Source organism: Equus caballus, chromosome 6 (genome assembly GCF_041296265.1).
Source record: "Equus caballus isolate H_3958 breed thoroughbred chromosome 6, TB-T2T, whole genome shotgun sequence".
NCBI lineage: Eukaryota > Metazoa > Chordata > Mammalia > Perissodactyla > Equidae > Equus > Equus caballus.
In genome coordinates this window covers 34827220-34964191 of record NC_091689.1, presented here as the reverse complement: position 1 = coordinate 34964191, position 136972 = coordinate 34827220, and positions in this window count along the sequence as shown.

Below are 136972 nucleotides of genomic sequence, written 5' to 3'. Positions count from 1 at the left end.
TTTGGAAGAGATGTTCCCGGTAGGCTGTAAGAGCACTGTGCAGAGCGAGTTGTTTCTTAGCTTCCCAAAGAGCTGGAAGCAAGATGCTGTGGGGCCCAACTCGCCCTTTGGAAAGAAGCCTGCACGTTGTGCCTTTCAGCTCTAGGGCAATGGAGCACACCCAGAGCAGAAGTCCTCCTTCAGCCAAATAAGGCCTGCAAAGAAACTGCGTTTCACAGGCCTTTGGAAGAGATGTTCCCGGTAGGCTGTAAGAGCACTGTGCAGAGCGAGTTGTTTCTTACCTTCCCAAAGAGCTGGAAGCAAGATGCTGTGGGGCCCAACTCGCCCTTTGGAAAGAAGCCTGCACGTTGTGCCTTTCAGCTCTACGGCAATGGAGCACACCCAGAGCAGAAGTCCTCCTTCAGCCAGATCAGGCCTGCAAAGAAACTGCGTTTCACAGGCCTTTGGAAGAGATGCTCCCAGTAGGCTGTAAGAGCTCTGAGCAGAGCGAGTTGTTTCTTAGCTTCCCAAAGAGCTGGAAGCAAGATGCTGTGGGGCCCAACTCGCCCTTTGGAAAGAAGCCTGCACGTTGTGCCTTTCAGCTCTAGGGCAATGGAGCACACCCAGAGCAGAAGTCCTACTTCAGCCAGATCAGGCCTGCAAAGAAACTGCGTTTCACAGGCCTTTGGAAGAGATGTTCCCGGTAGGCTGTAAGAGCACTGAGCAGAGCGAGTTGTTTCTTAGCTTCCAAAAAGCTGGAAGCAAGATGCTGTGGGGCCCAAATCGCCCTTGGCAAAGAAGCCTGCACGTTATGCCTTTCAGCTCTAGGGCAATGGAGCACACCCAGAGCAGAAGTCCTACTTCAGCCAGATCAGGCCTGCAAAGAAACTGCGTTTCACAGGCCTTTGGAAGAGATGCTCCCGGTAGGCTGTAAGAGCACTGTGCAGAGCGAGTTGTTTCTTACCTTCCCAAAGAACTGGAAGCAAGATACTGTGGGGCCCAACTCGCCTTTGGAAAGAAGCCTGCACGTTGTGCCTTTCAGCTCTAGGGCAATGGAGCACACCCAGAGCAGAAGTCCTACTTCAGCCAGATCAGGCCTGCAAAGAAACTGCGTTTCACAGGCCTTTGGAAGAGATGCTCCCGGTAGGCTGTAAGAGCACTGAGCAGAGCGAGTTGTTTCTTAGCTTCCCAAAGAGCTGGAAGCAAGATGCTGTGGGGCCCAACTCGCCCTTTGGAAAGAAGCCTGTACGTTGTGCCTTTCAGCTCTAGGGCAATGGAGCACACCCAGAGCAGAAGTCCTACTTCAGCCAGATCAGGCCTGCAAAGAAACTGCGTTTCACAGGCCTTTGGAGGAGATGTTCCCGGTAGGCTGTAAGAGCACTGTGCAGAGCGAGTTGTTTCTTAGCTTCCCAAAGAGCTGGAAGCAAGATGCTGTGGGGCCCAACTAGCCCTTTGGAAAGAAGCCTGCACGTTGTGCCTTTCAGCTCTAGGGCAATGGAGCACACCCAGAGCAGAAGTCCTCCTTCAGCCAGATCAGGCCTGCAAAGAAACTGCGTTTCACAGGCCTTTGGAAGAGATGCTCCCGGTAGGCTGTAAGAGCACTGTGCAGAGCGAGTTGTTTCTTAGCTTCCCAAAGAACTGGAAGCAAGATGCTGTGGGGCCCAACTCGCCTTTGGAAAGAAGTCTGCACGTTGTGCCTTTCAGCTCTAGGGCAATGGAGCACACCCAGAGCAGAAGTCCTACTTCAGCCAGATCAGGCCTGCAAAGAAACTGCGTTTCACAGGCCTTTGGAAGAGATGCTCCCGGTAGGTTGTAAGAGCACTGAGCAGAGCGAGTTGTTTCTTAGCTTCCCAAAGAGCTGGAAGCAAGATGCTGTGGGGCCCAACTCGCCCTTTGGAAAGAAGCCTGCACGTTGTGCCTTTCAGCTCTAGGGCAATGGAGCACACCCAGAGCAGAAGTCCTACTTCAGCCAGATCAGGCCTGCAAAGAAACTGTGTTTCACAGGCCTTTGGAAGAGATGCTCCCGGTAGGCTGTAGGAGCACTGTGCAGAGCGAGTTGTTTCTTACCTTCCCAAAGAGCTGGAAGCAAGATGCTGTGGGGCCCAACTCGCCCTTTGGTAAGAAGCATGCACGTTGTGCCTTTCAGCTCTAGGGCAATGGAGCACACCCAGAGCAGAAGTCCTACTTCAGCCAGATCAGGCCTGCAAAGAAAGTGCGTTTCACAGGCCTTTGGAAGAGATGTGCCCGGTAGGCTGTAAGAGCACTGTGCAGAGCGAGTTGTTTCTTACCTTCCCAAAGAGCTGGAAGCAAGATGCTGTGGGGCCCAACTCGCCCTTTGGAAAGAAGACTGCACGTTGTGCCTTTCAGCTCTAGGGCAATGGAGCACACCCAGAGCAGAAGTCCTACTTCACCCAGATCAGGCGTGCAAAGAAACTGCGTTTCAGAGGCCTTTGGAAGAGATGTTCCCGGTAGGCTGTAAGAGCACTGTGCAGAGCGAGTTGTTTCTTAGCTTCCCAAAGAGCTGGAAGCAAGATGCTGATGGGCCCAACTCGCCCTTTGGAAAGAAGCCTGCACGTTGTGCCTTTCAGCTCTAGGGCAATGGACCACACCCAGAGCAGAAGTCCTACTTCAGCCAGAACAGGCCTGCAAAGAAACTGCGTTTCACAGGCCTTTGGAGGAGATGTTCCCGGTAGAGTGTAAGAGCACTGTGCAGAGCGAGTTGTTTCTTAGCTTGCCAAAGAGCTGGAAGCAAGATGCTGTGGGGCCCAACTCGCCCTTTGGAAAGAAGCCTGCACGTTGTGCCTTTCAGCTCTAGGGCAATGGAGCACACCCAGAGCAGAAGTCGTACTTCAGCCAGATCAGACCTGCAAAGAAACTGCGTCTCACAGGCCTTTGGAAGAGATGTTCCCGGTAGTCTGTAAGAGCACTGTGCAGAGCGAGTTGTTTCTTAGCTTCCCAAAGAGCTGGAAGCAAGGTTCTGTGGGGCCCAACTTGCCCTTTGGAAAGAAGCCTGCACGTTGTGCCTTTCAGCTCTAGGGCAATGGAGCACACCCAGAGCAGAAGTCCTACTTCAGCCAGATCAGGCCTGCAAAGAAACTGCGTTTCACAGGCTTTTGGAGGAGATGTTCCCGGTAGAGTGTAAGAGCACTGTGCAGAGCGAGTTGTTTCTTAGCTTCCCAAAGAGCTGGAAGCAAGATGCTGTGGGGCCCAAGTCGCACTTTGGAAAGAAGCCTGCACGTTGTGCCTTTCAGCTCTAGGGCAATGGAGCACACCCAGAGCAGAAGTCCTACTTCAGCCAGATCAGGCCTGCAAAGAAACTGCGTTTCACAGGCCTTTGGAAGAGATGTTCCCGGTAGGCTGTAAGAGCACTGTGCAGAGCGAGTTGTTTCTTAGCTTCCCAAAGAGCTGGAAGCAAGATGCTGTGGGGCCCAACTCGCCCTTTGGAAAGAAGCCTGCACGTTGTGACTTTCAGCTCTAGGGCAATGGAGCACACCCAGAGCAGAAGTCCTACTTCAGCCAGATCAGGCCTGCAAAGAAACTGCGTTTCACAGGCCTTTGGAAGAGATGTTCCCGGTAGGCTGTAAGAGCACTGTGCACAGCGAGTTGTTTCTTAGCTTCCCAAAGAGCTGTAAGCAAGATGCTGTGGGGCCCAACTCGCCCTTTGGAAAGAAGCCTGCACGTTGTGCCTTTCAGCTCTAGGGCAATGGAGCACACCCAGAGCAGAAGTCCTACTTCAGCCAGATCAGGCCTGCAAAGAAACTGCGTTTCACAGGCCTTTGGAAGAGATGTTCCCGGTAGGCTGTAAGAGCACTGTGCAGAGCGAGTTGTTTCTTAGCTTCCCAAAGAGCTGGAAGCAAGATGCTGTGGGGCCCAACTCGCCCTTTGGAAAGGAGCCTTCACGTTGTGCCTTTCAGCTCTAGAGCAATTGAGCACACCCAGAGCAGAAGTCCTACTTCAGCCAGATCAGGCCTGCAAAGAAACTGCGTTTCACAGGCCTTTGGAAGAGATGTTCCCGGTTGGCTGTAAGAGCACTGTGCAGAGCGAGTTGTTTCTTAGCTTCCCAAAGAGCTGGAAGCAAGATGCTGTGGGGCCCAACTCGCCATTTGGAAAGAAAGCTGCACGTTGTGCCTTTCAGCTCTAGGGCAATGGAGGACACCCAGAGCAGAAGTCCTACTTCAGCCAGATCAGGCCTGCAAAGAAACTGCGTTTCACAGGCCTTTGGAAGAGATGTTTCCGGTAGGCTGTAAGAGCACTGTGCAGAGCGAGTTGTTTCTTACCTTCCCAAAGAGCTGGAAGCAAGATTCTGTGGGGCCCAACTCGCCCTTTGGAAAGAAGCCTGCACGTTGTGCCTTTCAGCTCTAGGGCAATGGAGCACACCCAGAGCAGAAGTCCTACTTCAGCCAGATCAGGCCTGCAAAGAAACTGCGTTTCACAGGCCTTTGGAAGAGATGTTCCCGGTAGGCTGTAAGAGCACTGTGCAGAGCGAGTTGTTTCTTACCTTCCCAAAGAGCTGGAACCAAGATGCTGTGGGGCCCAACTCGCCCTTTGGAAAGAAGCCTGCACGTTGTGCCTTTCAGCTCTAGGGCAATGGAGCACACCCAGAGCAGAAGTCCTACTTCAGCCAGATCAGGCCTGCAAAGAAACTGCGTTTCACAGGCCTTTGGAAGAGATGTTCCCGGTAGGCTGTAAGAGCACTGTGCAGAGCGAGTTGTATCTTAGCTTCCCAAAGAACTGGAAGCAAGATGCTGTGGGGCCCAACTCGCCCTTTGGAAAGAAGCCTGAACGTTGTGCCTTTCAGCTCTAGGGCAATGGAGCACACCCAGAGCAGAAGTACTCCTTCAGCCAGATCAGGCCTGCAAAGACTCTGCGTTTCACAGGCCTTTGGAAGAGATGTTCCCGGTAGGCTGTAAGAGCACTGTGCAGAGCGAGTTGTTTCTTAGCTTCCCAAAGAGCTGGAAGCAAGATGCTGTGGGGCGCAACTCGCCCTTTGGAAAGAAGCCTGCACGTTGTGCCTTTCAGCTCTAGGGCAATGGAGCACAGCCAGAGCAGAAGTCCTACTTCAGCCAGATCAGGCCTGCAAAGAATCGGCGTTTCTCAGGCCTTTGGAAGAGATGTTCCCGGTAGGCTGTAAGAGCACTGTGCAGAGCGAGTTGTTTCTTAGCTTCCCAAAGAGCTGGAAGCAAGATGCTGTGGGACCCAACCTGCCCATTGGAAAGAAGCCTGCACGTTGTGCCTTTCAGCTCTAGGGCAATGTAGCACACCCAGAGCAGAAGTCCCCCTTCAGCCAGATCAGGCCTGCAAAGAGATTGCGTTTCACAGGCCGTTGGAAGTGATGTTCCCGGTAGGCTGTAAGAGCACTGTGCAGAGCGAGTTTTTTCTTAGCTTCCCAAAGAGCTGGAAGCAAGATGCTGTGGGGCCCAACTCACATTTTGAAAGAAGCCTGCACGTTGTGCCTTTCAGCTCTAGGGCAATGTAGCACACCCAGAGCAGAAGTCCTACTTCAGCCAGATCAGGAATGCAAAGAAACTGCGTTTCACAGGCCTTTGGAAGAGATGTTCCCGGTAGGCTGTAAGAGCACTGAGCAGAGCGAGTTGTTTCTTAGCTTCCCAAAGAGCTGGAAGCAAGATGCTGTGGGGCCCAACTCGCCCTTTGGAAAGAAGCTTGTACGTTGTGCCTTTCAGCTCTAGGGCAATGGAGCACACCCAGAGCAGAATTCTTACTTCAGACAGATCAGGCCTGCAAAGAAACTGCGTTTCACAGGCCTTTGGAAAAGTTGTTCCCGGTAGGCTGTAAGAGCACTGTGCAGAGCGAGTTGTTTCTTAGCTTCCCAAAGAGCTGGAAGGAAGATGCTGTGGGGCCCAACTCGCCCTTTGGAAATAAGCCTGCACGTTGTGCCTTTCAGCTCTAGGGCAATGGAGCACACCCAGAGCAGAAGTCCTCCTTCAGCCAGATCAGGCCTGCAAAGAAACTGCGTTTCACAGGCCTTTGGAAGAGATGTTCCCGGTAGGCTGTAAGAGCACTGTGCAGAGCGAGTTGTTTCTTAGCTTCCCAAAGAGCTGGAAGCAAGATGCTGTGGGGCCCAACTCGCCCTTTGGAAAGAAGCCTGCACGTTGTGCCTTTCAGCTCTAGGGCAATGTAGCACACCCAGAGGAGAAGTCCTACTTCAGCCAGATCAGGCCTGCAAAGAAACTGCGTTTGACAGGCCTTTGGAAGAGATGTTCCCAGTAGGCTGTAAGAGCACTGTGCAGAGCGAGTTGTTTCCTAGCTTCCCAAAGAGCTGGAAGCAAGATGCTGTGGGGCCCAACTCGCCCTTTGGAAAGAAGCCTGCTCTTTGTGCCTTTCAGCTCTAGGGCAATGGAGCACACCCAGAGCAGAAGTCCTACTTCAGCCAGATCAGGCCTGCAAAGACTCTGCGTTTCTCAGGCCTTTGGAAGAGATTTTCCCGGTAGGATGTAAGAGCACTGTGCAGAGCGAGTTGTTTCTTACCTTCCCAAAGAGCTGGAAGCAAGATTCTGTGGGGCCCAACTCGCCCTTTGGAAAGAAGCCTGCACGTTGTGCCTTTCAGCTCTAGGGCAATGGAGCACACCCAGAGCAGAAGTCCTACTTCAGCCAGATCAGGCCTGCAAAGAAACTGCGTTTCACAGGCCTTTGGAAGAGATGTTCCCGGTAGGCTGTAAGAGCACTGTGCAGAGCGAGTTGTTTCTTACCTTCCCAAAGAGCTGGAACCAAGATGCTGTGGGGCCCAACTCGCCCTTTGGAAAGAAGCCTGCACGTTGTGCCTTTCAGCTCTAGGGCAATGGAGCACACCCAGAGCAGAAGTCCTACTTCAGCCAGATCAGGCCTGCAAAGAAACTGCGTTTCACAGGCCTTTGGAAGAGATGTTCCCGGTAGGCTGTAAGAGCACTGTGCAGAGCGAGTTGTATCTTAGCTTCCCAAAGAACTGGAAGCAAGATGCTGTGGGGCCCAACTCGCCCTTTGGAAAGAAGCCTGAACGTTGTGCCTTTCAGCTCTAGGGCAATGGAGCACACCCAGAGCAGAAGAACTCCTTCAGCCAGATCAGGCCTGCAAAGACTCTGCGTTTCACAGGCCTTTGGAAGAGATGTTCCCGGTAGGCTGTAAGAGCACTGTGCAGAGCGAGTTGTTTCTTAGCTTCCCAAAGAGCTGGAAGCAAGATGCTGTGGGGCGCAACTCGCCCTTTGGAAAGAAGCCTGCACGTTGTGCCTTTCAGCTCTAGGGCAATGGAGCACAGCCAGAGCAGAAGTCCTACTTCAGCCAGATCAGGCCTGCAAAGAATCGGCGTTTCTCAGGCCTTTGGAAGAGATGTTCCCGGTAGGCTGTAAGAGCACTGTGCAGAGCGAGTTGTTTCTTAGCTTCCCAAAGAGCTGGAAGCAAGATGCTGTGGGACCCAACCTGCCCATTGGAAAGAAGCCTGCACGTTGTGCCTTTCAGCTCTAGGGCAATGTAGCACACCCAGAGCAGAAGTCCCCCTTCAGCCAGATCAGGCCTGCAAAGAGATTGCGTTTCACAGGCCGTTGGAAGTGATGTTCCCGGTAGGCTGTAAGAGCACTGTGCAGAGCGAGTTTTTTCTTAGCTTCCCAAAGAGCTGGAAGCAAGATGCTGTGGGGCCCAACTCACATTTTGAAAGAAGCCTGCACGTTGTGCCTTTCAGCTCTAGGGCAATGTAGCACACCCAGAGCAGAAGTCCTACTTCAGCCAGATCAGGAATGCAAAGAAACTGCGTTTCACAGGCCTTTGGAAGAGATGTTCCCGGTAGGCTGTAAGAGCACTGAGCAGAGCGAGTTGTTTCTTAGCTTCCCAAAGAGCTGGAAGCAAGATGCTGTGGGGCCCAACTCGCCCTTTGGAAAGAAGCTTGTACGTTGTGCCTTTCAGCTCTAGGGCAATGGAGCACACCCAGAGCAGAATTCTTACTTCAGACAGATCAGGCCTGCAAAGAAACTGCGTTTCACAGGCCTTTGGAAGAGTTGTTCCCGGTAGGCTGTAAGAGCACTGTGCAGAGCGAGTTGTTTCTTAGCTTCCCAAAGAGCTGGAAGGAAGATGCTGTGGGGCCCAACTCGCCCTTTGGAAATAAGCCTGCACGTTGTGCCTTTCAGCTCTAGGGCAATGGAGCACACCCAGAGCAGAAGTCCTCCTTCAGCCAGATCAGGCCTGCAAAGAAACTGCGTTTCACAGGCCTTTGGAAGAGATGTTCCCGGTAGGCTGTAAGAGCACTGTGCAGAGCGAGTTGTTTCTTAGCTTCCCAAAGAGCTGGAAGCAAGATGCTGTGGGGCCCAACTCGCCCTTTGGAAAGAAGCCTGCACGTTGTGCCTTTCAGCTCTAGGGCAATGTAGCACACCCAGAGCAGAAGTCCTACTTCAGCCAGATCAGGCCTGCAAAGAAACTGCGTTTGACAGGCCTTTGGAAGAGATGTTCCCAGTAGGCTGTAAGAGCACTGTGCAGAGCGAGTTGTTTCCTAGCTTCCCAAAGAGCTGGAAGCAAGATGCTGTGGGGCCCAACTCGCCCTTTGGAAAGAAGCCTGCTCGTTGTGCCTTTCAGCTCTAGGGCAATGGAGCACACCCAGAGCAGAAGTCCTACTTCAGCCAGATCAGGCCTGCAAAGACTCTGCGTTTCTCAGGCCTTTGGAAGAGATTTTCCCGGTAGGATGTAAGAGCACTGTGCAGAGCGAGTTGTTTCTTAGCTTCTAATAGAGCTGTAAGCAAGATGCTGTGGGACCCAACCTGCCCTTTGGAAAGAAGCCTGCACGTTGTGCCTTTCAGCTCTAGGGCAATGGAGCACACCCAGAGCAGAAGTCCTACTTCAGCCAGATCAGGCCTGCAAAGAAACTGCGTTTCACAGGCCTTTGGAAGAGATGTTCCCGGTAGGCTGTAAGAGCACTGAGCAGCGCGAGTTGTTTCTTACCTTCCCAAAGAGCTGGAAGCAAGATGCTGTGGGGCCCAAATCGCCCTTTGGAAAGAAGCCTGCACGTTGTGCCTTTCAGCTCTAGGGCAATGGAGCACATCCAGAGCAGAAGTTCTACTTCAGCCAGATCAGGCCTGCAAAGAAACTGCATTTCACAGGCCTTTGGAAGAGATGTTCTCGGTAGGTTGTAAGAGCACTGTGCAGAGCGAGTTGTTTCTTAACTTCCCAAAGAGCTGGAAGCAAGGTGCCGTGGGGCCCAACTCGCAATTTGGAAAGAAGCCTGCACGTTGTGCCTTTCAGCTCTAGGGCAATGGAGCACACCCAGAGCAGAAGACCTACTTCGGCCAGATCAGGCCTGCAAAGAAACTGCGTTTCACAGGCCTATGGAGGAGATGTTAGCGGTAGATTGTAAGAGCACTGTGCAGAGCGAGTTGTTTCTTAGCTTCCCAAAGAGCTGGAAGCAAGATGCTGTGGGGCCCAACTCGCCCTTTGGAAAGAAGCCTGCACGTTGTGCCTTTCAGCTCTAGGGCAATGGAGCACAGCCAGAGCAGAAGTCCTACTTCAGCCAGATCAGGCCTGCAAAGAATCTGCGTTTCTCAGGCCTTTGGAAGAGATGTTCCCCGTAGGCTGTAAGAGCACTGTGCAGAGCGAGTTGTTTCTTAGCTTCCCAAAGAGCTGGAAGCAAGATGCTGTGGGACCCAACCTGCCCTTTGGAAAGAAGCCTGCACGTTGTGCCTTTCAGCTCTAGGGCAATGGAGCACAGCCAGAGCAGAAGTCCTACTTCAGCCAGATCAGGCCTGCAAAGAATCTGCGTTTCTGAGGCCTTTGGAAGAGATGTTCCCGGTAGTCTGTAAGAGCACTGTGCAGAGCGAGTTGTTTTTTAGCTTCCCAAAGAGCTGGAAGCAAGATGCTGTGGGACCCAACCTGCCCTTTGGAAAGAAGCCTGCACGTTGTGCCTTTCAGCTCTAGGGCAATGTAGCACACCCAGAGCAGAAGTGCTACTTCAGCCAGATCAGGCCTGCAAAGAAACTGCGTTTCACAGGCCGTTGGAAGAGATGTTCCCGGTAGGCTGTAAGAGCACTGAGCAGAGCGAGTTTTTTCTTAGCTTCCCAAAGAGCTGGAAGCAAGATGCTGTGGGGCCCAACTCACCCTTTTGAAAGAAGCCTGCACGTTGTGCCTTTCAGCTCTAGGGCAATGGAGCACACCCAGAGCAGAAGTCTTACTTCAGCCAGATAAGGCCTGCAAAGAAACTGCGTTTCACAGGCCTTTGGAAGAGATGTTCCCGGTAGAGTGTAAGAGCACTGTGCAGAGCGAGTTGTTTCTTAGCTTCCCAAAGAGCTGGAAGCAAGATGCTGTGGGGCCCAACTCGCCCTTTGGAAAGAAGCCTGCACGTTGTGCCTTTCAGCTCTAGGGCAATGGAGCACACCCAGAGCAGAAGTCCTACTTCAGCCAGATCAGGCCTGCAAAGAAACTGCGTTTGACAGGCCTTTGGAAGAGATGTTCCCGGTAGGCTGTAAGAGCACTGTGCAGAGCGAGTTGTTTCTTAGCTTCCCAAAGAGCTGGAAGCAAGATGCTGTGGGGCCCAACTCGCCCTTGGGAAAGAAGCCTGCACGTTGTGCCTTTCAGCTCTAGGGCAATGGAGCACACCCAGAGCAGAAGTCCTACTTCAGCCAGATCAGGCCTGCAAAGAAACTGCGTTTCAGAGGCCTTTGGAAGAGATGCTCCCGGTAGGCTGTAAGAGCACTGTGCAGAGCGAGTTGTTTCTTAGCTTCCCAAAGAGCTGGAAGCAAGATGCTGTGGGGCACAAATCGCCCTTTGGAAAGAAGCCTGCACGTTGTGCCTTTCAGCTCTAGGGCTATGGAGCACACCCAGAGCAGAAGTCCTACTTCAGCCAGATCAGGCCTGCAAAGAAACTGCGTTTCACAGGCCTTTGGAAGAGATGTTCCCGGTAGGCTGTAAGAGCACTGTGCAGAGCGAGTTGTTTCTTAGCTTCCCAAAGAGCTGGAAGCAAGATGCTGTGGGGCCCATTCGCCCTCTGGAAAGAAGCCTGCACGTTGTGCCTTTCAGCTCTAGGACAATGGAGCACACCCAGAGCAGAAGTCCTACTTCAGCCAGATCAGGCCTGCAAAGACTCTGCGTTTCTCAGGCCTTTGGAAGAGATTTTCCCGGTAGGATGTAAGAGCACTGTGCAGAGCGAGTTGTTTCTTAGCTTCTAATAGAGCTGTAAGCAAGATGCTGTGGGACCCAACCTGCCCTTTGGAAAGAAGCCTGCACGTTGTGCCTTTCAGCTCTAGGGCAATGGAGCACACCCAGAGCAGAAGTCCTACTTCAGCCAGATCAGGCCTGCAAAGAAACTGCATTTCACAGGCCTTTGGAAGAGATGTTCTCGGTAGGTTGTAAGAGCACTGTGCAGAGCGAGTTGTTTCTTAGCTTCCCAAAGAGCTGGAAGCAAGGTGCTGTGGGGCCCAACTCGCACTTTGGAAAGAAGCCTGCACGTTGTGCCTTTCAGCTCTAGGGCAATGGAGCACACCCAGAGCAGAAGTCCTACTTCAGCCAGATCAGGCCTGCAAAGAATCTGCGTTTCTCAGGCCTTTGGAAGAGATGTTTCCGGTAGGCTGTAAGAGCACTGTGCAGAGCGAGTTTTTTCTTAGCTTCCCTAAGAGCTGGAAGCAAGATGCTGTGGGGCCCAACTCACCCTTTTGAAAGAAGCCTGCACGTTGTGCCTTTCAGCTCTAGGGCAATGGAGCACACCCAGAGCAGAAGTCCTACTTCAGCCAGATAAGGCCTGCAAAGCAACTGCGTTTCACAGGCCTTTGGAAGAGATGTTCCCGGTAGAGTGTAAGAGCACTGTGCAGAGCGAGTTGTTTCTTAGCTTCCCAAAGAGCTGGAAGCAAGATGCTGTGGGGCCCAACTCGCCCTTTGGAAAGAAGCCTGCACGTTGTGCCTTTCAGCTCTAGGGCAATGTAGCACACCCAGAGCAGAAGTCCTACTTCAGCCAGATCAGGCCTGCAAAGAAACTGCGTTTGACAGGCCTTTGGAAGAGATGTTCCCAGTAGGCTGTAAGAGCACTGTGCAGAGCGAGTTGTTTCTTAGCTTCCCAAAGAGCTGGAAGCAAGATGCTGTGGGGCCCAACTCGCCCTTTGGAAAGAAGCCTGCTCGTTGTGCCTTTCAGCTCTAGGGCAATGGAGCACACCCAGAGCAGAAGTCCTACTTCAGCCAGATCAGGCCTGCAAAGAAACTGCGTTTCACAGGCCTTTGGAAGAGATGTTCCCGGTAGGCTGTAAGAGCACTGAGCAGCGCGAGTTGTTTCTTACCTTCCCAAAGAGCTGGAAGCAAGATGCTGTGGGGCCCAAATCGCCCTTTGGAAAGAAGCCTGCACGTTGTGCCTTTCAGCTCTAGGGCAATGGGGCACACCCAGAGCAGAAGTTCTACTTCAGCCAGATCAGGCCGGCAAAGAAACTGCATTTCACAGGCCTTTGGAAGAGATGTTCTCGGTAGGTTGTAAGAGCACTGTGCAGAGCGAGTTGTTTCTTAACTTCCCAAAGAGCTGGAAGCAAGGTGCTGTGGGGCCCAACTCGCACTTTGGAAAGAAGCCTGCACGTTGTGCCTTTCAGCTCTAGGGCAATGGAGCACACCCAGAGCAGAAGTCCTACTTCGGCCAGATCAGGCCTGCAAAGAAACTGCGTTTCACAGGCCTATGGAGGAGATGTTAGCGGTAGAGTGTAAGAGCACTGTGCAGAGCGAGTTGTTTCTTAGCTTCCCAAAGAGCTGGAAGCAAGATGCTGTGGGGCCCAACTCGCCCTTTGGAAAGAAGCCTGCACGTTGTGCCTTTCAGCTCTAGGGCAATGGAGCACAGCCAGAGCAGAAGTCCTACTTCAGCCAGATCAGGCCTGCAACGAATCTGCGTTTCTCAGGCCTTTGGAAGAGATGTTCCCGGTAGGCTGTAAGAGCACTGTGCAGAGCGAGTTGTTTCTTAGCTTCCCAAAGAGCTGGAAGCAAGATGCTGTGGGACCCAACCTGCCCTTTGGAAAGAAGCCTGCACGTTGTGCCTTTCAGCTCTAGGGCAATGGAGCACAGCCAGAGCAGAAGTCCTACTTCAGCCAGATCAGGCCTGCAAAGAATCTGCGTTTCTGAGGCCTTTGGAAGAGATGTTCCCGGTAGGCTGTAAGAGCACTGTGCAGAGCGAGTTGTTTTTTAGCTTCCCAAAGAGCTGGAAGCAAGATGCTGTGGGGCCCACTCGCCCTTTGGAAAGAAGCCTGCACGTTGTGCCTTTCAGCTCTAGGGCAATGTAGCACACCCAGAGCAGAAGTGCTACTTCAGCCAGATCAGGCCTGCAAAGAAACTGCGTTTCACAGGCCGTTGGAAGAGATGTTCCCGGTAGGCTGTAAGAGCACTGAGCAGAGCGAGTTTTTTCTTAGCTTCCCAAAGAGCTGGAAGCAAGATGCTGTGGGGCCCAACTCACCCTTTTGAAAGAAGCCTGCACGTTGTGCCTTTCAGCTCTAGGGCAATGGAGCACACCCAGAGCAGAAGTCCTACTTCAGCCAGATAAGGCCTGCAAAGAAACTGCGTTTCACAGGCCTTTGGAAGAGATGTTCCCGGTAGAGTGTAAGAGCACTGTGCAGAGCGAGTTGTTTCTTAGCTTCCCAAAGAGCTGGAAGCAAGATGCTGTAGGGCCCAACTCGCCCTTTGGAAAGAAGCATGCACGTTGTGCCTTTCAGCTCTAGGGCAATGGAGCACACCCAGAGCAGAAGTCCTACTTCAGCCAGATCAGGCCTGCAAAGAAACTGCGTTTGACAGGCCTTTGGAAGAGATGTTCCCGGTAGGCTGTAAGAGCACTGTGCAGAGCGAGTTGTTTCTTAGCTTCCCAAAGAGCTGGAAGCAAGATGCTGTGGGGCCCAACTCGCCCTTGGGAAAGAAGCCTGCACGTTGTGCCTTTCAGCTCTACGGCAATGGAGCACACCCAGAGCAGAAGTCCTACTTCAGCCAGATCAGGCCTGCAAAGAAACTGCGTTTCAGAGGCCTTTGGAAGAGATGCTCCCGGTAGGCTGTAAGAGCACTGTGCAGAGCGAGTTGTTTCTTAGCTTCCCAAAGAGCTGGAAGCAAGATGCTGTGGGGCCCATTCGCCCTCTGGAAAGAAGCCTGCACGTTGTGCCTTTCAGCTCTAGGACAATGGAGCACACCCAGAGGAGAAGTCCTACTTCAGCCAGATCAGGCCTGCAAAGACTCTGCGTTTCTCAGGCCTTTGGAAGAGATTTTCCCGGAAGGATGTAAGAGCACTGTGCAGAGCGAGTTGTTTCTTAGCTTCTGATAGAGCTGTAAGCAAGATGCTGTGAGACCCAACCTGCCCTTTGGAAAGAAGCCTGCACGTTGTGCCTTTCAGCTCTAGGGCAATGGAGCACACCCAGAGCAGAAGTCCTACTTCAGCCAGATCAGGCCTGCAAAGAAACTGCGTTTCACAGGCCTTTGGAAGAGATGTTCCCGGTAGGCTGTAAGAGCACTGATCAGCGCGAGTTGTTTCTTAGCTTCCCAAAGAGCTGGAAGCAAGATGCTGTGGGGCCCAAATCGCCATTTGGAAAGAAGCCTGCACGTTGTGCCTTTCAGCTCTAGGGCAATGGAGCACACGAAGAGCAGAAGTTCTACTTCAGCCAGATCAGGCCTGCAAAGAAACTGCGTTTCACAGGCCTTTGGAAGAGATGTTCCCGGTAGGCTGTAAGAGCACTGTGCAGAGCGAGTTGTTTCTTAGCTTCCCAAAGAGCTGGAAGGAAGGTGCTGTGGGGCCCAACTAGCCCTTTGGAAAGAAGCCTGCACGTTGTGCCTTTCAGCTCTAGGGCAATGGAGCACACCCAGAGCAGAAGTCCTACTTCAGCCAGATCAGGCCTGCAAAGAAACTGCGTTTCACAGGCCTGTGGAAGAGATGTTCCCGGTAGGTTGTAAGACCACTGTGCAGAGCGAGTTGTTTCTTAGCTTCCCAAAGAGCTGGAAGCAAGGTGCTGTGGGGCCCAACTCGCACTTTGGAAAGAAGCCTGCACGTTGTGCCTTTCAGCTCTAGGGCAATGGAGCACAGCCAGAGCAGAAGTCCTACTTCAGCCAGATCAGGCCTGCAAAGAAACTGCGTTTCTCAGGCCTATGGAGGAGATGTTCCCGGTAGAGTGTAAGAGCACTGAGCAGAGCGAGATGTTTCTTAGCTTCCCAACGAGCTGGAAGCAAGATGCTGTGGGGCCCAACTCGCCCTTTGGAAAGAAGCCTGCACGATGTGCCTTTCAGCTCTAGGGCAATGGAGCACACCCAGAGCAGAAGTCCTACTTCAGCCAGATCAGGCCTGCAAAGAAACTGCGTTTCAGAGGCCTTTGGAAGAGATGCTCCCGGTAGGCTGTAAGAGCACTGTGCAGAGCGAGTTGTTTCTTAGCTTCCCAAAGAGCTGGAAGCAAGATGCTGTGGGGCACAACTCGCCCTTTGGAAAGAAGCCTGCACGTTGTGCCTTTCAGCTCTAGGGCTATGGAGCACACCCAGAGCAGAAGTCCTACTTCAGCCAGATCAGGCCTGCAAAGAAACTGCGTTTCACAGGCCTTTGGAAGAGATGTTCCCGGTAGGCTGTAAGAGCACTGTGCAGAGCGAGTTGTTTCTTAGCTTCCCAAAGAGCTGGAAGCAAGATGCTGTGGGGCCCAACTCGCCCTTTGGAAAGAAGCCTGCACGTTGTGCCTTTCAGCTCTAGGACAATGGAGCACACCCAGAGCAGAAGTCCTACTTCAGCCAGATCAGGCCTGCAAAGACTCTGCGTTTCTCAGGCCTTTGGAAGAGATTTTCCCGGTAGGATGTAAGAGCACTGTGCAGAGCGAGTTGTTTCTTAGCTTCTAATAGAGCTGTAAGCAAGATGCTGTGGGACCCAACCTGCCCTTTGGAAAGAAGCCTGCACGTTGTGCCTTTCAGCTCTAGGGCAATGGAGCACACCCAGAGCAGAAGTCCTACTTCAGCCAGATCAGGCCTGCAAAGAAACTGCGTTTCACAGGCCTTTGGAAGAGATGTTCCCGGTAGGCTGTAAGGGCACTGAGCAGCGCGAGTTGTTTCTTAGCTTCCCAAAGACCTGGAAGCAAGATGCTGTGGGGCCCAAATCGCCCTTTGGAAAGAAGCATGCACGTTGTGCCTTTCAGCTCTAGGGCAATGGAGCACACCCAGAGCAGAAGTTCTACTTCAGCCAGATCAGGCCTGCAAAGAAACTGCATTTCACAGGCCTTTGGAAGAGATGTTCTCGGTAGGTTGTAAGAGCACTGTGCAGAGCGAGTTGTTTCTTAGCTTCCCAAAGAGCTGGAAGAAAGGTGCTGTGGGGCCCAACTCGCACTTTGGAAAGAAGCCTGCACGTTGTGCCTTTCAGCTCTAGGGCAATGGAGCACACCCAGAGCAGAAGTCCTACTTCAGCCAGATCAGGCCTGCAAAGAAACTGCGTTTCACAGGCCTATGGAGGAGATGTTCCCGGTAGAGTGTAAGAGCACTGTGCAGAGCGAGTTGTTTCTTAGCTTCCCAAAGAGCTGGAAGCAAGATGCTGTGGGGCCCAACTCGCCCTTTGGAAAGAAGCCTGCACGTTGTGCCTTTCAGCTCTAGGGCAATGGAGCACAGCCAGAGCAGAAGTCCTACTTCAGCCAGATCAGGCCTGCAAAGAAACTGCGTTTCACAGGCCTTTGGAAGAGATGTTCCCGGTAGGCTGTAAGAGCACTGAGCAGCGCGAGTTGTTTCTTAGCTTCCCAAAGAGCTGGAAGCAAGATGCTGTGGGGCCCAACTCGCCCTTTGGAAAGAAGCCTGCACGTTGTGCCTTTCAGCTCTAGGGCAATGGAGCACACCCAGAGCAGAAGTTCTACTTCAGCCAGATCAGGCCTGCAAAGAAACTGCATTTCACAGGCCTTTGGAAGAGATGTTCTCGGTAGGTTGTAAGAGCACTGTGCAGAGCGAGTTGTTTCTTAACTTCGCAAAGAGCTGGAAGCAAGGTGCTGTGGGGCCCAACTCGCACTTTGGAAAGAAGCCTGCACGTTGTGCCTTTCAGCTCTAGGGCAATGGAGCACACCCAGAGCAGAAGTCCTACTTCAGCCAGATCAGGCCTGCAAAGAAACTGCGTTTCACAGGCCTATGGAGGAGATGTTAGCGGTAGAGTGTAAGAGCACTGTGCAGAGCGAGTTGTTTCTTAGCTTCCCAGAGAGCTGGAAGCAAGATGCTGTGGGGCCCAACTCACCCTTTGGAAAGAAGCCTGCACGTTGTGCCTTTCAGCTCTAGGGCAATGGAGCACAGCCAGAGCAGAAGTCCTACTTCAGCCAGATCAGGCCTGCAAAGAATCTGCGTTTCTCAGGCCTTTGGAAGAGATGTTCCCGGTAGGCTGTAAGAGCACTGTGCAGAGCGAGTTGTTTCTTAGCTTCCCAAAGAGCTGGAACAAAATGCTGTGGGGCCCAACTCACCCTTTTGAAAGAAGCCTGCATGTTGTGCCTTTCAGCTCTAGGGCAATGGAGCACACCCAGAGCAGAAGTCCTACTTCAGCCAGATAAGGCCTGCAAAGAAACTGCGTTTCACAGGCCTTTGGAAGAGATGTTCCCGGTAGAGTGTAAGAGCACTGTGCAGAGCGAGTTGTTTCTTAGCTTCCCAAAGAGCTGGAAGCAAGATGCTGTGGGGCCCAACTCGCCCTTTGGAAAGAAGCCTGCACGTTGTGCCTTTCAGCTCTAGGGCAATGGAGCACACCCAGAGCAGAAGTCCTACTTCAGCCAGATCAGGCCTGCAAAGAAACTGCGTTTGACAGGCCTTTGGAAGAGATGTTCCCGGTAGGCTGTAAGAGCACTGTGCAGAGCGAGTTGTTTCTTAGCTTCCCAAAGAGCTGGAAGCAAGATGCTGTGGGGCCCAACTCGCCCTTGGGAAAGAAGCCTGCTCGTTGTGCCTTTCAGCTCTAGGGCAATGGAGCACACCCAGAGCAGAAGTCCTACTTCAGCCAGATCAGGCCTGCAAAGAAACTGCGTTTCAGAGGCCTTTGGAAGAGATGCTCCCGGTAGGCTGTAAGAGCACTGTGCAGAGCGAGTTGTTTCTTAGCTTCCCAAAGAGCTGGAAGCAAGATGCTGTGGGGCACAACTCGCCCTTTGGAAAGAAGCCTGCACGTTGTGCCTTTCAGCTCTAGGGCTATGGAGCACACCCAGAGCAGAAGTCCTACTTCAGCCAGATCAGGCCTGCAAAGAATCTGCGTTTCTCAGGCCTTTGGAAGAGATGTTCCCGGTAGGCTGTAAGAGCACTGTGCAGAGCGAGTTGTTTCTTAGCTTCCCAAAGAGCTGGAAGCAAGATGCTGTGGGACCCAACCTGCCCTTTGGAAAGAAGCCTGCACGTTGTGCCTTTCAACTCTAGGGCAATGGAGCACACCCAGAGCAGAAGTCCTACTTCAGCCAGATCAGGCCTGCAAAGACTCTGCGTTTCTCAGGCCTTTGGAAGAGATTTTCCCGGTAGGATGTAAGAGCACTGTGCAGAGCGAGTTGTTTCTTAGCTTCTGATAGAGCTGTAAGCAAGATGCTGTGAGACCCAACCTGCCCTTTGGAAAGAAGCCTGCACGTTGTGCCTTTCAGCTCTAGGGCAATGGAGCACACCCAGAGCAGAAGTCCTACTTCAGCCAGATCAGGCCTGCAAAGAAACTGCGTTTCACAGGCCTTTGGAAGAGATGTTCCCGGTAGGCTGTAAGAGCACTGATCAGCACGAGTTGTTTCTTAGCTTCCCAAAGAGCTGGAAGCAAGATACTGTGGGGCCCAAATCGCCCTTTGGAAAGAAGCCTGCACGTTGTGCCTTTCAGCTCTAGGGCAATGGAGCACACCCAGAGCAGAAGTTCTACTTCAGCCAGATCAGGCCTGCAAAGAAACTGCATTTCACAGGCCTTTGGAAGAGATGTTCTCGGTAGGTTGTAAGAGCACTGTGCAGAGCGAGTTGTTTCTTAGCTTCCCAAAGAGCTGGAAGCAAGGTGCGGTGGGGCCCAACTCGCAATTTGGAAAGAAGCCTGCACGTTGTGCCTTTCAGCTCTAGGGCAATGGAGCACACCCAGAGCAGAATTCTTACTTCAGACAGATCAGGCCTGCAAAGAAACTGCGTTTCACAGGCCTTTGGAAGAGTTGTTCCCGGTAGGCTGTAAGAGCACTGTGCAGAGCGAGTTGTTTCTTAGCTTCCCAAAGAGCTGGAAGGAAGATGCTGTGGGGTCCAACTCGCCCTTTGGAAATAAGCCTGCACGTTGTGCCTTTCAGCTCTAGGGCAATGGAGCACACCCAGAGCAGAAGTCCTCCTTCAGCCAGATCAGGCCTGCAAAGAAACTGCGTTTCACAGGCCTTTGGAAGAGATGTTCCCGGTAGGCTGTAAGAGCACTGTGCAGAGCGAGTTGTTTCTTAGCTTCCCAAAGAGCTGGAAGCAAGATGCTGTGGGGCCCAACTAGCCCTTTGGAAAGAAGCCTGCACGTTGTGCCTTTCAGCTCTAGGACAATGGAGCACACCCAGAGCAGAAGTCCTACTTCAGCCAGATCAGGCCTGCAAAGAAACTGCGTTTCACAGGCCTGTGGAAGAGATGTTCCCGGTAGGTTGTAAGACCACTGTGCATTGCGAGTTGTTTCTTAGCTTCCCAAAGAGCTGGAAGCAAGGTGCTGTGGGGCCCAACTCGCACTTTGGAAAGAAGCCTGCACGTTGTGCCTTTCAGCTCTAGGGCAATGGAGCACAGCCAGAGCAGAAGTCCTACTTCAGCCAGATCAGGCCTGCAAAGAAACTGCGTTTCTCAGGCCTATGGAGGAGATGTTCCCGGTAGAGTGTAAGAGCACTGTGCAGAGCGAGTTGTTTCTTAGCTTCCCAAAGAGCTGGAAGCAAGATGCTGTGGGGCCCAACTCGCCCTTTGGAAAGAAGCCTGCACGTTGTGCCTTTCAGCTCTAGGGCAATGGAGCACACCCAGAGCAGAAGTCCTACTTCAGCCAGATCAGGCCTGCAAAGAAACTGCGTTTCACAGGCCTTTGGAAGAGATGTTCCCGGTAGGCTGTAAGAGCACTGTGCAGAGCGAGTTGTTTCTTAGCTTCCCAAAGAGCTGGAAGCAAGATGCTGTGGGGCCCAACTCGCCCTTTGGAAAGAAGCCTGCACGTTGTGCCTTTCAGCTCTAGGACAATGGAGCACACCCAGAGCAGAAGTCCTACTTCAGCCAGATCAGGCCTGCAAAGACTCTGCGTTTCTCAGGCCTTTGGAAGAGATTTTCCCGGTAGGATGTAAGAGCACTGTGCAGAGCGAGTTGTTTCTTAGCTTCTAATAGAGCTGTAAGCAAGATGCTGTGGGACCCAACCTGCCCTTTGGAAAGAAGCCTGCACGTTGTGCCTTTCAGCTCTAGGGCAATGGAGCACACCCAGAGCAGAAGTCCTACTTCAGCCAGATCAGGCCTGCAAAGAAACTGCGTTTCACAGGCCTTTGGAAGAGATGTTCCCGGTAGGCTGTAAGGGCACTGAGCAGCGCGAGTTGTTTCTTAGCTTCCCAAAGACCTGGAAGCAAGATGCTGTGGGACCCAAATCGTCCTTTGGAAAGAAGCATGCACGTTGTGCCTTTCAGCTCTAGGGCAATGGAGCACACCCAGAGCAGAAGTTCTACTTCAGCCAGATCAGGCCTGCAAAGAAACTGCATTTCACAGGCCTTTGGAAGAGATGTTCTCGGTAGGTTGTAAGAGCACTGTGCAGAGCGAGTTGTTTCTTAGCTTCCCAAAGAGCTGGAAGCAAGGTGCTGTGGGGCCCAACTCGCCCTTTGGAAAGAAGCCTGCACGTTGTGCCTTTCAGCTCTAGGGCAATGGAGCACAGCCAGAGCAGAAGTCCTACTTCAGCCAGATCAGGCCTGCAAAGAATCTGCGTTTCTCAGGCCTTTGGAAGAGATGTTCCCGGTAGGCTGTAAGAGCACTGTGCAGAGCGAGTTGTTTCTTAGCTTCCCAAAGAGCTGGAAGCAAGATGCTGTGGGACCCAACCTGCCCTTTGGAAAGAAGCCTGCACGTTGTGCCTTTCAGCTCTAGGGCAATGGAGCACATCCAGAGCAGAAGTCCTACTTCAGCCAGATCAGGCCTGCAAAGAATCTGCGTTTCTCAGGCCTTTGGAAGAGATGTTCCCGGTAGGCTGTAAGAGCACTGTGCAGAGCGAGCTGTTTTTTAGCTTCCCAAAGCGCTGGAAGCAAGATGCTGTGGGACCCAACCTGCCCTTTGGAAAGAAGCCTGCACGTTATGCCTTTCAGCTCTAGGGCAATGGAGCACACCCAGAGCAGAAGTCCTACTTCAGCCAGATCAGGCCTGCAAAGAAACTGCGTTTCAGAGGCCTTTGGAAGAGATGCTCCCGGTAGGCTGTAAGAGCACTGTGCAGAGCGAGTTGTTTCTTAGCTTCCCAAAGAGCTGGAAGCAAGATGCGGTTGGGCACAACTCGCCCTTTGGAAAGAAGCCTGCACGTTGTGCCTTTCAGCTCTAGGGCTATGGAGCACACGCAGAGCAGAAGTCCTACTTCAGCCAGATCAGGCCTGCAAAGAAACTGCGTTTCAGAGGCCTTTGGAAGAGATGCTCCCGGCAGGCTGTAAGAGCACTGTGCAGAGCGAGTTGTTTCTTAGCTTCCCAAAGATCTGGAAGCAAGATGCTGTGGGGCACAACTCGCCCTTTGGAAAGAAGCCTGCACGTTGTGCCTTTCAGCTCTAGGGCTATGGAGCACACCCAGAGCAGAAGTCCTACTTCAGCCAGATCAGGCCTGCAAAGAAACTGCGTTTCACAGGCCTTTGGAAGAGATGTTCCCGGTAGGCTGTAAGAGCACTGTGCAGAGCGAGTTGTTTCTTAGCTTCCCAAAGAGCTGGAAGCAAGATGCTGTGGGGCCCATTCGCCCTCTGGAAAGAAGCCTGCACGTTGTGCCTTTCAGCTCTAGGACAATGGAGCACACCCAGAGCAGAAGTCCTACTTCAGCCAGATCAGGCCTGCAAAGACTCTGCGTTTCTCAGGCCTTTGGAAGAGATTTTCCCGGTAGGATGTAAGAGCACTGTGCAGAGCGAGTTGTTTCTTAGCTTCCCAAAGAGCTGGAAGCAAGATGCTGTGGGGCACAACTCGCCCTTTGGAAAGAAGCCTGCACGTTGTGCCTTTCAGCTCTAGGGCTATGGAGCACACCCAGAGCAGAAGTCCTACTTCAGCCAGATCAGGCCTGCAAAGAGACTGCGTTTCACAGGCCTTTGGAAGAGATGTTCCCGGTAGGCTGTAAGAGCACTGTGCAGAGCGAGTTGTTTCTTAGCTTCCCAAAGAGCTGGAAGCAAGATGCTGTGGGGCCCATTCGCCCTCTGGAAAGAAGCCTGCACGTTGTGCCTTTCAGCTCTAGGACAATGGAGCACACCCAGAGCAGAAGTCCTACTTCAGCCAGATCAGGCCTGCAAAGACTCTGCGTTTCTCAGGCCTTTGGAAGAGATTTTCCCGGTAGGATGTAAGAGCACTGTGCAGAGCGAGTTGTTTCTTAGCTTCTGATAGAGCTGTAAGCAAGATGCTGTGAGACCCAACCTGCCCTTTGGAAAGAAGCCTGCACGTTGTGCCTTTCAGCTCTAGGGCAATGGAGCACACCCAGAGCAGAAGTCCTACTTCAGCCAGATCAGGCCTGCAAAGAAACTGCGTTTCACAGGCCTTTGGAAGAGATGTTCCCGGTAGGCTGTAAGAGCACTGATCAGCGCGAGTTGTTTCTTAGCTTCCCAAAGAGCTGGAAGCAAGATGCTGTGGGGCCCAAATCGCCCTTTGGAAAGAAGCCTGCACGTTGTGCCTTTCAGCTCTAGGGCAATGGAGCACACCCAGAGCAGAAGTTCTACTTCAGCCAGATCAGGCCTGCAAAGAAACCGCATTTCACAGGCCTTTGGAAGAGATGTTCTCGGTAGGTTGTAAGAGCACTGTGCAGAGCGAGTTGTTTCTTAGCTTCCCAAAGAGCTGGAAGCAAGGTGCTGTGGGGCCCAACTCGCAATTTGGAAAGAAGCCTGCACGTTGTGCCTTTCAGCTCTAGGGCAATGGAGCACACCCAGAGCAGAATTCTTACTTCAGACAGATCAGGCCTGCAAAGAAACTGCGTTTCACAGGCCTTTGGAAGAGTTGTTCCCGGTAGGCTGTAAGAGCACTGTGCAGAGCGAGTTGTTTCTTAGCTTCCCAAAGAGCTGGAAGGAAGATGCTGTGGGGTCCAACTCGCCCTTTGGAAATAAGCCTGCACGTTGTGCCTTTCAGCTCTAGGGCAATGGAGCACACCCAGAGCAGAAGTCCTACTTCAGCCAGATCAGGCCTGCAAAGAAACTGCGTTTCACAGGCCTTTGGAAGAGATGTTCCCGGTAGGCTGTAAGAGCACTGTGCAGAGCGAGTTGTTTCTTAGCTTCCCAAAGAGCTGGAAGCAAGATGCTGTGGGGCCCAACTAGCCCTTTGGAAAGAAGCCTGCACGTTGTGCCTTTCAGCTCTAGGGCAATGGAGCACACCCAGAGCAGAAGTCCTACTTCAGCCAGATCAGGCCTGCAAAGAAACTGCGTTTCTCAGGCCTATGGAGGAGATGTTCCCGGTAGAGTGTAAGAGCACTGTGCAGAGCGAGTTGTTTCTTAGCTTCCCAAAGAGCTGGAAGCAAGATGCTGTGGGGCCCAACTCGCCCTTTGGAAAGAAGCCTGCACGTTGTGCCTTTCAGCTCTAGGGCAATGGAGCACACCCAGAGCAGAAGTCCTACTTCAGCCAGATCAGGCCTGCAAAAACTCTGCGTTTCTCAGGCCTTTGGAAGAGATTTTCCCGGTAGGATGTAAGAGCACTGTGCAGAGCGAGTTGTTTCTTAGCTTCTAATAGAGCTGTAAGCAAGATGCTGTGGGACCCAACCTGCCCTTTGGAAAGAAGCCTGCACGTTGTGCCTTTCAGCTCTAGGGCAATGGAGCACACCCAGAGCAGAAGTCCTACTTCAGCCAGATCAGGCCTGCAAAGAAACTGCGTTTCACAGGCCTTTGGAGGAGATGTTCCCGGTAGGCTGTAAGGGCACTGAGCAGCGCGAGTTGATTCTTAGCTTCCCAGAGACCTGGAAGCAAGATGCTGTGGGGCCCAAATCGCCCTTTGGAAAGAAGCATGCACGTTGTGCCTTTCAGCTCTAGGGCAATGGAGCACACCCAGAGCAGAAGTTCTACTTCAGCCAGATCAGGCCTGCAAAGAAACTGCATTTCACAGGCCTTTGGAAGAGATGTTCTCGGTAGGTTGTAAGAGCACTGTGCAGAGCGAGTTGTTTCTTAGCTTCCCAAAGAGCTGGAAGCAAGGTGCTGTGGGGCCCAACTCGCCCTTTGGAAAGAAGCCTGCACGTTGTGCCTTTCAGCTCTAGGGCAATGGAGCACAGCCAGAGCAGAAGTCCTACTTCAGCCAGATCAGGCCTGCAAAGAATCTGCGTTTCTCAGGCCTTTGGAAGAGATGTTCCCGGTAGGCTGTAAGAGCACTGTGCAGAGCGAGTTGTTTCTTAGCTTCCCAAAGAGCTGGAAGCAAGATGCTGTGGGACCCAACCTGCCCTTTGGAAAGAAGCCTGCACGTTGTGCCTTTCAGCTCTAGGGCAATGGAGCACATCCAGAGCAGAAGTCCTACTTCAGCCAGATCAGGCCTGCAAAGAATCTGCGTTTCTCAGGCCTTTGGAAGAGATGTTCCCGGTAGGCTGTAAGAGCACTGTGCAGAGCGAGTTGTTTTTTAGCTTCCCAAAGAGCTGGAAGCAAGATGCTGTGGGACCCAACCTGCCCTTTGGAAAGAAGCCTGCACGTTGTGCCTTTCAGCTCTAGGGCAATGGAGCACACCCAGAGCAGAAGTCCTACTTCAGCCAGATCAGGCCTGCAAAGAAACTGCGTTTCAGAGGCCTTTGGAAGAGATGCTCCCGGTAGGCTGTAAGAGCACTGTGCAGAGCGAGTTGTTTCTTAGCTTCCCAAAGAGCTGGAAGCAAGATGCTGTTGGGCACAACTCGCCCTTTGGAAAGAAGCCTGCACGTTGTGCCTTTCAGCTCTAGGGCTATGGAGCACACCCAGAGCAGAAGTCCTACTTCAGCCAGATCAGGCCTGCAAAGAAACTGCGTTTCACAGGCCTTTGGAAGAGATGTTCCCGGTAGGCTGTAAGAGCACTGTGCAGAGCGAGTTGTTTCTTAGCTTCCCAAAGAGCTGGAAGCAAGATGCTTTGGGGCCCATTCGCCCTCTGGAAAGAAGCCTGCACGTTGTGCCTTTCAGCTCTAGGACAATGGAGCACACCCAGAGCAGAAGTCCTCCTTCAGCCAGATCAGGCCTGCAAAGACTCTGCGTTTCTCAGGCCTTTGGAAGAGATTTTCCCGGTAGGATGTAAGAGCACTGTGCAGAGCCAGTTGTTTCTTAGCTTCTGATAGAGCTGTAAGCAAGATGCTGTGAGACCCAACCTGCCCTTTGGAAAGAAGCCTGCACGTTGTGCCTTTCAGCTCTAGGGCAATGGAGCACACCCAGAGCAGAAGTCCTACTTCAGCCAGATCAGGCCTGCAAAGAAACTGCGTTTCACAGGCCTTTGGAAGATATGTTCCCGGTAGGCTGTAAGAGCACTGATCAGCGCGAGTTGTTTCTTAGCTTCCCAAAGAGCTGGAAGCAAGATGCTGTGGGGCCCAAATCGCCCTTTGGAAAGAAGCCTGCACGTTGTGCCTTTCAGCTCTAGGGCAATGGAGCACACCCAGAGCAGAAGTCCTACTTCAGCCAGATCAGGCCTGCAAAGAAACTGCGTTTCAGAGGCCTTTGGAAGAGATGCTCCCGGTAGGCTGTAAGAGCACTGTGCAGAGCGAGTTGTTTCTTAGCTTCCCAAAGAGCTGGAAGCAAGATGCTGTGGGGCCCAACTCGCCCTTTGGAAAGAAGCCTGCACGTTGTGCCTTTCAGCTCTAGGGCTATGGAGCACACCCAGAGCAGAAGTCCTACTTCAGCCATATCAGGCCTGCAAAGAAACTGCGTTTCACAGGCCTTTGGAAGAGATGTTCCCGGTAGGCTGTAAGAGCACTGTGCAGAGCGAGTTGTTTCTTAGCTTCCCAAAGAGCTGGAGGCAAGATGCTGTGGGGCCCACTCGCCCTCTGGAAAGAAGCCTGCACGTTGTGCCTTTCAGCTCTAGGACAATGGAGCACACCCAGAGCAGAAGTCCTACTTCAGCCAGATCAGGCCTGCAAAGACTCTGCGTTTCTCAGGCCTTTGGAAGAGATTTTCCCGGTAGGATGTAAGAGCACTGTGCAGAGCGAGTTGTTTCTTAGCTTCTAATAGAGCTGTAAGCAAGATGCTTGGGACCCAACCTGCCCTTTGGAAAGAAGCCTGCACGTTGTGCCTTTCAGCTCTAGGGCAATGGAGCACACCCAGAGCAGAAGTCCTACTTCAGCCAGATCAGGCCTGCAAAGAAACTGCGTTTCACAGGCCTTTGGAAGAGATGTTCCCGGTAGGCTGTAAGAGCACTGAGCAGCGCGAGTTATTTCTTAGCTTCCCAAAGAGCTGGAAGCAAGATGCTGTGGGGCCCAACTCGCCCTTTGGAAAGAAGCCTGCACGTTGTGCCTTTCAGCTGTAGGGCAATGGAGCACACCCAGAGCAGAAGTTCTACTTCAGCCAGATCAGGCCTGCAAAGAAACTGCGTTTCACAGGCCTTTGGAAGAGATGTTCTCGGAGGGTGTAAGAGCACTGTGCAGAGCGAGTTGTTTCTTAACTTCCCAAAGAGCTGGAAGCAAGGTGCTGTGGGGCCCATCTCGCACTTTGGAAAGAAGCCTGCACGTTGTGCCTTTCAGCTCTAGGGCAATGGAGCACACCCAGAGCAGAAGTCCTACTTCAGCCAGATCAGGCCTGCAAAGAAACTGCGTTTCACAGGCCTATGGAGGAGATGTTAGCGGTAGAGTGTAAGAGCACTGTGCAGAGCGAGTTGTTTCTTAGCTTCCCAAAGAGCTGGAAGCAAGATGCTGTGGGGCCCAACTCGCCCTTTGGAATGAAGCCTGCACGTTGTGCCTTTCAGCTCTAGGGCAATGGAGCACAGCCAGAGCTGAAGTCCTACTTCAGCCAGATCAGGCCTGCAAAGAATCTGCGTTTCTCAGGCCTTTGGAAGAGATGTTCCCGGTAGGCTGTAAGAGCACTCTGCAGAGCGAGTTGTTTCTTAGCTTCCCAAAGAGCTGGAAGCAAGATGCTGTGGGACCCAACCTGCCCTTTGGAAAGAAGCCTGCACGTTGTGCCTTTCAGCTCTAGGGCAATGGAGCACAGCCAGAGCAGAAGTCCTACTTCAGCCAGATCAGGCCTGCAAAGAATCTGCGTTTCTCAGGCCTTTGGAAGAGATGTTCCCGGTAGGCTGTAAGAGCACTGTGCAGAGCGAGTTGTTTTTTAGCTTCCCAAAGAGCTGGAAGCAAGATGCTGTGGGGCCCAACCTGCCCTTTGGAAAGAAGCCTGCACGTTGTGCCTTTCAGCTCTAGGGCAATGTAGCACACCCAGAGCAGAAGTGCTACTTCAGCCAGATCAGGCCTGCAAAGAAACTGCGTTTCACAGGCCGTTGGAAGAGATGTTCCCGGTAGGCTGTAAGAGCACTGAGCAGAGCGAGTTTTTTCTTAGCTTCCCAAAGAGCTGGAAGCAAGATGCTGTGGGGCCCAACTCACCGTTTTGAAAGAAGCCTGCACGTTGTGCCTTTCAGCTCTAGGGCAATGGAGCACACCCAGAGCAGAAGTCCTACTTCAGCCAGATCAGGCCTGCAAAGAAACTGCGTTTCAGAGGCCTTTGGAAGAGATGCTCCCGGTAGGCTGTAAGAGCACTGTGCAGAGCGAGTTGTTTCTTAGCTTCCCAAAGAGCTGGAAGCAAGATGCTGTTGGGCACAACTCGCCCTTTGGAAAGAAGCCTGCACGTTGTGCCTTTCAGCTCTAGGGCTATGGAGCACACCCAGAGCAGAAGTCCTACTTCAGCCAGATCAGGCCTGCAAAGAAACTGCGTTTCACAGGCCTTTGGAAGAGATGTTCCCGGTAGGCTGTAAGAGCACTGTGCAGAGCGAGTTGTTTCTTAGCTTCCCAAAGAGCTGGAAGCAAGATGCTTTGGGGCCCATTCGCCCTCTGGAAAGAAGCCTGCACGTTGTGCCTTTCAGCTCTAGGACAATGGAGCACACCCAGAGCAGAAGTCCTCCTTCAGCCAGATCAGGCCTGCAAAGACTCTGCGTTTCTCAGGCCTTTGGAAGAGATTTTCCCGGTAGGATGTAAGAGCACTGTGCAGAGCCAGTTGTTTCTTAGCTTCTGATAGAGCTGTAAGCAAGATGCTGTGAGACCCAACCTGCCCTTTGGAAAGAAGCCTGCACGTTGTGCCTTTCAGCTCTAGGGCAATGGAGCACACCCAGAGCAGAAGTCCTACTTCAGCCAGATCAGGCCTGCAAAGAAACTGCGTTTCACAGGCCTTTGGAAGATATGTTCCCGGTAGGCTGTAAGAGCACTGATCAGCGCGAGTTGTTTCTTAGCTTCCCAAAGAGCTGGAAGCAAGATGCTGTGGGGCCCAAATCGCCCTTTGGAAAGAAGCCTGCACGTTGTGCCTTTCAGCTCTAGGGCAATGGAGCACACCCAGAGCAGAAGTCCTACTTCAGCCAGATCAGGCCTGCAAAGAAACTGCGTTTCAGAGGCCTTTGGAAGAGATGCTCCCGGTAGGCTGTAAGAGCACTGTGCAGAGCGAGTTGTTTCTTAGCTTCCCAAAGAGCTGGAAGCAAGATGCTGTGGGGCCCAACTCGCCCTTTGGAAAGAAGCCTGCACGTTGTGCCTTTCAGCTCTAGGGCTATGGAGCACACCCAGAGCAGAAGTCCTACTTCAGCCATATCAGGCCTGCAAAGAAACTGCGTTTCACAGGCCTTTGGAAGAGATGTTCCCGGTAGGCTGTAAGAGCACTGTGCAGAGCGAGTTGTTTCTTAGCTTCCCAAAGAGCTGGAGGCAAGATGCTGTGGGGCCCACTCGCCCTCTGGAAAGAAGCCTGCACGTTGTGCCTTTCAGCTCTAGGACAATGGAGCACACCCAGAGCAGAAGTCCTACTTCAGCCAGATCAGGCCTGCAAAGACTCTGCGTTTCTCAGGCCTTTGGAAGAGATGTTCTCGGAGGGTGTAAGAGCACTGTGCAGAGCGAGTTGTTTCTTAACTTCCCAAAGAGCTGGAAGCAAGGTGCTGTGGGGCCCATCTCGCACTTTGGAAAGAAGCCTGCACGTTGTGCCTTTCAGCTCTAGGGCAATGGAGCACACCCAGAGCAGAAGTCCTACTTCAGCCAGATCAGGCCTGCAAAGAAACTGCGTTTCACAGGCCTATGGAGGAGATGTTAGCGGTAGAGTGTAAGAGCACTGTGCAGAGCGAGTTGTTTCTTAGCTTCCCAAAGAGCTGGAAGCAAGATGCTGTGGGGCCCAACTCGCCCTTTGGAAAGAAGCCTGCACGTTGTGCCTTTCAGCTCTAGGGCAATGGAGCACAGCCAGAGCTGAAGTCCTACTTCAGCCAGATCAGGCCTGCAAAGAATCTGCGTTTCTCAGGCCTTTGGAAGAGATGTTCCCGGTAGGCTGTAAGAGCACTCTGCAGAGCGAGTTGTTTCTTAGCTTCCCAAAGAGCTGGAAGCAAGATGCTGTGGGACCCAACCTGCCCTTTGGAAAGAAGCCTGCACGTTGTGCCTTTCAGCTCTAGGGCAATGGAGCACAGCCAGAGCAGAAGTCCTACTTCAGCCAGATCAGGCCTGCAAAGAATCTGCGTTTCTCAGGCCTTTGGAAGAGATGTTCCCGGTAGGCTGTAAGAGCACTGTGCAGAGCGAGTTGTTTTTTAGCTTCCCAAAGAGCTGGAAGCAAGATGCTGTGGGGCCCAACCTGCCCTTTGGAAAGAAGCCTGCACGTTGTGCCTTTCAGCTCTAGGGCAATGTAGCACACCCAGAGCAGAAGTGCTACTTCAGCCAGATCAGGCCTGCAAAGAAACTGCGTTTCACAGGCCGTTGGAAGAGATGTTCCCGGTAGGCTGTAAGAGCACTGAGCAGAGCGAGTTTTTTCTTAGCTTCCCAAAGAGCTGGAAGCAAGATGCTGTGGGGCCCAACTCACCGTTTTGAAAGAAGCCTGCACGTTGTGCCTTTCAGCTCTAGGGCAATGGAGCACACCCAGAGCAGAAGTCCTACTTCAGCCAGATCAGGCCTGCAAAGAAACTGCGTTTCAGAGGCCTTTGGAAGAGATGCTCCCGGTAGGCTGTAAGAGCACTGTGCAGAGCGAGTTGTTTCTTAGCTTCCCAAAGAGCTGGAAGCAAGATGCTGTGGGGCACGACTCGCCCTTTGGAAAGAAGCCTGCACGTTGTGCCTTTCAGCTCTAGGGCAATGGAGCACACCCAGAGCAGAAGTCCTACTTCAGCCAGATCAGGCCTGCAAAGAAACTGCGTTTCACAGGCCTTTGGAAGAGATGTTCCCGGTAGGCTGTAAGAGCACTGTGCAGAGCGAGTTGTTTCTTAGCTTCCCAAAGAGCTGGAAGCAAGATGCTGTGGGGCCCATTCGCCCTCTGGAAAGAAGCCTGCACGTTGTGCCTTTCAGCTCTAGGACAATGGAGCACACCCAGAGCAGAAGTCCTACTTCAGCCAGATCAGGCCTGCAAAGACTCTGCGTTTCTCAGGCCTTTGGAAGAGATTTTCCCGGTAGGATGTAAGAGCACTGTGCAGAGCGAGTTGTTTCTTAGCTTCTGATAGAGCTGTAAGCAAGATGCTGTGAGACCCAACCTGCCCTTTGGAAAGAAGCCTGCACGTTGTGCCTTTCAGCTCTACGGCAATGGAGCACACCCAGAGCAGAAGTCCTACTTCAGCCAGATCAGGCCTGCAAAGAAACTGCGTTTCACAGGCCTATGGAGGAGATGTTCCCGGCAGAGTGTAAGAGCACTGTGCAGAGCGAGTTGTTTCCTAGCTTCCCAAAGAGCTGGAAGCAAGATGCTGTGGGGCCCAACTCGCCCTTTGGAAAGAAGCCTGCACGTTGTGCCTTTCAGCTCTAGGGCAATGGAGCACAGCCAGAGCAGAAGTCGTACTTCAGCCAGATCAGGCCTGCAAAGAATCTGCGTTTCTCAGGCCTTTGGAAGAGATGTTCCCGGTAGGCTGTAAGAGCACTGTGCAGAGCGAGTTGTTTCTTAGCTTCCCAAAGAGCTGGAAGCAAGATGCTGTGGGACCCAACCTGCCCTTTGGAAAGAAGCCTGAACGTTGTGCCTTTCAGCTCTAGGGCAATGGAGCACACCCAGAGCAGAAGTCCTACTTCAGCCAGATCAGGCCTGCAAAGAAACTGCGTTTCACAGGCCTTTGGAAGAGATGCTCCCGGTAGGCTGTAAGAGCACTGTGCAGAGCGAGTTGTTTCTTAGCTTCCCAAAGAGCTGGAAGCAAGATGCTGTGGGGCCCAACTCGCCTTTGGAAAGAAGCCTGCACGTTGTGCCTTTCAGCTCTAGGGCAATGGAGCACACCCAGAGCAGAAGTCCTACTTCAGCCAGATCAGGCCTGCAAAGAAACTGCGTTTCACAGGCCTTTGGAAGAGATGTTCCCGGTAGGCTGTAAGAGCACTGAGCAGAGCGAGTTGTTTCTTAGCTTCCAAAAAGCTGGAAGCAAGATGCTGTGGGGCCCAACTCGCCCTTTGGAAAGAAGCCTGCACGTTGTGCCTTTCAGCTCTAGGGCAATGGAGCACACCCAGAGCAGAAGTCCTACTTCAGCCAGATCAGGCCTGCAAAGAAACTGCGTTTCACAGGCCTTTGGAGGAGATGTTCCCGGTAGACTGTAAGAGCACTGTGCAGAGCGAGTTGTTTCTTAGCTTCCCAAAGAGCTGGAAGCAAGATGCTGTGGGGCCCAACTCGCCCTTTGGAAAGAAGCCTGCACGTTGTGCCTTTCAGCTCTAGGGCAATGGAGCACACCCAGAGCAGAAGTCCTACTTCAGCCAGATCAGGCCTGCAAAGAAACTGCGTTTCATAGGCCTTTGGAGGAGATGTTCCCGGTAGAGTGTAAGAGCACTGTGCAGAGCGAGTTGTTTCTCAGCTTCCCAAAGAGCTGGAAGCAAGATGCTGTGGGGCCCAACTCGCCCTTTGGACAGAAGCCTGCACGTTGTGCCTTTCAGCTCTAGGGCAATGGAGCACACCCAGAGCAGAAGTCCTACTTCAGCCAGATCAGGCCTGGAAAGAAACTGCGTTTCACAGGCCTTTGGAAGAGATGTTCCCGGTAGGCTGTAAGAGCACTGTGCAGAGCCAGTTGTTTCTTACCTTCCCAAAGAGCTGGAAGCAAGATGCTGTGGGGCCCAACTCGCCCTTTGGAAAGAAGCCTGCACGTTGTGCCTTTCAGCTCTAGGGCAATGGAGCACACCCAGAGCAGAAGTCCTACTTCAGCCAGATCAGGCCTGCAAAGAAACTGCGTTTCACAGGCCTTTGGAAGAGATGCTCCTGTTAGGCTGTAAGAGCACTGAGCAGAGAGAGTTGTTTCTTAGCTTCCCAAATAGCTGGAAGCAAGATGCTGTGGGGCCCAACTCGCCCTTTGGAAAGAAGCCTGCACGTTGTGCCTTTCAGCTCTAGGGCAATGTAGCACACCCAGAGCAGAAGTCCTACTTCAGCCACATCAGGCCTGCAAAGAAACTGCGTTTCACAGGCCTTTGGAAGAGATGTTCCCGGTAGGCTGTAAGAGCACTGTGCAGAGCGAGTTGTTTCTTACCTTCCCAAAGAGCTGGAAGCAAGATGCTGTGGGGCCCAACTCGCCCTTTGGAAAGAAGCCTGCACGTTGTGCCTTTCAGCTCTAGGGCAATGGAGCACACCCAGAGCAGAAGTCCTACTTCAGCCAGATCAGGCCTGCAAAGAAACTGCGTTTCACAGGCCTTTGGAAGAGATGTTCCCGGTAGGCTGTAAGAGCACTGTGCAGAGCGAGTTGTTTCTTAGCTTCCCAAAGAGCTGGAAGCAAGATGCTGTGGGGCCCAACTCGCCCTTTGGAAAGAAGCCTGCACGTTGTGCCTTTCAGCTCTAGGGCAATGGAGCACACCCAGAGCAGAAGTCCTACTTCAGCCAGATCAGGCCTGCAAAGAAACTGCGTTTCATAGGCCTTTGGAGGAGATGTTCCCGGTAGAGTGTAAGAGCACTGTGCAGAGCGAGTTGTTTCTCAGCTTCCCAAAGAGCTGGAAGCAAGATGCTGTGGGGCCCAACTCGCCCTTTGGACAGAAGCCTGCACGTTGTGCCTTTCAGCTCTAGGGCAATGGAGCACACCCAGAGCAGAAGTCCTACTTCAGCCAGATCAGGCCTGGAAAGAAACTGCGTTTCACAGGCCTTTGGAAGAGATGTTCCCGGTAGGCTGTAAGAGCACTGTGCAGAGCCAGTTGTTTCTTACCTTCCCAAAGAGCTGGAAGCAAGATGCTGTGGGGCCCAACTCGCCCTTTGGAAAGAAGCCTGCACGTTGTGCCTTTCAGCTCTAGGGCAATGGAGCACACCCAGAGCAGAAGTCCTACTTCAGCCAGATCAGGCCTGCAAAGAAACTGCGTTTCACAGGCCTTTGGAAGAGATGCTCCTGTTAGGCTGTAAGAGCACTGAGCAGAGAGAGTTGTTTCTTAGCTTCCCAAATAGCTGGAAGCAAGATGCTGTGGGGCCCAACTCGCCCTTTGGAAAGAAGCCTGCACGTTGTGCCTTTCAGCTCTAGGGCAATGTAGCACACCCAGAGCAGAAGTCCTACTTCAGCCACATCAGGCCTGCAAAGAAACTGCGTTTCACAGGCCTTTGGAAGAGATGTTCCCGGTAGGCTGTAAGAGCACTGTGCAGAGCGAGTTGTTTCTTACCTTCCCAAAGAGCTGGAAGCAAGATGCTGTGGGGCCCAACTCGCCCTTTGGAAAGAAGCCTGCACGTTGTGCCTTTCAGCTCTAGGGCAATGGAGCACACCCAGAGCAGAAGTCCTACTTCAGCCAGATCAGGCCTGCAAAGAAACTGCGTTTCACAGGCCTTTGGAAGAGATGTTCCCGGTAGGCTGTAAGAGCACTGTGCAGAGCGAGTTGTTTCTTAGCTTCCCAAAGAGCTGGAAGCAAGATGCTGTGGGGCCCAACTCGCCCTTTGGAAAGAAGCCTGCACGTTGTGCCTTTCAGCTCTAGGGCAATGGAGCACACCCAGAGCAGAAGTCCTCCTTCAGCCAGATCAGGCCTGCAAAGAAACTGCGTTTCACAGGCCTTTGGAAGAGATGTTCCCGGTAGGCTGTAAGAGCACTGTGCAGAGCGAGTTGTTTCTTACCTTCCCAAAGAGCTGGAAGCAATATGCTGTGGGGCCCAACTCGCCCTTTGGAAAGAAGCCTGCACGTTGTGCCTTTCAGCTCTAGGGCAATGGAGCACACCCAGAGCAGAAGTCCTACTTCAGCCAGATCAGGCATGCAAAGAAACTGCGTTTCAGAGGCCTTTGGAAGAGATGTTCCCGGTAGGCTGTAAGAGCACTGTGCAGAGCGAGTTGTTTCTTAGCTTCCCAAAGAGCTGGAAGCAAGGTGCTGTGGGGCCCAACTCGCCCTTTGGAAAGAAGCCTGCACGTTGTGCCTTTCAGCTCTAGGGCAATGGAGCACACCCAGAGCAGAAGTCCTACTTCAGCCAGATCAGGCCTGCAAAGAAACTGCGTTTCACAGGCCTTTGGAGGAGATGTTCCCGGTAGAGTGTAAGAGCACTGTGCAGAGCGAGTTGTTTCTTAGCTTCCCAAAGAGCTGGAAGCAAGATGCTGTTGGGCCCAACTCGCCCTTTGGAAAGAAGCCTGCACGTTGTGCCTTTAAGCTCTAGGGCAATGGAGCACACCCAGAGCAGAAGTCCTACTTCAGCCAGATCAGGCCTGCAAAGAAACTGCGTTTCACAGGCCTTTGGAAGAGATGCTCCCAGTAGGCTGTAAGAGCTCTGAGCAGATCGAGTTGTTTCTTAGCTTCCCAAAGAGCTGGAAGCAAGATGCTGTGGGGCCCAACTCGCCCTTTGGAAAAAAGCCTGCACGTTGTGCCTTTCAGCTCTAGGGCAATGGAGCACACCCAGAGCAGAAGTCCTCCTTCAGCCAGATCAGGCCTGCAAAGAAACTGCGTTTCACAGGCCTTTGGAAGAGATGTTCCCGGTAGGCTGTAAGAGCACTGTGCAGAGCGAGTTGTTTCTTAGCTTCCCAAAGAGCTGGAAGCAAGATGCTGTGGGGCCCAACTCGCCCTTTGGAAAGGAGCCTGCACGTTGTGCCTTTCAGCTCTAGGGCAATGGAGCACACCCAGAGCAGAAGTCCTCCTTCAGCCAGATCAGGCCTGCAAAGAAACTGCGTTTCACAGGCCTTTGGAAGAGATGTTCCCGGTAGGCTGTAAGAGCACTGTGCAGAGCGAGTTGTTTCTTAGCTTCCCAAAGAGCTGGAAGCAAGATGCTGTGCGGCCCAACTAGCCCTTTGGAACGAAGCCTGCACGTTGTGCCTTTCAGCTCTAGGGCAATGGAGCACACCCAGAGCAGAAGTCCTACTTCAGCCAGATCAGGCCTGCAAAGAAACTGCGTTTCACAGGCCTTTGGAAGAGATGTTCCCGGTTGGCTGTAAGAGCACTGTGCAGAGCGAGTTGTTTCTTAGCTTCCCAAACAGCTGGAAGCAAGATGCTGTGGGGCCCAACTCGCCCTTTGGAAAGAAAGCTGCACGTTGTGCCTTTCAGCTCTAGGGCAATGGAGGACACCCAGAGCAGAAGTCCTACTTCAGCCACATCAGGCCTGCAAAGAAACTGCATTTCACAGGCCTTTGGAAGAGATGCTCCCGGTAGGCTGTAAGAGCACTGTGCAGAGCGAGTTGTTTCTTAACGTCCCAAATAGCTGGAAGCAAGATGCTGTGGGGCCCAAATCGCCCTTTGGAAAGAAGCCTGCACGTTGTGCCTTTCAGCTCTAGCACAATGGAGCACACCCAGAGCAGAAGTCCCACTTCAGCCAGATCAGGCCTGCAAAGAAACTGCGTTTCACAGGCCTTTGGAAGAGATGTTCCCGGTAGGCTGTAAGAGCACTGTGCAGAGCCAGTTGTTTCTTACCTTCCCAAAGAGCTGGAAGCAAGATGCTGTGGGGCACAACTCGCCCTTTGGAAAGAAGCCTGCACGTTGTGTTTTTCAGCTCCAGGGCAATGGAGCACAACCAGAGCAGATTCCTACTTCAGCCAGATCAGGCCTGCAAAGAAACTGCGTTTCACAGGCCTGTGGAAAAGATGTTCTCGGTAGGCTGTAAGAGCACTGAGCAGAGCGAGTTGTTTCTAAGCGTCCCAAAGAGCTGGAAGAAAGATGCTGTGGGGCCCAAATCGCCCTTTGGAAAGAAGCCTGCACGTTGTGCCTTTCAGCTCTAGGGCAATGGAGCACACCCAGAGCAGAAGTCCTACTTCAGCCAGATCAGGCCTGCAAAGAAACTGCCTTTCACAGGCCTTTGGAAGAGATGCTCCCGGTAGGCTTTAAGAGCACTGTGCAGAGCGAGTTGTTTCTTACCTTCCCAAAGAGCTGGAAGCAAGATGCTGTGGGGCCCAACTCGCCCTTTGGAAAGAAGACTGCACGTTGTGCCTTTCAGCTCTAGGGCAATGGAGCACACCCAGAGCAGAAGTCCTACTTCACCCAGATCAGGCGTGCAAAGAAACTGCGTTTCAGAGGCCTTTGGAAGAGATGTTCCCGGTAGGCTGTAAGAGCACTGAGCAGAGCGAGTTGTTTCTTAGCTTCCCAAAGAGCTGGAAGCAAGATGCTGTGGGGCCCAACTCGCCTTTGGAAAGAAGCCTGCACGTTGTGCCTTTCAGCTCTAGGGCAATGGAGCACACCCAGAGCAGAAGTCCTACTTCAGCCAGATCAGGCCTGCAAAGAAACTGCGTTTCACAGGCCTTTGGAAGAGATGCTCCCGGTAGGCTGTAAGAGCACTGAGCAGAGCGAGTTGTTTCTTAGCTTCCAAAAAGATGGAAGCAAGATGCTGTGGGGCCCAACTCGCCCTTTGGAAAGAAGCCTGCACGTTGTGCCTTTCAGCTCTAGGGCAATGGAGCACACCCAGAGCAGAAGTCCTACTTCAGCCAGATCAGGCCTGCAAAGAAACTGCGTTTCACAGGCCTTTGGAAGAGATGTTCCCGGTAGGCTGTAAGAGCACTGTGCAGAGCCAGTTGTTTCTTACCTTCCCAAAGAGCTGGAAGCAAGATGCTGTGGGGCCCAACTCGCCCTTTGGAAAGAAGCCTGCACGTTGTGTTTTTCAGCTGTAGGGCAATGGAGCACACCCAGAGCAGAAGTCCTACTTCAGCCAGATCAGGCCTGCAAAGAAACTGCCTTTCACAGGCCTTTGGAAGAGATGCTCCCGGTAGGCTGTAAGAGCACTGTGCAGAGCGAGTTGTTTCTTAGCTTCCCAAATATCTGGAATCAAGATGCTGTGGGGCCCAACTCGCCCTTTGGAAAGAAGCCTGCACGTTGTGCCTTTCAGCTCTAGGGCAATGGAGCACACCCAGAGCAGAAGTCCTACTTCAGCCAGATCAGGCCTGCAAAGAAACTGCGTTTCATAGGCCTTTGGAAGAGATGTTCCCGGTAGGCTGTAAGAGCACTGTGCAGAGCGAGTTGTTTCTTACCTTCCCAAAGAGCTGGAATCAAGATGCTGTGGGGCCCAACTCGCCCTTTGGAAAGAAGCCTGCACGTTGTGCCTTTCAGCTCTAGGGCAATGGAGCACACCCAGAGCAGAAGTCCTACTTCAGCTAGATCAGGCCTGCAAAGAATCTGCGTTTCACAGGCCTTTGGAAGAGATATTCCCGGAAGGGTGTAAGAGCACTGTGCAGAGCGAGTTGTTTCTTAGCTTCCCAAAGAGCTGGAAGCAAGATGCTGTGGGGCCCAACTCGCCCTTTGGAAAGAAGCCTGCACGTTGTGCCTTTCAGCTCTAGGGCAATGGAGCACACCCAGAGCAGAAGTCCTCCTTCAGCCAGATAAGGCCTGCAAAGAAACTGCGTTTCACAGGCCTTTGGAAGAGATGTTCCCGGTAGGCTGTAAGAGCACTGTGCAGAGCGAGTTGTTTCTTACCTTCCCAAAGAGCTGGAAGCAAGATGCTGTGGGGCCCAACTCGCCCTTTGGAAAGAAGCCTGCACGTTGTGCCTTTCAGCTCTACGGCAATGGAGCACACCCAGAGCAGAAGTCCTACTTCAGCCAGATCAGGCCTGCAAAGAAACTGCGTTTCACAGGCCTTTGGAGGAGATGTTCCCGGTAGAGTGTAAGAGCACTGTGCAGAGCGAGTTGTTTCTCAGCTTCCCAAAGAGCTGGAAGCAAGATGCTGTGGGGCCCAACTCGCCCTTTGGAAAGAAGCCTGCACGTTGTGCCTTTCAGCTCTAGGGCAATGGAGCACACCCAGAGCAGAAGTCCTACTTCAGCCAGATCAGGCCTGCAAAGAAACTGCGTTTCACAGGCCTTTCGAAGAGATGTTCCCGGTAGGCTGTAAGAGCACTGAGCAGAGCGAGTTGTTTCTTAGCTTCCCAAATACCTGGAAGCAAGATGCTGTGGGGCCCAACTCGCCCTTTGGAAAGGAGCCTGCACGTTGTGCCTTTCAGCTCTAGTGCAATGGAGCACACCCAGAGCAGAAGTCCTACTTCAGCCAGATCAGGGTGCAAAGAAACTGCGTTTCACATTCCTTTGGAAGAGATGTTCCCGGTAGGCTGTAAGAGCACTGTGCAGAGCGAGTTGTTTCTTAGCTTCCCAAAGAGCTGGAAGCAAGATGCTGTGGGGCCCAACTCGCCCTTTGGAACGAAGCCTGCACGTTGTGCCTTTCAGCTCCAGGGCAATGGAGCACACCCAGAGCAGAAGTCCTACTTCAGCCAGATCAGGCCTGCAAACAAACTGCGTTTCACAGGCCTTTGGAAGAGATGTTCCCGGTAGGCTGTAAGAGCACTGAGCAGAGCGAGTTGTTTCTTAGCTTCCCAAAGAGCTGGAAGCAAGATGCTGTGGGGCCCAACTCGCCTTTGTAAAGAAGCCTGCACGTTGTGCATTTCAGCTCTAGGGCAATGGAGCACACCCAGAGCAGAAGTCCTACTTCAGCCAGATCAGGCCTGCAAAGAAACAGCGTTTCACAGGCCTTTGGAAGAGATGCTCCCGGTAGGCTGTAAGAGCACTGTGCAGAGCGAGTTGTTTCTTAGCTTCCCAAAGAACTGGAAGCAAGATGCTGTGGGGCCCAACTCCCCTTTGGAAAGAAGGCTGCACGTTGTGCCTTTCAGCTCTAGGGCAATGGAGCACACCCAGAGCAGAAGTCCTACTTCAGCCAGATCAGGCCTGCAAAGAAACTGCGTTTCACAGGCCTTTGGAAGAGATGTTCCCGGTAGGCTGTAAGAGCACTGAGCAGAGCGAGTTGTTTCTTAGCTTCCAAAAAGCTGGAAGCAAGATGCTGTGGGGCCCAAATTGCCCTTGGGAAAGAAGCCTGCACGGTATGCCTTTCAGCTCTAGGGCAATGGAGCACACCCAGAGCAGAAGTCCTACTTCAGCCAGATCAGGCCTGGAAAGAAACTGCGTTTCACAGGCCTTTCGAAGAGATGTTCCCGGTAGGCTGTAAGAGCACTGAGCAGAGCGAGTTGTTTCTTAGCTTCCCAAAGAGATGGAAGCAAGATGCTTTGGGGCCCAACTCGCCCTTTTGGAAAGGAGCCTGCACGTTGTGCCTTTCAGCTCTAGGGCAATGGAGCACACCCAGAGCAGAAGTCCTACTTCAGCCAGATCAGGCCTGCAAAGAAACTGCGTTTCAGAGGCCTTTGGAAGAGATGTTCCCGGTAGGCTGTAAGAGCACTGTGCAGAGCGAGTTGTTTCTTAGCTTCCCAAAGACCTGGAAGGAAGATGCTGAGGGGCCCAACTCGCCCTTTGGAAAAAAGCCTGCACGTTGTGCCTTTCAGCTCTAGTGCAATGGAGCACACCCAGAGCAGAAGTCCTACTTCAGCCAGATCAGGCCTGCAAAGAAACTGCGTTTCACATTCCTTTGGAAGAGATGTTCCCGGTAGGCTGTAAGAGCACTCTGCAGAGCGAGTTGTTTCTTAGCTTCCCAAAGAGCTGGAAGCAAGATGCTGTGGGGCCCAACTCGCCCTTTGGAACGAAGCCTGCACGTTGTGCCTTTCAGCTCTAGGGCAATGGAGCACACCCAGAGCAGAAGTCCTACTTCAGCCAGATCAGGCCTGCAAAGAAACTGCCTTTCACAGGCCTTTGGAAGAGATGTTCCCGGTTGGCTGTAAGAGCACTGTGCAGAGCGAGTTGTTTCTTAGCTTCCCAAACAGCTGGAAGCAAGATGCTGTGGGGCCCAACTCGCCCTTTGGAAAGAAAGCTGCACGTTGTGCCTTTCAGCTCTAGGGCAATGGAGGACACCCAGAGCAGAAGTCCTACTTCAGCCAGATCAGGCCTGCAAAGAAACTGCATTTCACAGGCCTTTGGAAGAGATGCTCCCGGTAGGCTGTAAGAGCACTGTGCAGAGCGAGTTGTTTCTTAACGTCCCAAATAGCTGGAAGCAAGATGCTGTGGGGCCCAAATCGCCCTTTGGAAAGAAGCCTGCACGTTGTGCCTTTCAGCTCTAGCACAATGGAGCACACCCAGAGCAGAAGTCCCACTTCAGCCAGATCAGGCCTGCAAAGAAACTGCGTTTCACAGGCCTTTGGAAGAGATGTTCCCGGTAGGCTGTAAGAGCACTGTGCAGAGCCAGTTGTTTCTTACCTTCCCAAAGAGCTGGAAGCAAGATGCTGTGGGGCACAACTCGCCCTTTGGAAAGAAGCCTGCACGTTGTGTTTTTCAGCTCCAGGGCAATGGAGCACAACCAGAGCAGATTCCTACTTCAGCCAGATCAGGCCTGCAAAGAAACTGCGTTTCACAGGCCTGTGGAAGAGATGTTCCCGGTAGGCTGTAAGAGCACTGAGCAGAGCGAGTTGTTTCTAAGCGTCCCAAAGAGCTGGAAGAAAGATGCTGTGGGGCCCAAATCGCCCTTTGGAAAGAAGCCTGCACGTTGTGCCTTTCAGCTCTAGGGCAATGGAGCACACCCAGAGCAGAAGTCCTACTTCAGCCAGATCAGGCCTGCAAAGAAACTGCCTTTCACAGGCCTTTGGAAGAGATGCTCCCGGTAGGCTTTAAGAGCACTGTGCAGAGCGAGTTGTTTCTTAGCTTCCCAAAGAGCTGGAAGCAAGATGCTGTGGGGCCCAACTCGCACTTTGGAAAGAAGCCTGCACGTTGTGCCTTTCAGCTCTAGGGCAATGGAGCACACCCAGAGCAGAAGTCCTACTTCAGCCAGATCAGGCCTGCAAACAAACTGCGTTTCACAGGCCTTTGGAAGAGATGTTCCCGGTAGGCTGTAAGAGCACTGAGCAGAGCGAGTTGTTTCTTAGCTTCCCAAAGAGCTGGAAGCAAGACGCTGTGGGGCCCAACTCGCCTTTGTAAAGAAGCCTGCACGTTGTGCATTTCAGCTCTAGGGCAATGGAGCACACCCAGAGCAGAAGTCCTACTTCAGCCAGATCAGGCCTGCAAAGAAACTGCGTTTCACAGGCCTTTGGAGGAGATGTTCCCGGTAGAGTGTAAGAGCACTGTGCAGAGCGAGTTGTTTCTCAGCTTCCCAAAGAGCTTGAAGCAAGATGCTGTGGGGCCCAACTCGCCCTTTGGAAAGAAGCCTGCACGTTGTGCCTTTCAGCTCTAGGGCAATGGAGCACACCCAGAGCAGAAGTCCTACTTCAGCCAGATCAGGCCTGCAAAGAAACTGCGTTTCACAGGCCTTTCGAAGAGATGTTCCCGGTAGGCTGTAAGAGCACTGAGCAGAGCGAGTTGTTTCTTAGCTTCCCAAATAGCTGGAAGCAAGATGCTGTGGGGCCCAACTCGCCCTTTGGAAAGGAGCCTGCACGTTGTGCCTTTCAGCTCTAGGGCAATGGAGCACACCCAGAGCAGAAGTCCTACTTCAGCCAGATCAGGCCTGCAAAGAAACTGCGTTTCAGAGGCCTTTGGAAGAGATGTTCCCGGAAGGCTGTAAGAGCACTGTGCAGAGCGAGTTGTTTCTTAGCTTCCCAAAGAGCTGGAAGCAAGATGCTGAGGGGCCCAACTCGCCCTTTGGAAAGAAGCCTGCACGTTGTGCCTTTCAGCTCTAGTGCAATGGAGCACACCCAGAGCAGAAGTCCTACTTCAGCCAGATCAGGGTGCAAAGAAACTGCGTTTCACATTCCTTTGGAAGAGATGTTCCCGGTAGGCTGTAAGAGCACTGTGCAGAGCGAGTTGTTTCTTAGCTTCCCAAAGAGCTGGAAGCAAGATGCTGTGGGGCCCAACTCGCCCTTTGGAACGAAGCCTGCACGTTGTGCCTTTCAGCTCCAGGGCAATGGAGCACACCCAGAGCAGAAGTCCTACTTCAGCCAGATCAGGCCTGCAAAGAAACTGCGTTTCACAGGCCTTTGGAAGAGATGTTCCCGGTAGGCTGTAAGAGCACTGAGCAGAGCGAGTTGTTTCTTAGCTTCCAAAAAGATGGAAGCAAGATGCTGTGGGGCCCAACTCGCCCTTTGGAAAGAAGCCTGCACGTTGTGCCTTTCAGCTCTAGGGCAATGGAGCACACCCAGAGCAGAAGTCCTACTTCAGCCAGATCAGGCCTGCAAAGAAACTGCGTTTCACAGGCCTTTGGAAGAGATGTTCCCGGTAGGCTGTAAGAGCACTGTGCAGAGCCAGTTGTTTCTTACCTTCCCAAAGAGCTGGAAGCAAGATGCTGTGGGGCCCAACTCGCCCTTTGGAAAGAAGCCTGCACGTTGTGTTTTTCAGCTGTAGGGCAATGGAGCACACCCAGAGCAGAAGTCCTACTTCAGCCAGATCAGGCCTGCAAAGAAACTGCCTTTCACAGGCCTTTGGAAGAGATGCTCCCGGTAGGCTGTAAGAGCACTGTGCAGAGCGAGTTGTTTCTTAGCTTCCCAAATATCTGGAATCAAGATGCTGTGGGGCCCAACTCGCCCTTTGGAAAGAAGCCTGCACGTTGTGCCTTTCAGCTCTAGGGCAATGGAGCACACCCAGAGCAGAAGTCCTACTTCAGCCAGATCAGGCCTGCAAAGAAACTGCGTTTCATAGGCCTTTGGAAGAGATGTTCCCGGTAGGCTGTAAGAGCACTGTGCAGAGCGAGTTGTTTCTTACCTTCCCAAAGAGCTGGAAGCAAGATGCTGTGGGGCCCAACTCGCCCTTTGGAAAGAAGCCTGCACGTTGTGCCTTTCAGCTCTAGGGCAATGGAGCACACCCAGAGCAGAAGTCCTACTTCAGCTAGATCAGGCCTGCAAAGAATCTGCGTTTCACAGGCCTTTGGAAGAGATATTCCCGGAAGGGTGTAAGAGCACTGTGCAGAGCGAGTTGTTTCTTAGCTTCCCAAAGAGCTGGAAGCAAGATGCTGTGGGGCCCAACTCGCCCTTTGGAAAGAAGCCTGCACGTTGTGCCTTTCAGCTCTAGGGCAATGGAGCACACCCAGAGCAGAAGTCCTCCTTCAGCCAGATAAGGCCTGCAAAGAAACTGCGTTTCACAGGCCTTTGGAAGAGATGTTCCCGGTAGGCTGTAAGAGCACTGTGCAGAGCGAGTTGTTTCTTACCTTCCCAAAGAGCTGGAAGCAAGATGCTGTGGGGCCCAACTCGCCCTTTGGAAAGAAGCCTGCACGTTGTGCCTTTCAGCTCTACGGCAATGGAGCACACCCAGAGCAGAAGTCCTACTTCAGCCAGATCAGGCCTGCAAAGAAACTGCGTTTCACAGGCCTTTGGAGGAGATGTTCCCGGTAGAGTGTAAGAGCACTGTGCAGAGCGAGTTGTTTCTCAGCTTCCCAAAGAGCTGGAAGCAAGATGCTGTGGGGCCCAACTCGCCCTTTGGAAAGAAGCCTGCACGTTGTGCCTTTCAGCTCTAGGGCAATGGAGCACACCCAGAGCAGAAGTCCTACTTCAGCCAGATCAGGCCTGCAAAGAAACTGCGTTTCACAGGCCTTTCGAAGAGATGTTCCCGGTAGGCTGTAAGAGCACTGAGCAGAGCGAGTTGTTTCTTAGCTTCCCAAATACCTGGAAGCAAGATGCTGTGGGGCCCAACTCGCCCTTTGGAAAGGAGCCTGCACGTTGTGCCTTTCAGCTCTAGTGCAATGGAGCACACCCAGAGCAGAAGTCCTACTTCAGCCAGATCAGGGTGCAAAGAAACTGCGTTTCACATTCCTTTGGAAGAGATGTTCCCGGTAGGCTGTAAGAGCACTGTGCAGAGCGAGTTGTTTCTTAGCTTCCCAAAGAGCTGGAAGCAAGATGCTGTGGGGCCCAACTCGCCCTTTGGAACGAAGCCTGCACGTTGTGCCTTTCAGCTCCAGGGCAATGGAGCACACCCAGAGCAGAAGTCCTACTTCAGCCAGATCAGGCCTGCAAACAAACTGCGTTTCACAGGCCTTTGGAAGAGATGTTCCCGGTAGGCTGTAAGAGCACTGAGCAGAGCGAGTTGTTTCTTAGCTTCCCAAAGAGCTGGAAGCAAGATGCTGTGGGGCCCAACTCGCCTTTGTAAAGAAGCCTGCACGTTGTGCATTTCAGCTCTAGGGCAATGGAGCACACCCAGAGCAGAAGTCCTACTTCAGCCAGATCAGGCCTGCAAAGAAACAGCGTTTCACAGGCCTTTGGAAGAGATGCTCCCGGTAGGCTGTAAGAGCACTGTGCAGAGCGAGTTGTTTCTTAGCTTCCCAAAGAACTGGAAGCAAGATGCTGTGGGGCCCAACTCCCCTTTGGAAAGAAGGCTGCACGTTGTGCCTTTCAGCTCTAGGGCAATGGAGCACACCCAGAGCAGAAGTCCTACTTCAGCCAGATCAGGCCTGCAAAGAAACTGCGTTTCACAGGCCTTTGGAAGAGATGTTCCCGGTAGGCTGTAAGAGCACTGAGCAGAGCGAGTTGTTTCTTAGCTTCCAAAAAGCTGGAAGCAAGATGCTGTGGGGCCCAAATTGCCCTTGGGAAAGAAGCCTGCACGGTATGCCTTTCAGCTCTAGGGCAATGGAGCACACCCAGAGCAGAAGTCCTACTTCAGCCAGATCAGGCCTGGAAAGAAACTGCGTTTCACAGGCCTTTCGAAGAGATGTTCCCGGTAGGCTGTAAGAGCACTGAGCAGAGCGAGTTGTTTCTTAGCTTCCCAAAGAGATGGAAGCAAGATGCTTTGGGGCCCAACTCGCCCTTTTGGAAAGGAGCCTGCACGTTGTGCCTTTCAGCTCTAGGGCAATGGAGCACACCCAGAGCAGAAGTCCTACTTCAGCCAGATCAGGCCTGCAAAGAAACTGCGTTTCAGAGGCCTTTGGAAGAGATGTTCCCGGTAGGCTGTAAGAGCACTGTGCAGAGCGAGTTGTTTCTTAGCTTCCCAAAGACCTGGAAGGAAGATGCTGAGGGGCCCAACTCGCCCTTTGGAAAAAAGCCTGCACGTTGTGCCTTTCAGCTCTAGTGCAATGGAGCACACCCAGAGCAGAAGTCCTACTTCAGCCAGATCAGGCCTGCAAAGAAACTGCGTTTCACATTCCTTTGGAAGAGATGTTCCCGGTAGGCTGTAAGAGCACTCTGCAGAGCGAGTTGTTTCTTAGCTTCCCAAAGAGCTGGAAGCAAGATGCTGTGGGGCCCAACTCGCCCTTTGGAACGAAGCCTGCACGTTGTGCCTTTCAGCTCTAGGGCAATGGAGCACACCCAGAGCAGAAGTCCTACTTCAGCCAGATCAGGCCTGCAAAGAAACTGCCTTTCACAGGCCTTTGGAAGAGATGTTCCCGGTTGGCTGTAAGAGCACTGTGCAGAGCGAGTTGTTTCTTAGCTTCCCAAACAGCTGGAAGCAAGATGCTGTGGGGCCCAACTCGCCCTTTGGAAAGAAAGCTGCACGTTGTGCCTTTCAGCTCTAGGGCAATGGAGGACACCCAGAGCAGAAGTCCTACTTCAGCCAGATCAGGCCTGCAAAGAAACTGCATTTCACAGGCCTTTGGAAGAGATGCTCCCGGTAGGCTGTAAGAGCACTGTGCAGAGCGAGTTGTTTCTTAACGTCCCAAATAGCTGGAAGCAAGATGCTGTGGGGCCCAAATCGCCCTTTGGAAAGAAGCCTGCACGTTGTGCCTTTCAGCTCTAGCACAATGGAGCACACCCAGAGCAGAAGTCCCACTTCAGCCAGATCAGGCCTGCAAAGAAACTGCGTTTCACAGGCCTTTGGAAGAGATGTTCCCGGTAGGCTGTAAGAGCACTGTGCAGAGCCAGTTGTTTCTTACCTTCCCAAAGAGCTGGAAGCAAGATGCTGTGGGGCACAACTCGCCCTTTGGAAAGAAGCCTGCACGTTGTGTTTTTCAGCTCCAGGGCAATGGAGCACAACCAGAGCAGATTCCTACTTCAGCCAGATCAGGCCTGCAAAGAAACTGCGTTTCACAGGCCTGTGGAAGAGATGTTCCCGGTAGGCTGTAAGAGCACTGAGCAGAGCGAGTTGTTTCTAAGCGTCCCAAAGAGCTGGAAGAAAGATGCTGTGGGGCCCAAATCGCCCTTTGGAAAGAAGCCTGCACGTTGTGCCTTTCAGCTCTAGGGCAATGGAGCACACCCAGAGCAGAAGTCCTACTTCAGCCAGATCAGGCCTGCAAAGAAACTGCCTTTCACAGGCCTTTGGAAGAGATGCTCCCGGTAGGCTTTAAGAGCACTGTGCAGAGCGAGTTGTTTCTTAGCTTCCCAAAGAGCTGGAAGCAAGATGCTGTGGGGCCCAACTCGCACTTTGGAAAGAAGCCTGCACGTTGTGCCTTTCAGCTCTAGGGCAATGGAGCACACCCAGAGCAGAAGTCCTACTTCAGCCAGATCAGGCCTGCAAACAAACTGCGTTTCACAGGCCTTTGGAAGAGATGTTCCCGGTAGGCTGTAAGAGCACTGAGCAGAGCGAGTTGTTTCTTAGCTTCCCAAAGAGCTGGAAGCAAGATGCTGTGGGGCCCAACTCGCCTTTGTAAAGAAGCCTGCACGTTGTGCATTTCAGCTCTAGGGCAATGGAGCACACCCAGAGCAGAAGTCCTACTTCAGCCAGATCAGGCCTGCAAAGAAACTGCGTTTCACAGGCCTTTGGAGGAGATGTTCCCGGTAGAGTGTAAGAGCACTGTGCAGAGCGAGTTGTTTCTCAGCTTCCCAAAGAGCTTGAAGCAAGATGCTGTGGGGCCCAACTCGCCCTTTGGAAAGAAGCCTGCACGTTGTGCCTTTCAGCTCTAGGGCAATGGAGCACACCCAGAGCAGAAGTCCTACTTCAGCCAGATCAGGCCTGCAAAGAAACTGCGTTTCACAGGCCTTTCGAAGAGATGTTCCCGGTAGGCTGTAAGAGCACTGAGCAGAGCGAGTTGTTTCTTAGCTTCCCAAATAGCTGGAAGCAAGATGCTGTGGGGCCCAACTCGCCCTTTGGAAAGGAGCCTGCACGTTGTGCCTTTCAGCTCTAGGGCAATGGAGCACACCCAGAGCAGAAGTCCTACTTCAGCCAGATCAGGCCTGCAAAGAAACTGCGTTTCAGAGGCCTTTGGAAGAGATGTTCCCGGAAGGCTGTAAGAGCACTGTGCAGAGCGAGTTGTTTCTTAGCTTCCCAAAGAGCTGGAAGCAAGATGCTGAGGGGCCCAACTCGCCCTTTGGAAAGAAGCCTGCACGTTGTGCCTTTCAGCTCTAGTGCAATGGAGCACACCCAGAGCAGAAGTCCTACTTCAGCCAGATCAGGGTGCAAAGAAACTGCGTTTCACATTCCTTTGGCAGAGATGTTCCCGGTAGGCTGTAAGAGCACTGTGCAGAGCGAGTTGTTTCTTAGCTTCCCAAAGAGCTGGAAGCAAGATGCTGTGGGGCCCAACTCGCCCTTTGGAACGAAGCCTGCACGTTGTGCCTTTCAGCTCCAGGGCAATGGAGCACACCCAGAGCAGAAGTCCTACTTCAGCCAGATCAGGCCTGCAAACAAACTGCGTTTCACAGGCCTTTGGAAGAGATGTTCCCGGTAGGCTGTAAGAGCACTGAGCAGAGCGAGTTGTTTCTTAGCTTCCCAAAGAGCTGGAAGCAAGATGCTGTGGGGCCCAACTCGCCTTTGTAAAGAAGCCTGCACGTTGTGCATTTCAGCTCTAGGGCAATGGAGCACACCCAGAGCAGAAGTCCTACTTCAGCCAGATCAGGCCTGCAAAGAAACAGCGTTTCACAGGCCTTTGGAAGAGATGCTCCCGGTAGGCTGTAAGAGCACTGTGCAGAGCGAGTTGTTTCTTAGCTTCCCAAAGAACTGGAAGCAAGATGCTGTGGGGCCCAACTCGCCTTTGGAAAGAAGGCTGCACGTTGTGCCTTTCAGCTCTAGGGCAATGGAGCACACCCAGAGCAGAAGTCCTACTTCAGCCAGATCAGGCCTGCAAAGAAACTGCGTTTCACAGGCCTTTGGAAGAGATGTTCCCGGTAGGCTGTAAGAGCACTGAGCAGAGCGAGTTGTTTCTTAGCTTCCAAAAAGCTGGAAGCAAGATGCTGTGGGGCCCAAATTGCCCTTGGGAAAGAAGCCTGCACGGTATGCCTTTCAGCTCTAGGGCAATGGAGCACACCCAGAGCAGAAGTCCTACTTCAGCCAGATCAGGCCTGCAAAGAAACTGCGTTTCACAGGCCTTTGGAAGAGATGCTCCCGGTAGGCTGTAAGAGCACTGTGCAGAGCGAGTTGTTTCTTACCTTCCCAAAGAACTGGAAGCAAGATGCTGTGGGGCCCAACTCGCCTTTGGAAAGAAGCCTGCACGTTGTGCCTTTCAGCTCTAGGGCAATGGAGCACACCCAGAGCAGAAGTCCTACTTCAGCCAGATCAGGCCTGCAAAGAAACTGCGTTTCACAGGCCTTTGGAAGAGATGCTCCCGGTAGGCTGTAAGAGCACTGAGCAGAGCGAGTTGTTTCTTAGCTTCCCAAAGAGCTGGAAGCAAGATGCTGTGGGGCCCAACTCGCCCTTTGGAAAGGAGCCTGCACGTTGTGCCTTTCAGCTCTAGGGCAATGGAGCACACCCAGAGCAGAAGTCCTACTTCAGCCAGATCAGGCCTGCAAAGAAACTGCGTTTCACAGGCCTTTGGAAGAGATGTTCCCGGTAGGCTGTAAGAGCACTGTGCAGAACGAGTTGTTTCTTAGCTTCCCAAAGAGCTGGAAGCAAGATGCTGTGGGGCCCAAATCGCCCTTTGGAAAGGAGCCTGCACGTTGTGCCTTTCAGCTCTAGGGCAATGGAGCACACCCAGAGCAGAAGTCCTACTTCAGCCAGATCAGGCCTGCAAAGAAACTGCGTTTCACAGGCCTTTGGAAGAGATGTTCCCGGTAGGCTGTAAGAGGACTGTGCAGAGCGAGTTGTTTTTTACCTCCCCGAAGAGCTGGAAGCAAGATGCTGTGGGGCCCAACTCGCCCTTTGGAAAGAAGCCTGCACGTTGTGCCTTTCAGCTCTAGGGCAATGGAGCACACCCAGAGCAGAAGTCCTACTTCAGCCAGATCAGGCCTGCAAAGAAACTGCGTTTCACAGGCCTTTGGAAGAGATGCTCCCGGTAGGCTGTAAGAGCACTGTGCAGAGCGAGTTGTTTCTTAACGTCCCAAAGAGCTGGAAGCAAGATGCTGTGGGGCCCAAATCGCCCTTTGGAAAGAAGCCTGCACGTTGTGCCTTTCAGCTCTAGCACAATGGAGCACACCCAGAGCAGAAGTCCCACTTCAGCCAGATCAGGCCTGCAAAGAAACTGCGTTTCACAGGCCTTTGGAAGAGATGTTCCCGGTAGGCTGTAAGAGCACTGTGCAGAGCCAGTTGTTTCTTACCTTCCCAAAGAGCTGGAAGCAAGATGCTGTGGGGCACAACTCGCCCTTTGGAAAGAAGCCTGCACGTTGTGTTTTTCAGCTCCAGGGCAATGGAGCACAACCAGAGCAGATTCCTACTTCAGCCAGATCAGGCCTGCAAAGAAACTGCGTTTCACAGGCCTGTGGAAGAGATGTTCCCGGTAGGCTGTAAGAGCACTGAGCAGAGCGAGTTGTTTCTAAGCGTCCCAAAGAGCTGGAAGAAAGATGCTGTGGGGCCCAAATCGCCCTTTGGAAAGAAGCCTGCACGTTGTGCCTTTCAGCTCTAGGGCAATGGAGCACACCCAGAGCAGAAGTCCTACTTCAGCCAGATCAGGCCTGCAAAGAAACTGCCTTTCACAGGCCTTTGGAAGAGATGCTCCCGGTAGGCTTTAAGAGCACTGTGCAGAGCGAGTTGTTTCTTAGCTTCCCAAAGAGCTGGAAGCAAGATGCTGTGGGGCCCAACTCGCACTTTGGAAAGAAGCCTGCACGTTGTGCCTTTCAGCTCTAGGGCAATGGAGCACACCCAGAGCAGAAGTCCTACTTCAGCCAGATCAGGCCTGCAAACAAACTGCGTTTCACAGGCCTTTGGAAGAGATGTTCCCGGTAGGCTGTAAGAGCACTGAGCAGAGCGAGTTGTTTCTTAGCTTCCCAAAGAGCTGGAAGCAAGACGCTGTGGGGCCCAACTCGCCTTTGTAAAGAAGCCTGCACGTTGTGCATTTCAGCTCTAGGGCAATGGAGCACACCCAGAGCAGAAGTCCTACTTCAGCCAGATCAGGCCTGCAAAGAAACTGCGTTTCACAGGCCTTTGGAGGAGATGTTCCCGGTAGAGTGTAAGAGCACTGTGCAGAGCGAGTTGTTTCTCAGCTTCCCAAAGAGCTTGAAGCAAGATGCTGTGGGGCCCAACTCGCCCTTTGGAAAGAAGCCTGCACGTTGTGCCTTTCAGCTCTAGGGCAATGGAGCACACCCAGAGCAGAAGTCCTACTTCAGCCAGATCAGGCCTGCAAAGAAACTGCGTTTCACAGGCCTTTCGAAGAGATGTTCCCGGTAGGCTGTAAGAGCACTGAGCAGAGCGAGTTGTTTCTTAGCTTCCCAAATAGCTGGAAGCAAGATGCTGTGGGGCCCAACTCGCCCTTTGGAAAGGAGCCTGCACGTTGTGCCTTTCAGCTCTAGGGCAATGGAGCACACCCAGAGCAGAAGTCCTACTTCAGCCAGATCAGGCCTGCAAAGAAACTGCGTTTCAGAGGCCTTTGGAAGAGATGTTCCCGGAAGGCTGTAAGAGCACTGTGCAGAGCGAGTTGTTTCTTAGCTTCCCAAAGAGCTGGAAGCAAGATGCTGAGGGGCCCAACTCGCCCTTTGGAAAGAAGCCTGCACGTTGTGCCTTTCAGCTCTAGTGCAATGGAGCACACCCAGAGCAGAAGTCCTACTTCAGCCAGATCAGGGTGCAAAGAAACTGCGTTTCACATTCCTTTGGCAGAGATGTTCCCGGTAGGCTGTAAGAGCACTGTGCAGAGCGAGTTGTTTCTTAGCTTCCCAAAGAGCTGGAAGCAAGATGCTGTGGGGCCCAACTCGCCCTTTGGAACGAAGCCTGCACGTTGTGCCTTTCAGCTCCAGGGCAATGGAGCACACCCAGAGCAGAAGTCCTACTTCAGCCAGATCAGGCCTGCAAACAAACTGCGTTTCACAGGCCTTTGGAAGAGATGTTCCCGGTAGGCTGTAAGAGCACTGAGCAGAGCGAGTTGTTTCTTAGCTTCCCAAAGAGCTGGAAGCAAGATGCTGTGGGGCCCAACTCGCCTTTGTAAAGAAGCCTGCACGTTGTGCATTTCAGCTCTAGGGCAATGGAGCACACCCAGAGCAGAAGTCCTACTTCAGCCAGATCAGGCCTGCAAAGAAACAGCGTTTCACAGGCCTTTGGAAGAGATGCTCCCGGTAGGCTGTAAGAGCACTGTGCAGAGCGAGTTGTTTCTTAGCTTCCCAAAGAACTGGAAGCAAGATGCTGTGGGGCCCAACTCGCCTTTGGAAAGAAGGCTGCACGTTGTGCCTTTCAGCTCTAGGGCAATGGAGCACACCCAGAGCAGAAGTCCTACTTCAGCCAGATCAGGCCTGCAAAGAAACTGCGTTTCACAGGCCTTTGGAAGAGATGTTCCCGGTAGGCTGTAAGAGCACTGAGCAGAGCGAGTTGTTTCTTAGCTTCCAAAAAGCTGGAAGCAAGATGCTGTGGGGCCCAAATTGCCCTTGGGAAAGAAGCCTGCACGGTATGCCTTTCAGCTCTAGGGCAATGGAGCACACCCAGAGCAGAAGTCCTACTTCAGCCAGATCAGGCCTGCAAAGAAACTGCGTTTCACAGGCCTTTGGAAGAGATGCTCCCGGTAGGCTGTAAGAGCACTGTGCAGAGCGAGTTGTTTCTTACCTTCCCAAAGAACTGGAAGCAAGATGCTGTGGGGCCCAACTCGCCTTTGGAAAGAAGCCTGCACGTTGTGCCTTTCAGCTCTAGGGCAATGGAGCACACCCAGAGCAGAAGTCCTACTTCAGCCAGATCAGGCCTGCAAAGAAACTGCGTTTCACAGGCCTTTGGAAGAGATGCTCCCGGTAGGCTGTAAGAGCACTGAGCAGAGCGAGTTGTTTCTTAGCTTCCCAAAGAGCTGGAAGCAAGATGCTGTGGGGCCCAACTCGCCCTTTGGAAAGGAGCCTGCACGTTGTGCCTTTCAGCTCTAGGGCAATGGAGCACACCCAGAGCAGAAGTCCTACTTCAGCCAGATCAGGCCTGCAAAGAAACTGCGTTTCACAGGCCTTTGGAAGAGATGTTCCCGGTAGGCTGTAAGAGCACTGTGCAGAACGAGTTGTTTCTTAGCTTCCCAAAGAGCTGGAAGCAAGATGCTGTGGGGCCCAAATCGCCCTTTGGAAAGGAGCCTGCACGTTGTGCCTTTCAGCTCTAGGGCAATGGAGCACACCCAGAGCAGAAGTCCTACTTCAGCCAGATCAGGCCTGCAAAGAAACTGCGTTTCACAGGCCTTTGGAAGAGATGTTCCCGGTAGGCTGTAAGAGGACTGTGCAGAGCGAGTTGTTTTTTACCTCCCCGAAGAGCTGGAAGCAAGATGCTGTGGGGCCCAACTCGCCCTTTGGAAAGAAGCCTGCACGTTGTGCCTTTCAGCTCTAGGGCAATGGAGCACACCCAGAGCAGAAGTCCTACTTCAGCCAGATCAGGCCTGCAAAGAAACTGCGTTTCACAGGCCTTTGGAAGAGATGCTCCCGGTAGGCTGTAAGAGCACTGTGCAGAGCGAGTTGTTTCTTAACGTCCCAAAGAGCTGGAAGCAAGATGCTGTGGGGCCCAAATCGCCCTTTGGAAAGAAGCCTGCACGTTGTGCCTTTCACCTCTAGGGCAATGCAGCACACCCAGAGCAGAAGTCCTACTTCAGCCAGATCAGGCCTGCAAAGAAACTGCATTTCAGAGGTCTTTGGAAGAGATGTTCCCGGTAGGCTGTAAGAGCACTGTGCAGAGCCAGTTGTTTCTTACCTTCCCAAAGAGCTGGAAGCAAGATGCTGTGGGGCCCAACTCGCCCTTTGGAAAGAAGCCTGCACGTTGTGATTTTCAGCTGTAGGGCAATGGAGCACACCCAGAGCAGAAGTCCTACTTCAGCCAGATCAGGCCTGCAAAGAAACTGCGTTTCACAGGCCTTTGGAAGAGATGTTCCCGGTAGGCTGTAAGAGCACTGAGCAGAGCGAGTTGTTTCTTAGGGTCCCAAAGAGCTGGAAGAATGATGCTGTGGGGCCCAAATCGCCGTTTGGAAAGAAGCCTGCACGTTGTGCCTTTCAGCTCTAGGGCAATGGAGCACACCCAGAGCAGAAGTCCTACTTCAGCCAGATCAGGCCTGCAAAGAAACTGCGTTTCACAGGCCTTTGGAAGAGATGTTCCCGAAGGCTGTAAGAGCACTGTGCAGAGCGAGTTGTTTGTTACCTTCCCAAAGAGCTGGAAGCAAGATGCTGTGGGGCCCAACTCGCCCTTTGGAAAGAAGCCTGCACGTTGTGCCTTTCAGCTCTAGGGCAATGGAGCACACCCAGAGCAGAAGTCCTACTTCAGCCAGATCAGGCCTGCAAAGACTCTGCGTTTCTCAGGCCTTTGGAAGAGATGTTCCGGGAGGCTGTAAGAGCACTGTGCAGAGCGAGTTGTTTCTTAGCTTCCCAAAGAGCTGGAAGCAAGATGCTGTGGGGCCCAACTCGCCTTTGGAAAGAAGCCTGCACGTTGTGCCTTTCAGCTCTAGGGCAATGGAGCACACCCAGAGCAGAAGTCCTACTTCAGCCAGATCAGGCCTGCAAAGAAACTGCATTTCATAGGCCTTTGGAAGAGATGTTCCCGGTAGGCTGTAAGATCACTGAGCAGAGCGAGTTGTTTCTTAGCTTCCAAAAAGCTGGAAGCAAGATGCTGTGGGGCCCAACTCGCCCTTTGGAAAGAAGCCTGCACGTTGTGCCTTTCAGCTCTAGGGAAATGGAGCACACCCAGAGCAGAAGTCCTACTTCAGCCAGATCAGGCCTGCAAAGAAACTGCGTTTCACAGGCCTTTGGAAGAGATGTTCCCGGTAGGCTGTAAGAGCACTGTGCAGAGCGAGTTGTTTCTTAGCTTCCCAAAGAGCTGGAAGCAAGATGCTGTGGGGCCCAACTCGCCCTTTGGAAAGAAGCCTGCATGTTGTGCCTTTGAGCTCTAGGGCAATGGAGCACACCCAGAGCAGAAGTCCTACTTCAGCCAGATCAGGCCTGCAAAGAAACTGCGTTTCACAGGCCTTTGGAAGAGATGCTCCCGGTAGGCTGTAGGAGCACTGTGCAGAGCGAGTTGTTTATTACTTCCCAAAGAGCTGGAAGCAAGATGCTGTGGGGCCCAACTCGCCCTTTGGTAAGAAGCATGCACGTTGTGCCTTTCAGCTCTAGGGCAATGGAGCACACCCAGAGCAGAAGTCCTACTTCAGCCAGATCAGGCCTGCAAAGAAAGTGCGTTTCACAGGCCTTTGGAAGAGATGTGCCCGGTAGGCTGTAAGAGAACTGTGCAGAGCGAGTTGTTTCTTACCTTCCCAAAGAGCTGGAAGCAAGATGCTGTGGGGCCCAACTCGCCCTTTGGAAAGAAGCCTGCACGTTGTGCCTTTCAGCTCTAGGGCAATGGAGCACACCCAGAGCAGAAGTCCTACTTCACCCAGATCAGGCGTGCAAAGAAACTGCGTTTCAGAGGCCTTTGGAAGAGATGTTCCCGGTAGGCTGTAAGAGCACTGTGCAGAGCGAGTTGTTTCTTAGCTTCCCAAAGAGCTGGAAGCAAGATGCTGATGGGCCCAACTCGCCCTTTGGAAAGAAGCCTGCACGTTGTGCCTTTCAGCTCTAGGGCAATGGACCACACCCAGAGCAGAAGTCCTACTTCAGCCAGATCAGGCCTGCAAAGAAACTGCGTTTCACAGGCCTTTGGAAGAGATGCTCCCGGTAGGCTGTAAGAGCACTGAGCAGAGCGAGTTGTTTCTTAGCTTCCCAAAGAGCTGGAAGCAAGATGCTGTGGGGCCCAACTCGCCCTTTGGAAAGAAGCCTGCACGTTGTGCCTTTCAGCTCTAGGGCAATGGAGCACACCCAGAGCAGAAGTCCTACTTCAGCCAGATCAGGCCTGCAAAGAAACTGCGTTTCACAGGCCTTTGGAAGAGATGTTCCCGGTAGGCTGTAAGAGCACTGTGCAGAACGAGTTGTTTCTTAGCTTCCCAAAGAGCTGGAAGCAAGATGCTGTGGGGCCCAAATCGCCCTTTGGAAAGGAGCCTGCACGTTGTGCCTTTCAGCTCTAGGGCAATGGAGCACACCCAGAGCAGAAGTCCTACTTCAGCCAGATCAGGCCTGCAAAGAAACTGCGTTTCACTGGCCTTTGGAAGAGATGCTCCCGGTAGGCTGTAAGAGCACTGTGCAGTGCCAGTTGTTTCTTAGCTTCCCAAAGAGCTGGAAGCAAGATGCTGTGGGGCCCAACTAGCCCTTTGGAAAGAAGCCTGCACGTTGTGCCTTTCAGCTCTAGGGCAATGGAGCACACCCAGAGCAGAAGTCCTACTTCAGCCAGATCAGGCCTGCAAAGAAACTGCGTTTCACAGGCCTTTGGAAGAGATGCTCCCGGTAGGCTGTAATAGCACTGAGCAGAGCCATTTGTTTCTTAGCTTCCCAAAGAGCTGGAAGCAAGATGCTGTGGGGCCCAACTCGCCCTTTGGAAAGAAGCCTGCACGTTGTGCCTTTCAGCTCTAGGGCAATGGAGCACACCCAGAGCAGAAGTCCTACTTCAGCCAGATCAGGCCTGCAAAGAAACTGCGTTTCACAGGCCTTTGGAAGAGATGCTCCCGGTAGGCTGTAAGAGCACTGTGCAGAGCGAGTTGTTTCTTAACGTCCCAAATAGCTGGAAGCAAGATGCTGTGGGGCCCAAATCGCCCTTTGGAAAGAATCCTGCACGTTGTGCCTTTCACCTCTAGGGCAATGCAGCACACCCAGAGCAGAAGTCCTACTTCAGCCAGATCAGGCCTGCAAAGAAACTGCGTTTCAGAGGTCTTTGGAAGAGATGTTCCCGGTAGGCTGTAAGAGCACTGTGCAGAGCCAGTTGTTTCTTACCTTCCCAAAGAGCTGGAAGCAAGATGCTGTGGGGCCCAACTCGCCCTTTGGAAAGAAGCCTGCACGTTGTGTTTTTCAGCTGTAGGGCAATGGAGCACACCCAGAGCAGAAGTCCTACTTCAGCCAGATCAGGCCTGCAAAGAAACTGCGTTTCACAGGCCTTTGGAAGAGATGTTCCCGGTAGGCTGTAAGAGCACTGAGCACAGCGAGTTGTTTCTTAGGGTCCCAAAGAGCTGGAAGAATGATGCTGTGGGGCCCAAATCGCCCTTTGGAAAGAAGCCTGCACGTTGTGCCTTTCAGCTCTAGGGCAATGGAGCACACCCAGAGCAGAAGTCCTACTTCAGCCAGATCAGGCCTGCAAAGAAACTGCGTTTCACAGGCCTTTGGAAGAGATGCTCCTGGTAGGCTGTAAGAGCACTGTGCAGAGCGAGTTGTTTCTTAGCTTCCCAAAGAGCTGGAAGCAAGATGCTGTGGGGCCCAACTCGCCCTTTGGAAAGAAGCCTGCACGTTGTGCCTTTCAGCTCTAGGGCAATGGAGCACACCCAGAGCAGAAGTCCTACTTCAGCCAGATCAGGCCTGCAAAGAAAGTGCGTTTCACAGGCCTTTGGAAGAGATGTGCCCGGTAGGCTGTAAGAGAACTGTGCAGAGCGAGTTGTTTCTTACCTTCCCAAAGAGCTGGAAGCAAGATGCTGTGGGGCCCAACTCGCCCTTTGGAAAGAAGCCTGCACGTTGTGCCTTTCAGCTCTAGGGCAATGGAGCACACCCAGAGCAGAAGTCCTACTTCACCCAGATCAGGCGTGCAAAGAAACTGCGTTTCAGAGGCCTTTGGAAGAGATGTTCCCGGTAGGCTGTAAGAGCACTGTGCAGAGCGAGTTGTTTCTTAGCTTCCCAAAGAGCTGGAAGCAAGATGCTGATGGGCCCAACTCGCCCTTTGGAAAGAAGCCTGCACGTTGTGCCTTTCAGCTCTAGGGCAATGGACCACACCCAGAGCAGAAGTCCTACTTCAGCCAGATCAGGCCTGCAAAGAAACTGCGTTTCACAGGCCTTTGGAAGAGATGCTCCCGGTAGGCTGTAAGAGCACTGAGCAGAGCGAGTTGTTTCTTAGCTTCCCAAAGAGCTGGAAGCAAGATGCTGTGGGGCCCAACTCGCCCTTTGGAAAGAAGCCTGCACGTTGTGCCTTTCAGCTCTAGGGCAATGGAGCACACCCAGAGCAGAAGTCCTACTTCAGCCAGATCAGGCCTGCAAAGAAACTGCGTTTCACAGGCCTTTGGAAGAGATGTTCCCGGTAGGCTGTAAGAGCACTGTGCAGAACGAGTTGTTTCTTAGCTTCCCAAAGAGCTGGAAGCAAGATGCTGTGGGGCCCAAATCGCCCTTTGGAAAGGAGCCTGCACGTTGTGCCTTTCAGCTCTAGGGCAATGGAGCACACCCAGAGCAGAAGTCCTACTTCAGCCAGATCAGGCCTGCAAAGAAACTGCGTTTCACTGGCCTTTGGAAGAGATGCTCCCGGTAGGCTGTAAGAGCACTGTGCAGTGCCAGTTGTTTCTTAGCTTCCCAAAGAGCTGGAAGCAAGATGCTGTGGGGCCCAACTAGCCCTTTGGAAAGAAGCCTGCACGTTGTGCCTTTCAGCTCTAGGGCAATGGAGCACACCCAGAGCAGAAGTCCTACTTCAGCCAGATCAGGCCTGCAAAGAAACTGCGTTTCACAGGCCTTTGGAAGAGATGCTCCCGGTAGGCTGTAATAGCACTGAGCAGAGCCATTTGTTTCTTAGCTTCCCAAAGAGCTGGAAGCAAGATGCTGTGGGGCCCAACTCGCCCTTTGGAAAGAAGCCTGCACGTTGTGCCTTTCAGCTCTAGGGCAATGGAGCACACCCAGAGCAGAAGTCCTACTTCAGCCAGATCAGGCCTGCAAAGAAACTGCGTTTCACAGGCCTTTGGAAGAGATGCTCCCGGTAGGCTGTAAGAGCACTGTGCAGAGCGAGTTGTTTCTTAACGTCCCAAATAGCTGGAAGCAAGATGCTGTGGGGCCCAAATCGCCCTTTGGAAAGAATCCTGCACGTTGTGCCTTTCACCTCTAGGGCAATGCAGCACACCCAGAGCAGAAGTCCTACTTCAGCCAGATCAGGCCTGCAAAGAAACTGCGTTTCAGAGGTCTTTGGAAGAGATGTTCCCGGTAGGCTGTAAGAGCACTGTGCAGAGCCAGTTGTTTCTTACCTTCCCAAAGAGCTGGAAGCAAGATGCTGTGGGGCCCAACTCGCCCTTTGGAAAGAAGCCTGCACGTTGTGTTTTTCAGCTGTAGGGCAATGGAGCACACCCAGAGCAGAAGTCCTACTTCAGCCAGATCAGGCCTGCAAAGAAACTGCGTTTCACAGGCCTTTGGAAGAGATGTTCCCGGTAGGCTGTAAGAGCACTGAGCACAGCGAGTTGTTTCTTAGGGTCCCAAAGAGCTGGAAGAATGATGCTGTGGGGCCCAAATCGCCCTTTGGAAAGAAGCCTGCACGTTGTGCCTTTCAGCTCTAGGGCAATGGAGCACACCCAGAGCAGAAGTCCTACTTCAGCCAGATCAGGCCTGCAAAGAAACTGCGTTTCACAGGCCTTTGGAAGAGATGCTCCTGGTAGGCTGTAAGAGCACTGTGCAGAGCGAGTTGTTTCTTAGCTTCCCAAAGAGCTGGAAGCAAGATGCTGTGGGGCCCAACTCGCCCTTTGGAAAGAAGCCTGCACGTTGTGCCTTTCAGCTCTAGGGCAATGGAGCACACCCAGAGCAGAAGTCCTACTTCAGCCAGATCAGGCCTGCAAACAAACTGCGTTTCACAGGCCTTTGGAAGAGATGTTCCCGGTAGGCTGTAAGAGCACTGTGCAGAGCGAGTTGTTTCTTAGCTTCCCAAAGAGCTGGAAGCAAGATGCTGTGGGGCCCAACTCGCCTTTGGAAAGAAGCCTGCACGTTGTGCCTTTCAGCTCTAGGGTAATGGAGCACACCCAGAGCAGAAGTCCTACTTCAGCCAGATCAGGCCTGCAAAGAAACTGCATTTCACAGGCCTTTGGAAGAGATGTTCCCGGTAGGCTGTAAGATCACTGAGCAGAGCGAGTTGTTTCTTAGCTTCCAAAAAGCTGGAAGCAAGATGCTGTGGGGCCCAACTCGGCCTTTGGAAAGAAGCCTGCACGTTGTGCCTTTCAGCTCTAGGGAAATGGAGCACACCCAGAGCAGAAGTCCTACTTCACCCAGATCAGGCCTGCAAAGAAACTGCGTTTCACAGGCCTTTGGAAGAGATGTTCCCGGTAGGCTGTAAGAGCACTGAGCAGAGCGAGTTGTTTCTTAGGGTCCCAAAGAGCTGGAAGAATGATGCTGTGGGGCCCAAATCGCCCTTTGGAAAGAAGCCTGCACGTTGTGCCTTTCAGCTCTAGGGCAATGGAGCACACCCAGAGCAGAAGTCCTACTTCAGCCAGATCAGGCCTGCAAAGAAACTGCGTTTCACAGGCCTTTGGAAGAGATGCTCCTGGTAGGCTGTAAGAGCACTGTGCAGAGCGAGTTGTTTCTTAGCTTCCCAAAGAGCTGGAAGCAAGATGCTGTGGGGCCCAACTCGCCCTTTGGAAAGAAGCCTGCACGTTGTGCCTTTCAGCTCTAGGGCAATGGAGCACACCCAGAGCAGAAGTCCTACTTCAGCCAGATCAGGCCTGCAAACAAACTGCGTTTCACAGGCCTTTGGAAGAGATGTTCCCGGTAGGCTGTAAGAGCACTGTGCAGAGCGAGTTGTTTCTTAGCTTCCCAAAGAGCTGGAAGCAAGATGCTGTGGGGCCCAACTCGCCTTTGGAAAGAAGCCTGCACGTTGTGCCTTTCAGCTCTAGGGCAATGGAGCACACCCAGAGCAGAAGTCCTACTTCAGCCAGATCAGGCCTGCAAAGAAACTGCATTTCACAGGCCTTTGGAAGAGATGTTCCCGGTAGGCTGTAAGATCACTGAGCAGAGCGAGTTGTTTCTTAGCTTCCAAAAAGCTGGAAGCAAGATGCTGTGGGGCCCAACTCGGCCTTTGGAAAGAAGCCTGCACGTTGTGCCTTTCAGCTCTAGGGAAATGGAGCACACCCAAAGCAGAAGTCCTACTTCAGCCAGATCAGGCCTGCAAAGAAACTGCGTTTCACAGGCCTTTGGAAGAGATGTTCCCGGTAGGCTGTAAGAGCACTGTGCAGAGCGAGTTGTTTCTTAGCTTCCCAAAGAGCTGGAAGCAAGATGCTGTGGGGCCCAACTCGCCCTTTGGAAAGAAGCCTGCACGTTGTGCCTTTCAGCTCTAGGGCAATGGAGCACACCCAGAGCAGAAGTCCTACTTCAGCCAGATCAGGCCTGCAAAGAAACTGCGTTTCACAGGCCTTTGGAAGAGATGCTCCCGGTAGGCTGTAGGAGCACTGTGCAGAGCGAGTTGTTTATTACTTCCCAAAGAGCTGGAAGCAAGATGCTGTGGGGCCCAACTCGCCCTTTGGTAAGAAGCATGCACGTTGTGCCTTTCAGCTCTAGGGCAATGGAGCACACCCAGAGCAGAAGTCCTACTTCAGCCAGATCAGGCCTGCAAAGAAAGTGCGTTTCACAGGCCTTTGGAAGAGATGTGCCCGGTAGGCTGTAAGAGCACTGTGCAGAGCGAGTTGTTTCTTACCTTCCCAAAGAGCTGGAAGCAAGATGCTGTGGGGCCCAACTCGCCCTTTGGAAAGAAGACCGCACGTTCTGCCTTTCAGCTCTAGGGCAATGGAGCACACCCAGAGCAGAAGTCCTACTTCACCCAGATCAGGCGTGCAAAGAAACTGCGTTTCAGAGGCCTTTGGAAGAGATGTTCCCAGTAGGCTGTAAGAGCACTGTGCAGAGCGAGTTGTTTCTTAGCTTCCCAAAGAGCTGGAAGCAAGGTGCTGATGGGCCCAACTCGCCCTTTGGAAAGAAGCCTGCACGTTGTGCCTTTCAGCTCTAGGGCAATGGACCACACCCAGAGCAGAAGTACTACTTCAGCCAGAACAGGCCTGCAAAGAAACTGCGTTTCACAGGCCTTTGGAGGAGATGTTCCCGGTAGGCTGTAAGAGCACTGTGCAGAGCGAGTTGTTTCTTAGCTTGCCAAAGAGCTGGAAGCAAGATGCTGTGGGGCCCAACTCGCCCTTTGGAAAGAAGCCTGCACGTTGTGCCTTTCAGCTCTAGGGCAATGGAGCACACCCAGAGCAGAAGTCCTCCTTCAGCCAGATCAGGCCTGCAAAGAAACTGCGTTTCACAGGCCTTTGGAAGAGATGTTCCCGGTAGGCTGTAAGAGCACTGTGCAGAGCGAGTTGTTTCTTAGCTTCCCAAAGAGCTGGAAGCAAGATGCTGTGGGGCCCAACTAGCCCTTTGGAAAGAAGCCTGCACGTTGTGCCTTTCAGCTCTAGGGCAATGGAGCACACCCAGAGCAGAAGTCCTACTTCAGCCAGATCAGGCCAGCAAAGAAACTGCGTTTCACAGGCCTGTGGAAGAGATGTTCCCGGTAGGTTGTAAGACCACTGTGCAGAGCGAGTTGTTTCTTAGCTTCCCAAAGAGCTGGAAGCAAGGTGCTGTGGGGCCCAACTCGCACTTTGGAAAGAAGCCTGCACGTTGTGCCTTTCAGCTCTAGGGCAATGGAGCACAGCCAGAGCAGAAGTCCTACTTCAGCCAGATCAGGCCTGCAAAGAAACTGCGTTTCTCAGGCCTATGGAGGAGATGTTCCCGGTAGAGTGTAAGAGCACTGTGCAGAGCGAGTTGTTTCTTAGCTTCCCAAAGAGCTGGAAGCAAGATGCTGTGGGGCCCAACTCGCCCTTTGGAAAGAAGCCTGCACGTTGTGCCTTTCAGCTCTAGGGCAATGGAGCACACCCAGAGCAGAAGTCCTACTTCAGCCAGATCAGGCCTGCAAAGAAACTGCGTTTCAGAGGCCTTTGGAAGAGATGCTCCCGGTAGGCTGTAAGAGCACTGTGCAGAGCGAGTTGTTTCTTAGCTTCCCAAAGAGCTGGAAGCAAGATGCTGTGGGGCACAACTCTCCCTTTGGAAAGAAGCCTGCACGTTGTGCCTTTCAGCTCTAGGGCTATGGAGCACACCCAGAGCAGAAGTCCTACTTCAGCCAGATCAGGCCTGCAAAGAAACTGCGTTTCACAGGCCTTTGGAAGAGATGTTCCCGGTAGGCTGTAAGAGCACTGTGCAGAGCGAGTTGTTTCTTAGCTTCCCAAAGAGCTGGAAGCAAGATGCTGTGGGGCCCAACTCACCCTTTGGAAAGAAGCCTGCACGTTGTGCCTTTCAGCTCTAGGACAATGGAGCACACCCAGAGCAGAAGTCCTACTTCAGCCAGATCAGGCCTGCAAAGACTCTGCGTTTCTCAGGCCTTTGGAAGAGATTTTCCCGGTAGGATGTAAGAGCACTGTGCAGAGCGAGTTGTTTCTTAGCTTCTAATAGAGCTGTAAGCAAGATGCTGTGGGACCCAACCTGCCCTTTGGAAAGAAGCCTGCACGTTGTGCCTTTCAGCTCTAGGGCAATGGAGCACACCCAGAGCAGAAGTCCTACTTCAGCCAGATCAGGCCTGCAAAGAAACTGCGTTTCACAGGCCTTTGGAAGAGATGTTCCCGGTAGGCTCTAAGGGCACTGAGCAGCGCGAGTTGTTTCTTAGCTTCCCAAAGACCTGGAAGCAAGATGCTGTGGGGCCCAAATCACCCTTTGGAAAGAAGCATGCACGTTGTGCCTTTCAGCTCTAGGGCAATGGAGTACACCCAGAGCAGAAGTTCTACTTCAGCCAGATCAGGCCTGCAAAGAAACTGCATTTCACAGGCCTTTGGAAGAGATGTTCTCGGTAGGCTGTAAGAGCACTGTGCAGAGCGAGTTGTTTCTTAGCTTCCCAAAGAGCTGGAAGCAAGGTGCTGTGGGGCCCAACTCGCACTTTGGAAAGAAGCCTGCACGTTGTGCCTTTCAGCTCTAGGGCAATGGAGCACACCCAGAGCAGAAGTTCTACTTCAGCCAGATCAGGCCTGCAAAGAAACTGCATTTCACAGGCCTTTGGAAGAGATGTTCTCGGTAGGTTGTAAGAGCACTGTGCAGAGCGAGTTGTTTCTTAGCTTCCCAAAGAGCTGGAAGCAAGATGCTGTGGGGCCCAACTCGCCCTTTGGAAAGAAGCCTGCACGTTGTGCCTTTCAGCTCTAGGGCAAAGTAGCACACCCAGAGCAGAAGTCCTACTTCAGCCAGATCAGGCCTGCAAAGAATCTGCGTTTCTCAGGCCTTTGGAAGAGATGTTCCCGGTAGGCTGTAAGAGCACTGTGCAGAGCGAGTTGTTTCTTAGCTTCCCAAAGAGCTGGAAGCAAGATGCTGTGGGACCCAACCGGCCCTTTGGAAAGAAGCCTGCACGTTGTGCCTTTCAGCTCTAGGGCTATGGAGAACACCCAGAGAAGAAGTCCTACTTCAGCCAGATCAGGCCTGCAAAGAAACTGCGTTTCTCAGGCCTTTGGAAGAGATGTTCCCGGTAGGCTGTAAGAGCACTGTGCAGAGCGAGTTGTTTCTTAGCTTCCCAAAGAGCTGGAAGCAAGATGCTGTGGGGCCCACTCGCCCTCTGGAAAGAAGCCTGCACGTTGTGCCTTTCAGCTCTAGGACAATGGAGCACACCCAGAGCAGAAGTCCTACTTCAGCCAGATCAGGCCTGCAAAGACTCTGCGTTTCTCAGGCCTTTGGAAGAGATTTTCCCGGTAGGATGTAAGAGCACTGTGCAGAGCGAGTTGTTTCTTAGCTTCTAATAGAGCTGTAAGCAAGATGCTGTGGGACCCAACCTGCCCTTTGGAAAGAAGCCTGCACGTTGTGCCTTTCAGCTCTAGGGCAATGGAACACACCCAGAGCAGAAGTCCTACTTCAGCCAGATCAGGCCTGCAAAGAAACTGCGTTTCACAGGCCTTTGGAAGAGATGTTCCCGGTAGGCTGTAAGAGCACTGAGCAGCGCGAGTTATTTCTTAGCTTCCCAAAGAGCTGGAAGCAAGATGCTGTGGGGCCCAAATCGCCCTTTGGAAAGAAGCCTGCACGTTGTGCCTTTCAGCTCTAGGGCAATGGAGCACACCCAGAGCAGAAGTTCTACTTCAGCCAGATCAGGCCTGCAAAGAAACTGCATTTCACAGGCCTTTGGAAGAGATGTTCTCGGTAGGTTGTAAGAGCACTGTGCAGAGCGAGTTGTTTCTTAACTTCCCAAAGAGCTGGAAGCAAGGTGCTGTGGGGCCCATCTCGCACTTTGGAAAGAAGCCTGCACGTTGTGCCTTTCAGCTCTAGGGCAATGGAGCACACCCAGAGCAGAAGTCCTACTTCAGCCAGATCAGGCCTGCAAAGAAACTGCGTTTCACAGGCCTATGGAGGAGATGTTAGCGGTAGAGTGTAAGAGCACTGTGCAGAGCGAGTTGTTTCTTAGCTTCCCAAAGAGCTGGAAGCAAGATGCTGTGGGGCCCAACTCGCCCTTTGGAAAGAAGCCTGCACGTTGTGCCTTTCAGCTCTAGGGCAATGGAGCACAGCCAGAGCTGAAGTCCTACTTCAGCCAGATCAGGCCTGCAAAGAATCTGCGTTTCTCAGGCCTTTGGAAGAGATGTTCCCGGTAGGCTGTAAGAGCACTCTGCAGAGCGAGTTGTTTCTTAGCTTCCCAAAGAGCTGAAAGCAAGATGCTGTGGGACCCAACCGGCCCTTTGGAAAGAAGCCTGCACGTTGTGCCTTTCAGCTCTAGGGCAATGGAGCACAGCCAGAGCAGATGTCCTACTTCAGCCAGATCAGGCCTGCAAAGAATCTGCGTTTCTCAGGCCTTTGGAATAGATGTTCCCGGTAGGCTGTAAGAGCACTGTGCAGAGCGAGTTGTTTTTTAGCTTCCCAAAGAGCTGGAAGCAAGATGCTGTGGGACCCAACCTGCCCTTTGGAAAGAAGCCTGCACGTTGTGCCTTTCAGCTCTAGGGCAATGTAGCACACCCAGAGCAGAAGTGCTACTTCAGCCAGATCAGGCCTGCAAAGAAACTGCGTTTCACAGGCCGTTGGAAGAGATGTTCCCGGTAGGCTGTAAGAGCACTGAGCAGAGCGAGTTTTTTCTTAGCTTCCCAAAGAGCTGGAAGCAAGATGCTGTGGGGCCCAACTCACCGTTTTGAAAGAAGCCTGCACGTTGTGCCTTTCAGCTCTAGGGCAATGGAGCACACCCAGAGCAGAAGTCCTACTTCAGCCAGATCAGGCCTGCAAAGAAACTGCGTTTCACAGGCCTTTGGAAGAGATGCTCCCGGTAGCCTGTAAGAGCACTGTGCAGAGCGAGTTGTTTCTTAGCTTCCCAAAGAGCTGGAAGCAAGATGCTGTGGGGCACAACTCGCCCTTTGGAAAGAAGCCTGCACGTTGTGCCTTTCAGCTCTAGGGCTATGGAGCACACCCAGAGCAGAAGTCCTACTTCAGGCAGATCAGGCCTGCAAAGAAACTGCGTTTCACAGGCCTTTGGAAGAGATGTTCCCGGTAGGCTGTAAGAGCACTGTGCAGAGCGAGTTGTTTCTTAGCTTCCCAAAGAGCTGGAAGCAAGATGCTGTGGGGCCCATTCGCCCTCTGGAAAGAAGCCTGCACGTTGTGCCTTACAGCTCTAGGACAATGGAGCACACCCAGAGCAGAAGTCCTACTTCAGCCAGATCAGGCCTGCAAAGACTCTGCGTTTCTCAGGCCTTTGGAAGAGATTTTCCCGGTAGGATGTAAGAGCACTGTGCAGAGCGAGTTGTTTCTTAGCTTCTGATAGAGCTGTAAGCAAGATGCTGTGAGACCCAACCTGCCCTTTGGAAAGAAGCCTGCACGTTGCGCCTTTCAGCTCTAGGGCAATAGAGCACACCCAGAGCAGAAGTCCTACTTCAGCCAGATCAGGCCTGCAAAGAAACTGCGTTTCACAGGCCTTTGGAAGAGAAGTTCCCGGTAGGCTGTAAGAGCACTGATCAGCGCGAGTTGTTTCTTAGCTTCCCAAAGAGCTGGAAGCAAGATGCTGTGGGGCCCAAATCGCCCTTTGGAAAGAAGCCTGCACGTTGTGCCATTCAGCTCTAGGGCAATGGAGCACACCCAGAGCAGAAGTTCTACTTCAGCCAGATCAGGCCTGCAAAGAAACTGCATTTCACAGGCCTTTGGAAGAGATGTTATCGGTAGGTTGTAAGAGCACTGTGCAGAGCGAGTTGTTTCTTAGCTTCCCAAAGAGCTGGAAGCAAGGTGCTGTGGGGCCCAACTCGCACTTTGGAAAGAAGCCTGCACGTTGTGCCTTTCAGCTCTAGGGCAATGGAGCACACCCAGAGCAGAAGTCCTACTTCAGCCAGATCAGGCCTGCAAAGAAACTGCGTTTCACAGGCCTATGGAGGAGATGTTCCCGGTAGAGTTTAAGAGCACTGTGCAGAGCGAGTTGTTTCTTAGCTTCCCAAAGAGCTGGAAGCAAGATGCTGTGGGGCCCAACTCGCCCTTTGGAAAGAAGCCTGCATGTTGTGCCTTTCAGCTCTACGGCAATGGAGCACAGCCAGAGCAGAAGTCGTACTTCAGGCAGATCAGGCCTGCAAACAATCTGCGTTTCTCAGGCCTTTGGAAGAGATGTTCCCGGTAGGCTGTAAGAGCACTGTGCAGAGCGAGTTGTTTCTTAGCTTCCCAAAGAGCTGGAAGCAAGATGCTGTGGGACCCAACCTGCCCTTTGGAAAGAAGCCTGAACGTTGTGCCTTTCAGCTCTAGGGCAATGGAGCACACCCATAGCAGAAGTCCTACTTCAGCCAGATCAGGCCTGCAAAGAATCTGCGTTTCTCAGGCCTTTGGAAGAGATTTTCCCGGTAGGATGTAAGAGCACTGTGCAGAGCGAGTTGTTTCTTAGCTTCCCAAAGAGCTGTAAGCAAGATGCTGTGGGACCCAACCTGCCCTTTGGAAAGAAGCCTGCACGTTGTGCCTTTCAGCTCTAGGGCAATGGAGCACACCCAGAGCAGAAGTCCTACTTCAGCCAGATCAGGCCTGCAAAGAAACAGCGTTTCACAGGCCTTTGGAAGAGATGTTCCCGGTAGGCTGTAAGAGCACTGTGCAGAGCGAGTTGTTTCTTAGCTTCCCAAAGAGCTGGAAGCAAGATGCTGTGGGGCCCAACTCGCCCTTTGGAAAGAAGCCTGCACGTTGTGCCTTTCAGCTCTAGGGCAATGGAGCACACCCAGAGCAGAAGTCCTACTTCAGCCAGATCAGGCCTGCAAAGAAACTGCGTTTCACAGGACTTTGGAAGAGATGTTCCCGGTAGGCTGTAAGAGCACTGAGCAGAGCGAGTTGTTTCTTAGCTTCCCAAAGAGCTGTTAGCAAGATGCTGTGGGGCCCAACTCGCACTTTGGAAAGAATCCTGCACGTTGTGCCTTTCAGCTCTAGGGCAATCGAGGACACCCAGAGCAGAAGTCCTACTTCAGCCAGATCAGGCCTGCAAAGAAACTGCGTTTCACAGGCCTTTGGAAGATGTGTTCCCGGTAGGTTGTAAGACCACTGTGCAGAGCGAGTTGTTTCTTAGCTTCCCAAAGAGCTGGAAGCAAGGTGCTGTGGGGCCCAACTCGCACTTTGGAAAGAAGCCTGCACGTTGTGCCTTTCAGCTCTAGGGCGATGGAGCACACCCAGAGCAGAAGTCCTACTTCAGCCAGATCAGGCCTGCAAAGAAACTGCGTTTCTCAGGCCTATGGAGGAGATGTTCCCGGTAGAGTGTAAGAGCACTGTGCAGAGCGAGTTGTTTCTTAGCTTCCCAAAGAGCTGGAAGCAAGATGCTGTGGGGCCCAACTCGCCCTTTGGAAAGAAGCCTGCACGTTGTGCCTTTCAGCTCTAGGGCACTGTAGCACACCCAGAGCAGAAGTCCTCCTTCAGCCAGATCAGGCCTGCAAAGAAACTGCATTTCAGAGGCCTTTGGAAGAGATGCTCCCGGTAGGCTGTAAGAGCACTGTGCAGAGCGAGTTGTTTCTTAGCTTCCCAAAGAGCTGGAAGCAAGATGCTGTGGGACCCAACCTGCCCTTTGGAAAGAAGCCTGCACGTTGTGCCTCTCAGCTCTAGGGCAATGGAGAACAGCCAGAGCAGAAGTCCTACTTCAGCCAGATCAGGCCTGCAAAGAATCTGCGTTTCACAGGCCGTTGGAAGAGATGTTCCCGGTAGGCTGTAAGAGCACTGAGCAGAGCGAGTTTTTTCTTAGCTTCCCAAAGAGCTGGAAGCAAGATTTTGTGGGGCCCAACTCACCCTTTTGAAAGAAGCCTGCACGTTGTGCCTTTCAGCTCTAGGGCAATGGAGCACACCCAGAGCAGAAGTCCTACTTCAGCCAGATAAGGCCTGCAAAGAAACTGCGTTTCACAGGCCTTTGGAAGAGATGTTCCCACTAGGCTGTAAGAGCACTGTCCAGAGCGAGTTGTTTCTTAGCTTCCCAAAGAGCTGGAAGCAAGATGCTGTGGGGCCCAACTCGCCCTTTGGAAAGAAGCCTGCACGTTGTGCCTTTCAGCTCTAGGGCAATGTAGCACACCCAGAGCAGAAGTCCTACTTCAGCCAGATCAGGCCTGCAAAGAAACTGCGTTTGACAGGCCTTTGGAAGAGATGTTCCCGGTAGGCTGTAAGAGCACTGTGCAGAGCGAGTTGTTTCTTAGCTTCCCAAAGAGCTGGAAGCAAGATGCTGTGGGGCCCAACTCGCCCTTTGGAAAGAAGCCTGCTCGTTGTGCCTTCCAGCTCTAGGGCAATGGAGCACACCCAGAGCAGAAGTCCTACTTCAGCCAGATCAGGCCTGCAAAGAAACTGCGTTTCAGAGGCCTTTGGAAGAGATGCTCCCGGTAGGCTGTAAGAGCACTGAGCAGAGCGAGTTGTTTCTTAGCTTCCCAAAGAGCTGGAAGCAAGATGCTGTGGGGCCCACTCGCCCTCTGGAAAGAAGCCTGCACGTTGTGCCTTTCAGCTCTAGGACAATGGAGCACACCCAGAGCAGAAGTCCTAATTCAGCCAGATCAGGCCTGCATAGATTCTGCGTTTCTCAGGCCTTTGGAAGAGATTTTCCCGGTAGGATGTAAGAGCACTGTGCAGAGCGAGTTGCTTCTTAGCTTCTGATAGAGCTGTAAGCAAGATGCTGTGGGACCCAACCTGCCCTTTGGAAAGAAGCCTGCACGTTGTGCCTTTCAGCTCTAGGGCAATGGAGCACACCCAGAGCAGAAGTCCTACTTCAGCCAGATCAGGCCTGCAAAGAAACTGCGTTTCACAGGCCTTTGGAAGAGATGTTCCCGGTAGGCTGTAAGAGCACTGATCAGCGCGAGTTGTTTCTAAGCTTCCCAAAGAGCTGGAAGCAAGATGCTGTGGGGCCCATCTCGCCCTTTGGAAAGAAGCCTGCACGTTGTGCCTTTCAGCTCTAGGGCAATGGAGCACACCCAGAGCAGAAGTTCTACTTCAGCCAGATCAGGCCTGCAAAGAAACTGCATTTCACAGGCCTTTGGAAGAGATGCTCCCGGTAGGCTGTAAGAGCACTGAGCAGAGCGAGTTGTTTCTTAGCTTCCCAAAGAGCTGGAAGCAAGATGCTGTGGGGCACAACTCGCCCTTTGGAAAGAAGCCTGCACGTTGTGCCTTTCAGCTCTAGGGCTATGGAGCACACCCAGAGCAGAAGTCCTACTTCAGCCAGATCAGGCCTGCAAAGAAACTGCGTTTCACAGGCCTTTGGAAGAGATGTTCCCGGTAGGCTGTAAGAGCACTGTGCAGAGCGAGTTGTTTCTTAGCTTCCCAAAGAGCTGGAAGCAAGATGCTGTGGGGCCCACTCGCCCTCTGGAAAGAAGCCTGCACGTTGTGCCTTTCAGCTCTAGGACAATGGAGCACACCCAGAGCAGAAGTCCTACTTCAGCCAGATCAGGCCTGCAAAGTCTCTGCGTTTCTCAGGCCTTTGGAAGAGATTTTCCCGGTAGGATGTAAGAGCACTGTGCAGAGCGAGTTGCTTCTTAGCCTCTGATAGAGCTGTAAGCAAGATGCTGTGGGACCCAACCTGCCCTTTGGAAAGAAGCCTGCACGTTGTGCCTTTCAGCTCTAGGGCAATGGAGCACACCCAGAGCAGAAGTCCTACTTCAGCCAGATCAGGCCTGCAAAGAAACTGCGTTTCACAGGCCTTTGGAAGAGATGTTCCCGGTAGGCTGTAAGAGCACTGATCAGCGCGAGTTGTTTCTTAGCTTCCCAAAGAGCTGGAAGCAAGATGCTGTGGGGCCCATCTCGCCCTTTGGAAAGAAGCCTGCACGTTGTGCCTTTCAGCTCTATGGCAATGGAGCACACCCAGAGCAGAAGTTCTACTTCAGCCAGATCAGGCCTGCAAAGAAACTGCATTTCACAGGCCTTTGGAAGAGATGTTCTCGGTAGGTTGTAAGAGCACTGTGCAGAGCGAGTTGTTTCTTAGCTTCCCAAAGAGCTGGAAGCAAGGTGCTGTGGGGCCCAACTCGCACTTTGGAAAGAAGCCTGCACGTTGTGCCTTTCAGCTCTACGGCAATGGAGCACACCCAGAGCAGAAGTCCTACTTCAGCCAGATCAGGCCTGCAAAGAAACTGCGTTTCACAGGCCTATGGAGGAGATGTTCCCGGTAGAGTGTAAGAGCACTGTGCAGAGCGAGTTGTTTCTTATCTTCCCAAAGAGCTGGAAGCAAGATGCTGTGGGGCCCAACTCGCCCTTTGGAAAGAAGCCTGCACGTTGTGCCTTTCAGCTCTAGGTCAATGGAGCACAGCCAGAGCAGAAGTCCTACTTCACCCAGATCAGGCCTGCAAAGTATCTGCGTTTCTCAGGCCTTTGGAAGAGATGTTCCCGGTAGGCTGTAAGAGCACTGTGCAGAGCGAGTTGTTTCTTAGCTTCCCAAAGAGCTGGAAGCAAGATGCTGTGGGACCCAACCTGCCCTTTGGAAAGAAGCCTGCACGTTGTGCCTTTCAGCTCTAGGACAATGGAGCACACCCAGAGCAGAAGTCCTACTTCAGCCAGATCAGGCCTGCATAGACTCTGCGTTTCTCAGGCCTTTGGAAGAGATTTTCCCGGTAGGATGTAAGAGCACTGTGCAGAGCGAGTTGCTTCTTAGCTTCTGATAGAGCTGTAAGCAAGATGCTGTGGGACCCAACCTGCCCTTTGGAAAGAAGCCTGCACGTTGTGCCTTTCAGCTCTAGGGCAATGGAGCACACCCAGAGCAGAAGTCCTACTTCAGCCAGATCAGGCCTGCAAAGAAACTGCGTTTCACAGGCCTTTGGAAGAGATGTTCCCGGTAGGCTGTAAGAGCACTGATCAGCGCGAGTTGTTTCTTAGCTTCCCAAAGAGCTGGAAGCAAGATGCTGTGGGGCCCATCTCGCCCTTTGGAAAGAAGCCTGCACGTTGTGCCTTTCAGCTCTATGGCAATGGAGCACACCCAGAGCAGAAGTTCTACTTCAGCCAGATCAGGCCTGCAAAGAAACTGCATTTCACAGGCCTTTGGAAGCGATGCTCCCGGTAGGCTGTAAGAGCACTGAGCAGAGCGAGTTGTTTCTTAGCTTCCCAAAGAGCTGGAAGCAAGATGCTGTGGGGCACAACTCGCCCTTTGGAAAGAAGCCTGCACGTTGTGCCTTTCAGCTCTAGGGCTATGGAGCACACCCAGAGCAGAAGTCCTACTTCAGCCAGATCAGGCCTGCAAAGAAACTGCGTTTCACAGGCCTTTGGAAGAGATGTTCCCGGTAGGCTGTAAGAGCACTGTGCAGAGCGAGTTGTTTCTTATCTTCCCAAAGAGCTGGAAGCAAGATGCTGTGGGGCCCACTCGCCCTCTGGAAAGAAGCCTGCACGTTGTGCCTTTCAGCTCTAGGACAATGGAGCACACCCAGAGCAGAAGTCCTACTTCAGCCAGATCAGGCCTGCAAAGACTCTGCGTTTCTCAGGCCTTTGGAAGAGATTTTCCCGGTAGGATGTAAGAGCACTGTGCAGAGCGAGTTGCTTCTTAGCCTCTGATAGAGCTGTAAGCAAGATGCTGTGGGACCCAACCTGCCCTTTGGAAAGAAGCCTGCACGTTGTGCCTTTCAGCTCTAGGGCAATGGAGCACACCCAGAGCAGAAGTCCTACTTCAGCCAGATCAGGCCTGCAAAGAAACTGCGTTTCACAGGCCTTTGGAAGAGATGTTCCCGGTAGGCTGTAAGAGCACTGATCAGCGCGAGTTGTTTCTTAGCTTCCCAAAGAGCTGGAAGCAAGATGCTGTGGGGCCCATCTCGCCCTTTGGAAAGAAGCCTGCACGTTGTGCCTTTCAGCTCTATGGCAATGGAGCACACCCAGAGCAGAAGTCCTACTTCAGCCAGATCAGGCCTGCAAAGAAACTGCATTTCACAGGCCTTTGGAAGAGATGTTCTCGGTAGGTTGTAAGAGCACTGTGCAGAGCGAGTTGTTTCTTAGCTTCCCAAAGAGCTGGAAGCAAGGTGCTTTGGGGCCCAACTCGCACTTTGGAAAGAAGCCTGCACGTTGTGCCTTTCAGCTCTAGGGCAATGGAGCACACCCAGAGCAGAAGTCCTACTTCAGCCAGATCAGGCCTGCAAAGAAACTGCGTTTCACAGGCCTTTGGAAGAGATGTTCCCGGTAGGCTGTAAGAGCACTGTGCAGAGCGAGTTGTTTCTTAGCTTCCCAAAGAGCTGGAAGCAAGATGCTGTGGGGCCCAACTCGCCCTTTGGAAAGAAGCCTGCACGTTGTGCCTTTCAGCTCTAGGGCAATGGAGCACAGCGAGAGCAGAAGTCCTACTTCAGCCAGATCAGGCCTGCAAAGAATCTGCGTTTCTCAGGCCTTTGGAAGAGATGTTCCCGGTAGGCTGTAAGAGCACTGTGCAGAGCGAGTTGTTTCTTAGCTTCCCAAAGAGCTGGAAGCAAGGTGCTGTGGGGCCCAACTCACGCTTTGGAAAGAAGCCTGCACGTTGTGCCTTTCAGCTCTAGGGCAATGGAGCACACCCAGAGCAGAAGTCCTACTTCAGCCAGATCAGGCCTGCAAAGAAACTGCGTTTCACAGGCCTATGGAGGAGATGTTCCCGGTAGAGTGTAAGAGCACTGTGCAGAGCGAGTTGTTTCTTAGCTTCCCAAAGAGCTGGAAGCAAGATGCTGTGGGGCCCATCTCGCCCTTTGGAAAGAAGCCTGCACGTTGTGCCTTTCAGCTCTAGGGCAATGGAGCACACCCAGAGCAGAAGTCCTACTTCAGCCAGATCAGGCCTGCAAAGAAACTGCGTTTCACAGGCTTTTGGAAGAGATGTTCCCGGTAGGCTTTAAGAGCACTGATCAGCGCGAGTTGTTTCTTAGCTTCCCAAAGAGCTGGAAGCAAGATGCTGTGGGGCCCATCTCGCCCTTTGGAAAGAAGCCTGCACGTTGTGCCTTTCAGCTCTATGGCAATGGAGCACACCCAGAGCAGAAGTTCTACTTCAGCCAGATCAGGCCTGCAAAGAAACTGCATTTCACAGGCCTTTGGAAGAGATGTTCTCGGTAGGTTGTAAGAGCACTGTGCAGAGCGAGTTGTTTCTTAGCTTCCCAAAGAGCTGGAAGCAAGGTGCTGTGGGGCCCAACTTGCCCTTTGGAAAGAAGCCTGCACGTTGTGCCTTTCAGCTCTAGGGCAATGGAGCACACCCAGAGCAGAAGTCCTACTTCAGCCAGATCAGGCCTGCAAAGAAACTGCGTTTCACAGGCCTATGGAGGAGATGTTCCCGGTAGAGTGTAAGAGCACTGTGCAGAGCGAGTTGTTTCTTAGATTCCCAAAGAGCTGGAAGCAAGATGCTTTGGGGCCCAACTCGCCCTTTGGAAAGAAGCCTGCACGTTGTGCCTTTCAGCTCTAGGTCAATGGAGCACAGCCAGAGCAGAAGTCCTACTTCACCCAGATCAGGCCTGCAAAGTATCTGCGTTTCTCAGGCCTTTGGAAGAGATGTTCCCGGTAGGCTGTAAGAGCACTGTGCAGAGCGAGTTGTTTCTTAGCTTCCCAAAGAGCTGGAAGCAAGATGCTGTGGGACCCAACCTGCCCTTTGGAAAGAAGCCTGAACGTTGTGCCTTTCAGCTCTAGGGCAATGGAGCACACCCAGAGCAGAAGTCCTACTTCAGCCAGATCAGGCCTGCAAAGAATCTGCGTTTCTCAGGCCTTTGGAAGAGATTTTCCCGGTAGGATGTAAGAGCACTGTGCAGAGCGAGTTGTTTCTTAGCTTCCCAAAGAGCTGTAAGCAAGATGCTGTGGGACCCAACCTGCCCTTTGGAAAGAAGCCTGAACGTTGTGCCTTTCAGCTCTAGGGCAATGGAGCACACCCAGAGCAGAAGTCCTACTTCAGCCAGATCAGGCCTGCAAAGAAACTGCGTTTCACAGGCCTTTGGAAGAGATGTTCCCGGTAGGCTGTAAGAGCACTGAGCAGAGCGAGTTGTTTCTTAGCTTCCCAAAGAGCTGGAAGCAAGATGCTGTGGGGCCCAACTCGCCCTTTGGAAAGAAGCCTGCACGTTGTGCCTTTCAGCTCTAGGGCAATGGAGCACAGCGAGAGCAGAAGTCCTACTTCAGCCAGATCAGGCCTGCAAAGAATCTGCGTTTCTCAGGCCTTTGGAAGAGATGTTCCCGGTAGGCTGTAAGAGCACTGTGCAGAGCGAGTTGTTTTTTAGCTTCCCAAAGAGCTGGAAGCAAGATGCTGTGGGACCCAACCTGCCCTTTGGAAAGAAGCCTGCACGTTGTGCCTTTCAGCTCTAGGGCAATGTAGCACACCCAGAGCAGAAGTCCTACTTCAGCCAGATCAGGCCTGCAAAGAAACTGCGTTTCACAGGCCTTTGGAAGACATGTTCCCGGTAGGCTGTAAGAGCACTGAGCAGAGCGAGTTTTTTCTTAGCTTCCCAAAGAGCTGGAAGCAAGATGCTGTGGGGCCCAACTCACCCTTTTGAAAGAAGCCTGCACGTTGTGTCTTTCAGCTCTAGGGCAATGGAGCACACCCAGAGCAGAAGTCCTACTTCAGCCAGATCAGGCCTGCAAAGAAACTGCGTTTCACAGGCCTTTGGAAGAGATGTTCCCGGTAGGCTGTAAGAGCACTGTGCAGAGCGAGTTGTTTCTTAGCTTCCCAAAGAGCTGGAAGCAAGATGCTGTGGGGCCCAACTCGCCCTTTGGAAAGAAGCCTGCACGTTGTGCCTTTCAGCTCTAGGGCAATGGAGGACACCCAGAGCAGAAGTCCTACTTCAGCCAGATCAGGCCTGCAAAGAAACTGCGTTTCACAGGCCTTTGGAAGATATGATCCCGGTAGGTTGTAAGACCACTGTGCAGAGCGAGTTGTTTCTTACCTTCCCAAAGAGCTGGAAGCAAGGTGCTGTGGGGCCCAACTCACACTTTGGAAAGAAGCCTGCACGTTGTGCCTTTCAGCTCTAGGGCTATGGAGCACACCCAGAGCAGAAGTCCTACTTCAGCCAGAGCAGGCCTGCAAAGAAACTGCGTTTCACAGGCCTTTGGAAGAGATGTTCCCGGTAGGCTGTAAGAGCACTGTGCAGAGCGAGTTGTTTCTTAGCTTCCCAAAGAGCTGGAAGCAAGATGCTGTGGGGCCCACTCGCCCTCTGGAAAGAAGCCTGCACGTTGTGCCTTTCAGCTCTAGGACAATGGAGCACACCCAGAGCAGAAGTCCTACTTCAGCCAGATCAGGCCTGCAAAGACTCTGCGTTTCTCAGGCCTTTGGAAGCGATTTTCCCGGTAGGATGTAAGAGCACTGTGCAGAGCGAGTTGCTTCTTAGCCTCTGATAGAGCTGTAAGCAAGATGCTGTGGGACCCAACCTGCCCTTTGGAAAGAAGCCTGCACGTTGTGCCTTTCAGCTCTAGGGCAATGGAGCACACCCAGAGCAGAAGTCCTACTTCAGCCAGATCAGGCCTGCAAAGAAACTGCGTTTCACAGGCCTTTGGAAGAGATGTTCCCGGTAGGCTGTAAGAGCACTGATCAGCGCGAGTTGTTTCTTAGATTCCCAAAGAGCTGGAAGCAAGATGCTGTGGGGCCCATCTCGCCCTTTGGAAAGAAGCCTGCACGTTGTGCCTTTCAGCTCTATGGCAATGGAGCACACCCAGAGCAGAAGTTCTACTTCAGCCAGATCAGGCCTGCAAAGAAACTGCATTTCACAGGCCTTTGGAAGAGATGTTCTCGGTAGGTTGTAAGAGCACTGTGCAGAGCGAGTTGTTTCTTAGCTTCCCAAAGAGCTGGAAGCAAGGTGCTGTGGGGCCCAACTCGCACTTTGGAAAGAAGCCTGCACGTTGTGCCTTTCTGCTCTACGGCAATGGAGCACACCCAGAGCAGAAGTCCTACTTCAGCCAGATCAGGCCTGCAAAGAAAGTGCGTTTCACAGGCCTATGGAGGAGATGTTCCCGGTAGAGTGTAAGAGCACTGTGCAGAGCGAGTTGTTTCTTAGCTTCCCAAAGAGCTGGAAGCAAGATGCTGTGGGGCCCAACTCGCCCTTTGGAAAGAAGCCTGCACGTTGTGCCTTTCAGCTCTAGGGCAATGGAGCACAGAGAGAGCAGAAGTCCTACTTCACCCAGATCAGGCCTGCAAAGTATCTGCGTTTCTCAGGCCTTTGGAAGAGATGTTCCCGGTAGGCTGTAAGAGCACTGTGCAGAGCGAGTTGTTTCTTAGCTTCCCAAAGAGCTGGAAGCAAGATGCTGTGGGACCCAACCTGCCCTTTCGAAAGAAGCCTGAACGTTGTGCCTTTCAGCTCTAGGGCAATGGAGCACACCCAGAGCAGAAGTCCTACTTCAGCCAGATCAGGCCTGCAAAGAATCTGCGTTTCTCAGGCCTTTGGAAGAGATTTTCCCGGTAGGATGTAAGAGCACTGTGCAGAGCGAGTTGTTTCTCAGCTTCCCAAAGAGCTGTAAGCAAGATGCTGTGGGACCCAACCTGCCCTTTGGAAAGAAGCCTGAACGTTGTGCCTTTCAGCTCTAGGGCAATGGAGCACACCCAGAGCAGAAGTCCTACTTCAGCCAGATCAGTCCTGCAAAGAAACTGCGTTTCACAGGCCTTTGTAAGAGATGTTCCCGGTAGGCTGTAAGAGCACTGTGCAGAGCGAGTTGTTTCTTAGCTTCCCAAAGAGCTGGAAGCAAGATGCTGTGGGGCCCAACTCGCCCTTTGGAAAGAAGCCTGCACGTTGTGCCTTTCAGCTCTAGGGCAATGGAGCACAGCGAGAGCAGAAGTCCTACTTCAGCCAGATCAGGCCTGCAAAGAATCTGCGTTTCTCAGGCCTTTGGAAGAGATGTTCCCGGTAGGCTGTAAGAGCACTGTGCAGAGCGAGTTGTTTCTTAGCTTCCCAAAGAGCTGGAAGCAAGGTGCTGTGGGGCCCAACTCACGCTTTGGAAAGAAGCCTGCACGTTGTGCCTTTCAGCTCTAGGGCAATGGAGCACACCCAGAGCAGAAGTCCTACTTCAGCCAGATCAGGCCTGCAAAGAAACTGCGTTTCACAGGCCTATGGAGGAGATGTTCCCGGTAGAGTGTAAGAGCACTGATCAGACGAGTTCTTTCTTAGCTTCCCAAAGAGCTGGAAGCAAGATGCTGTGGGGCCCAACTGCCCTTTGGAAAGAAGCCTGCACGTTGTGCCTTTCAGCTCTAGGGCAATGGAGCACACCCAGAGCAGAAGTCCTACTTCAGCCAGATCAGGCCTGCAAAGAAACTGCGTTTCACAGGCCTTTGGAAGAGATGTTCCCGGTAGGCTGTAAGAGCACTGTGCAGAACGAGTTGTTTCTTAGCTTCCCAAAGAGCTGGAAGCAAGATGCTGTGGGGCCCAACTCGCCCTTTGGAAAGAAGCCTGCACGTTGTGCCTTTCAGCTCTAGGGCAATGGAGGACACCCAGAGCAGAAGTCCTACTTCAGCCAGATCAGGCCTGCAAAGAAACTGCGTTTCACAGGCCTTTGGAAGATATGTTCCCGGTAGGTTGTAAGACCACTGTGCAGAGCGAGTTGTTTCTTAGCTTCCCAAAGAGCTGGAAGCAAGGTGCTGTGGGGCCCAACTCACACTTTGGAAAGAAGCCTGCACGTTGTGCCTTTCAGCTCTAGGGCGATGGAGCACACCCAGAGCAGAAGTCCTACTTCAGCCAGATCAGGCCTGCAAAGAAACTGCGTTTCTCAGGCCTATGGAGGAGATGTTCCCGGTAGAGTGTAAGAGCATCGTGCAGAGCGAGTTGTTTCTTAGCTTCCCAAAGAGCTGGAAGCAAGATGCTGTGGGGCCCAACTCGCCCTTTGGAAAGAAGCCTGCACGTTGTGCCTTTCAGCTCTAGGGCAATGTAGCACACCCAGAGCAGAAGTCCTACTTCAGCCAGATCAGGAATGCAAAGAAACTGCGTTTGACAGGCCTTTGGAAGAGATGTTCCCGGTAGGCTGTAAGAGCACTGTTCCGAGCGAGTTGTTTCTTAGCTTCCCAAAGAGCTGGAAGCAAGATGCTGTGGGGCCCAACTCGCCCTTTGGAAAGAAGCCTGCACGTTGTGCCTTTCAGCTCTAGGGCAATGGAGCACACCCAGAGCAGAAGTCCTACTTCAGCCAGATCAGGCCTGCAAAGAAACTGCGTTTCAGAGGCCTTTGGAAGAGATGCTCCCGGTAGGCTGTAAGAGCACTGTGCAGAGCGAGTTGTTTCTTAGCTTCCCAAAGAGCTGGAAGCAAGATGCTGTGGGGCCCATCTCGCCCTTTGGAAAGAAGCCTGCACGTTGTGCCTTTCAGCTCTAGGGCAATGGAGCACACCCAGAGCAGAAGTCCTACTTCAGCCAGATCAGGCCTGCAAAGAAACTGCGTTTCACAGGCCTTTGGAAGAGATGTTCCCGAAGGCTGTAAGAGCACTGTGCAGAGCGAGTTGTTTGTTACCTTCCCAAAGAGCTGGAAGCAAGATGCTGTGGGGCCCAACTCGCCCTTTGGAAAGAAGCCTGCACGTTGTGCCTTTCAGCTCTAGGGCAATGGAGCACACCCAGAGCAGAAGTCCTACTTCAGCCAGATCAGGCCTGCAAAGACTCTGCGTTTCTCAGGCCTTTGGAAGAGATGTTCCGGTAGGCTGTAAGAGCACTGTTCAGAGCGAGTTGTTTCTTAGCTTCCCAAAGAGCTGGAAGCAAGATGCTGTGGGACCCAACCTGCCCTTTGGAAAGAAGCCTTCACGTTGTGCCTTTCAGCTCTAGGGCAATGGAGCACACCCAGAGCAGAAGTTCTACTTCAGCCAGATCAGGCCTGCAAAGAAACTGCATTTCACAGGCCTTTGGAAGAGATGTTCTCGGTAGGTTGTAAGAGCACTGTGCAGAGCGAGTTGTTTCTTAGCTTCCCAAAGAGCTGGAAGCAAGGTGCTGTGGGGCCCAACTCGCACTTTGGAAAGAAGCCTGCACGTTGTGCCTTTCAGCTCTACGGCAATGGAGCACACCCAGAGCAGAAGTCCTACTTCAGCCAGATCAGGCCTGCAAAGAAAGTGCGTTTCACAGGCCTATGGAGGAGATGTTCCCGGTAGAGTGTAAGAGCACTGTGCAGAGCGAGTTGTTTCTTAGCTTCCCAAAGAGCTGGAAGCAAGATGCTGTGGGGCCCAACTCGCCCTTTGGAAAGAAGCCTGCACGTTGTGCCTTTCAGCTCTAGGGCAATGGAGCACAGAGAGAGCAGAAGTCCTACTTCACCCAGATCAGGCCTGCAAAGTATCTGCGTTTCTCAGGCCTTTGGAAGAGATGTTCCCGGTAGGCTGTAAGAGCACTGTGCAGAGCGAGTTGTTTCTTAGCTTCCCAAAGAGCTGGAAGCAAGATGCTGTGGGACCCAACCTGCCCTTTCGAAAGAAGCCTGAACGTTGTGCCTTTCAGCTCTAGGGCAATGGAGCACACCCAGAGCAGAAGTCCTACTTCAGCCAGATCAGGCCTGCAAAGAATCTGCGTTTCTCAGGCCTTTGGAAGAGATTTTCCCGGTAGGATGTAAGAGCACTGTGCAGAGCGAGTTGTTTCTTAGCTTCCCAAAGAGCTGTAAGCAAGATGCTGTGGGACCCAACCTGCCCTTTGGAAAGAAGCCTGAACGTTGTGCCTTTCAGCTCTAGGGCAATGGAGCACACCCAGAGCAGAAGTCCTACTTCAGCCAGATCAGGCCTGCAAAGAAACTGCGTTTCACAGGCCTTTGGAAGAGATGTTCCCGGTAGGCTGTAAGAGCACTGTGCAGAGCGAGTTGTTTCTTAGCTTCCCAAAGAGCTGGAAGCAAGATGCTGTGGGGCCCAACTCGCCCTTTGGAAAGAAGCCTGCACGTTGTGCCTTTCAGCTCTAGGGCAATGGAGCACAGCGAGAGCAGAAGTCCTACTTCAGCCAGATCAGGCCTGCAAAGAATCTGCGTTTCTCAGGCCTTTGGAAGAGATGTTCCCGGTAGGCTGTAAGAGCACTGTGCAGAGCGAGTTGTTTCTTAGCTTCCCAAAGAGCTGGAAGCAAGGTGCTGTGGGGCCCAACTCACGCTTTGGAAAGAAGCCTGCACGTTGTGCCTTTCAGCTCTAGGGCAATGGAGCACACCCAGAGCAGAAGTCCTACTTCAGCCAGATCAGGCCTGCAAAGAAACTGCGTTTCACAGGCCTATGGAGGAGATGTTCCCGGTAGAGTGTAAGAGCACTGATCAGACGAGTTCTTTCTTAGCTTCCCAAAGAGCTGGAAGCAAGATGCTGTGGGGCCCAACTGCCCTTTGGAAAGAAGCCTGCACGTTGTGCCTTTCAGCTCTAGGGCAATGGAGGACACCCAGAGCAGAAGACCTACTTCAGCCAGATCAGGCCTGCAAAGAAACTGCGTTTCACAGGCCTTTGGAAGATATGTTCCCGGTAGGTTGTAAGACCACTGTGCAGAGCGAGTTGTTTCTTAGCTTCCCAAAGAGCTGGAAGCAAGGTGCTGTGGGGCCCAACTCACACTTTGGAAAGAAGCCTGCACGTTGTGCCTTTCAGCTCTAGGGCGATGGAGCACACCCAGAGCAGAAGTCCTACTTCAGCCAGATCAGGCCTGCAAAGAAACTGCGTTTCTCAGGCCTATGGAGGAGATGTTCCCGGTAGAGTGTAAGAGCATCGTGCAGAGCGAGTTGTTTCTTAGCTTCCCAAAGAGCTGGAAGCAAGATGCTGTGGGGCCCAACTCGCCCTTTGGAAAGAAGCCTGCACGTTGTGCCTTTCAGCTCTAGGGCAATGTAGCACACCCAGAGCAGAAGTCCTACTTCAGCCAGATCAGGCCTGCAAAGAAACTGCGTTTGACAGGCCTTTGGAAGAGATGTTCCCGGTAGGCTGTAAGAGCACTGTTCCGAGCGAGTTGTTTCTTAGCTTCCCAAAGAGCTGGAAGCAAGATGCTGTGGGGCCCAACTCGCCCTTTGGAAAGAAGCCTGCACGTTGTGCCTTTCAGCTCTAGGGCAATGGAGCACACCCAGAGCAGAAGTCCTACTTCAGCCAGATCAGGCCTGCAAAGAAACTGCGTTTCAGAGGCCTTTGGAAGAGATGCTCCCGGTAGGCTGTAAGAGCACTGTGCAGAGCGAGTTGTTTCTTAGCTTCCCAAAGAGCTGGAAGCAAGATGCTGTGGGGCCCATCTCGCCCTTTGGAAAGAAGCCTGCACGTTGTGCCTTTCAGCTCTAGGGCAATGGAGCACACCCAGAGCAGAAGTCCTACTTCAGCCAGATCAGGCCTGCAAAGAAACTGCGTTTCACAGGCCTTTGGAAGAGATGTTCCCGAAGGCTGTAAGAGCACTGTGCAGAGCGAGTTGTTTGTTACCTTCCCAAAGAGCTGGAAGCAAGATGCTGTGGGGCCCAACTCGCCCTTTGGAAAGAAGCCTGCACGTTGTGCCTTTCAGCTCTAGGGCAATGGAGCACACCCAGAGCAGAAGTCCTACTTCAGCCAGATCAGGCCTGCAAAGACTCTGCGTTTCTCAGGCCTTTGGAAGAGATGTTCCGGTAGGCTGTAAGAGCACTGTTCAGAGCGAGTTGTTTCTTAGCTTCCCAAAGAGCTGGAAGCAAGATGCTGTGGGACCCAACCTGCCCTTTGGAAAGAAGCCTTCACGTTGTGCCTTTCAGCTCTAGGGCAATGGAGCACACCCAGAGCAGAAGTCCTACTTCACCCAGATCAGGCCTGCAAAGAAACTGCGTTTCACAGGCCTTTGGAAGAGATGTTCCCGGTAGGCTGTAAGAGCACTGAGTAGAGCGAGTTGTTTCTTAGCTTCCCAAAGAGCTGGAAGCAAGATGCTGTGGGGCCCAACTCGCCCTTTGGAAACAAGCCTGCACGTTGTGCCTTTCAGCTCCAGGGCAATGGAGCACACCCAGAGCAGAAGTCCTACTTCAGCCAGATCAGGCCTGCAAAGAAACTGCGTTTCACAGGCCTTTGGAAGAGATGTTCCCGTTAGAGTGTAAGAGCACTGTGCATAGCGAGTTGTTTCTTAGCTTCCCAAAGAGCTGGAAGCAAGATGCTGTGGGGCCCAACTCGCCCTTTGGAAAGAAGCCTGCACGTTGTGCCTTTCAGCTCTAGGGCAATGCAGCACACCCAGAGCAGAAGTCCTACTTCAGCCAGATCAGTCCTGCAAAGAAACTGCGTTTCACAGGCCTTGGGAAGAGATGTTCCCGGTAGGCTGTAAGAGCACTGTGCAGAGCGAGTTGTTTCTTAGCTTCCCAAAGAGCTGGAAGCAAGATGCTGTGGGGCCCAACTCGCCCTTTGGAAAGAAGCCTGCACGTTGTGCCTTTCAGCTCTAGGGCAATGGAGCACACCCAGTCCAGAAGTCCTACTTCAGCCAGATCAGGCCTGCAAAGAAACTGCCTTTCTCAGGCCTTTGGAAGAGATGCTCCCGATAGGCTGTAAGAGCACTGTGCAGAGCGAGTTGTTTCTTAGCTTCCCAAAGAGCTGGAAGCAAGATGCTGTGGGGCCCATCTCGCCCTTTGGAAAGAAGCCTGCACGTTGTGCCTTTCAGCTCTAGGGCAATGGAGCACACCCAGAGCAGAAGTCCTACTTCAGCCAGATCAGGCCTGCAAAGAAACTGCGTTTCACAGGCCTTTGGAAGAGATGTTCCCGAAGGCTGTAAGAGCACTGTGCAGAGCGAGTTGTTTGTTACCTTCCCAAAGAGCTGGAAGCAAGATGCTGTGGGGCCCAACTCGCCCTTTGGAAAGAAGCCTGCACGTTGTGCCTTTCAGCTCTAGGGCAATGGAGCACACCCAGAGCAGAAGTCCTACTTCAGCCAGATCAGGCCTGCAAAGAAACTGCGTTTCACAGGCCTTTGGAAGAGATGTTCCCGAAGGCTGTAAGAGCACTGTGCAGAGCGAGTTGTTTGTTACCTTCCCAAAGAGCTGGAAGCAAGATGCTGTGGGGCCCAACTCGCCCTTTGGAAAGAAGCCTGCACGTTGTGCCTTTCAGCTCTAGGGCAATGGAGCACAGCGAGAGCAGAATTCCTACTTCAGCCAGATCAGGCCTGCAAAGACTCTGCGTTTCTCAGGCCTTTGGAAGAGATGTTCCGGGAGGCTGTAAGAGCACTGTGCAGAGCGAGTTGTTTCTTAGCTTCCCAAAGAGCTGGAAGCAAGATGCTGTGGGACCCAACCTGCCCTTTGGAAAGAAGCCTGCACGTTGTGCCTTTCAGCTCTAGGGCAATGGAGCACACCCAGAGCAGAAGTCCTACTTCACCCAGATCAGGCCTGCAAAGAAACTGCGTTTCACAGGCCTTTGGAAGAGATGTTCCCGGTAGGCTGTAAGAGCACTGAGTAGAGCGAGTTGTTTCTTAGCTTCCCAAAGAGCTGGAAGCAAGATGCTGTGGGGCCCAACTCGCCCTTTGGAAACAAGCCTGCACGTTGTGCCTTTCAGCTCCAGGGCAATGGAGCACACCCAGAGCAGAAGTCCTACTTCAGCCAGATCAGGCCTGCAAAGAAACTGCGTTTCACAGGCCTTTGCAAGAGATGTTCCCGGTAGAGTGTAAGAGCACTGTGCATAGCGAGTTGTTTCTTAGCTTCCCAAAGAGCTGGAAGCAAGATGCTGTGGGGCCCAACTCGCCTTTTGGAAAGAAGCCTGCACGTTGTGCCTTTCAGCTCTAGGGCAATGCATCACACCCAGAGCAGAAGTCCTACTTCAGCCAGATCAGTCCTGCAAAGAAACTGCGTTTCACAGGCCTTTGGAAGAGATGTTCCCGGTAGGCTCTAAGAGCACTGTGCAGAGCGAGTTGTTTCTTAGCTTCCCAAAGAGCTGGAAGCAAGATGCTGTGGGGCCCAACTCGCCCTTTGGAAAGAAGCCTGCACGTTGTGCCTTTCAGCTCTAGGGCAATGGAGCACACCCAGACCAGAAGTCCTACTTCAGCCAGATCAGGCCTGCAAAGAAACTGCGTTTCTCAGGCCTTTGGAAGAGATGCTCCCGATAGGCTGTAAGAGCACTGTGCAGAGCGAGTTGTTTCTTAGCTTCCCAAAGAGGTGGAAGCAAGATGCTGTGGGGCCCAACTCGCCCTTTGGAAAGAAGCCTGCACGTTGTGCCTTTCAGCTCTAGGGCAATGGAGCACACCCAGAGCAGAAGTCCTACTTCAGCCAGATCAGGCCTGCAAAGAAACTGCGTTTCACAGGCCTTTGGAAGAGATGCTCCCGGTAGGCTGTAAGAGCACTGTGCATAGCGAGTTGTTTCTTAGCTTCCCAAAGAGCTAGAAGCAAGATGCTGTGGGGCCCAACTCGCCCTTTGGAAAGAAGCCTGCACGTTGTGCCTTTCAGCTCTAGGGCAATGGAGCACACCCAGAGCAGAAGTCCTACTTCAGCCAGATCAGGCCTGCAAAGAAACTGCGTTTCACAGGCCTATGGAAGAGATGTCCCCGGTAGGCTGTAAGAGCACTGAGGAGATCGAGTTGTTTCTTAGCTTCCCAAAGAGCTGGAAGCAAGATGCTGTGGGGCCCAACTCGCCCTTTGGAAAGAAGCCTGCACGTTGTGCCTTTCAGCTCTAGGGCAATGGAGCACAGCGAGAGCAGAAGTCCTACTTCAGCCAGATCAGGCCTGCAAAGACTCTGCGTTTCTCAGGCCTTTGGAAGAGATGTTCCGGGAGGCTGTAAGAGCACTGTGCAGAGCGAGTTGTTTCTTAGCTTCCCAAAGAGCTGGAAGCAAGATGCTGTGGGACCCAACCTGCCCTTTGGAAAGAAGCCTGCACGTTGTGCCTTTCAGCTCTAGGGCAATGGAGCACACCCAGAGCAGAAGTCCTACTTCACCCAGATCAGGCCTGCAAAGAAACTGCGTTTCACAGGCCTTTGGAAGAGATGTTCCCGGTAGGCTGTAAGAGCACTGAGTAGAGCGAGTTGTTTCTTAGCTTCCCAAAGAGCTGGAAGCAAGATGCTGTGGGGCCCAACTCGCCCTTTGGAAACAAGCCTGCACGTTGTGCCTTTCAGCTCCAGGGCAATGGAGCACACCCAGAGCAGAAGTCCTACTTCAGCCAGATCAGGCCTGCAAAGAAACTGCGTTTCACAGGCCTTTGGAAGAGATGTTCCCGGTAGAGTGTAAGAGCACTGTGCATAGCGAGTTGTTTCTTAGCTTCCCAAAGAGCTGGAAGCAAGATGCTGTGGGGCCCAACTCGCCTTTTGGAAAGAAGCCTGCACGTTGTGCCTTTCAGCTCTAGGGCAATGCATCACACCCAGAGCAGAAGTCCTACTTCAGCCAGATCAGTCCTGCAAAGAAACTGCGTTTCACAGGCCTTTGGAAGAGATGTTCCCGGTAGGCTCTAAGAGCACTGTGCAGAGCGAGTTGTTTCTTAGCTTCCCAAAGAGCTGGAAGCAAGATGCTGTGGGGCCCAACTCGCCCTTTGGAAAGAAGCCTGCACGTTGTGCCTTTCAGCTCTAGGGCAATGGAGCACACCCAGACCAGAAGTCCTACTTCAGCCAGATCAGGCCTGCAAAGAAACTGCGTTTCTCAGGCCTTTGGAAGAGATGCTCCCGATAGGCTGTAAGAGCACTGTGCAGAGCGAGTTGTTTCTTAGCTTCCCAAAGAGGTGGAAGCAAGATGCTGTGGGGCCCAACTCGCCCTTTGGAAAGAAGCCTGCACGTTGTGCCTTTCAGCTCTAGGGCAATGGAGCACACCCAGAGCAGAAGTCCTACTTCAGCCAGATCAGGCCTGCAAAGAAACTGCGTTTCACAGGCCTTTGGAAGAGATGCTCCCGGTAGGCTGTAAGAGCACTGTGCATAGCGAGTTGTTTCTTAGCTTCCCAAAGAGCTGGAAGCAAGATGCTGTGGGGCCCAACTCGCCCTTTGGAAAGAAGCCTGCACGTTGTGCCTTTCAGCTCTAGGGCAATGGAGCACACCCAGAGCAGAAGTCCTACTTCAGCCAGATCAGGCCTGCAAAGAAACTGCGTTTCACAGGCCTATGGAAGAGATGTCCCCGGTAGGCTGTAAGAGCACTGAGGAGATCGAGTTGTTTCTTAGCTTCCCAAAGAGCTGGAAGCAAGATGCTGTGGGGCCCAACTCGCCCTTTGGAAAGAAGCCTGCACGTTGTGCCTTTCAGCTCTAGGGCAATGGAGCACACCCAGAGCAGAAGTCCTACTTCAGCCAGATCAGGCCTGCAAAGAAACTGCGTTTCACAGGCCTTTGGAAGGGATGTTCCCGGTAGGCTGTAAGAGCACTGGGCAGAGCGAGTTGTTTCTTAGCTTCCCAAAGAGCTGGAAGCAAGATGCAGTGGGGCCCAACTCGCCCTTTGGAAAGAAGCCTGCACGTTGTGCCTTTCAGCTCTAGGGCAATGGAGCACACCCAGAGCAGAAGTCCTACTTCAGCCAGATCAGGCCTGCAAAGAAACTGCGTTTCTCTGGCCTTTGGAAGAGATGTTCCCGGTAGGCTGTAAGAGCACTGAGCAGAGCGAGTTTTTTCTTAGCTTCCCAAAGAGCTGGAAGCAAGATGCTGTGGGGCCCAACTCGCCCTTTGGAAAGAAGCCTGTACGTTGTGCCTTTCAGCTCTAGGGCAATGGAGCACACCCAGAGCAGAAGTCTTACTTCAGACAGATGAGGCCTGCAAAGAAACTGCGTTTCACAGGCCTTTGGAAGAGTTGTTCCCGGTAGGCTTTAAGAGCACTGTGCAGAGCGAGTTGTTTCTTAGCTTCCCAAAGAGCTGGAAGGAAGATGCTGTGGGGCCCAACTCGCCCTTTGGAAATAAGCCTGCACGTTGTGCCTTTCAGCTCTAGGGCAATGGAGCACAAGCAGCGCAGAAGTCCTCCTTCAGCCAGATCAGGCTTGCAAAGAAACTGCGTTTCACAGGCCTTTGGAAGAGATGTTCCCGGTAGGCTGTAAGAGCACTGAGCAGAGCGAGTTGTTTCTTATCTTCCCAAAGAGCTGGAAGCAAGATGCTGTGGGGCTCAACTCGCCCTTTGGAAAGAAGCCTGCACGTTGTGCCTTTCAGCTCTAGGGCAATGGAGCACACCCAGAGCAGAAGTCCTACTTCAGCCAGATCAGGCCTGCAAAGAAACTGCGTTTCACAGGCCTTTGGAAGAGATGTTCCCGGTAGGCTGTAAGAGCACTGAGCAGAGCAAGTTGTTTCTTAGCTTCCCAAAGAGCTGGAAGCAAGATGCTGTGGGGCCCAACTCGCCCTTTGGAAAGAAGCCTGCACGTTGTGCCTTTCAGCTCTAGGGCAATGGAGGACACCCAGAGCAGAAGTCCTACTTCAGCCAGATCAGGCCTGCAAAGAAACTGCGTTTCACAGGCCTTTGGAAGATATGTTCCCGGTAGGTTGTAAGACCACTGTGCAGAGCGAGTTGTTTCTTAGCTTCCCAAAGAGCTGGAAGCAAGGTGCTGTGGGGCCCAACTCGCACTTTGGAAAGAAGCCTGCACGTTGTGACTTTCAGCTCTAGGGCGATGGAGCACACCCAGAGCAGAAGTCCTACTTCAGCCAGATCAGGCCTGAAAGAAACTGCGTTTCTCAGGCCTATGGAGGAGATGTTCCCGGTAGAGTGTAAGAGCACTGTGCAGAGCGAGTTGTTTCTTAGCTTCCCAAAGAGCTGGAAGCAAGATGCTGTGGGGCCCAACTCGCCCTTTGGAAAGAAGCCTGAACGTTGTGCCTTTCAGCTCTAGGGCAATGTAGCACACCCAGAGCAGAAGTCCTACTTCAGCCAGATCAGGCCTGCAAAGAAACTGCGTTTCACAGGCCTTTGGAAGAGATGCTCCCGGTAGGCTGTAAGAGCACTGTGCAGAGCGAGTTGTTTCTTAGCTTCCCAAAGAGCTGGAAGCAAGATGCTGTGGGACCCAACCTGCCCTTTGGAAAGAAGCCTGCACGTTGTGCCTTTCAGCTCTAGGGCAATGGAGCACACCCAGAGCAGAAGTCCTACTTCAGCCAGATAAGGTCTGCAAAGAAACTGCATTTCACAGGCCTTTGGAACAGATGTTCCCGGTAGAGTTTAAGAGCACTGTGCAGAGCGAGTTGTTTCTTAGCTTCCCAAAGAGCTGGAAGCAAGATGCTGTGGGGCCCAACTCGCCCTTTGGAAAGAAGCCTGCACGTTGTGCCTTTCAGCTCTAGGGCAATGTAGCACACCCAGAGCAGAAGTCCTACTTCAGCCAGATCAGGCCTGCAAAGAAACTGCGTTTGACAGGCCTTTGGAAGAGATGTTCCCGGTAGGCTGTAAGAGCACTGTGCAGAGCGAGTTGTTTCTTAGCTTCCCAATGAGCTGGAAGCAAGATGCTGTGGGGCCCAACTCGCCCTTTGGAAAGAAGCCTGCACGTTGTGCCTTTCAGCTCTAGGGCAATGGAGCACAGCCAGAGCAGAAGTCCTACTTCAGCCAGATCAGGCCTGCAAAGAAACTGCGTTTCAGAGGCCTTTGGAAGAGATGCTCCCGGTAGGCTGTAAGAGAACTGAGCAGAGCGAGTTGTTTCTTAGCTTCCCAAAGAGCTGGAAGCAAGATGCTGTGGGGCCCAACTCGCCCTTTGGAAAGAAGCCTGCACGTTGTGCCTTTCAGCTCTAGGGCTATGGAGCACACCCAGAGCAGAAGTCCTACTTCAGCCAGATCAGGCCTGCAAAGAAACTGCGTTTCACAGGCCTTTGGAAGAGATGTTCCCGGTAGGCTGTAAGAGCACTGTGCAGAGCGAGTTGTTCCTTAGCTTCCCAAAGAGCTGGAAGCAAGATGCTGTGGGGCCCACTCGCCCTCTGGAAAGAAGCCTGCACGTTGTGCCTTTCAGCTCTAGGACAATGGATCACACCCAGAGCAGAAGTCCTACTTCTGCCAGATCAGGCCTGCAAAGACTCTGCGTTTCTCAGGCCTTTGGAATAGATTTTCCCGGTAGGATGTAAGAGCACTGTGCAGAGCGAGTTTTTTCTTAGCTTCTGATAGAGCTGTAAGCAAGATGCTGTGGGACCCAACCTGCCCTTTGGAAGGAAGCCTGCACGTTGTGCCTTTCAGCTCTAGGGCAATGGAGCACACCCAGAGCAGAAGTCCTACTTCAGCCAGATCAGGCCTGCAAAGAAACTGCATTTCACAGGCCTTTGGAAGAGATGTTCCCGGTAGGCTGTAAGAGCACTGATCAGCGCGAGTTGTTTCTTAGCTTCCCAAAGAGCTGGAAGCAAGATGCTGTGGTGCCCAACTCGCCCTTTGGAAAGAAGCCTGCACGTTGTGCCTTTCAGCTCTAGGGCAATGGAGCACACCCAGTCCAGAAGTCCTACTTCAGCCAGATCAGGCCTGCAAAGAAACTGCCTTTCTCAGGCCTTTGGAAGAGATGCTCCCGATAGGCTGTAAGAGCACTGTGCAGAGCGAGTTGTTTCTTAGCTTCCCAAAGAGCTGGAAGCAAGATGCTGTGGGGCCCATCTCGCCCTTTGGAAAGAAGCCTGCACGTTGTGCCTTTCAGCTCTAGGGCAATGGAGCACACCCAGAGCAGAAGTCCTACTTCAGCCAGATCAGGCCTGCAAAGAAACTGCGTTTCACAGGCCTTTGGAAGAGATGTTCCCGAAGGCTGTAAGAGCACTGTGCAGAGCGAGTTGTTTGTTACCTTCCCAAAGAGCTGGAAGCAAGATGCTGTGGGGCCCAACTCGCCCTTTGGAAAGAAGCCTGCACGTTGTGCCTTTCAGCTCTAGGGCAATGGAGCACACCCAGAGCAGAAGTCCTACTTCAGCCAGATCAGGCCTGCAAAGAAACTGCGTTTCACAGGCCTTTGGAAGAGATGTTCCCGAAGGCTGTAAGAGCACTGTGCAGAGCGAGTTGTTTGTTACCTTCCCAAAGAGCTGGAAGCAAGATGCTGTGGGGCCCAACTCGCCCTTTGGAAAGAAGCCTGCACGTTGTGCCTTTCAGCTCTAGGGCAATGGAGCACAGCGAGAGCAGAAGTCCTACTTCAGCCAGATCAGGCCTGCAAAGACTCTGCGTTTCTCAGGCCTTTGGAAGAGATGTTCCGGGAGGCTGTAAGAGCACTGTGCAGAGCGAGTTGTTTCTTAGCTTCCCAAAGAGCTGGAAGCAAGATGCTGTGGGACCCAACCTGCCCTTTGGAAAGAAGCCTGCACGTTGTGCCTTTCAGCTCTAGGGCAATGGAGCACACCCAGAGCAGAAGTCCTACTTCACCCAGATCAGGCCTGCAAAGAAACTGCGTTTCACAGGCCTTTGGAAGAGATGTTCCCGGTAGGCTGTAAGAGCACTGAGTAGAGCGAGTTGTTTCTTAGCTTCCCAAAGAGCTGGAAGCAAGATGCTGTGGGGCCCAACTCGCCCTTTGGAAACAAGCCTGCACGTTGTGCCTTTCAGCTCCAGGGCAATGGAGCACACCCAGAGCAGAAGTCCTACTTCAGCCAGATCAGGCCTGCAAAGAAACTGCGTTTCACAGGCCTTTGGAAGAGATGTTCCCGGTAGAGTGTAAGAGCACTGTGCATAGCGAGTTGTTTCTTAGCTTCCCAAAGAGCTGGAAGCAAGATGCTGTGGGGCCCAACTCGCCTTTTGGAAAGAAGCCTGCACGTTGTGCCTTTCAGCTCTAGGGCAATGCATCACACCCAGAGCAGAAGTCCTACTTCAGCCAGATCAGTCCTGCAAAGAAACTGCGTTTCACAGGCCTTTGGAAGAGATGTTCCCGGTAGGCTCTAAGAGCACTGTGCAGAGCGAGTTGTTTCTTAGCTTCCCAAAGAGCTGGAAGCAAGATGCTGTGGGGCCCAACTCGCCCTTTGGAAAGAAGCCTGCACGTTGTGCCTTTCAGCTCTAGGGCAATGGAGCACACCCAGACCAGAAGTCCTACTTCAGCCAGATCAGGCCTGAAAAGAAACTGCGTTTCTCAGGCCTTTGGAAGAGATGCTCCCGATAGGCTGTAAGAGCACTGTGCAGAGCGAGTTGTTTCTTAGCTTCCCAAAGAGGTGGAAGCAAGATGCTGTGGGGCCCAACTCGCCCTTTGGAAAGAAGCCTGCACGTTGTGCCTTTCAGCTCTAGGGCAATGGAGCACACCCAGAGCAGAAGTCCTACTTCAGCCAGATCAGGCCTGCAAAGAAACTGCGTTTCACAGGCCTTTGGAAGAGATGCTCCCGGTAGGCTGTAAGAGCACTGTGCATAGCGAGTTGTTTCTTAGCTTCCCAAAGAGCTGGAAGCAAGATGCTGTGGGGCCCAACTCGCCCTTTGGAAAGAAGCCTGCACGTTGTGCCTTTCAGCTCTAGGGCAATGGAGCACACCCAGAGCAGAAGTCCTACTTCAGCCAGATCAGGCCTGCAAAGAAACTGCGTTTCACAGGCCTATGGAAGAGATGTCCCCGGTAGGCTGTAAGAGCACTGAGGAGATCGAGTTGTTTCTTAGCTTCCCAAAGAGCTGGAAGCAAGATGCTGTGGGGCCCAACTCGCCCTTTGGAAAGAAGCCTGCACGTTGTGCCTTTCAGCTCTAGGGCAATGGAGCACAGCGAGAGCAGAAGTCCTACTTCAGCCAGATCAGGCCTGCAAAGACTCTGCGTTTCTCAGGCCTTTGGAAGAGATGTTCCGGGAGGCTGTAAGAGCACTGTGCAGAGCGAGTTGTTTCTTAGCTTCCCAAAGAGCTGGAAGCAAGATGCTGTGGGACCCAACCTGCCCTTTGGAAAGAAGCCTGCACGTTGTGCCTTTCAGCTCTAGGGCAATGGAGCACACCCAGAGCAGAAGTCCTACTTCACCCAGATCAGGCCTGCAAAGAAACTGCGTTTCACAGGCCTTTGGAAGAGATGTTCCCGGTAGGCTGTAAGAGCACTGAGTAGAGCGAGTTGTTTCTTAGCTTCCCAAAGAGCTGGAAGCAAGATGCTGTGGGGCCCAACTCGCCCTTTGGAAACAAGCCTGCACGTTGTGCCTTTCAGCTCCAGGGCAATGGAGCACACCCAGAGCAGAAGTCCTACTTCAGCCAGATCAGGCCTGCAAAGAAACTGCGTTTCACAGGCCTTTGGAAGAGATGTTCCCGGTAGAGTGTAAGAGCACTGTGCATAGCGAGTTGTTTCTTAGCTTCCCAAAGAGCTGGAAGCAAGATGCTGTGGGGCCCAACTCGCCTTTTGGAAAGAAGCCTGCACGTTGTGCCTTTCAGCTCTAGGGCAATGCATCACACCCAGAGCAGAAGTCCTACTTCAGCCAGATCAGTCCTGCAAAGAAACTGCGTTTCACAGGCCTTTGGAAGAGATGTTCCCGGTAGGCTCTAAGAGCACTGTGCAGAGCGAGTTGTTTCTTAGCTTCCCAAAGAGCTGGAAGCAAGATGCTGTGGGGCCCAACTCGCCCTTTGGAAAGAAGCCTGCACGTTGTGCCTTTCAGCTCTAGGGCAATGGAGCACACCCAGACCAGAAGTCCTACTTCAGCCAGATCAGGCCTGCAAAGAAACTGCGTTTCTCAGGCCTTTGGAAGAGATGCTCCCGATAGGCTGTAAGAGCACTGTGCAGAGCGAGTTGTTTCTTAGCTTCCCAAAGAGGTGGAAGCAAGATGCTGTGGGGCCCAACTCGCCCTTTGGAAAGAAGCCTGCACGTTGTGCCTTTCAGCTCTAGGGCAATGGAGCACACCCAGAGCAGAAGTCCTACTTCAGCCAGATCAGGCCTGCAAAGAAACTGCGTTTCACAGGCCTTTGGAAGAGATGCTCCCGGTAGGCTGTATGAGCACTGTGCATAGCGAGTTGTTTCTTAGCTTCCCAAAGAGCTGGAAGCAAGATGCTGTGGGGCCCAACTCGCCCTTTGGAAAGAAGCCTGCACGTTGTGCCTTTCAGCTCTAGGGCAATGGAGCACACCCAGAGCAGAAGTCCTACTTCAGCCAGATCAGGCCTGCAAAGAAACTGCGTTTCACAGGCCTATGGAAGAGATGTCCCCGGTAGGCTGTAAGAGCACTGAGGAGATCGAGTTGTTTCTTAGCTTCCCAAAGAGCTGGAAGCAAGATGCTGTGGGGCCCAACTCGCCCTTTGGAAAGAAGCCTGCACGTTGTGCCTTTCAGCTCTAGGGCAATGGAGCACACCCAGAGCAGAAGTCCTACTTCAGCCAGATCAGGCCTGCAAAGAAACTGCGTTTCACAGGCCTTTGGAAGGGATGTTCCCGGTAGGCTGTAAGAGCACTGGGCAGAGCGAGTTGTTTCTTAGCTTCCCAAAGAGCTGGAAGCAAGATGCAGTGGGGCCCAACTCGCCCTTTGGAAAGAAGCCTGCACGTTGTGCCTTTCAGCTCTAGGGCAATGGAGCACACCCAGAGCAGAAGTCCTACTTCAGCCAGATCAGGCCTGCAAAGAAACTGCGTTTCTCTGGCCTTTGGAAGAGATGTTCCCGGTAGGCTGTAAGAGCACTGAGCAGAGCGAGTTTTTTCTTAGCTTCCCAAAGAGCTGGAAGCAAGATGCTGTGGGGCCCAACTCGCCCTTTGGAAAGAAGCCTGTACGTTGTGCCTTTCAGCTCTAGGGCAATGGAGCACACCCAGAGCAGAAGTCTTACTTCAGACAGATGAGGCCTGCAAAGAAACTGCGTTTCACAGGCCTTTGGAAGAGTTGTTCCCGGTAGGCTTTAAGAGCACTGTGCAGAGCGAGTTGTTTCTTAGCTTCCCAAAGAGCTGGAAGGAAGATGCTGTGGGGCCCAACTCGCCCTTTGGAAATAAGCCTGCACGTTGTGCCTTTCAGCTCTAGGGCAATGGAGCACAAGCAGCGCAGAAGTCCTCCTTCAGCCAGATCAGGCTTGCAAAGAAACTGCGTTTCACAGGCCTTTGGAAGAGATGTTCCCGGTAGGCTGTAAGAGCACTGAGCAGAGCGAGTTGTTTCTTATCTTCCCAAAGAGCTGGAAGCAAGATGCTGTGGGGCTCAACTCGCCCTTTGGAAAGAAGCCTGCACGTTGTGCCTTTCAGCTCTAGGGCAATGGAGCACACCCAGAGCAGAAGTCCTACTTCAGCCAGATCAGGCCTGCAAAGAAACTGCGTTTCACAGGCCTTTGGAAGAGATGTTCCCGGTAGGCTGTAAGAGCACTGAGCAGAGCAAGTTGTTTCTTAGCTTCCCAAAGAGCTGGAAGCAAGATGCTGTGGGGCCCAACTCGCCCTTTGGAAAGAAGCCTGCACGTTGTGCCTTTCAGCTCTAGGGCAATGGAGGACACCCAGAGCAGAAGTCCTACTTCAGCCAGATCAGGCCTGCAAAGAAACTGCGTTTCACAGGCCTTTGGAAGATATGTTCCCGGTAGGTTGTAAGACCACTGTGCAGAGCGAGTTGTTTCTTAGCTTCCCAAAGAGCTGGAAGCAAGGTGCTGTGGGGCCCAACTCGCACTTTGGAAAGAAGCCTGAACGTTGTGCCTTTCAGCTCTAGGGCAATGTAGCACACCCAGAGCAGAAGTCCTACTTCAGCCAGATCAGGCCTGCAAAGAAACTGCGTTTCACAGGCCTTTGGAAGAGATGCTCCCGGTAGGCTGTAAGAGCACTGTGCAGAGCGAGTTGTTTCTTAGCTTCCCAAAGAGCTGGAAGCAAGATGCTGTGGGACCCAACCTGCCCTTTGGAAAGAAGCCTGCACGTTGTGCCTTTCAGCTCTAGGGCAATGGAGCACAGCCAGAGCAGAAGTCCTACTTCAGCCAGATCAGGCCTGCAAAGAATCTGCGTTTCACAGGCCGTTGGAAGAGATGTTCCCGGTAGGCTGTAAGAGCACTGAGCAGAGCGAGTTGTTTCTTAGCTTCCCAAAGAGCTGGAAGCAAGATGCTGTGGGGCCCAACTCACCCATTTGAAAGAAGCCTGCACGTTGTGCCTTTCAGCTCTAGGGCAATGGAGCACACCCAGAGCAGAAGTCCTACTTCAGCCAGATAAGGTCTGCAAAGAAACTGCATTTCACAGGCCTTTGGAACAGATGTTCCCGGTAGAGTTTAAGAGCACTGTGCAGAGCGAGTTGTTTCTTAGCTTCCCAAAGAGCTGGAAGCAAGATGCTGTGGGGCCCAACTCGCCCTTTGGAAAGAAGCCTGCACGTTGTGCCTTTCAGCTCTAGGGCAATGTAGCACACCCAGAGCAGAAGTCCTACTTCAGCCAGATCAGGCCTGCAAAGAAACTGCGTTTGACAGGCCTTTGGAAGAGATGTTCCCGGTAGGCTGTAAGAGCACTGTGCAGAGCGAGTTGTTTCTTAGCTTCCCAAAGAGCTGGAAGCAAGATGCTGTGGGGCCCAACTCGCCCTTTGGAAAGAAGCCTGCACGTTGTGCCTTTCAGCTCTAGGGCAATGGAGCACAGCCAGAGCAGAAGTCCTACTTCAGCCAGATCAGGCCTGCAAAGAAACTGCGTTTCAGAGGCCTTTGGAAGAGATGCTCCCGGTAGGCTGTAAGAGAACTGAGCAGAGCGAGTTGTTTCTTAGCTTCCCAAAGAGCTGGAAGCAAGATGCTGTGGGGCCCAACTCGCCCTTTGGAAAGAAGCCTGCACGTTGTGCCTTTCAGCTCTAGGGCTATGGAGCACACCCAGAGCAGAAGTCCTACTTCAGCCAGATCAGGCCTGCAAAGAAACTGCGTTTCACAGGCCTTTGGAAGAGATGTTCCCGGTAGGCTGTAAGAGCACTGTGCAGAGCGAGTTGTTCCTTAGCTTCCCAAAGAGCTGGAAGCAAGATGCTGTGGGGCCCACTCGCCCTCTGGAAAGAAGCCTGCACGTTGTGCCTTTCAGCTCTAGGACAATGGATCACACCCAGAGCAGAAGTCCTACTTCTGCCAGATCAGGCCTGCAAAGACTCTGCGTTTCTCAGGCCTTTGGAATAGATTTTCCCGGTAGGATGTAAGAGCACTGTGCAGAGCGAGTTTTTTCTTAGCTTCTGATAGAGCTGTAAGCAAGATGCTGTGGGACCCAACCTGCCCTTTGGAAGGAAGCCTGCACGTTGTGCCTTTCAGCTCTAGGGCAATGGAGCACACCCAGAGCAGAAGTCCTACTTCAGCCAGATCAGGCCTGCAAAGAAACTGCATTTCACAGGCCTTTGGAAGAGATGTTCCCGGTAGGCTGTAAGAGCACTGATCAGCGCGAGTTGTTTCTTAGCTTCCCAAAGAGCTGGAAGCAAGATGCTGTGGGGCCCATCTCACACTTTGGAAAGAAGCCTGCACGTTGTGCCTTTCAGCTCTAGGGCGATGGAGCACACCCAGAGCAGAAGTCCTACTTCAGCCAGATCAGGCCTGCAAAGAAACTGCGTTTCTCAGGCCTATGGAGGAGATGTTCCCGGTAGAGTGTAAGAGCACTGTGCAGAGCGAGGTGTTTCTTAGCTTCCCAAAGAGCTGGAAGCAAGATGCTGTGGGGCCCAACTAGCCCTTTGGAAAGAAGCCTGCACGTTGTGCCTTTCAGCTCTACGGCAATGGAGCACACCCAGAGCAGAAGTCCTACTTAGCCAGAACAGGCCTGCAAAGAAACTGCGTCACAGGCCTTTGGAGGAGATGTTCCCGGTAGAGTGTAAGAGCACTGTGCATAGCGAGTTGTTTCTTAGCTTCCCAAAGAGCTGGAAGCAAGATGCTGTGGGGCCCAACTCGCCCTTTGGAAAGAAGCCTGCACGTTGTGCCTTTCACCTCTAGGGCAATGGAGCACACCCAGACCAGAAGTCCTACTTCAGCCAGATCAGGCCTGCAAAGAAACTGCGTTTCTCAGGCCTTTGGAAGAGATGCTCCCGGTAGGCTGTAAGAGCACTGTGCAGAGCGAGTTGTTTCTTAGCTTCCCAAAGAGCTGGAAGCAAGATGCTGTGGGGCCCAACTCGCCCTTTGGAAAGAAGCCTGCACGTTGTGCCTTTCATCTCTAGGGCAATGTAGCCCCCCCAGAGCAGAAGTCCTACTTCAGCCAGATCAGGCCTGCAAAGAAACTGCGTTTCACAGGCCTATGGAAGAGATGTCCCCGGTAGGCTGTAAGAGCACTGAGGAGATCGAGTTGTTTCTTAGCTTCCCAAAGAGCTGGAAGCAAGATGCTGTGGGGCCCAACTCGCCCTTTGGAAAGAAGCCTGCACGTTGTGCCTTTCAGCTCTAGGGCAATGGAGCACACCCAGAGCAGAAGTCCTACTTCAGCCAGATCAGGCCTGCAAAGAAACTGCGTTTCACAGGCCTTTGGAAGAGATGTTCCCGGTAGGCTGTAAGAGCACTGTGCAGAGCGAGTTGTTTCTTAGCTTCCCAAAGAGCTGGAAGCAAGATGCTGTGGGGCCCAACTCGCCCTTTGGAAAGAAGCCTGCACGTTGTGCCTTTCAGCTCTAGGGCAATGCAGCACACCCAGAGCAGAAGTCCTACTTCAGCCAGATCAGGCCTGCAAAGAAACTGCGTTTCAGAGGCCTTTGGAAGAGATGCTCCCGGTAGGCTGTAAGAGCACTGTGCAGAGCGAGTTGTTTCTTAGCTTCCCAAAGAGCTGGAAGCAAGATGCTGTGGGGCCCAACTCGCCCTTTGGAAAGAAGCCTGCACGTTGTGCCTTTCAGCTCTAGGGCAATGGAGCACACCCAGAGCAGAAGTCCTACTTCAGCCAGATCAGGCCTGCAAAGAAACTGCGTTTCACAGGCCTTTGGAAGAAATGTTCCCGGTAGGCTGTGAGAGCACTGTGCAGAGCGAGTTCTTTCTTACCTTCCCAAAGGGCTGGAAGCAAGATGCTGTGGGGCCCAACTCGCCCTCTGGAAAGAAGCCTGCACGTTGTGCCTTTCAGCTCTAGGGCAATGCAGCACACCCAGAGCAGAAGTCCTACTTCAGCCAGATCAGGCCTGCAAAGACTCTGCATTTCTCAGGCCTTTGGAAGAGATGTTCCCGGTAGGCTGTAAGAGCACTGTGCAGAGCGAGTTGTTTCTTAGCTTCCCAAAGAGCTGGAAGCAAGATGCTGTGGGGCCCAAATCGCCCTTTGGAAAGAAGCCTGCACGTTGTGCCTTTCAGCTCTAGGGCAATGCAGCACACCCAGAGCAGAAGTCCTACTTCAGCCAGATCAGGCCTGCAAAGAAACTGCGTTTCACAGGCCTTTGGAAGAGATTTTCCCGGTAGGCTGTAAGAGCACTGTGCAGAGCGAGTTGTTTCTTAGCTTCCCAAAGAGCTGGAAGCAAGATGCTGTGGGGCCCAACTCGCCCTTTGGAAAGAAGCCTGCACGTTGTGCCTTTCAGCTCTAGGGCAATGGAGCACACCCAGAGCAGAAGTCCTACTTCAGCCAGATCAGGCCTGCAAAGAAACTGCGTTTCACAGGCCTTTGGATGAGATGCTGCCGGTAGGCTGTAAGAGCACTGTGCAGAGCGAGCTGTTTCTTAGCTTCCCAAAGAGCTGGAAGCAAGATGCTGTGGGGCCCAACTCGCCCTTTGGAAAGAAGCCTGCACGTTGTGCCTTTCAGCTCTAGGGCAATGGAGCACACCCAGAGCAGAAGTCCTACTTCAGCCAGATCAGGCCTGCAAAGAAACTGCGTTTCACAGGCCTTTGGAAGAGATGGTCCCGGTGGGCTGTAAGAGCACTGTGCAGAGCGAGTTGTTTCTTAGCTTCCCAAAGAGCTGGAAGCAAGATGCTGTGGGGCCCAACTCGCCCTTTGGAAAGAAGCCTGCACGTTGTGCCTTTCAGCTCTAGGGCAATGGAGCACACCCAGAGCAGAGGTCCTACTTCAGCCAGATCAGGCCTGCAAAGACTCTGCGTTTCTCAGGCCTTTTGAAGAGATGTTCCGGGAGGCTGTAAGAGCACTGTGCAGAGCGAGTTGTTTCTTAGCTTCCCAAAGAGCTGGAAGCAAGATGCTGTGGGACCCAACCTGCCCTTTGGAAAGAAGCCTGCACGTTGTGCCTTTCAGCTCTAGGGCAATGGAGCACACCCAGACCAGAAGTCCTACTTCAGCCAGATCAGGCCTGCAAAGAAACTGCGTTTCTCAGGCCTTTGGAAGAGATGCTCCCGGTAGGCTGTAAGAGCACTGTGCAGAGCGAGTTGTTTCTTAGCTTCCCAAAGAGGTGAAAGCAAGATGCTGTGGGGCCCAACTCGCCCTTTGGAAAGAAGCCTGCACGTTGTGCCTTTCAGCTCTAGGGCAATGGAGCACACCCAGAGCAGAAGTCCTACTTCAGCCAGATCAGGCCTGCAAAGAAACTGCGTTTCACAGGCCTTTGGAAGAGATGCTCCCGTTAGGCTGTAAGAGCACTGTGCAGAGCGAGTTGTTTCTTAGCTTCCCAAAGAGCTGGAAGCAAGATGCTGTGGGGCCCAACTCGCCCTTTGGAAAGAAGCCTGCACGTTGTGCCTTTCATCTCTAGGGCAATGTAGCCCACCCAGAGCAGAAGTCCTACTTCAGCCAGATCAGGCCTGCAAAGAAACTGCGTTTCACAGGCCTATGGAAGAGATGTCCCCGGTAGGCTGTAAGAGCACTGAGGAGATCGAGTTGTTTCTTAGCTTCCCAAAGAGCTGGAAGCAAGATGCTGTGGGGCCCAACTCGCCCTTTGGAAAGAAGCCTGCACGTTGTGCCTTTCAGCTCTAGGGCAATGGAGCACACCCAGAGCAGAAGTCCTACTTCAGCCAGATCAGGCCTGCAAAGAAACTGCGTTTCACAGGCCTTTGGAAGAGATGTTCCCGGTAGGCTGTAAGAGCACTGTGCAGAGCGAGTTGTTTCTTAGCTTCCCAAAGAGCTGGAAGCAAGATGCTGTGGGGCCCAACTCGCCCTTTGGAAAGAAGCCTGCACGTTGTGCCTTTCAGCTCTAGGGCAATGCAGCACACCCAGAGCAGAAGTCCTACTTCAGCCAGATCAGGCCTGCAAAGAAACTGCGTTTCAGAGGCCTTTGGAAGAGATGCTCCCGGTAGGCTGTAAGAGCACTGTGCAGAGCGAGTTGTTTCTTAGCTTCCCAAAGAGCTGGAAGCAAGATGCTGTGGGGCCCAACTCGCCCTTTGGAAAGAAGCCTGCACGTTGTGCCTTTCAGCTCTAGGGCAATGGAGCACACCCAGAGCAGAAGTCCTACTTCAGCCAGATCAGGCCTGCAAAGAAACTGCGTTTCACAGGCCTTTGGAAGAGATGTTCCCGGTAGGCTGTGAGAGCACTGTGCAGAGCGAGTTCTTTCTTACCTTCCCAAAGGGCTGGAAGCAAGATGCTGTGGGGCCCAACTCGCCCTCTGGAAAGAAGCCTGCACGTTGTGCCTTTCAGCTCTAGGGCAATGGAGCACACCCAGAGCAGAAGTCCTACTTCAGCCAGATCAGGGCTGCAAAGACTCTGCGTTTCTCAGGCCTTTGGAAGAGATGTTCCCGGTAGGCTTTAAGAGCACTGTGCAGAGCGAGTTGTTTCTTAGCTTCCCAAAGAGCTGGAAGCAAGATGCTGTGGGGCCCAAATCGCCCTTTGGAAAGAAGCCTGCACGTTGTGCCTTTCAGCTCTAGGGCAATGCAGCACACCCAGAGCAGAAGTCCTACTTCAGCCAGATCAGGCCTGCAAGGAAACTGCGTTTCACAGGCCTTTGGAAGAGATTTTCCCGGTAGGCTGTAAGAGCACTGTGCAGAGCGAGTTGTTTCTTAGCTTCCCAAAGAGCTGGAAGCAAGATGCTGTGGGGCCCAACTCGCCCTTTGGAAAGAAGCCTGCACGTTGTGCCTTTCAGCTCTAGGGCAATGGAGCACACCCAGAGCAGAAGTCCTACTTCAGCCAGATCAGGCCTGCAAAGAAACTGCGTTTCACAGGCCTTTGGAAGAGATGCTGCCGGTAGGCTGTAAGAGCACTGTGCAGAGCGAGCTGTTTCTTAGCTTCCCAAAGAGCTGGAAGCAAGATGCTGTGGGGCCCAACTCGCCCTTTGGAAAGAAGCCTGCACGTTGTGCCTTTCAGCTCTAGGGCAATGGAGCACACCCAGAGCAGAAGTCCTACTTCAGCCAGATCAGGCCTGCAAAGAAACTGCGTTTCACAGGCCTTTGGAAGAGATGGTCCCGGTGGGCTGTAAGAGCACTGTGCAGAGCGAGTTGTTTCTTAGCTTCCCAAAGAGCTGGAAGCAAGATGCTGTGGGGCCCAACTCGCCCTTTGGAAAGAAGCCTGCACGTTGTGCCTTTCAGCTCTAGGGCAATGGAGCACACCCAGAGCAGAAGTCCTACTTCAGCCAGATCAGGAGTGCAAAGACTCTGCGTTTCTCAGGCCTTTGGAAGAGATGTTCCCGGTAGGCTGTAAGAGCACTGTGCAGAGCGAGTTGTTTCTTACCTTCCCAAAGAGCTGGAAGCAAGATGCTGTGGGACCCAAACTGCCCTTTGGAAAGAAGCCTGCACGTTGTGCCTTTCAGCTCTAGGGCAATGTAGCACACACAGAGCAGAAGTCCTACTTCAGCCAGATCAGGCCTCCAAAGAAACTGCGTTTCACAGGCCTTTGGAAGACATGTTCCCGGTAGGCTGTAAGAGGACTGTGCAGAGCGAGTTGTTTGTTACCTTCCCAAAGAGCTGGAAGCAAGATGCTGTGGGGCCCAACTCGCCCTTTGGAAAGAAGCCTGCACGTTGTGCCTTTCAGCTGTAGGGCAATGGAGCACAGCCAGAGCAGAAGTCCTACTTCAGCCAGATCAGGCCTGCAAAGAATCTGCGTTACACAGGCCTTTGGAAGAGATGTTCCCGGTAGGCTGTAAGAGCACTGTGCAGAGCGAGTTGCTTCTTAGCTTTCCAAAGAGCTGGAAGAAAGATGCTGTGGGACCCAACCTGCCCTCTGGAAAGAAGCCTGCACGTTGTGCCTTTCAGCTCTAGGGCAATGTAGCACACCTAGAGCAGAAGTCCTACTTCAGCCAGATCAGGCCTGCAAAGAAACTGCGTCTCACAGGCCTATGGAAGAGATGTCCCCAGTAGGCTGTAAGAGCACTGTGGAGAGCGAGTTGTTTCTTAGCTTCCCAAAGAGCTGGAAGCAAGATGCTGTGGGGCCCAACTCGCCCTTTGGAAAGAAGCCTGCACGTTGTGCCTTTCAGCTCTAGGGCAATGGAGCACACCCACAGCAGAAGTCCTACTTCAGCCAGATCAGGCCTGCAAAGAAACTGCGTTTCACAGGCCTTTGGAAGAGATGTTCCCGGTAGGCTGTAAGAGCACTGTGCAGAGCGTGTTGTTTCTTAGCTTCCCAAAGAGCTGGAAGCAAGATGCTGTGGGGCCCAACTCGCCCTTTGGAAAGAAGCCTGCACGTTGTGCCTTTCAGCTCTAGGGCAATGGAGCACACCCAGACCAGAAGTCCTACTTCAGCCATATCAGGCCTGCAAAGAAACTGCGTTTCTCAGGCCTTTGGAAGAGATGTTCCCGGTAGGCTGTAAGAGCACTGTGCAGAGCGAGTTGTTTCTTAGCTTCCCAAAGAGCTGGAAGCAAGATGCTGTGGGGCCCAACTCGCCCTTTGGAAAGAAGCCTGCACGTTGTGCCTTTCAGCTCTAGTTCAATGGAGCACACCCAGAGCAGAAGTCCTACTTCAGGCAGAACAGGCCTGCAAAGAAACTGCGTTTCACAGGCCTTTGGAGGAGATGTTCCCGGTAGACTGTAAGAGCACTGTGCAGAGCGAGTTGTTTCTTAGCTTCCCAAAGAGCTGGAAGCAAGATGCTGTGGGGCCCAACTCGCCCTTTGGAAAGAAGCCTGCACGTTGTGCCTTTCAGCTCTAGGGCAATGGAGCACACCCAGAGCAGAAGTCCTACTTCAGCCAGATCAGGCCTGCAAAGAAACTGCGTTTCTCAGGCCTTTGGAAGAGATGCTCCCGGTAGGCTGTAAGAGCACTGTGCAGAGCGAGTTGTTTCTTAGCTTCCCAAAGAGCTGGAAGCAAGATGCTGTGGGGCCCAACTCGCCCTTTGGAAAGAAGCCTGAACGTTGTGCCTTTCAGCTCTAGGGCAATGGAGCACACCCAGAGCAGAAGTCCTACTTCAGCCATATCAGGCCTGCAAAGAAACTGCGTTTCACAGGCCGTTGGAAGAGATGTTCCCAGTAGGCTGTAAGAGCACTGAGCAGAGCGAGTTTTTTCTTAACTTCCCAAAGAGCTGGAAGCAAGATGCTGTGGGGCCAAACTCGCCCTTTGCAAAGAAGCCTGCACGTTTTGCCTTTCAGCTCTAGGGCAATGGAGCACACTCAGAGCAGAAGTCCTACTTCAGCCAGATCAGGCCTGCAAAGAAACTGCGTTTCACAGGCCTTTGGAAGAGATGCTCCCGGTAGGCTGTAAGAGCACTGTGCAGAGCGAGTTGTTTCTTAGCTTCCCAAAGAGCTGGAAGCAAGATGCTGTGGGGCCCAACTCGCTCTTTGGAAAGAAGCCTGCACGTTGTGCCTTTCAGCTCTAGGGCAATGGAGCACACCCAGAGCAGAAGTCCTACTTCAGCCAGATCAGGCCTCCAAAGAAACTGCGTTTCACAGGCCTTTGGAAGAGATGTTCCCGGTAGGCTGTAAGAGCACTGTGCACAGCGAGTTGTTTCTTAGCTTCCCAAAGAGCTGGAAGCAAGATGCTGTGGGGCCCAACTCGCCCTTTGGAAAGAAGCCTGCACGTTGTGCCTTTCAGCTCTAGGGCAATGGAGCACAGCCAGAGCAGAAGTCCTACTTCAGCCAGATCAGGCCTGCAAAGAATCTGCGTTACACAGGCCTTTGGAAGAGATGTTCCCGGTAGGCTGTAAGAGCACTGTGCAGAGCGAGTTGCTTCTTAGCTTTCCAAAGAGCTGGAAGAAAGATGCTGTGGGACCCAACCTGCCCTTTGGAAAGAAGCCTGCACGTTGTGCCTTTCAGCTCTAGGGCAATGTAGCACACCTAGAGCAGAAGTCCTACTTCAGCCAGATCAGGCCTGCAAAGAAACTGCGTTTCACAGGCCTATGGAAGAGATGTCCCCTGTAGGCTGTAAGAGCACTGTGGAGAGCGAGTTGTTTCTTAGCTTCCCAAAGAGCTGGAAGCAAGATGCTGTGGGGCCCAACTCGCCCTTTGGAAAGAAGCCTGCACGTTGTGCCTTTCAGCTCTAGGGCAATGGAGCACACCCACAGCAGAAGTCCTACTTCAGCCAGATCAGGCCTGCAAAGAAACTGCATTTCACAGGCCTTTGGAAGAGATGTTCCCGGTAGGCTGTAAGAGCACTGTGCAGAGCGAGTTGTTTCTTAGCTTCCCAAAGAGCTGGAAGCAAGATGCTGTGGGGCCCAACTCGCCCTTTGGAAAGAAGCCTGCACGTTGTGCCTTTCAGCTCTAGGGCAATGGAGCACACCCAGACCAGAAGTCCTACTTCAGCCAGATCAGGCCTGCAAAGACTCTGCGTTTTTCAGGCGTTTGGAAGAGATGTTCCCGGTAGGCTTTAAGAGCACTGTGCAGAGCGAGTTGTTTCTTAGCTTCCCAAAGAGCTGGAAGCAAGATGCTGTGGGGCCCAAATCGCCCTTTGGAAAGAAGCCTGCACGTTGTGCCTTTCAGCTCTAGGGCAATGCAGCACACCCAGAGCAGAAGTCCTACTTCAGCCAGATCAGGCCTGCAAAGAAACTGCGTTTCACAGGCCTTTGGAAGAGATGCTCCCGGTAGGCTGTAAGAGCACTGTGCAGAGCGAGTTGTTTCTTAGCTTCCCAAAGAGCTGGAAGCAAGATGCTGTGGGGCCCAACTCGCCCTTTGGAAAGAAGCCTGCACGTTGTGCCTTTCAGCTCTAGGGCAATGGAGCACACCCAGAGCAGAAGTCCTACTTCAGCCAGATCAGGCCTGCAAAGAAACTTCGTTTCACAGGCCTTTGGAAGAGATGTTCCCGGTAGGCTGTAAGAGCACTGTGCAGAGCGAGTTGTTTCTTAGCTTCCCAAAGAGCTGAAAGCAAGATGCTGTGGGGCCCAACTCGCCCTTTGGAAAGAAGCCTGCACGTTGTGCCTTTCAGCTCTAGGGCAATGGAGCACACCCAGAGCAGAAGTCCTACTTCAGCAAGATCAGGCCTGCAAAGAAACTGCGTTTCAGAGGCCTTTGGAAGAGATGTTCCCGGTAGGCTGTAAGAGCACTGTGCAGAGCGAGTTGTTTCTTAGCTTCCCAAAGATCTGGAATCAAGATGCTGTGGGACCCAACTCGCCCTTTGGAAAGAAGCCTGCACGTTGTGCATTTCAGCTCTAGGGCAATGGAGCACACCCATAGCAGAAGTCCTACTTCAGCCAGATCAGGCCTGCAAAGACTCTGCGTTACTCAGGCCTTTGGAAGAGATGTTCCCGGTAGGCTGTAAGAGCACTGTGCAGAGCGAGTTGTTTCTTAGCTTCCCAAAGAGCTGGAAGCAAGATGCTCTGGGGCCCAACTCGCCCTTTGGAAAGAAGCCTGCACGTTGTGCCTTTCAGCTCTAGGGCAATGCAGCACACCCAGAGAAGAAGATGTACTTCAGCCAGATCAGGCCTGCAAAGAAACTGCGTTTCACAGGCCTTTGGAAGAGATGTTCCCGGTAGGCTGTAAGAGCACTGTGCAGAGCGAGTTGTTTCTTAGCTTCCCAAAGAGCTGGAAGCAAGATGCTGTGGGGCCCAACTCGCCCTTTGGAATGAAGCCTGCACGTTGTGCCTTTCAGCTCTAGGGCAATGGAGCCCACCCAGAGCAGAAGTCCTACTTCAGCCAGATCAGGCCTGCAAAGAAACTGCGTTTCAGAGGCCTTTGGAAGAGATGCTCCCGGTAGGCTGTAAGAGCACTGTGCAGAGCGTGTTGTTTCTTAGCTTCCCAAAGAGCTGGAAGCAAGATGCTGTGGGGCCCAACTGGCCCTTTGGAAAGAAGCCTGCACGTTGTGCCTTTCAGCTCTAGGGCAATGTAGCACACCCAGAGCAGAAGTCCTACTTCAGCCAGATCAGGCCTGCAAAGAAACTGCGTTTCACAGGCCTTTGGAAGAGATGTTTCCGGTAGGCTGTAAGAGCACTGTGCAGAGCGAGTTGTTTCTTAGCTTCCCAAAGAGCTGGAAGCAAGATGCTGTGGGGCCCAACTCGCCCTTTGGAAAGAAGCCTGCACGTTGTGCCTTTCAGCTCTAGGGCAATGGAGCACACCCAGAGCAGAAGTCCTACTTCAGCCAGATCAGGCCTTCTAAGACTCTGCGTTTCTCAGTCCTTTGGAAGAGATATTCCCGGTAGGCTGTAAGAGCACTGTGCAGAGCGAGTTGTTTCTTACCTTCCCAAAGAGCTGGAAGCAAGATGCTGTGGGGCCCAACTCGCCCTTTGGAAAGAAGCCTGCACGTTGTGCCTTTCAGCTCTAGGGCAATGGAGCACACCCAGAGCAGAAGTCCTACTTCAGCCAGATCAGGCCTGCAAAGACTCTGCGTTTTTCAGGCCTTTGGAAGAGATGTTCCCGGTAGGCTTTAAGAGCACTGTGCAGAGCGAGTTGTTTCTTAGCTTCCCAAAGAGCTGGAAGCAAGATGCTGTGTGGCCCAACTCGCCCTTTGGAAAGAAGCCTGCACGTTGTGCCTTTCAGCTCTAGGGCAATGGAGCACACCCAGAGCAGAAGTCCTACTTCAGCCAGATCAGGCCTGCAAAGACTCTGCGTTTCTCAGGCCTTTTGAAGAGATGTTCCCGGTAGGCTGTAAAAGCACTGTGCAGAGCGAGTTATTTCTTACCTTCCCAAAGAGCTGGAAGCAAGATGCTGTGGGACCCAACCTGCCCTTTGGAAAGAAGCCTGCACGTTGTGCCTTTCAGCTCTAGGGCAATGTAGCACACCCAGAGTAGAAGTCCTACTTCAGCCAGATCAGGCCTGCAAAGAAACTGCGTTTCACAGGCCTTTGGAAGAGATGTTCCCGGTAGGCTGTAAGAGGACTGAGAAGGGCGAGTTGTTTCTTAGCTTCCCAAAGAGCTGGAAGCAAGATGCTTTGGGGCCCAACTCGCCCTTTGGAAAGAAGCCTGCACGTTGTGCCTTTCAGCTCTAGGGCAATGAAGCACACCCAGAGCAGAAGTCCTACTTCAGCCAGATCAGGCCTGCAAAGAAACTGCGTTTCACAGGCTTTTGGAAGAGATGATCCCGGTAGGCTTTAAGAGCACTGTGCAGAGCGAGTTGTTTCTTAGCTTCCCAAAGAGCTGGAAGCAAGATGCTGTGGGGCCCAACTCGCCCTTTGGAAAGAAGCCTGCACGTTGTGCCTTTCAGCTCTAGGGCAATGTAGCCCACCCAGAGCAGAAGTCCTACTTCAGCCAGATCAGGCCTGCAAAGAAACTGCGTTTCACAGGCCTTTGGAAGAGATGATCCCGGTAGGCTGTAAGAGCACTGTGCAGAGCGAGTTGTTTCTTACCTTCCCAAAGAGCTGGAAGCAAGATGCAGTGGGGCCCAACTCGCCCTTTGGAAAGAAGCCTGCACGTTGTGCCTTTCAGCTCTAGGGCAATGGAGCACACCCAGAGCAGAAGTCCTACTTCAGCCAGATCAGGCCTGCTAAGACTCTGCGTTTCTCAGTCCTTTGGAAGAGATGTTCCCGGTAGGCTGTAAGAGCACTGTGCAGAGCGAGTTGTTTCTTACCTTCCCAAAGAGCTGGAAGCAAGATGCTGTGTAACCCAAACTGCCCTTTGGAAAGAAGCCTGCACGTTGTGCCCTTCAGCTCTAGGGCAATGGAGCACACCCAGAGCAGAAGTCCTACTTCAGCCAGATCAGGCCTGCAAAGAAACTGCGTTTCACAGGCCTTTGGAAGAGAGGTTCCCGGTAGGCTTTAAGAGCACAGTGCAGAGCGAGTTGTTTGTTACCTTCCCAAAGAGCTGGAAGCAAGATGCTGTGGGGCCCAACTCGCCCTTTGGAAAGAAGCCTGCACGTTGTGCCATTCAGCTCTAGGGCAATGGAGCACAGCCAGAGCAGAAGTCCTACTTCAGCCAGATCAGGCCAGCAAAGAATCTGCGTTTCTCAGGCCTTTGGAAGAGATGTTCCCGGTAGGCTGTAAGAGCACTGTGCAGAGCGAGTTGTTTCTTAGCTTCCCAAAGAGCTGGAAGCAAGATGCTGTGGGGCCCAACTCGCCCTTTGGAAAGAAGCCTGCACGTTGTGCCTTTCAGCTCTAGGGCAATGGAGCACACCGAGAGCAGAAGTCCTACTTCAGCCAGATCAGGCCTGCCAGGAAACTGCGTTTCAGAGGCCTTTGGAAGAGATGTTCCCGGTAGGCTGTAAGAGCACTGTGCAGAGTGAGTTGTTTCTTAGCTTCCCAAAGAGCTGGAAGCATGATGCTGTGGGGCCCAACTCGCCCTTTGGAAAGAAGCCTGCACGTTGTGCCTTTCAGCTCTAGGGCAATGGAGCACACCCAGAGCAGAAGTCCTACTTCAGCCAGATCAGGCCTGCAAAGACTCTGCGTTTCTCAGGCCTTTGGAAGAGATGTTCCCGGTAGGCTGTAAGAGCACTGTGCAGAGCGAGTTGTTTCTTAGCTTCCCAAAGAGCTGTAAGCAAGATGCTGTGGGACCCAACCTGCCCTTTGGAAAGAAGCCTGCACGTTGTGCCTTTCAGCTCTAGGGCAATGGAGCACACCCAGAGCAGAAGTCCTACTTCAGCCAGATCAGGCCTGCAAAGAAACTGCGTTTCAGAGGCCTTTGGAAGAGATGTTCCCGGGAGGCTGTAAGAGCACTGTGCAGAGCGAGTTGTTTCTTAGCTTAACAAAGAGCTGGAAGCAAGGTGCTGTGGGGCCCAAATCGCCCTTTGGAAAGAAGCCTGCACGTTGTGCCTTTCAGCTCTAGGGCAATGGAGCACACCCAGAGCAGAAGTCCTACTTCAGCCAGATCAGGCCTGCAAAAAAACTGCGTTTCACAGGCCTTTGGAAGAGATGTTTTCGGTAGGCTGTAAGAGAACTGTGGAGAGCGAGTTGTTTCTTACCTTCCCAAAGAGCTGGAAGCAAGATGCTGTGGGGCCCAACTCGCCCTTTGGAAAGAAGCCTGCACGTTGTGCCTTTCAGCTCTAGGGCAATGGAGCACACCCAGAGCAGAAGTCCTACTTCAGCCAGATCATGCCTGCAAAGACTCTGCGTTTCTCAGGCCTTTGGCAGAGATGTTCCCGGTAGGCTGTAAGAGCACTGTGCAGAGCGAGTTGTTTCTTAGCTTCCCAAAGAGCTGGAAGCAAGATGCTGTGGGACCCAACCTGCCCTTTGGAAAGAAGCCTGCACGTTGTGCCTTTCAGCTCTAGGGCTATGGAGCACACCCAGAGCAGAAGTCCTACTTCAGCCAGATCAGGCCTGCAAAGAAACTGCGTTTCACAGGCCTTTGGAAGAGATGTTCCCGGTAGGCTTTAAGAGCACTGAGAAGAGCGAGTTGTTTCTTAGCTTCCCAAAGAGCTGGAAGCAAGATGCTGTGGGGCCCAACTCGCCCTTTGGAAAGAAGCCTGCACGTTGTGCCTTTCAGCTCTAGGGCAATGGAGCACACCCAGAGCAGAAGTCCTACTTCAGCCAGATCAGGCCTGCAAAGAAACTGCGTTTCAGAGGCCTTTGGAAGAGATGCTCCCGGTAGTCTGTAAGAGCACTGTGCAGAGCGAGTTGTTTCTTAGCTTACCAAAGAGCTGGAAGCAAGATGCTGTGGGGCCCAACTCGCTCTTTGGAAAGAAGAATGCACGTTGTGCCTTTCAGCTCTAGGGCAATGGAGCACAGCCAGAGCAGAAGTCCTACTTCAGCCAGATCAGGCCTGCAAAGAAACTGCGTTTCAGCGGCCTTTGGAAGAGATGTTCCCGGTAGGCTGTAAGAGCACTGTGCAGAGCGAGTTGTTTCTTAGCTTCCCAAAGAGCTGGAAGCAAGGTGCTGTGGGGCCCAACTTGCCCTTTGGAAAGAAGCCTGCACGTTGTGCCTTTCAGCTCTAGGGCAATGGAGCACACCCAGAGCAGAAGTCCTACTTCAGCCAGATCAGGCCTGCAAAGAAACTGCGTTTCACAGGCCTTTGGAGGAGATGTTCCCGGTAGAGTGTAAGAGCACTGTGCAGAGCGAGTTGTTTCTTAGCTTCCCAAAGAGCTGGAAGCAAGATGCTGTGGGGCCCAACTCGCCCTTTGGAAAGAAGCCTGCACGTTGTGCCTTTCAGCTCTAGGGCAATGGAGCACAGCCAGAGCAGAAGTCCTACTTCAGCCAGATCAGGCCTGCAAAGAAACTGCGTTTCACAGGCCTTTGGAAGAGATGTTCCCGGTAGGCTGTAAGAGCACTGTGCAGAGCGAGTTGTTTCTTAGCTTCCCAAAGAGCTGGAAGCAAGGTGCTGTGGGGCCCAACTTGCCCTTTGGACAGAAGCCTGCACGTTGTGCCTTTCAGCTCTAGGGCAATGGAGCACACCCAGAGCAGAAGTCCTACTTCAGCCAGATCAGGCCTGCAAAGAAACTGCGTTTCACAGACCTTTGGAGGAGATGTTCCCGGTAGAGTGTATGAGCACTGTGCAGAGCGAGTTGTTTCTTAGCTTCCCTAAGAGCTGGAAGCAAGATGCTGTGGGGCCCAACTCGCTCTTTGGAAAGAAGCCTGCACGTTGTGCCTTTCAGCTCTAGGGCAATGGAGCCCACCCAGAGCAGAAGTCCTACTTCAGCCAGATCAGGCCTGCAAAGAAACTGCGTTTCACAGGCCTTTGGAAGAGATGATCCCGGTAGGCTGTAAGAGCACTGTGCAGAGCGAGTTGTTTCTTAGCTTCCCAAAGAGCTGGAAGCAAGATGCTGTGGGGCCCAACTCGCCCTTTGGAAAGAAGCCTGCACGTTGTGCCTTTCAGCTCTAGGGCCATGGAGCACACCCAGAGCAGAAGTCCTACTTCAGCCAGATCAGGCCTGCAAAGAAACTGCGTTTCACAGGCCTTTGGAAGAGATGTTCCCGGTAGGCTTTAAGAGCACCGAGAAGAGCGAGTTGTTTCTTAGCTTCCCAAAGAGCTGGAAGCAAGATGCTGTGGGGCCCAACTCGCCCTTTGGAAAGAAGCCTGCACGTTGAGCCTTTCAGCTCTAGGGCAATGTAGCCCACCCAGAGCAGAAGTCCTACTTCAGCCAGATCAGGCCTGCAAAGAAACTGCGTTTCAGAGGCCTTTGGAAGAGATGCTCCCGGTAGGCTGTAAGAGCACTGTGCAGAGCGAGTTGTTTCTTACCTTCCCAAAGAGCTGGAAGCAAGATGCTGTAGGGCCCAACTCGCCCTTTGGAAAGAAGCCTGCACGTTGTGCCTTTCAGCTCTAGGGCAATGGAGCAAACCCAGAGCAGAAGTCCTACTTCAGCCAGATCATGCATGCAAAGACTCTGCGTTTCTCAGGCCTTTGGAAGAGATGTTCCCGGTAGGCTGTAAGAGCACTGTGCAGAGCGAGTTGTTTCTTAGCTTCCCAAAGAGCTGGAAGCAAGATGCTGTGGGACCCAACCTGCCCTTTGGAAAGAAGACTGCACGTTGTGCCTTTCAGCTCTAGGGCAATGGAGCACACCCAGAGCAGAAGTCCTACTTCAGCCAGATCAGGCCTGCAAAGAAACTGCGTTTCACAGGCCTTTGGAAGAGATGTTCCCGGTAGGCTGTAAGAGCACTGTGCAGAGCGAGTTGTTTCTTAGCTTCCCAAAGAGCTGGAAGCAAGATGCTGTGGGGCCCAACTCGCCCTTTGGAAAGAAGCCTGCACAATGTGCCTTTCAGCTCTAGGGCAATGGAGCACACCCAGAGCAGAAGTCCTACTTCAGCCAGATCAGGCCTGTAAAGACTCTGCGTTTCTCAGGCCTTTGGAAGAGATGTTCCCGGTAGGCTGTAAGAGCACTGTGCAGAGCGAGTTGTTTCTTAGCTTCCCAAAGAGCTGGAAGCAAGATGCTGTGGGACCCAACCTGCCCTTTGGAAAGAAGCCTGCACGTTGTGCCTTTCAGCTCTAGGGCAATGTAGCACACCCAGAGCAGAAGTCCTACTTCAGCCAGATCCGACCTGCAAAGAAACTGCGTTTCAGAGGCCTTTGGAAGAGATGTTCCCGGTAGGCTTTAAGAGCACTGAGAAGAGCGAGTTGTTTCTTAGCTTCCAAAAGAGCTGGAAGCAAGATGCTGTGGGGCCCAACTCGCCCTTTGGAAAGAAGCCTGCACGTTGTGCCTTTCAGCTCTAGGGAAATGGAGCCCACCCAGAGCAGAAGTCCTACTTCAGCCAGATCAGGCCTGCAAAGAAACTGCGTTTCAGAGGCCTTTGGAAGAGATGCTCCCGGTAGGCTGTAAGAGCACTGTGCAGAGCGAGTTGTTTCTTAGCTTCCCAAAGAGCTGGAAGCAAGATGCTGTGGGGCCCAACTCGCCATTTGGAAAGAAGCCTGCACGTTGTGCCTTTCAGCTCTAGGGCAATGGAGCACACCCAGAGCAGAAGTCCTACTTCAGCCAGATCAGGCCTGCAAAGAAACTGCATTTCACAGGCCTTTGGAAGAGATGTTCCCGGTAGGCTGTAAGAGCACTGTGCAGAGCGAGTTGTTTCTTAGCTTCCCAAAGAGCTGGAAGCAAGATGCTGTGGGGCCCAACTCGCCCTTTGGAAAGAAGCCTGCACGTTGTGCCTTTCAGCTCTAGGGCAATGCAGCACACCCAGAGCAGAAGTCCTACTTCAGCCAGATCAGGCCTGCAAAGAAACTGCGTTTCACAGGCCTTTGGAAGAGATGTTGCCGGTAGGCTGTAAGAGCACTGTGCAGAGCGAGTTGTTTCTTAGACTCCCAAAGAGCTGGAAGCAAGATGCTGTGGGGCCCAGCTCGCCCTTTGGAAAGAAGCCTGCACGTTGTGCCTTTCAGCTCTAGGGCAATGTAGCACACCCAGAGCAGAAGTCCTACTTCAGCCAGATCAGGCCTGCAAAGAAACTGCGTTTCTCAGGCCTTTGGAAGAGATGCTCCCGGTAGGCTGTAAGAGCACTGTGCAGAGCGAGTTGTTTCTTAGCTTCCCAAAGAGCTGGAAGCAAGATGCTGTGGGGCCCAACTCGCCCTTTGGAAAGAAGCCTGCACGTTGCGCCTTTCAGCTCTAGGGCAATGGAGCACACCCAGAGCAGAAGTCCTACTGCAGCCAGATCAGGCCTGCAAAGAAACTGCGTTTCACAGGCCTTTGGAAGAGATGTTCCAGGTAGGCTGTAAGAGCACTGTGCAGAGCGAGTTGTTTCTTAGCTTCCCAAAGAGCTGGAAGCAAGATGCTGTGGGGCCCAACTCGCCCTTTGGAAAGAAGAATGCACGTTGTGCCTTTCAGCTCTAGGGCAATGGAGCACAGCCAGAGCAGAAGTCCTACTTCAGCCAGATCAGGCCTGCAAAGAAACTGCGTTTCAGCGGCCTTTGGAAGAGATGTTCCCGGTAGGCTGTAAGAGCACTGTGGAGAGCGAGTTGTTTCTTAGCTTCCCAAAGAGCTGGAAGCAAGATGCTGTGTGGCCCAACTCGCCCTTTGGAAAGAAGCCTGCACGTTGTGCCTTTCAGCTCTAGGGCAATGGAGCACACCCAGAGCAGAAGTCCTACTTCAGCCAGATCAGGCCTGCAAAGAAACTGCGTTTCACAGGCCTTTGGATGAGATGTTCCCGGTAGAGTGTAAGAGCACTGTGCAGAGCGAGTTGTTTCTTAGCTTCCCAAAGAGCTGGAAGCAAGATGCTGTGGGGCCCAACTCGCCCTTTCGAAAGAAGCCTGCACGTTGTGCCTTTCAGCTCTAGGGCAATGGAGCACAGCCAGAGCAGAAGTCCTACTTCAGCCAGATCAGGCCTGCAAAGAAACTGCGTTTCACAGGCCTTTGGAAGAGATGTTTTCAGTAGGCTGTAAGAGCACTGTGGAGAGCGAGTTGTTTCTTACCTTCCCAAAGAGCTGGAAGCAAGATGCTGTGGGGCCCAACTCGCCCTTTGGAAAGAAGCCTGCACGTTGTGCCTTTCAGCTCTAGGGCAATGGAGCACACCCAGAGCAGAAGTCCTACTTCAGCCAGATCATGCCTGCAAAGACTCTGCGTTTCTCAGGCCTTTGAAAGAGATGTTCCCACTAGGCTGTAAGAGCACTCTGCAGAGCGAGTTGTTTCTTAGCTTCCCAAAGAGCTGGAAGCAAGATGCTGTGGGACCCAACCTGCCCTTTGGAAAGAAGACTGCACGTTGTGCCTTTCAGCTCTAGGGCAATGGAGCACACCCAGAGCAGAAGTCCTACTTCAGCCAGATCAGGCCTGCAAAGAAACTGCGTTTCACAGGCCTTTGGAAGAGATGTTCCCGGTAGGCTTTAAGAGCACCGAGAAGAGCGAGTTGTTTCTTAGCTTCCCAAAGAGCTGGAAGCAAGATGCTGTGGGGCCCAACTCGCCCTTTGGAAAGAAGCCTGCACGTTGTGCCTTTCAGCTCTAGGGCAATGGAGCACACCCAGAGCAGAAGTCCTACTTCAGCCAGATCAGGCCTGCAAAGAAACTGCGTTTCAGAGGCCTTTGGAAGAGATGCTCCCGGTAGGCTGTAAGAGCACTGTGCAGAGCGAGTTGTTTCTTACCTTCACAAAGAGCTGGAAGCAAGATGCTGTAGGGCCCAACTCGCCCTTTGGAAAGAAGCCTGCACGTTGTGCCTTTCAGCTCTAGGGCAATGGAGCAAACCCAGAGCAGAAGTCCTACTTCAGCCAGATCATGCATGCAAAGACTCTGCGTTTCTCAGGCCTTTGGAAGAGATGTTCCCGGTAGGCTGTAAGAGCACTGTGCAGAGCGAGTTGTTTCTTAGCTTCCCAAAGAGCTGGAAGCAAGATGCTGTGGGACCCAACCTGCCCTTTGGAAAGAAGACTGCGCGTTGTGCCTTTCAGCTCTAGGGCAATGGAGCACACCCAGAGCAGAAGTCCTACTTCAGCCAGATCAGGCCTGCAAAGAAACTGCGTTTCACAGGCCTTTGGAAGAGATGTTCCCGGTAGGCTGTAAGAGCACTGTGCAGAGCGAGTTGTTTGTTACCTTCCCAAAGAGCTGGAAGCAAGATGCTGTGGGGCCCAACTCGCCCTTTGGAAAGAAGCCTGCACAATGTGCCTTTCAGCTCTAGGGCAATGGAGCACACCCAGAGCAGAAGTCCTACTTCAGCCAGATCAGGCCTGTAAAGACTCTGCGTTTCTCAGGCCTTTGGAAGAGATGTTCCCGGTAGGCTGTAAGAGCACTGTGCAGAGCGAGTTGTTTCTTAGCTTCCCAAAGAGCTGGAAGCAAGATGCTGTGGGACCCAACCTGCCCTTTGGAAAGAAGCCTGCACGTTGTGCCTTTCAGCTCTAGGGCAATGTAGCACACCCAGAGCAGAAGTCCTACTTCAGCCAGATCCGACCTGCAAAGAAACTGCGTTTCAGAGTCCTTTGGAAGAGATGTTCCCGGTAGGCTTTAAGAGCACTGAGAAGAGCGAGTTGTTTCTTAGCTTCCAAAAGAGCTGGAAGCAAGATGCTGTGGGGCCCAACTCGCCCTTTGGAAAGAAGCCTGCACGTTGTGCCTTTCAGCTCTAGGGAAATGGAGCCCACCCAGAGCAGAAGTCCTACTTCAGCCAGATCAGGCCTGCAAAGAAACTGCGTTTCACAGGCCTTTGGAAGAGATGATCCCGGTAGGCTGTAAGAGCACTGTGCAGAGCGAGTTGTTTCTTAGCTTCCCAAAGAGCTGGAAGCAAGATGATGTGGGGCTCAGCTCGCAATTTGGAAAGAAGCCGGCACGTTGTGCCTTTCAGCTCTAGGGCAATGGAGCACACCCAGAGCAGAAGTCCTACTTCAGCCAGATCAGGCCTGCAAAGAAACTGGGTTTCACAGGTCTTTGGAAGAGATGTTCCCGGTAGGCTGTAAGAGCACTGAGCAGAGCGAGTTGTTTCTTAGCTTCCCAAAGAGCTGGAAGCAAGATGCTGTGGGGCCCAACTCGCCGTTTGGAAAGAAGCCTGCACGTTGTGCCTTTCAGCTCTAGGGCAATGGAGCACACCCAGAGCAGAAGTCCTACTTCAGCCAGATCAGGCCTGCAAAGAAACTGCATTTCACAGGCCTTTGGAAGAGATGTTCCCGGTAGGCTGTAAGAGCACTGTGCAGAGCGAGTTGTTTCTTAGCTTCCCAAAGAGCTGGAAGCAAGATGCTGTGGGGCCCAACTCGCCCTTTGGAAAGAAGCCTGCACGTTGTGCCTTTCAGCTCTAGGGCAATGCAGCACACCCAGAGCAGAAGTCCTACTTCAGCCAGATCAGGCCTGCAAAGAAACTGCGTTTCACAGGCCTTTGGAAGAGATGTTGCCGGTAGGCTGTAAGAGCACTGTGCAGAGCGAGTTGTTTCTTAGCCTCCCAAAGAGCTGGAAGCAAGATGCTGTGGGGCCCAGCTCGCCCTTTGGAAAGAAGCCTGCACGTTGTGCCTTTCAGCTCTAGGGCAATGTAGCACACCCATAGCAGAAGTCCTACTTCAGCCAGATCAGGCCTGCAAAGAAACTGCGTTTCTCAGGCCTTTGGAAGAGATGCTCCCGGTAGGCTGTAAGAGCACTGTGCAGAGCGAGTTGTTTCTTAGCTTCCCAAAGAGCTGGAAGCAAGATGCTGTGGGGCCCAACTCGCCCTTTGGAAAGAAGCCTGCACGTTGCGCCTTTCAGCTCTAGGGCAATGGAGCACACCCAGAGCAGAAGTCCTACTGCAGCCAGATCAGGCCTGCAAAGAAACTGCGTTTCACAGGCCTTTGGAAGAGATGTTCCAGGTAGGCTGTAAGAGCACTGTGCAGAGCGAGTTGTTTCTTAGCTTCCCAAAGAGCTGGAAGCAAGATGCTGTGGGGCCCAACTCGCCCTTTGGAAAGAAGCCTGCCCGTTGTGCCTTTCAGCTCTAGGGCAATGGAGCACACCCAGAGCAGAAGTCCTACTTCAGCCAGATCACTCCTGCATAGAAACTGCGTTTCAGAGGCCTTTGAAAGAGATGCTCCCGGTAGGCTGTAAGAGCACTGTGCAGAGCGAGTTGTTTCTTAGCTTCCCAAAGAGCTGGAAGCAAGATGCTGTGGGGCCCAACTCGCCCTTTGGAAAGAAGCCTGCACGTTGTGCCTTTCAGCTCTAGGGCAATGGAGCACAGCCAGAGCAGAAGTCCTACTTCAGCCAGATCAGGCCTGCAAAGAATCTGCGTTTCTCAGGCCTTTGGAAGAGATGTTCCCGGTAGGCTGTAAGAGCACTGTGCAGAGCGAGTTGTTTCTTAGCTTCCCAAAGAGCTGGAAGCAAGATGCTGTGGGACCCAACCTCCCCTTTGGAAAGAAGCCTGCACGTTGTGCCTTTCAGAACTAGGGCAATGTAGCACACCCAGAGCAGAAGTCCTACTTCAGCCAGATCAGGCCTGCAAAGAAACTGCGTTTCTCAGGCCTTTGGAAGAGATGCTCACGGTAGGCTGTAAGAGCACTGTGCAGAGCGAGTTGTTTCTTAGCTTCCCAAAGAGCTGGAAGCAAGATGCTGTGGGGCCCAACTCGCCCTTTGGAAAGAAGCCTGCACGTTGTGCCTTTCAGCTCTAGGGCAATGGAGCACACCCAGAGCAGAAGTCCTACTTCAGCCAGATCAGGCGTGCCAAGAAACGGCGTTTCACAGGCCTTTGGAAGAGATGTTTCCGGTAGGCTGTAAGAGCACTGTGCAGAGCGAGTTGCTTGTTACCTTCCCAAAGAGCTGGAAGCAAGATGCTGTGGGGCCCAACTCGCCCTTTGGAAAGAAGCGTGCACGTTGTGCCTTTCTGCTCTAGGGCAATGGAGCACACCCAGAGCAGAAGTCCTACTTCAGCCAGATCAGGCCTGCAAAGACTCTGCGTTTCTCAGGCCTTTGGAAGAGATGTTCCGGGTAGGCTGTAAGAGCACTGTGCAGAGCGAGTTGTTTCTTACCTTCCCAAATAGCTGGAAGCAAGATGCTGTGGGACCCAAACTGCCCTTTGGAAAGAAGCCTGCACGTTGTGCCTTTCAGCTCTAGGGCAATGTAGCACACCCAGAGCAGAAGTCCTACTTCAGCCAGATCATGCCTGCAAAGAAACTGCGTTTCACAGGCCTTTGGAAGAGATCTTCCCGGTAGGCTGTAAGAGCACTGAGAAGAGCGAGTTGTTTCTTAGCTTCCCAAAGAGCTGGAAGCAAGATGCTGTGGGGCCCAACTCGCCCTTTGGAAAGAAGCCTGCACGTTGTGCCTTTCAGCTCTAGGGCAATGGAGCACACCCAGAGCAGAAGTCCTATTTCAGCCAGATCAGGCCTGCAAAGAAACTGCGTTTCACAGGCCTTTGGAAGAGATGTTTCCGGTAGGCTGTAAGAGCACTGTGCAGAGCGAGTTGTTTCTTACCTTCCCAAAGAGCTGGAAGCAAGATGCTGTGGGACCCAACTCGCCCTTTGGAAAGAAGCCTGCACGTTGTGCCTTTCAGCTCTAGGGCAATGGAGCACACCCAGAGCAGAAGTCCTACTTCAGCCAGATCAGGCCTGCAAAGACTCTGCGTTTCTCTGGCCTTTGGAAGAGATGTTCCCGGTAGGCTGTAAGAGCACTGTGCAGAGCGAGTTGTTTCTTACCTTCCCAAATAGCTGGAAGCAAGATGCTGTGGGACCCAAACTGCCCTTTGGAAAGAAGCCTGCACGTTGTGCCTTTCAGCTCTAGGGCAATGTAGCACACCCAGAGCAGAAGTCCTACTTCAGCCAGATCAGGCCTGCAAAGAAACTGCGTTTCACAGGCCGTTGGAAGAGATGTTCCCAGTTGGCTGTAAGAGCACTGAGCAGAGCGAGTTTTTTCTTAACTTCCCAAAGAGCTGGAAGCAAGCTGCTGTGGGGCCCAACTCACCCTTTGGAAAGAAGCCTGCACGTTGTGCCTTTCAGCTCTAGGGCAATGGAGCACACCCAGAGCAGAAGTCCTACTTCAGCCAGATCAGGCCTGCAAAGAAACTGCGTTTCACAGGCCTTTGGAAGAGATGTTCCCGGTAGGCTGTAAGATCACTGTGCAGAGCGAGTTGTTTCTTAGCTTCCCAAAGAGCTATAAGCAAGATGCTGTGGGGCCCAACTCGCCCTTTGGAAAGAAGCCTGCACGTTGTGCCTTTCAGCTCTAGGGCAATGGAGCACACCCAGAGCAGAAGTCCTACTTCAGCCAGATCAGGCCTGCAAAGAAACTGCGTTTCACAGGCCGTTGGAAGAGATGTTCCCAGTAGGCTGTAAGAGCACTGAGCAGAGCGAGTTTTTTCTTAACTTCCCAAAGAGCTGGAAGCAAGATGCTGTGGGGCCCAACTCGCCCTTTGGAAAGAAGCCTGCACGTTGTGCCTTTCAGCTCTAGGGCAATGGAGCACACCCAGAGCAGAGGTCCTACTTCAGCCAGATCAGGCCTGCAAAGGAACTGCGTTTCAGCGGCCTTTGGAAGAGATGTTCCCGGTAGGCTGTAAGAGCACTGTGCAGAGCGAGTTGTTTCTTAGCTTCCCAAAGAGCTGGAAGCAAGGTGCTGTGGGGCCCAACTTGCCCTTTGGAAAGAAGCCTGAACGTTGTGCCTTTCAGCTCTAGGGCAATGGAGCACACCCAGAGCAGAAGTCCTACTTCAGCCAGATCAGGCCTGCAAAGAAACTGCGTTTCACAGGCCTTTGGAGGAGATGTTCCCGGTAGAGTGTAAGAGCACTGTGCAGAGCGAGTTGTTTCTTAGCTTCCCAAAGAGCTGGAAGCAAGATGCTGTGGGGCCCAACTCGCCCTTTGGAAAGAAGCCTGCACGTTGTGCCTTTCAGCTCTAGGGCAATGGAGCACAGCCAGAGCAGAAGTCCTACTTCAGCCAGATCAGGCCTGCAAAGAAACTGCGTTTCACAGGCCTTTGGAAGAGATGTTTTCGGTAGGCTGTAAGAGCACTGTGGAGAGCGAGTTGTTTCTTACCTTCCCAAAGAGCTGGAAGCAAGATGCTGTGGGGCCCAACTCGCCCTTTGGAAAGAAGCCTGCACGTTGTGCCTTTCAGCTCTAGGGCAATGGAGCACACCCAGAGCAGAAGTCCTACTTCAGCCAGATCAGGCCTGCAAAGAAACTGCGTTTCACAGGCCTTTGGAAGAGATGTTGCCGGTAGGCTGTAAGAGCACTGTGCAGAGCGAGTTGTTTCTTAGCTTCCCAAAGAGCTGGAAGCAAGATGCTGTGGGGCCCAGCTCGCCCTTTGGAAAGAAGCCTGCACGTTGTGCCTTTCAGCTCTAGGGCAATGTAGCACACCCAGAGCAGAAGTCCTACTTCAGCCAGATCAGGCCTGCAAAGAAACTGCGTTTCTCAGGCCTTTGGAAGAGATGCTCCCGGTAGGCTGTAAGAGCACTGTGCAGAGCGAGTTGTTTCTTAGCTTCCCAAAGAGCTGGAAGCAAGATGCTGTGGGGCCCAACTCGCCCTTTGGAAAGAAGCCTGCACGTTGCGCCTTTCAGCTCTAGGGCAATGGAGCACACCCAGAGCAGAAGTCCTACTGCAGCCAGATCAGGCCTGCAAAGAAACTGCGTTTCACAGGCCTTTGGAAGAGATGTTCCAGGTAGGCTGTAAGAGCACTGTGCAGAGCGAGTTGTTTCTTAGCTTCCCAAAGAGCTGGAAGCAAGATGCTGTGGGGCCCAACTCGCCCTTTGGAAAGAAGCCTGCACGTTGTGCCTTTCAGCTCTAGGGCAATGGAGCACACCCAGAGCAGAAGTCCTACTTCAGCCAGATCACTCCTGCATAGAAACTGCGTTTCAGAGGCCTTTGGAAGAGATGCTCCCGGTAGGCTGTAAGAGCACTGTGCAGAGCGAGTTGTTTCTTAGCTTCCCAAAGAGCTGGAAGCAAGATGCTGTGGGGCCGAACTCGCCCTTTGGAAAGAAGCCTGCACGTTGTGCCTTTCAGCTCTAGGGCAATGGAGCACAGCCAGAGCAGAAGTCCTACTTCAGCCAGATCAGGCCTGCAAAGAAACTGCGTTTCACAGGCCGTTGGAAGAGATGTTCCCAGTAGGCTGTAAGAGCACTGAGCAGAGCGAGTTTTTTCTTAACTTCCCAAAGAGCTGGAAGCAAGATGCTGTGGGGCCCAACTCGCCCTTTGGAAAGAAGCCTGCACGTTGTGCCTTTCAGCTCTAGGGCAATGGAGCACACCCAGAGCAGAGGTCCTACTTCAGCCAGATCAGGCCTGCAAAGACTGTGCAGTTCTCAGGCCTTTGGAAGAGATGTTCCCGGTAGGCTGTAAGAGCACTGTGCAGAGCGAGTTGTTTCTTAGCTTCCCAAAGAGCTGGAAGCATGATGCTGTGGGACCCAACCTGCCCTTTGGAAAGAAGCCTGCACGTTGTGCCTTTCAGCTCTAGGGCAATGTAGCACACCCAGAGCAGAAGTACTACTTCAGCCAGGTCAGGCCTGCAAAGAAACTGCGTTTCACAGGCCTTTGGAAGAGATGTTCCCGGTAGGCTTTAAGAGCACTGAGAAGTGCGAGTTGTTTCTTAGCTTTCCAAAGAGCTGGAAGCAAGATGCTGTGGGGCCCAACTCGCCCTTTGGAAAGAAGCCTGCACGTTGTGCCTTTCAGCTCTAGGGCAATGGAGCCCACCCAGAGCAGAAGTCCTACTTCAGCCAGATCAGGCCTGCAAAGAAACTGCGTTTCACAGGCCTTTGGAAGAGATGATCCCGGTAGGCTGTAAGAGCACTGTGCAGAGCGAGTTGTTTCTTAGCTTCCCAAAGAGCTGGAAGCAAGATGCTGTGGGGCCCAACTCGCCCTTTGGAAAGAAGCCTGCACGTTGTGCCTTTCAGCTCTAGGGCAATGGAGCACACCCAGAGCAGAAGTCCTACTTCAGCCAGATCATGCCTGCAAAGACTCTGCGTTTCTCAGGCCTTTGGAAGAGATGTTCCAGGTAGGCTGTAAGAGCACTGTGCAGAGCGAGTTGTTTCTTAGCTTCCCAAAGAGCTGGAAGCAAGATGCTGTGGGGCCCAACTCGCCCTTTGGAAAGAAGCCTGCACGTTGTGCCTTTCAGCTCTAGGGCAATGGAGCACACCCAGAGCAGAAGTCCTACTTCAGCCAGATCACTCCTGCATAGAAACTGCGTTTCAGAGGCCTTTGGAAGAGATGCTCCCGGTAGGCTGTAAGAGCACTGTGCAGAGCGAGTTGTTTCTTAGCTTCCCAAAGAGCTGGAAGCAAGATGCTGTGGGGCCGAACTCGCCCTTTGGAAAGAAGCCTGCACGTTGTGCCTTTCAGCTCTAGGGCAATGGAGCACAGCCAGAGCAGAAGTCCTACTTCAGCCAGATCAGGCCTGCAAAGAAACTGCGTTTCACAGGCCGTTGGAAGAGATGTTCCCAGTAGGCTGTAAGAGCACTGAGCAGAGCGAGTTTTTTCTTAACTTCCCAAAGAGCTGGAAGCAAGATGCTGTGGGGCCCAACTCGCCCTTTGGAAAGAAGCCTGCACGTTGTGCCTTTCAGCTCTAGGGCAATGGAGCACACCCAGAGCAGAGGTCCTACTTCAGCCAGATCAGGCCTGCAAAGAAACTGCGTTTCAGCGGCCTTTGGAAGAGATGTTCCCGGTAGGCTGTAAGAGCACTGTGCAGAGCGAGTTGTTTCTTAGCTTCCCAAAGAGCTGGAAGCAAGGTGCTGTGGGGCCCAACTTGCCCTTTGGAAAGAAGCCTGCACGTTGTGCCTTTCAGCTCTAGGGCAATGGAGCACACCCAGAGCAGAAGTCCTACTTCAGCCAGATCAGGCCTGCAAAGAAACTGCGTTTCACAGGCCTTTGGAGGAGATGTTCCCGGTAGAGCGTAAGAGCACTGTGCAGAGCGAGTTGTTTCTTAGCTTCCCAAAGAGCTGGAAGCAAGATGCTGTGGGGCCCAACTCGCCCTTTGGAAAGAAGCCTGCACGTTGTGCCTTTCAGCTCTAGGGCAATGGAGCACAGCCAGAGCAGAAGTCCTACTTCAGCCAGATCAGGCCTGCAAAGAAACTGCGTTTCACAGGCCTTTGGAAGAGATGTTTTCTGTAGGCTGTAAGAGCACTGTGGAGAGCGAGTTGTTTCTTACCTTCCCAAAGAGCTGGAAGCAAGATGCTGTGGGGCCCAACTCGCCCTCTGGAAAGAAGCCTGCACGTTGTGCCTTTCAGCTCTAGGGCAATGGAGCACACCCAGAGCAGAAGTCCTACTTCAGCCAGATCATGCCTGCAAAGACTCTGCGTTTCTCAGGCCTTTGGAAGAGATGTTCCCACTAGGCTGTAACAGCACTCTGCAGAGCGAGTTGTTTCTTAGCTTCCCAAAGAGCTGGAAGCAAGATGCTGTGGGACCCAACCTGCCCTTTGGAAAGTAGCCTGCACGTTGTGCCTTTCAGCTCTAGGGCAATGTAGCACACCCAGAGCAGAAGTCCTACTTCAGCCAGATCAGGCCTGCAAAGAAACTGCGTTTCACAGGCCTTTGGAAGAGATGTTCCCGGTAGGCTTTAAGAGCACTGAGAAGAGCGAGTTGTTTGTTACCTTCCCAAAGAGCTGGAAGCAAGATGCTGTGGGGCCCAACTCGCCCTTTGGAAAGAAGCCTGCACGTTGTGCCTTTCAGCTCTAGGGCAATGTAGCCCACCCAGAGCAGAAGTCCTACTTCAGCCAGATCAGGCCTGCAAAGAAACTGCGTTTCAGAGGCCTTTGGAAGAGATGTTCCCGGTAGGCTGTAAGAGCACTGTGCAGAGCGAGTTGTTTCTTAGCTTCCCAAAGAGCTGGAAGCAAGGTGCTTTGGGGCCCAACTTGCCCTTTGGACAGAAGCCTGCACGTTGTGCCTTTCAGCTCTAGGGCAATGGAGCACACCCAGAGCAGAAGTCCTACTTCAGCCAGATCAGGCCTGCAAAGAAACTGCGTTTCACAGACCTTTGGAGGAGATGTTCCCGGTAGAGTGTAAGAGCACTGTGCAGAGCGAGTTGTTTCTTAGCTTCCCAAAGAGCTGGAAGCAAGATGCTGTGGGGCCCAACTCGCCCTTTGGAAAGAAGCCTGCACGTTGTGCCTTTCAGCTCTAGGGCAATGGAGCACACCCAGAGCAGAAGTCCTACTTCAGCCAGATCATGCCTGCAAAGACTCTGCAGTTCTCAGGCCTTTGGAAGAGATGTTCCCGGTAGGCTGTAAGAGCACTGTGCAGAGCGAGTTGTTTCTTAGCTTCCCAAAGAGCTGGAAGCATGATGCTGTGGGACCCAACCTGCCCTTTGGAAAGAAGCCTGCACGTTGTGCCTTTCAGCTCTAGGGCAATGTAGCACACCCAGAGCAGAAGTACTACTTCAGCCAGGTCAGGCCTGCAAAGAAACTGCGTTTCACAGGCCTTTGGAAGAGATGTTCCCGGTAGGCTTTAAGAGCACTGAGAAGTGCGAGTTGTTTCTTAGCTTTCCAAAGAGCTGGAAGCAAGATGCTGTGGGGCCCAACTCGCCCTTTGGAAAGAAGCCTGCACGTTGTGCCTTTCAGCTCTAGGGCAATGGAGCCCACCCAGAGCAGAAGTCCTACTTCAGCCAGATCAGGCCTGCAAAGAAACTGCGTTTCACAGGCCTTTGGAAGAGATGATCCCGGTAGGCTGTAAGAGCACTGTGCAGAGCGAGTTGTTTCTTAGCTTCCCAAAGAGCTGGAAGCAAGATGCTGTGGGGCCCAACTCGCCCTTTGGAAAGAAGCCTGCACGTTGTGCCTTTCAGCTCTAGGGCAATGGAGCACACCCAGAGCAGAAGTCCTACTTCAGCCAGATCATGCCTGCAAAGACTCTGCGTTTCTCAGGCCTTTGGAAGAGATGTTCCCGGTAGGCTGTAAGAGCACTGTGCAGAGCGAGTTGTTTCTTAGCTTCCCAAAGAGCTGGAAGCAAGATGCTGTGGGACCCAACCTGCCCTTTGGAAAGAAGCCTGCACGTTGTGCCTTTCAGCTCTAGGGCAATGTAGCACACCCAGAGCAGAAGTCCTACTTCAGCCAGATCAGGCCTGCAAAGAAACTGGGTTTCAGAGGCCTTTGGAAGAGATGCTCCCGGAAGGCTGTAAGAGCACTGTGCAGAGCGAGTTGTTTCTTAGCTTCCCAAAGAGCTGGAAGCAAGATGCTGTGGGGCCCAACTCGCCCTTTGGAAAGAAGCCTGCACGTTGTGCCTTTCAGCTCTAGGGCAATGCAGCACACCCAGAGCAGAAGTCCTACTTCAGCCAGATCAGGCCTGCAAAGAAACTGCGTTTCACAGGCCTTTGGAAGAGATGTTCCCGGTAGGCTGTAAGAGCACTGTGCAGAGCGAGTTGTTTCTTAGCTTCCCATAGAGCTGGAAGCAAGATGCTGTGGGGCCCAGCTCGCCCTTTGGAAAGAAGCCTGCACGTTGTGCCTTTCAGCTCTAGGGCAATGTAGCACACCCAGAGCAGAAGTCCTACTTCAGCCAGATCAGGCCTGCAAAGAAACTGCGTTTCTCAGGCCTTTGGAAGAGATGCTCCTGGTAGGCTGTAAGAGCACTGTGCAGAGCGAGTTGTTTCTTAGCTTCACAAAGAGCTGGAAGCAAGATGCTGTGGGGCCCAACTCGCCCTTTGGAAAGAAGCCTGCACGTTGCGCCTTTCAGCTCTAGGGCAATGGAGCACACCCAGAGCAGAAGTCCTACTGCAGCCAGATCAGGCCTGCAAAGAAACTGCGTTTCACAGGCCTTTGGAAGAGATGTTCCAGGTAGGCTGTAAGAGCACTGTGCAGAGCGAGTTGTTTCTTAGCTTCCCAAAGAGCTGGAAGCAAGATGCTGTGGGGCCCAACTCGCCCTTTGGAACGAAGCCTGCACGTTGTGCCTTTCAGCTCTAGGGCAATGGAGCACACCCAGAGCAGAAGTCCTACTTCAGCCAGATCAGGCCTGCATAGAAACTGCGTTTCAGAGGCCTTTGGAAGAGATGCTCCCGGTAGGCTGTAAGAGCACTGTGCAGAGCGAGTTGTTTCTTAGCTTCCCAAAGAGCTGGAAGCAAGATGCTGTGGGGCCCAACTCGCCCTTTGGAAAGAAGCCTGCACGTTGTGCCTTTCAGCTCTAGGGCAATGGAGCACACCCAGAGCAGAAGTCCTACTTCAGCCAGATCAGGCCTGCAAAGAAACTGCGTTTCAGAGGCCTTTGGAAGAGATGCTCCCGGTAGGCTGTAAGAGCACTGTGCAGAGCGAGTTGTTTCTTAGCTTCCAAAAGAGCTGGAAGCAAGATGCTGTGGGGCCCAACTCGCCCTTTGGAAAGAAGCCTGCACGTTGTGCCTTTCAGCTCTAGGGCAATGTAGCACACCCAGAGCAGAAGTCCTACTTCAGCCAGATCAGGCCTGCAAAGAAACTGCGTTTCACAGGCCGTTGGAAGAGATGTTCCCAGTAGGCTGTAAGAGCAATGAGCAGAGCGAGTTTTTTCTTAACTTCCCAAAGAGCTGGAAGCAAGATGCTGTGGGGCCCAACTCGCACTTTGGAAAGAAGCCTGCACGTTGTGCCTTTCAGCTCTAGGGCAATGGAGCACACCCAGAGCAGAAGTCCTACTTCAGCCAGATCAGGCCTGCAAAGAAACTGCGTTTCACAGGCCGTTGGAAGAGATGTTCCCGGTAGGCTGTAAGAGCACTGTGCAGAGCGAGTTTTTTCTTAGCTTCCCAAAGAGCTGGAATCATGATGCTGTGGGGCCCAACTCGCCCTTTGGAAAGAAGCGTGCACGTTGTGCCTTTCAGCTCTAGGGCAATGGAGCACACCCAGAGCAGAAGTCCTACTTCAGCCAGATCAGGCCTGCAAAGAAACTGCGTTTCACAGGCCTTTGGAAGAGATGTTCCCGGTAGGATGTAAGAGCACTGAGAAGAGCGAGTTGTTTCTTAGCTTCCCAAAGAGCTGGAAGCAAGATGCTGTGGGGTCCAACTCGCCCTTTGGAAAGAAGCCTGCACGTTGTGCCTTTCAGCTCTAGGGCAATGGAGCACACCCAGAGCAGAAGTCCTACTTCAGCCAGATCAGGCTTGCAAAGAAACTGCGTTTCACAGGCCTTTGGAAGAGATGTTTCCGGTAGGCTGTAAGAGCACTGTGCAGAGCGAGTTGTTTCTTACCTTCCCAAAGAGCTGGAAGCAAGATGCTGTGGGACCCAACTCGCCCTTTGGAAAGAAGCCTGCACGTTGTGCCTTTCAGCTCTAGGGCAATGGAGCACACCCAGAGCAGAAGTCCTACTTCAGCCAGATCAGGCCTGCAAAGACTCTGCGTTTCTCTGGCCTTTGGTAGAGATGTTCCCGGTAGGCTGTAAGAGCACTGTGCAGAGCGAGTTGTTTCTTACCTTCCCAAATAGCTGGAAGCAAGATGCTGTGGGACCCAAACTGCCCTTTGGAAAGAAGCCTGCACGTTGTGCCTTTCAGCTCTAGGGCAATGTAGCACACCCAGAGCAGAAGTCCTACTTCAGCCAGATCAGGCCTGCAAAGAAACTGCGTTTCACAGGCCGTTGGAAGAGATGTTCCCAGTAGGCTGTAAGAGCACTGAGCAGAGCGAGTTTTTTCTTAACTTCCCAAAGAGCTGGAAGCAAGATGCTGTGGGGCCCAACTCACCCTTTGGAAAGAAGCCTGCACGTTGTGCCTTTCAGCTCTAGGGCAATGGAGCACACCCAGAGCAGAAGTCCTACTTCAGCCAGATCAGGCCTGCAAAGAAACTGCGTTTCACAGGCCTTTGGAAGAGATGTTCCCGGTAGGCTGTAAGATCACTGTGCAGAGCGAGTTGTTTCTTAGCTTCCCAAAGAGCTATAAGCAAGATGCTGTGGGGCCCAACTCGCCCTTTGGAAAGAAGCCTGCACGTTGTGCCTTTCAGCTCTAGGGCAATGGAGCACACCCAGAGCAGAAGTCCTACTTCAGCCAGATCAGGCCTGCAAAGAAACTGCGTTTCACAGGCCGTTGGAAGAGATGTTCCCAGTAGGCTGTAAGAGCACTGAGCAGAGCGAGTTTTTTCTTAACTTCCCAAAGAGCTGTAAGCAAGATGCTGTGGGGCCCAACTCGCCCTTTGGAAAGAAGCCTGCACGTTGTGACTTTCAGCTCTAGGGCAATGGAGCACACCCAGAGCAGAGGTCCTACTTCAGCCAGATCAGGCCTGCAAAGAAACTGCGTTTCACAGGTCTTTGTAAGAGATGTTCCCGGTAGGCTGTAAGAGCACTGTGCAGAGCGAGTTGTTTCTTAGCTTCCCAAAGAGCTGGAAGCAAGATGCTGTGGGGCCCAACTCGCCCTTTGTAAAGAAGCCTGCACCTTGTGCCTTTCAGCTCTAGGGCAATGGAGCACACCCAGAGCAGAAGTCCTACTTCAGCCAGATCAGGCCTGCAAAGAAACTGCGTTTCACAGGCTGTTGGAAGAGATGTTCCCGGTAGGCTGTAAGAGCACTGTGCAGAGCGAGTTGTTTCTTAGCTTCCCAAAGAGCTGGAAGCAAGATGCTGTGGGGCCCAACTCGCCCTTTGGAAAGAAGCCTACACGTTGTGCCTTTCAGCTCTAGGGCAATGGAGCACACCCAGAGCAGAAGTCCTACTTCATCCAGATCAGGCCTGCAAATAAACTGCGTTTCACAGGTCTTTGGAAGAGATGTTCCCGGTAGGCTGTAAGAGCACTGAGCAGAGCGAGTTGTTTCTTAGCTTCCCAAAGAGCTGGAAGCAAGATGCTGTGGGGCCCAACTCGCCCTTTGGAAAGAAGCCTGCACGTTGTGCCTTTCAGCTCTAGGGCAATGGAGCACACCCAGAGCAGAAGTCCTACTTCAGCCAGATCAGGCCTGCAAAGAAACTGCGTTTCACAGGCCTTTGGAAGAGATGTTTCCGGTAGGCTGTAAGAGCACTGTGCAGAGCGAGTTGTTTCTTAGCTTCCCAAAGAGCTGGAAGCAAGATGCTGTGGGGCCCAACTCGCCCTTTGGAAAGAAGACTGCACGTTGTGCCTTTCAGCTCTAGGGCAAGGGAGCACACCCAGAGCAGAAGTCCTACTTCAGCCAGATCAGGCCTGCAAAGAAACTGCGTTTCTCAGGCCTTTGGAAGAGATGCTCCCGGTAGGCTGTAAGAGCACTGTGCAGAGCGAGTTGTTTCTTAGCTTCCCAAAGAGCTGGAAGGAAGATGCTGTGGGGCCCAACTCGCCCTTTGGAAAGAAGCCTGCACGTTGTGCCTTTCAGCTCTAGGGCAATGGAGCACAGCCAGAGCAGAAGTCCTACTTCAGCCAGATCAGGCCTGCAAAGAAACTGCGTTTCACAGGCCTTTGGAGGAGATGTTCCCGGTAGGCTGTAAAAGCACTGTGCAGAGCGAGTTCTTTCTTAGCTTCCCAAAGAGCTGGAAGCAAGATGCTGTGGGGCCCAACTCGCCCTTTGGAAAGAAGCCTGCACGTTGTGCCTTTCAGCTCTAGGGCAAAGGAGCACACCCAGAGCAGAAGTCCTACTTCAGCCAGATCAGGCCTGCAAAGAAACTGCGTTTCAGAGGCCTTTGGAAGAGATGCTCCCGGTAGGCTGTAAGAGCACTGTGCAGAGCGAGTTGTTTCTTAGCTTCCAAAAGAGCTGGAAGCAAGATGCTGTGGGGCCCAACTCGCCCTTTGGAAAGAAGCCTGCACGTTGTGCCTTTCAGCTCTAGGGCAATGGAGCACACCCCGAGCAGAAGTCCTACATCAGCCAGATCATGCCTGCAAAGACTCTGCGTTTCTCAGGCCTTTGGAAGAGATGTTTTCGGTAGGCTGTAAGAGCACTGTGCAGAGCGAGTTGTTTCTTAGCTTCCCAAAGAGCTGGAAGCAAGATGCTGTGGGACCCAACCTGCCCTTTGGAAAGAAGCCTGCACGTTGTGCCTTTCAGCTCTAGGGCAATGTAGCACACCCAGAGCAGAAGTCCTACTTCAGCCAGATCAGGCCTGCAAAGAAACTGCGTTTCACAGGCCGTTGGAAGAGATGTTCCCGGTAGGCTGTAAGAGCACTGAGCAGAGCGAGTTTTTTCTTAGCTTCCGAAAGAGCTGGAAGCAAGATGCTGTGGGGCCCAACTCGCCCTTTGGAAAGAAGCCTGCACGTTGTGCCTTTCAGCTCTAGGGCAATGGAGCACACCCAGAGCAGAAGTCCTACTTCAGCCAGATCAGGCCTGCAAAGAAACTGCGTTTCACAGGCCTTTGGAAGAGATGTTCCCGGTAGGCTGTAAGAGCACTGAGAAGAGCGAGTTGTTTCTTAGCTTCCCAAAGAGCTGGAAGCAAGATGCTGTGGGACCCAACCTGCCCTTTGGAAAGAAGCCTGCACGTTGTGCCTTTCAGCTCTAGGGCTATGGAGCACACCCAGAGCAGAAGTCCTACTTCAGCCAGATCAGGCCTGCAAAGAAACTGCGTTTCACAGGCCTTTGGAAGAGATTTTCCCAGTAGGCTTTAAGAGCACTGAGAAGAGCGAGTAGTTTCTTAGCTTCCCAAAGAGCTGGAAGCAAGATGCTGTGGGGCCCAACTCGCCCTTTGGAAAGAAGCCTGCACGTTGTGCCTTTCAGCTCTAGGGCAATGTAGCCCACCCACGGCAGAAGTCCTACTTCAGCCAGATCAGACCTGCAAAGAAACTGCGTTTCACAGGCCTTTGGAAGAGATGCTCCCGGTAGGCTGTAAGAGCACTGTGCAGAGCGAGTTGTTTCTTAGCTTCCCAAAGAGCTGGAAGCAAGGTGCTGTGGGGCCCAACTTGCCCTTTGGAATGAAGCCTGCACGTTGTGCCTTTCAGCTCTAGGGCAATGGAGCACACCCAGAGCAGAAGTCCTACTTCAGCCAGATCAGGCCTACAAAGAAACTGCGTTTCACAGACCTTTGGAGGAGATGTTCCCGGTAGAGTGTAAGAGCACTGTGCAGAGCGAGTTGTTTCTTAGCTTCCCAAAGAGCTGGAAGCAAGATGCTGTGGGGCCCAACTCGCCCTTTGGAAAGAAGCCTGCACGTTGTGCCTTTCAGCTCTAGGGCAATGGAGCACACCCAGAGCAGAAGTCCTACTTCAGCCAGATCAGGCCTGCAAAGAAACTGCGTTTCAGAGGCCTTTGGAAGAGATGTTCCCGGTAGGCTGTAAGAGCACTGTGCAGAGCGAGTTGTTTCTTAGCTTCCCAAAGAGCTGGAAGCAAGATGCTGTGGGGCCCAACTCGCCCTTTGGAAAGAAGCCTGCACGTTGTGCCTTTCAGCTCTAGGGCAATGGAGCACACCCAGAGCAGAAGTCCTACTTCAGCCAGATCATGCCTGCAAAGACTCTGCGTTTCTCAGGCCTTTGGAAGAGATTTTCCCGGTAGGCTGTAAGAGCACTGTGCAGAGCGAGTTGTTTCTTAGCTTCCCAAAGAGCTGGAAGCAAGATGCTGTGGGACCCAACCTGCCCTTTGGAAAGAAGCCTGCACGTTGTGCCTTTCAGCTCTAGGGCAATGTAGCACACCCAGAGCAGAAGTCCTACTTCAGCCAGATCAGGCCTGCAAAGAAACTGCGTTTCACAGGCCGTTGGAAGAGATGTTCCCAGTAGGCTGTAAGAGCACTGAGCAGAGCGAGTTTTTTCTTAACTTCCCAAAGAGCTGGAAGCAAGATGCTGTGGGGCCCAACTCGCACTTTGGAAAGAAGCCTGCACGTTGTGCCTTTCAGCTCTAGGGCAATGGAGCACACCCAGAGCAGAAGTCCTACTTCAGCCAGATCAGGCCTGCAAAGAAACTGCGTTTCACAGGCCGTTGGAAGAGATGTTCCCGGTAGGCTGTAAGAGCACTGAGCAGAGCGAGTTTTTTCTTAGCTTCCCAAAGAGCTGGAAGCAAGATGCTGTGGGGCCCAACTCGCCCTTTGGAAAGAAGCCTGCACGTTGTGCCTTTCAGCTCTAGGGCAATGGAGCACACCCAGAGCAGAAGTCCTACTTCAGCCAGATCAGGCCTGCAAAGAAACTGCGTTTCACAGGCCTTTGGAAGAGATGTTCCCGGTAGGATGTAAGAGCACTGAGAAGAGCGAGTTGTTTCTTAGCTTCCCAAAGAGCTGGAAGCAAGATGCTGTGGGGTCCAACTCGCCCTTTGGAAAGAAGCCTGCACGTTGTGCCTTTCAGCTCTAGGGCAATGGAGCACACCCAGAGCAGAAGTCCTACTTCAGCCAGATCAGGCTTGCAAAGAAACTGCGTTTCACAGGCCTTTGGAAGAGATGTTTCCGGTAGGCTGTAAGAGCACTGTGCAGAGCGAGTTGTTTCTTACCTTCCCAAATAGCTGGAAGCAAGATGCTGTGGGACCCAAACTGCCCTTTGGAAAGAAGCCTGCACGTTGTGCCTTTCAGCTCTAGGGCAATGTAGCACACCCAGAGCAGAAGTCCTACTTCAGCCAGATCAGGCCTGCAAAGAAACTGCGTTTCACAGGCCGTTGGAAGAGATGTTCCCAGTAGGGTGTAAGAGCACTGAGCAGAGCGAGTTTTTTCTTAACTTCCCAAAGAGCTGGAAGCAAGATGCTGTGGGGCCCAACTCGCCCTTTGGAAAGAAGCCTACACGTTGTGCCTTTCAGCTCTAGGGCAATGGAGCACACCCAGAGCAGAAGTCCTACTTCATCCAGATCAGGCCTGCAAATAAACTGCGTTTCACAGGTCTTTGGAAGAGATGTTCCCGGTAGGCTGTAAGAGCACTGAGCAGAGCGAGTTGTTTCTTAGCTTCCCAAAGAGCTGGAAGCAAGATGCTGTGGGGCCCAACTCGCCCTTTGGAAAGAAGCCTGCACGTTGTGCCTTTCAGCTCTAGGGCAATGGAGCACACCCAGAGCAGAAGTCCTACTTCAGCCAGATCAGGCCTGCAAAGAAACTGCGTTTCACAGGCCTTTGGAAGAGATGTTTCCGGTAGGCTGTAAGAGCACTGTGCAGAGCGAGTTGTTTCTTAGCTTCCCAAAGAGCTGGAAGCAAGATGCTGTGGGGCCCAACTCGCCCTTTGGAAAGAAGCCTGCACGTTGTGCCTTTCAGCTCTAGGGCAATGGAGCACACCCAGAGCAGAAGTCCTACTTCAGCCAGAGCAGGACTGCAAAGAAACTGCGTGTCAGAGGCCTTTGGAAGAGATGTTCCCGGTAGGCTGTAAGAGCACTGTGCAGAGCGAGTTGTTTCTTAGCTTCCCAAAGAGCTGGAAGCAAGATGCTGTGGGGCCCAACTCGCCCTTTGGAAAGAAGCCTGCACGTTGTGCCTTTCAGCTCTAGGGCAATGGAGCACACCCAGAGCAGAAGTCCTACTTCAGCCAGATCAGGCCTGCAAAGAAACTGCGTTTCTCAGGCCTTTGGAAGAGATGCTCCCGGTAGGCTGTAAGAGCAATGTGCAGAGCGAGTTGTTTCTTAGCTTCCCAAAGAGCTGGAAGGAAGATGCTGTGGGGCCCAACTCGCCCTTTGGAAAGAAGCCTGCACGTTGTGCCTTTCAGCTCTAGGGCAATGGAGCACACCCAGAGCAGAAGTCCTACTTCAGCCAGAGCAGGACTGCAAAGAAACTGCGTTTCAGAGGCCTTTGGAAGAGATGTTCCCGGTAGGCTGTAAGAGCACTGTGCAGAGCGAGTTGTTTCTTAGCTTCCCAAAGAGCTGGAAGCAAGATGCTGTGGGGCCCAACTCGCCCTTTGGAAAGAAGACTGCACGTTGTGCCTTTCAGCTCTAGGGCAATGGAGCACACCCAGAGCAGAAGTCCTACTTCAGCCAGATCAGGCCTGCAAAGAAACTGCGTTTCTCAGGCCTTTGGAAGAGATGCTCCCGGTAGGCTGTAAGAGCACTGTGCAGAGCGAGTTGTTTCTTAGCTTCCCAAAGAGCTGGAAGGAAGATGCTGTGGGGCCCAACTCGCCCTTTGGAAATAAGCCTGCACGTTGTGCCTTTCAGCTCTAGGGCAATGGAGCACAGCCAGAGCAGAAGTCCTACTTCAGCCAGATCAGGCCTGCAAAGAAACTGCGTTTCACAGGCCTTTGGAGGAGATGTTCCCGGTAGGCTGTAAAAGCACTGTGCAGAGCGAGTTCTTTCTTAGCTTCCCAAAGAGCTGGTAGCAAGATGCTGTGGGGCCCAACTCGCCCTTTGGAAAGAAGCCTGCACGTTGTGCCTTTCAGCTCTAGGGCAATGGAGCACACCCAGAGCAGAAGTTCTACTTCAGCCAGATCAGGCCTGCAAAGAAACTGCGTTTCAGAGGCCTTTGGAAGAGATGCTCCCGGTAGGCTGTAAGAGCACTGTGCAGAGCGAGTTGTTTCTTAGCTTCCAAAAGAGCTGGAAGCAAGATGCTGTGGGGCCCAACTCGCCCTTTGGAAAGAAGCCTGCACGTTGTGCCTTTCAGCTCTAGGGCAATGGAGCACACCCCGAGCAGAAGTCCTACATCAGCCAGATCATGCCTGCAAAGACTCTGCGTTTCTCAGTCCTTTGGAAGAGATGTTTTCGGTAGGCTGTAAGAGCACTGAGCAGAGCGAGTTGTTTCTTAGCTTCCCAAAGAGCTGGAAGCAAGATGCTGTGGGACCCAACCTGCCCTTTGGAAAGAAGCCTGCACGTTGTGCCTTTCAGCTCTAGGGCAATGTAGCACACCCAGAGCAGAAGTCCTACTTCAGCCAGATCAGGCCTGCAAAGAAACTGCGTTTCACAGGCATTTGGAAGAGATGTTCCCGGTAGGCTGTAAGAGCACTGTGCAGAGCGAGTTGTTTCTTAGCTTCCCAAAGAGCTGGAAGCAAGATGCTGTGGGGCCCAACTCGCCCTTTTGGAAAGAAGCCTGCACGTTGTGCCTTTCAGCTCTAGGGCAATGGAGCACACCCAGAGCAGAAGTCCTACTTCAGCCAGATCAGGCCTGCAAAGAAACTGCGTTTCACAGGCCTTTGGAAGAGATGCTCCCGGTAGGCTGTAAGAGCACTGTGCAGAGCGAGTTGTTTCTTAGCTTCCCAAAGAGCTGGAAGCAAGATGCTGTGGGGCCCAACTCGCCCTTTGGAAAGAAGCCTGCACGTTGTGCCTTTCAGCTCTGGGGCAATGTAGCACACCCAGAGCCGAAGCCCTACTTCAGCCAGGTCAGGCCTGCAAAGAAACTGCGTTTCACAGGCCTTTGGAAGAGATGTTCCCGGTAGGCTGTAAGAGCGCTGTGCAGAGCGAGTTGTTTGTTACCTTCCCAAAGAGCTGGAAGCAAGATGCTGTGGGGCCCAACTCGCCCTTTGGAAAGAAGCTTGCACGTTGTGCCTTTCAGCTCTAGGGCAATGGAGCACAGCCAGAGCAGAAGTCCTACTTCAGCCAGATCAGGCCAGCAAAAAATCTGCGTTTCTCATGCCTTTGGAAGAGATGTTCCCGGTAGGCTGTAAGAGCACTGAGCAGAGCGAGTTTTTTCTTAGTTTCCCAAAGAGCTGGAAGCAAGATGATGTGGGGCTCAACTCGCCCTTTGGAAAGAAGCCTGCACGTTGTGCCTTTCAGCTCTAGGGCAATGGAGCACACCCAGAGCAGAAGTCCTACTTCAGCCAGATCAGGCCTGCAAAGAAACTGGGTTTCACAGGTCTTTGGAAGAGAAGTTCCCGGTAGGCTGTAAGAGCACTGAGCAGAGCGAGTTGTTTCTTAGCTTCCCAAAGAGCTGGAAGCAAGATGCTGTGGGGCCCAACTCGCCATTTGGAAAGAAGCCTGCACGTTGTGCCTTTCAGCTCTAGGACAATGGAGCACACCCAGAGCAGAAGTCCTACTTCAGCCAGATCAGGCCTGCAAAGAAACTGCGTTTCACAGGCCTTTGGAAGAGATGTTCCCGGTAGGCTGTAAGAGCACTGAGCAGAGCGAGTTTTTTCTTAGCTTTCCAAAGAGCTGGAAGCAAGATGCTGTGGGGCCCAACTCGCCCTTTGGAAAGAAGCCTGCACGTTGTGCCTTTCAGCTCTAGGGCAATGGAGCACAGCCAGAGCAGAAGTCCTACTTCAGCCAGATCAGGCCTGCAAAGAAACTGCGTTTCACAGGCCTTTGGAAGAGATGATCCCGGTAGGCTGTAAGAGCACTGAGAAGAGCGAGTTGTTTCTTAGCTTCCCAAAGAGCTGGAAGCAAGATGCTGTGGGGCCCAACTCGCCCTTTGGAAAGAAGCCTGCACGTTGTGCCTTTCAGCTCTAGGGCAAAGGAGCACACCCAGAGCAGAAGTCCTACTTCAGCCAGATCAGGCCTGCAAAGAAACTGCGTTTCACAGGCCTTTGGAAGAGAAGTTTCCGGTAGGCTGTAAGAGCACTGTGCAGAGCAAGTTGTTTCTTACCTTCCCAAAGAGCTGGAAGCAAGATGCTGTGGGGCCCAACTCGCCCTTTGGAAAGAAGCCTGCACGTTGTGCCTTTCAGCTCTAGGGCAATGGAGCACACCCAGAGCAGAAGTTCTACTTCAGCCAGATCAGGCCTGCAAAGAAACTGCGTTTCAGAGGCCTTTGGAAGAGATGCTCCCGGTAGGCTGTAAGAGCACTGTGCAGAGCGAGTTGTTTCTTAGCTTCCAAAAGAGCTGGAAGCAAGATGCTGTGGGGCCCAACTCGCCCTTTGGAAAGAAGCCTGCACGTTGTGCCTTTCAGCTCTAGGGCAATGGAGCACACCCCGAGCAGAAGTCCTACATCAGCCAGATCATGCCTGCAAAGACTCTGCGTTTCTCAGTCCTTTGGAAGAGATGTTTTCGGTAGGCTGTAAGAGCACTGAGCAGAGCGAGTTGTTTCTTAGCTTCCCAAAGAGCTGGAAGCAAGATGCTGTGGGACCCAACCTGCCCTTTGGAAAGAAGCCTGCACGTTGTGCCTTTCAGCTCTAGGGCAATGTAGCACACCCAGAGCAGAAGTCCTACTTCAGCCAGATCAGGCCTGCAAAGAAACTGCGTTTCACAGGCATTTGGAAGAGATGTTCCCGGTAGGCTGTAAGAGCACTGTGCAGAGCGAGTTGTTTCTTAGCTTCCCAAAGAGCTGGAAGCAAGATGCTGTGGGGCCCAACTCGCCCTTTTGGAAAGAAGCCTGCACGTTGTGCCTTTCAGCTCTAGGGCAATGGAGCACACCCAGAGCAGAAGTCCTACTTCAGCCAGATCAGGCCTGCAAAGAAACTGCGTTTCACAGGCCTTTGGAAGAGATGCTCCCGGTAGGCTGTAAGAGCACTGTGCAGAGCGAGTTGTTTCTTAGCTTCCCAAAGAGCTGGAAGCAAGATGCTGTGGGGCCCAACTCGCCCTTTGGAAAGAAGCCTGCACGTTGTGCCTTTCAGCTCTGGGGCAATGTAGCACACCCAGAGCCGAAGCCCTACTTCAGCCAGGTCAGGCCTGCAAAGAAACTGCGTTTCACAGGCCTTTGGAATAGATGTTCCCGGTAGGCTGTAAGAGCGCT